Genomic DNA, 142,276 nt, shown 5'->3' on the forward strand with positions numbered 1-142,276 from the left:
AAAACTTAATTGAGTATAATAAAATTATTGGTTTGGATTTTTTTTTTTTAAGTTACTGTTATAATCAATTAAGTAATAATCAAATGAATAATTAATTATTATATTAGAATTGAATTAAATAATTAACTAACAAATTAAAATATAATTTAAGAATTAAACCCATACATTTAAGCCTATGATTTTATAGTTCTATAAATCTCCTCCTTACTATAAATGTATACGATACATTAATACTCTTAAATTATTCGGATTCAATTTGAATAAAAATCGAATTCAAGTCGATTATTATCGAATCGAGTTTGAGTTTGAATAACTCAACTCATTTATCGAGCTAAGTTTGAGTATTTTTATACCTGACTCGAATAGTTTGCAAGCTTAATCGACTTTTTATATTTAAATATATTTTTATTATTTTAATTAATAAAATATCTTAAACTCGAACTTGAACTTTAGCTCAAGTATAAATAATCGAGCTTTTATCGAATATAATAATTAAACTTTTTTTACATGTTAATAGAGCCTAATTAAGCGAGTTGAATAGCTCAATTTTCATATCAAATTGAGCTTGAGTAAGAAAACTAAAATTCGATCAAGTTCGAGCCGATAATTTTAAGTCGAGCTTGAACTTAATACTATATTAACTCAAACTTGATTGATTACACCCCTACTCCTTACCATTAAACCAAATACACACTTCATAGTTCTAGAAATCTCTTTCTGACCTAAGCCTAAAACTCGTTGAGGATGATTACCTAATTTTAGTATAATAATTTTTTTATACTTGTGTCAAAAAAATAAAAATATTAAAATTCATTTACACGATTCTATCAATTACTATTAAAATTTAAATTTTAAATTTATTAGATACCACGTCATAAGACTAATTACATAAACCAAATTAAATTTAATATTTATTTTTTTAATTTAATTAAACGATCATTATAACTCATAAAAGACATAATAGGTTTCTTTCATTAACTTAATTTTTGTTCTCTTTCATTAACTTAATTTTCTTTTTTTAACATACATATGACAAATAATTATTTTTTTAACATAGATATAACAAATAAGTATTAATAAAAATATATAATTCAATTCAATTTGATTTTTTTTAGTTTTTTCATTTTTTGATCTAAATTAATATATATATTTAATATTTAAATTTAATCCAAAACAAATAAGAAAAATTCATTACAAATAAAATCGAATAGTATAATTACAAAGTACTTTTTGATTTTTTTTAAATTGTTTCTAACCTTTAGGTACGGCCCAACAAATACAAAATATGCTAATTCATACACAAAAAAGGTAAATATAAAAACCTTTAAATATAAATTAAATAATTATCAAAGTTTTTATTGTTTTATTACAATTAATTGAAATCTTAAATATTTATTTTCATCTAACTGAACCTTTACATATATATTTTTTACCTAATTGAATGCTTAAACATTTATTTTTATCTAATTAACTTTTGATTTAACAAAAATAAGTGTGAATGGTTAACCAAATTTTGCCTAATAAAAGTTTAATTTGTGAAAATAAATATTTGAGAGCTTAATTGATTACAATAAAATAATAAATTTGTATAATTATTTAACTTTTTTTAAGTTATAAACATAATTAATTGAGTAATTAATTATTATATTATAATCAAATTAAATAATTAACTAATAAATTAAAATATAATTAAATAATCAAACCTACACACTTAAGCCTACGACTTTTTAATTTTAAAAATCTCCTCATTCCCATTAAGCTAAAAACACTTAAAACCCATTTACATGATTATGATAATTATTATTAAAATTTGAATTTTAAATTTATTAAATATCATATTTTAAGATTAATTATATAAACTAAATTAAATTTAATATTTATATTTTTGAATTTAATTACATTGTTATTATAACTAAAAAAAAAGAATATTTTTCTTTCATTAACTTAATTTTATTTTTTTAACACTGGTATAATCAATAATTATTTTTTAATACAAATATAACAAATAAGCGGTAGTGTTTTTGTTAGTAGTACTGTTAAAAAGGATTCAAAATCATTTTTAATTATCTAATGTTTATTAACTGAATGGTAACTTAATTTGAACTCTCTAATGTTATTTCTCGATAAATATTAATAAAAATTTTTCAACTTCCTTTTTTTGTAATTTTTCCTCTAAATTAAGGTATAAAAATAAAAATTACAAAAAAAATTATTGAGTTTCCACATCTTTTAATTTTTTTAAATTAAAAATTTATTCAAATAAAAAAAATATTCTATTTCATTACTTATTTTATTTTATTTTGTTTCCCTTTCCCTCGATCTAAATAGTGTGAATGTCTGCGTCTCATGCTAAACTCCCATTTTCCATGCTCGATTGCTTGTTTTGAGAAAATTCGATCCTGTACCTAAACCTCCCGTGCACATCTGGGCCTGATCTCCCTAGCTCTCACGCTAATGAGTTCTCTTGCTAGTCTTTGATAAACTAGTGTGCAAATCCAACACTAGAACTTAAGACGATTTAGTTTGATGAACGCGAGTTTTGTGTTCGTCGGGGCGTTAGTGGTTTTGGGCCGTTGGGCTCAACTTCCTACTGTGTTATGTTGGGCTGTGCCTGTGGAGGTTAAGGCTTATGCAAAGCTCTAGCAGCCATTTCTGGATAACATGCACTCTTCCAACTTCTTTTCACGTATGAATATTAAAAAAATTTAAATGAACATATAATTTTTTTTAATTTAAAAAATATAATTTTTTAAAGAAACTTAAATGAATTAATATAGTCTTTTTTTTTAATTTAAAAAAATATAAAATTTTTTATTGGGGGTGTGCACTGCGCTTAATTGCTTTACAACTTGAATTAGTTGATAAATTTAAATTAATTCCATTTTGAGTCTTCTACTTTATTTATTGTTTGATAAATTGAAAAAAAATAAATAATAAAAAAATTAAGTATTACATTTTTAGTTTTAAAAAATTAAATGCTGAATTTATGATATAAAAATTGTTTGATATGCTATTAAAAATTAAATGTTTTGTAGAATTTTTGTAAATCTTTTATAAAAATATATAATTTTATAATTATTTTCAATTGATAAACATAAAAAAAAGAAATTAATGCAATTAAATAATATTTTTCTAAATAAAATTGACTTAATACATTAATACATTAAGTAGCTTAAGCTACTTAACATTTTCAATACTTTTTTAATTAAAAATCTTTCATTAAGTAGTTGTCAAAAATAATTCATCATACGCATTAAAAATGTAAAATCATTGAAAATCAGTTACTGTATGGTATTGGGTAACAGAGGCATTTTTTATTTTTTTTCTTAAATAAAAAATGAAAAATAAGAGTGACAACGTTTTTTATAATGAAAAATAAAAATGAATTCAAATACAAATACAAAAATAAAATATGTTTTCAATTATGAAAATAATGAATACTCATTATTTTTTGCTTATGTTTTCCAAGTTAAGAAATTAGCTTCATATTTAAATACTTTTGGAAATTATTAATTAATAAATATATATGATATATCTATAATTATATTCTATTAATAATAATTATTTCCATGATTGATTTTTTCTTATTTTTTAAAATAATTTTTGTTTTCATCCATCAAACACATTTAAAACAAAAAACAAAAAACAAAAACAGTCTTCTAAACAATAATAAAAAAAAAAAAACTCAAATCAAACAAAACCTAATTTTTCACATTTTTAAAAATTTTCAATAATTTATCATGCTTTTGTTGTTTGTTTGATGTTTCTAAAATAAGTATTGAAAAAACGTGGTAAACATGAAGGTTAGACAAGAGCTGGAAATATTTTATTCTTTTGTGATGAAAACATTTATGTGCACAGGTTTTTCAATCAGGAGTAAAACTCTGGAAGGCCCTGGGCAGAGCAGCGATTAAACGGGGAAAGTTTTGAAACCTGTTAGGCATGAGCACTCAACGGGAGTGTATAGACTCTTCCAAACTCGAGGTTCAGCGAGAGGCTGGAATAAGCCGGATTCTGCAAAAGCTTTAGTTGACCCTAGGAAATGTTTAGGGACCATAGAAGGATTTAGAAGGCCTATAAGGGCCACACACTTAGATCAATAAGAGTCATATGTGCTAAATAAGGGCCTCTCTTTTATTTGTAAGCAACAAGATAAGCAAGTAAGAGAAGCAAAATTAACCAAGTAATAGATTTAGTCATATTAAGAAACTTGGGGATAAATATAAAAGTCGTGAAAAATTGTATATAGCATCAAATAAATGTAAGTTACAATTATTTAACTCTCCTTCCTACTTTATTCCAAACTTATAGAGAGCCAATGGAATGCATGGTACAAAAGTTGGACACAGAGACAAAAAAAAGGTTGACTTAGGTACACTCAACCATAAACGCGATACTTAAACTAAAGATCTCCTGCATATCTTTAAGAGCACTCAAGCATTTTTGTGCCCGACTCTTGATATCTACAATTAGAAATGCCCACACCACACAACCTCGCATGCAAGCTATCAACACAAGCGGCACATCATTTTGCATGATTATGCGCAGGCTATTTTGAGGTTGAGCTTCTTAAAATAAAACACAGCCCAATTTCACCCAATATTCATTTGTATAAACTTGATAAAACCAAGACCAATAACAACTTAAAGGTTTCATTGTGAAAATTCACCTAAAATAGGCTACAAATTTAATAAACGAAAAGCTTTAACTGTTGGGCTAAAAGCCTCCAATCCAATCATACAAGCGGAAGTGAAATCAAACAATAAATCAAACACACAAGAGACAACAATTTAATGTGGTTCGATCTAACTGACCTACATCCACGGATGAGAAACAAGATCCACTAGTTGTAGAGAATTACAAACATACATCAAATCATCAACCTCACTCAACAATCAATACTCATAAGACACTCTTAATCTTCATAATCCTATAGAGTATTCTCAACCCAAACAAACACAAACCCAAACCCTTGTGCACTCTATCAACATAACCAAATACATACCCATATGCTTTCATACATTATACCTATGTGGACCCTCTCAATCTCCTCTAGTCCAATCACAAACAAACATACACACCCATAAGACGTAGAGCCTCAATACTCCTATGGGGTGTCTATCCCACAAAACCCTATAACTCTCTTACATCTTTTTTTTCATACCTAACTCTATAAAGACTTCACCTATTTATAATCATACAAATTTGCCCATTAAGAATCCCTCTCTTTTTAAAATTCTTCTCCTGTAAGTCAAACTTGTCTATTGAGAATCACTTTCCTTTTAGAATTCTTCTCTTGCAAGTCAAACTTACCTATTAAGAATCTTCTTTCTCTTAGAATTCTTCTTTTGCAAGTCTTCTTGTCCATCAAGCAATATCTGATAAATCTCAAACAAATCTCTAACAAATCTCAAACAAATCTCTTATGAGATTTAAGTCAATATTCTCAACAATCTCCACCTTGACTCAAATTTCATCAATCATCTATCTTCATACTAGACATGCTTGGCTTCACCTGTAATGAAAGTCTTACAATCATTTTTTCTTCACTTGTGTCTTCACGCTTCATACAAACCAATCCTCAATAGTCAAAACTTAAACTCGAACTCTTCTCTTAAATCGAGCTCTTCTGAACTTGCTTCTTCCCATGACTCAAACCATGCACTTCCCATATCTTAAACCTTTAGCTCTTCTCACATCTCGAACTTTCAGCTCTTTCACGTATCGAACCTTCGGCTCTTTTCACATCTTGAATCTTCAACTCTTCTCACATTTTAAACATTCAGCTCTGATACCACTTGTTGGGGAATACCACAGCTCTGATACCACTTGTTGAGGATCACCACAGCTCTGATATCATTTGTTGGGAAACACCACAGCTCTAATATCATTTGTTGGGAAACACCACAGCTCTGATACCATTTGTTGGGTTAAAAACCTCTAATCCAATCACACCAGCGGAAGCAAAATCAAACAATAAATCAAACACACAAGAGATAACAATTTAACGTGGTTCGATCTAACTGACCTACATCTACGTATGAAAAATAAGATCCACTAGTTATAGAGAATTACAAACATACATCAAATCATCAACCTTACTCAACAATCAATACTCATAAGATATTCTCAATCTTCTCTAGTCCTATAGAGTATTCTCAACCCAAACAAACACAAACTCAAACTCAAACCCTTGTGCACTCTTTCAACATAACCAAATACATACCCATATGCTCTTATACATCATACCTATGTGGATCTTCTCAATCTCTTCTAGTCCACTCACAAACAAACATATACACCCATAAGACGTAGAGCTCCAATACTCCTATGGGGTGTCTATCCCATAAAACCCTACAACTTTCTTACATCTTTTTTCTCATATCTAACCCTGTAAAGACTTCACCTATTTATAACTATACAAACTTGCCCATTAAGATTCACTTTCCTCTTAGAATTCTTTTTCTGTAAGTCAAACTTGCCTATTAAGAATCACTTTTCTTTTAGAATTCTTTTCTTGCAAGTCAAACTTACCTATTAAGAATTCTCTTTCTCTTAGAATTTTTTTTTTGCAAGTCTTATTGTCCATCAAGCAATATCTGATAAATCTCAAACAAATCTCAAACAAATCTCTTATGAGATTTGAGTCAATATTCCCAACAATCTTCATCTTCACTCAAATTTCATCAATCATCTATCTTCATGCTAGACATGCTTGGCTCCACCTGCAATAAAAGTCTTACAATCATCTTTTCTTCTCTTGTGTCTTCATGCTTCATACAAACCAATCCTCAATAGTTAAAACTTAAACTCGAACTTTTCTCTTGAATCGAGCTCTTCTGAACTTGCTTCTTCCCATGACTCAAACCATGCACTTCTCATATCTTAAACCTTTAGCTCTTTCCACATCTCGAACTTTCAGCTTTTTCACGTATCGAACCTTCAGCTCTTTCCACATTTTGAATCTTCAACTCTTCTCACATTTTAAACTTTCAGCTCTGATACCACTTGTTGGGGAACACCACAGCTCTGATACCACATGTTGAAGATCACCACAGCTCTGATACCATTTGTTAAGGAACACCATAACTCTTATATCATTTGTTGGGCTAAAAGCCTCCAATCCAATCACATCAGTGAAAGTAAAATCAAACAATAAATCAAACACACAAGAGATAACAATTTAACGTGGTTCGATCCAACTGACTTACATCCACGGATAAAAAATAAGATCCACTAGTTGTAGAGAATTACAAACATACATCAAGTCATCAACCTTACTCAATAATCAATACTCATAAGACACTCTCAATCTCCTCTAGTCCTATAGAATATTTTCAACCCAAACAAACACAAACTCAAACCCAAACCCTTGTGCACTCTTTCAACATAACCAAATACATACCCATATGCTTTCATACATCATACCTATGTGGACCCTCTCAATCTCCTCTAGTCCACTCACAAATAAACATACACACCCATAAGACGTAGAGCCTTAATACTCCTATGAGGGGTCTATCCCACAAAACCCTACAACTCTCTTACATCTTTTTTCTCATACCTAACCCTGTAAAGACTTCACCTATTTATAATGATACAAACTTGCCCATTAAGAATCCCTCTCATCTTAAAATTCTTCTCCTGTAAGTCAAACTTGTCTATTAAAAATCACTTTCCTTTTAAAATTCTTCTTTTGCAAGTCAAACTTACCTATTAAGAATCTTCTTTCTCTTAGAATTCTTCTTTTGCAAGTCTTTTTGTCCATCAAGCAATATCTGACAAATTTCAAATAAATTTCAAACAAATCTCTTATGAGATTTGAGTCAATATTCCCAACATTAACCTGATACAATCTGATCGATTACGTGTGGGTTAATCTAGAGGGATGTGCACTGAGAAGACTAGCTTACTGGAGCTCGAGCTCATTGAATTACTGTTCATGGTCCATCTCAATGATCAAAAGGACAACTAAGATCAAGAAAGTAGTTTTAAGGATATAGACGACTTTGTCAGTGTTGCGGTGGAGTTTTTTGGAGACAAAAGAGATGTCGCACGTGGCTTGCTTACCACGAAACTAATGGGGGAGGAAGTGATCCTAGAGAGGATGTTAGAGTCGGGCTTGAAGGGGGTTCGTCTTTTGGGGAGGTAAACTCCGTTTCGTTTAGGTTGGGTTGCCATAGAAAAGGGTTATCAATTTTTACGTGAAACTTCAACTCGTTTGGGTTAGGTCACCATGGAAGAGGGTTTTTAATTTTTACGTGAAGACCGTGAAATAAACGAGGGAGAAATTGATTGTTTGGTGCCAATTTTATATGTTCATGAAAATACTGAAGGAGTTAAGGAGGTATAAAGTAACTCTGAAATTTCTAAGTTTTATTTTTTAGTAAATAAAACAAAGTTTATAACAAATATATTGAATTGTTTATAACAAATATATTGAATTGTTTATAACAAATATATTCTTAATAAATAAATTAAAATTTTTGTAGAGGTTTTTTTTTTTTATAAATAAATGATTTTGTAGAGTTTAATTTGATTATTAAAATAAGGGATAATACAATCCATACAATATAAATATATATATATATATTTAAGAAAGATTTAATAGTTGTTCATAAGGTTGGTAGCCTAATATGTACTCGACGGATTTTGATCCGACCTGACCTCATAAGATCGATTTTTTTTTTAAAAAATAGGATTTCGGGGTCAAGTCAGGTCGAGTATTATTAAAGAAAAATCGAGGTCAGGTCGGGTTCGGATTTTAGGCAAACCCGACCTGATCCGATATTATATAAAAAAATTATTTTAAATTATTTTTATATACAAATATTTATATATATAATTTTAAAAAAATAATATTTTATATTTTAAAAATAATATTTTATATTTTAAAAATAATATTTTATTAATTTCGGATCGGGTCAAATCGAGTTCAAATTTTATAATCATGGAGTTGAGTTGAGTTCGAGGCAAGCAAAAACCCATTCTGACCCGACTCGTTCCTAACTCTAATTGTTAGTTAAAAAATTATCAATTAAATTTTTTACAAGTTTTGAGGGAGATAAAAAAATAATAAAAATAACTAATAACTAAGATAATTTTTCCCGATAACTATTTCATATGTCATAAATCTTTCATTTGCTTTTCAAAATCATATATTTTAAATTGTTGTTACCATCTAATAGGTATATATTTTCAAGTACAATATCAACGCCAAAACTTGCATAAACAAAAGATTAGAGATTAAATGAGAACAAACTAAATATGATAATTTAAAATATAATATAATGATATAATATAAATATGACATAAAAAAAGATACGAAAGATAACTTAAATTTATTAATAATAATTATATATAAATTTAACAAAATTAAAAAAAATATATCGCATATTTTTATATTGATACAAATTATAATATATAATTTTCATATTTTTCATGTAAAACATAATATGAATACATAAATTTTAATATTTTATATGATATAAATACACAAATCGCCAAAACTAAAAGAAACTAAATGTTAATATACTTAATTTATTAATATACTGTTAAATTCTTATTTATAATGATAATTATAGTATAATATTAAATTCTTAATCATAATGATAGAATTAAATCAGAGCACTTGATTTGTTAATATAATGCTGGATTCTTGACCAAACTAAATCAAAATCAAATCTGATAGATTCAAATTTAAAAGAAAAAAAATTGAAGGATCATTCACAAAACTGTCTTGGAAAATTTTACAAACAAAATGCCAGTTTAAATGGCAACTTTAGTCTGAGAATAGGAAACAATTGTCTCTCGCCAGTATTCAACAACATTCTTTCTCCTTGGAATAGCTTCAGCACCTGCAAATGCTTAATTTTTCAGAACTAAACAAAAATAAAAGCAAACCCGAGAAGAGAAGGAGCTCTCCAATGGTGAATGTTTTTACTGAATATAGAAAGCAAGAAAGCAAGATGGATACCCTCTCTGAAGTTGTTTTTGAACCTTCTTGGTACATGGCTATGGTACCTTATCCTTCCTGTTCCAGTTGTCTTCCTCCTTATAGCCTTCTCATTCCAGTAAGCATTGCAACAATGGCAATTTATAAAAAGGCTGCAAAGGAAAATGGTGGGATTGAGGTTAAATTTGCGCATGCGAGCGGTGAGGTAGCCACAGGCAGATCAGCGGCTCTTCTGGAGTTGGTAGCTACGACGACCACAGCGGCGGTAGAGTGTACGAGTTTTGTTTGTCCTCTTCCCAAAGCTTCCTGTTCCTTTTCCCTTGATAAAAAAAAATCTTTTATCATTCCTATTGTTATCTTTATGATATAGTGATAACATGAAAACATACTATAAAAACACGAGATCAAAACTTTAAAAAATTATATAAATTTAATAAAATAAAAAATATTTCAAAAAATTTTATTAACATAAATTATAATACATAATTTATATAAAACATCACATTAATATATAAATTATCAATATTTTATAAAATCCGGAACAATAATAAACGAATTATGATACACAAAGCACTAATACATGAATTGTAATTATAAACATCTCAATTTGTCTGAGGTTGTAACTGTTTGATTTGTTAAATAAATAACTAATAAAATTATAATAAAAATGACAAAAAAATTACGTGTTTGAGTTTGTATGAAATTGTTTGTTTGGATTGTAACGTTTGAAGTTGGAATTGAAGAGTAACTGAAACTTTTTTTCGTTTAGGGTTTTTATGATTAAATTCCTATAAATACAATAAATCAAAGTCAAAACCCACACAGAGAAATCAACAAGCAAAATAGATACATGCAAAAATAATTTTAAAAAAAAGAGTAATCAAGTTTAAAATTTTAGAAGTCTTGGCAAGGGGGTTTTGAAAGATTTGTGATTTTTGAATATTTGTTTTTTCTAGAAGAATATATAGAAAATCTAGAAAATTTTTAGATTTTGATGAAAATTTTCAATTTTTAGTGAAGATTCCTATGAAATTTGAAGTTTTTAGTGAGTTTTTCAATTTTCAATGAAGTTTTTGACAAAATTTGAAGATTCCGACGACACAATCTAGATTTCAATGTTTTAGTCGTTGTCCTTTTAGTCGAGCCGAGCCACCTTCATGAGTCGTTCCAATAGCTTTTCCTTCTTGTAGCCAAGCCACACGCCTGAGTTGCGCTAAACCGAGTCAGTGTCTTATTTTGATATTTATTTTATTTATTTATTTATTTTATTTTGTTTATTTTTAAAAAAATTTTTGCATGATTAAATTTTAGGAAAAAATAGAGAAGATAATTAAAAAAAAGTACAAAATAAAACATTAATAAATTTTTGTTGAGAATAAATAATAATTATTCAATAATGAAATTTTTAAAAATCGCAAAAGGTTAATTTCTATAAAACTCTTAGTTAAAATTTTTTTCTAAATTTATCCAAATAGAGGATAATTTAGATAAAGTTTTAATAATAATAATTAATATTTTATTTTTAATTTTTAAAAAATAAAATTAATAAAATTTTGAAATTAAAATATTAATTACCCAATGATGAGATTTTAGCAAATTTAAATGATAAATTTTTTAAGAAATCTCTAGGTGAAGAATTTTTCTAAATTAATTTTACCTAAATTGTGGAATAATTTAGATGAAATTTTAATAAAAGCAATTACATTATTGTCCAAATAATAGTTAATAATAATAAAATTATAAAAAAATATAACTTCAAAATGTGAAAAAAAATATTTGACAATTATCTAATTATGAAATATTATAAATTTTAAATAGTAAATTTTCTAATAAATCTTTAGGTAATAAAATTTTTTAAATTCATCCCAAATGATGAAAAAATTTAAATGAGACTTCAAAAAATAATTGTCATATTATTTTCTTTCTATAGATTAAGAAATTAATAATAGTTTAAATTCTAAATTGACTCAAATTATGAAAAATTTAGAAATAAAAATAAAAATAAAAAATAAAATTTAATGATGAAATTCTTAATAATCACAAATAGATGATTATCTAAGATATTTATAGGTGAGAAAATATTTCTCATTTTAGCCTAATGGTGGATGAATTAGATATATTTTCAATAAAATAAAAATAAAAAATGATTAAATCTTTTTTTGACCACGAAACTTTTTTAAGAAAACAAATATGATTTTTAAATACTCTTGTGGTGAGAAAATATTTTTAAAAATTTTATAGATTAATGAAAAATCTTAGAAATCATTTTCAATATTTAAACATTAAAATAAAAGATCATTAAAACCAAGTTAATTGTTAGGATAATTTAAAATAAAATGATACTATATTAGAATGGGTGTTACGGGAGTGTTATAACTTTCCTTACATGTAATTGAAATCTTAAACTTAGTTCTATTTAGAATGTCAAAACTTATTCTTTAGGGACCCTTAGTTAAATTGAGAGGCTTATTAAAAAAAAATAGATTTATTAAGTGACTAATTATATATAAATAAAAATTTGATGGTGACTTATCTTGTTAAATCTAGTTATAAATTTAAGAATTTATATGTTATGAGAGTAATATATAAATTATCGATAATTAATTAAATCTAAAACACTAATAATTGAATTTTTTTATTGTAATGATACAGGAGAGTAGAGAGTAATGATACCAAAAGCCTTAATCCTGTATTAAAAGAACTTGAAGAGATTTTAGTCTCCTTACACCTAACTTGTTTTGTTGGAGACAATTGGTGATAATGGTTTGATTCGAATTAAATTAATTTAAATTTTTTAAATATTATTTAATATTATAAAAATTTAAAATTTATTTTGATTCGATTTGAATAAAATCAAATTGAATTTTATCATTTTAGTTTAGTTTATTGATTTTTAATTTTTAATTTTTATATATTATTTTAATATAAAAATTTAATATATATAAATAAAATTTGATATAAAATTATTAATTTTATTTTATAAAAATTAAAAAAAAATAATTTAGTTCGATTTTATTTTTTTTAAATTTTTAAATTTTTAATTTAAAATTTAATCTGAATTTAATATATGTGTCAATATTTATATTTAATTTGAATTAAATAAAAATTCGATATAATCTGAGTTAAATATTTAGATTTTAAATCGATTTTTCGATTTTTTTTAAAGAAAAGCTCCACAGGGCCAGTCTACGTAGACTGACACTTGTTTTCTTCCTGCCTTCGGTTTGCCGCATTCATTTTTTCTCCGCAGCTTTTTTGGCTGCCAAGTCATTTTTGCACCGCTTTACTTTTATGATTAGTCGGTTGCTATGGTTAGATTGACAGCGAGCTCTTCTACATGAAATCAGAGAAAAATTTTTGAGAAAACTGATAAGAAGTTATAATATTTAGTTTGATGGATTAAAATTGAATATATAATATATTAATTTTAGATTAAATTTTAATTTTAATGTAAAAAAATTAAATTAAATTATATATATTAATTAATTTATATATATATATTATTTTTAAAAAATAAAAATAATTATTATATATAAATATATTAAAATATATTAAAATTTATATAAAAAATAAAAATTAATGAATTGAATTAAATCGAAAATTTGAATTTTGATTGATTTATAAAAAAATTGATTCGAATTTAAATTAAAATTTAAAACTTTATAATATTATATATTATTAAAAAAACTAAATTAAATATAATCACATTTAAACTTATATAATTTCCGTACGAGACTGACGTTTAAAACAGCAGAAAATATTGGATTTGTCTTTTGTTTAAACTTTAAGGTCCAATTTGACAATTGATCAAAGATTCTTTCAATATATAACTTGTCGGTAAAAATATTGATTTTTAAATTCAATAATTATTATTCAAAATTTAATAATTTTAAATATAAAAATTTTATTTACACGATTGTATAGAAGCACAATTTTATCGTTTTACAACAACTCTTTTTTTATGTCATTACATTTAATTATAAATCGATATTATATTTATTATTAAATTTGTTATTATGGTCAAACCCAACTCCAATCTCAATTACAAATGAGTTTTATGAGCTCTAATTCCTTTTATATATATAAAAAAAAAATTCCCCTTGTTAAACATTTTCATATTATGTGTTATGACTTATCAACATAATCAAATATCTTATTATGTGTTATAATTTGTTAATATAAAATTAAGTTGGAACGATAATAGGTAATAAATAAATAGATATTTATTATTATTTGATTTGATTATATTGAATTTAAATAATTATAAATGAATAATTAATGAATTCAAATAAAAATTTTATTTTTTATGATAAATTCGAATATAATACAAATAAATCATTAGGATATTTAATATTTAAATTGGTTTAACTTTTAATGAATAGTAATTCATCTGAATTTATATTTAAATTTATTATTTATTTACATACGTAAATATATAAAATTTTATATTTGTGAAAGTTTTTCAATCTTATCAAATAAATTTTATTAATTATTAATTAAGAGTAAACTTAAATTTTAAATTAAAATTATTATTTATTTTATATTTTGACAAAAAAAATTAAATAAAAAATATTTTAATAAATTCAAATATTATGAAGATTAAATAAATTCGAATATGGATACCTCAAAAACAATAGAAATTGATTCCATTATCATATCTAAATTTAAATTAAGAATTCAAAATTCTAACATCAAATCATTTTGTCCATGTCTCAAATATATATATATATATATCAAATAATAATTATGATTAACAAATTCATAATTTGTTGGGCCTCGAGGAAGAGAAAGGCTCAGTAGTCTACCTTCCTAAATTCACCATACTTTCTGTAGCCATTAGACATATTAACCTAGAGGCCGAATGCCCGTCCAAAATAATCCAACTGCCTATGTTAAAACCATCATAAAAATATATGAACGGCCTAGATTAGCCTCCGCTTCCACGTAACTTAAATAATAAAAACCGCGACCCGCATAAGATTTCAGACGCCCTACCCAGCCCTCTCGTTTCCCCTTCTCTCCGTTTCGCTCCTTTCTAAAATCTTCTCAAAATTTCCAACATAAATCAGTCCAAATTGTTGAATCAAGTACGCTTTACAAAACGACAACGTCTTCTCCTTCTCCCGGTATGTCTCCAGCCGTTTCTATCACTTTCTCCAATTTAGGGTTTTGGTTTTGCCAAAATGTTTTAGTTTGTATTAGGGTTTTGTATCGAAGTTTTAGAGTTCTTAGATTTAATTGCTTTACTTTATTCATATAAACTGCCTTTATTTTTTACTAGACTTTCTTGTCGATCGAACAAGTTACTTTTTTCCCTCCAAAATACTGTTATGAATTAATTTAATTTAATTTAATGGGGAATATTGGTTATTTCGTTACCAATTTTTACAATATTTTCGCCTTTTTTTTTTTTTTTGGTATTTCTGTGTTGTTCTCTAGAATTTTCCGAAGGAACAGTTAAAAATTAGGAATTTTGGGAGTGGAAGAGGGGCCTTTAAGTAATTTTGTTATTTCATTTTGAAGTGGTGTTAGTTTTGTGCTTTTCTACTATAATTTTAATGGAGAAATATTGTTATTGCATTTTTGGTTGGATATATTTTTCATATAAAATAAAAGAATGACAGTAAATTATTTGCTTGGTTGTTAGTTTTAGTTTGTATACTGTACGTTAGAGTTTCCGTGCTGGAATGGGAGATAGTGAAGCAGTAGTTGCTGACTCATCAGCAATGATGGATTATACATCAGCAGCTTACAATTCTACTGGTTCTGGTGCTTACCCCTCTGAAGCTAGTGGAGATCCTATTGTTTCTAGTGCACCAGCAAACGGAGCATATGCTGCAGCTGGTGTTGACCCTAATTCTGCTGGTCAAGAGGGTCAAATCAGTGCAATGTATGACAGTAAGCCAGCTGGTGGACCAACCAATGAGAATGCTACCGCAGCTGGAAACACAGCAGCAAATGCATCTAAAGTTGCTGGTTATAATTCTTCTCTAATTGGCAATGTTGTCAATGAAGCAGGGAATGCCACAACAGTTGAGAATGGAAATGTTTTTGATAATGTGGGTCGAGCTTCTGCTTTAGCAGAGTTTGTGGATGGTTCCGGTATGTTTTTCTCTGGCGTGTTGGTAACATGCATCTGTCATGAACAGGGAACTTATTCTTGATTTCATTTTGTGTTGAAGGTTACATTATGTAATATGATTTGCAAACCTGCTTAATAATGAGAATTTAGAAGAAGTACTTTTGTTACGGAATAAACTTTAGCTGCCTGCATTATTCTAAACTAAATAAAACTCTCTTATATTCTTTAGGCTGTGTTCATATTATCTAGAAAAAAAAAGTGAAAAAAAAAGTGGGCTTATCAAATGATGTTATATAGCATTTTCATTTTTTTGCTATTTTACACCAGCAGCTAACCACCCCAAAGATTTGCCATAAAAGCTAAAAACTCTGATAGTTGAGCACCAAAACAGCCTTTATCCACTGGTAATCTGCCATGAAGCTTTTTTTGTGATCAACATGATATGGTTGGTAGTTCTTTGGACCTCTACACCTTAGTTTTGACTATAACCATCATTTTCCTTATTCAACGTTATCGTTATTATTAGTAATTAAATCTAGAAAAAGTTAAACTCATTTGTATTTTTTGTTTTTATTTTTGACTTACAGTGCCACCTATGTCTGGTGAAGAGGATCGTTTGTGGAGTATTGTGAGAGCTAATTCTTTGGATTTTAATGTTTGGACTACATTGATTGAAGAGACAGAGAAAGTTGCAGAGGTGTGTGAGCATGAACATGTGTTGGAAGGGGATAAGTAAACAGACTCTGTGGGCTTTTACCTGTTGGAAATTTTGTTAGCTAGTTGTCTTTTTCCTATCTAATATCTAATCTTTTCCTTTCCTTATTTATTTGGCATGGATGGGTGGAGACCATGTTATAAGATTGAATACCACAATTTGGCGGAGGAGTACTCATACTTAAAATGAATGACTTTGGGGAGAGACTGGATGGTAACCTTAATAAATTTGAAAAAAGTGATGAAAGCCGTATGTAATATGTTAAAAACTTTCTTTAGTGGCATGGAGCCAAGAGTGCTACCTATCTTTCAATTATTTTGTATATTCTATCCTTGTTCCTTTTTGCTTCTAATAATCTTCCCAAAGTTGGTGGTTTCTGTGTTTATTTGAATTCGTAGTTTTGAACTTCTCATCCTCTTTATTTATTTATTTTTTATCAAAACTTGTTATCTCTTCTGCAAATTGATGTTTTCATCTACACCTTGAATGCAGAACAATATACTGAAAATCCGAAAGGTTTATGATGCTTTCTTGGCTGAGTTCCCTTTGTGTTATGGTTATTGGAAAAAGTATGCAGATCATGAAGCGCGCATAGGCTCAATGGATAAAGTTGTGGAGGTTTATGAAAGAGCAGTTCAGGGAGTGACGTATTCTGTGGACATCTGGGTGCTATATTGTGCATTTGCCATAGAAACATATGGAGATCCAGAAACCATCCGAAGGTAATATGTGTTAAAATACCCATTATTTTTCCTGGTCTGCATTAGGAGATCATGATTGTGTGCTATTCTTAATCATGAGGATCTGGCGATTTTTGTTACTTTCTAACATTATTTCGGTATGCCTGCAACAGCAATTCCTTGCATTTATGGCGGAAAGGTGCGATGGGAATGCACTTTAGAAATGCTTTTTTTTTTTTCCATGTTTATTCCCTGGATGTTGAGGCTACTGTACGAGTAGCAGTTGAAACTATTTTAGGATATTGACTATATTCCTGAGCTCTTTACGCTTCCTACTTCCACTTCCTCTTGAAGTCTGCGTCATATTCTTGTAGTTATGTATGAGTTATTACTATAACCTTGACACTATGGGGTGCATCAATATGCAAAATGCTGCTGGGAAGATCTCGTCCAGTTAAGGTCTAGATGGCCTCTATCAATGCTTCATTTCAGACATAGTTTGATATTTATCAGGAAGGTAAATGCAGCATTTGGCCGTGTCTAGAGTGAATTGTTCCTTCTGCTTCAACATTGGTCCAACTGTCTTCTGTTTATGAAATTGTCTGCATTGCCTGGATGGTTTTTCTTTTATTTGTAATAACAATTACATTGTATGTTGTTTCAGGCTTTTTGAACGAGGATTAGCATATGTTGGAACTGATTATCTGTCTTTCCCTCTTTGGGATAAATACATTGAATATGAATACATGCACCAGGAGTGGAGTCGCCTTGCTGTTATTTATACTAGAATATTGGAGAACCCTAGTCAACAGCTAGAGAGGTATTTCAACAGGTAAGGTCTTTTTGTGTCTCTTTATATCTAATTGTTTATATTTTTGGAATGTGTATACAAGATTACCATATTGCCACATGTATGCCAAACTTAAGCATTAACCTTGCTATCATGGTTCGATTTGGTTGTTACTCTTTCTCATTGCTCTTCGCCTTTTAGTTTTTGCTTCTTGAACTTTGCAAGAAAGGAAAAATAAGGAAACAGTCAAGAAAAATTATCAATTCATGCTTATTGGTTGCATATAGAAGTATGATCATTTTTTAATTTTTTTACTTTTTGTCAATGATGTAAAATTTGTAATTTTTAATCCATTAAAGCATTTTCACTTTCACGTCTGAAGATAAATTCTTTTTGCTTCCAGAAGTAGCAAAAGTAGATATCAAATGGAGTCTGAGGAGAAATATCCTCTGTTTACTAATTAAATTTGAAGTAGTAATGGTTTCGTTTTCTCAAGCTGTTTTGTCATTTTTTTAATTTTGTCCATATATGGAAATTGGAAAATGGAAGTTAGATAGGAATGCTTCTATGATAGACCATATTGCATCAAATCTTCTGCCATTTGGCTGGTTGCATCTGCAACTTAATGACCTTAATGGGTTGTTTGGTTTCGTTACCAAAATCAAATGAAAGCATGTTTGAGGATTTCTTTGGTCTCAAACTTGATTTAATTTGGTCATTTGATCATAACCTGCATAAACATTTACTGGTCGTTTAATCTTACCATCAACTGCTTAGAATTTTTAAGGTTGCATCATGCCATCTAAAGTGTGATGTTTTTATTGTTTAAATGTGAATTGTTGTCATTCAAAAGAATGCATGTGTAGTCCTCAAGGAGACACTGCAAAAGGCTGGAACTTGGCACTTTTAACTAGGGCTCTAGTCCGAATCTTGGGTTGGGAGGGAGGATGAAGTTTATAGCATGGAAGAGAGCTCCTTGGATAGTTCAAAATGCTATGCATTTTCACATCACAGTCTGAATATGGTGGTTCTGTGGATCATAATGCATTGAGTTAGTTTGCTTATTTCCTGATGCCAATGTATTACAGTTTTAAAGAGTTGGCTGGAAGTCGACCTTTGTCAGAATTAAGGACTGCTGAGGAAGCTGTTGTCAATGGATCAGCTGTAGTTTCAGAGGCTGATGGGCAAGTAAATGAAAGGGAGGTACATCCTGATGCTGTAGAACAAACTCCAAAGCCTGTAAGTGCTGGCTCAACAGAAGCAGAAGAGTTGGAGAAGTATGTTGCCGTTAGAGAAGAGCTATATAAGAAAGCTAAAGAGTTTGATTCTAAGATCCTAGGTTTTGAAACAGCTATTAGAAGGCCTTACTTTCATGTGCGGCCCCTCAATGTTGCTGAGCTTGAAAATTGGCATAACTACCTGGACTTTATAGAAAGGGAGGGTGACTTCAATAAGGTATTTGAGTTTGTTTTGTCCATCTTGCAATTTAGCTATAGTTCTTAGTGTTCAGTTGTCCTGTTGTTATATATTGACGTACAGTTAAGTAACATCTGCTGCATCATTTGCTTTATTGGCTAAATCGTTGGGTGAAGCAACCTTTTTAAACGGGAAATGTACTGAGACTAAAGCATGGACCTTCGATTTGGTTTCTTTGAGGCTAAGTACTTCAAACCCTCATTTGTCAGTGGACATTTTAGGTTTGTAATGTATTGATTAGTGTATTCATTTTATATTTTTTAAAGTTCCAACGTTATGCCTGCAGGTGTGTTCTTCTCTTCCTAACCATTTATCTGTCAGTCAAGGAGGGTCCCATCATATTTGAGGGGCCTCTCTGTTCCCACGATGGAGTATTTCTTATGCATTTCTCCTTGTGCTTTGTATCATCCCCCTGTTTAATGTTTTGGTGCACCAGAATATCTTTCTAATCTTTTATATTTTCATTTGTCAATTAGGTGGTCAAATTATATGAAAGGTGCCTAATAGCCTGTGCCAATTATCCTGAGTACTGGATACGATATGTTTTATGTATGGAAGCCAGTGGAAGCATGGATCTTGCTGATAATGCACTTGCACGTGCTACACAAGTCTTTGTCAAGGTATTAAGTGACAATATGGCTTGCTTGAGAAAAACTACTGGGATGAATTTTATCTCCCTCCCCCTAAGAGCCATTCGAGTTTTGATTTCCATACTTAATTTAAACCTTTCACTTTTGACTTCTGTCATTTAAATACTTTAAATTAAAAATTTTGAAAAAAAAAATGCTTGGAAGCAAATCTTTCAAAGCTTTTTTGGTTTATTTTTGTACATTTTATTACATCTGTGCCCTGACTAAGTCAATTGAAAAGTGAACATTTTGTTTTTCCTGTATTATTTATTTTCTTTTTTATGGCTTAGGGAAACAATTTGGGCCTGTGATTTAGTTTTTACTATTATGCACAGCCAGTCTGATATTTACTCTTAATTATAATTGTTTGAACTTTTAGCATTGATTTGCAAACGAAGTATAATTGGTCGGTGTCCTTGTGGAGAGACTTAAATGGTGACATTGTGCTAGTTGCAAAAATTTCCGTTGTGTTTATTTTACTAGCATTTTTTGTTTCCAATATTTGACAGAGGCAACCAGAGATCCATCTTTTTGCTGCTCGATTCAAGGAGCAGAATGGGGACATACCAGGTGCTCGAGCTGCGTATCAACTTGTTCACAGTGAAATTTCTCCCGGTCTACTTGAAGCAATTATTAAGCATGCAAATATGGAATCCCGTCTGGTAAGATTATGCTAGATGCCTATATGGCTTTAATTGTGGTAAAACTGGTTACCTGTTTGAAATGGGTTGTTTATCTTAATTCTGCAGGGGAAACTCGAAGATGCCTTCTTTTTATACGAGCAAGCCATTGCCATTGAAAAAGGCAAAGAGCATTCTCAAACATTACCCATGCTGTATGCACAGTACTCTAGATTTTCATACTTGGTAGGTGGCCGTGCTTGTGATGCCTAATTTCTTTTGTCTCTGTTATGATATGATTCATGTGAAATGAAAAAGGGATTTTCCTTTGATTCAGGAGTCAATGTCAATATTATTGATCTTTTTTAAAGAATGACATTTTATATCATACTTTTGGCTCTGCCTGTGTCTAAATATGAATTTTACTGTTAATATTATACGACTGCTGATGTTCTAAATATTTGGTTATTAATTTAATAGTTTCAAATACTATTAATGTCAACTTAAATATGCGGTATGTTATATCCCGGCATTTCTTTGTTACCATTGCCATATGGGCTTTTGTGTTTTCTCTGAGTGTATTTTCCATGGCTTGTGTAAAAATCAATTTCCAATTATCATTCTTACTTCATCATAGATTCATGTCAGAAGCTGGACTTATGTCTTAAATTCTTGTTCCCTTTGAATTTGTTTGTAGGTTTCTGGAAATTCAGAGAAGGCTAGGGAAATTCTAACTGGAGCACTTGAACAAGTCCAACTGTCTAAACCATTCCTTGAGGTTCTCTCTCTCTCTCTCTCTCTCACACACACACACACACACGCACACGCACACACACACACACACACACACACACACACAAACACCCCTTTGTTACATCTTTTCTTAACATTCTTCTCTGGTATCTTATTTCTGATTTTGCTTTTGTTTTACATGTAGGCATTAATACATTTTGAAACAATTTTGCCACCACCAAGGCAGATTGATTATTTAGAATCATTGGTTGACAAGTTTATAGGCCCGAACTCAGATGGCAGTGCAGCAGACAGGGAAGATCTATCTAGCATATTTTTGGAGGTAATAATTTTAGTTTAAAAAAATTGCTTGCAAATGACCCTGCCTTATTGATTGCAATCAAACGTAATTGTCTAAATGTGCTTCGAGTGCTTAGCAATTAAAATGCATTCCCTTAAGCTTCTTTATGTGATATTTAGTTATGGATTCAATATTGAGTCATGTGTGGAGGTGTTGGTTTGGCTGGAAAATGGAAATTGCTTTTAACTACGAGGTTGACCTCCCTTTCTTTTACGACCATCTTGAGTTTGTTTGAACGTGTTTCTCTCAAGTTTGTGAATGCTGTTTGAAATTCTGCATTAGTGTCTGATTGTTTAAATTAGTGTTTTACTTGGAAAAAGCTGGCCTCTATGCTTAATATTGTATGAAAACTTTAACTGGTAGCTCACCTTTAGACAATAATTATGCAGTTCTTGAATCTCTTTGGGGATGTACAGTCTATTAAAAAGGCAGAAGATCGGCATGCTAAGCTCTTCTTAGCTCATAGGCCCATGTCAGAATTAAGAAAACGTCATGCAGAAGATTTTTTGGCTTCAGAAAAGACAAAGCTGGCAAAATCTTACTCTGGTGCCCCTTCACCTGGCCAGTCATTGATGGGTGCCTATCCAAATGCACAAAACCAGTGGCCAGCTGGTTATAGTGCACAGCCTCAAACTTGGCCGTCTACTACACAGGCACAACCATGGACTCCTGGCTACAGCCAACAGGTAGATTGCTTTTTTTGATATATCTTTTTATTGTATGTCAGTATATGCTTGTTTTGGTGATAATCTAGACTTTTATAATTCAGTGCCTTAAATTTCTCTCTGCTGTTGGAAGCACTTTATATTTGATGAAATGTTAAAAAAACTATCATGTATTTGATCAATATATTGTAATGTTCATTATTAACATATTCTCTTAAGTAGACATTTTGTTCTCTAAGAGTTGGAAAATGTTTTCTTGGTCCTGGTTTCTTTCTCAATTCTTCCTTCGAGATATAAAAATGAATTCAGATTGATCCTTTTTCTGGTTATTCTAGATTCACCTTAAATGGCTGTGATGATCTTTAGCTTGTGCTTATTATTGACTTGTTTGCGAGATATGTTTCTCATAGGATTTCAGTGGGGTGGAGGGAATGGAAAAGTGGATCGGGAATCTTGTGTGAGCATAAAATTTCACTGGAACTTGATGGTAAACAATTAAGTGTCAACATTTGATGATTGTTGCTGAGATGAGAATGCCAAGCTGGATGTGTGGGGATATAAGGAAAGACAAAGATGATGAATAAATGTATAAGAGAAATATATAAATATGGCAACAAATTGATGTTAGTTTGTATGTGGTAAGAGGAATTGTTAATCTAATGGTTAAGTTATAAAGTAAGAAAGTGGTTATAAATTTTAACCATTGGAGTAACAAGTTTTTCATCTTTACCCTTTTCCAACTTTCCTACCATGGAAAGCCTTAGTTTTGCTCTAGTGAGAAAGTGTGATCTAATGGATATGCATGTCAAGAGGAGAGGAAATGGATGGGAACTGTTAACAAATTACCTTGCTTTTAACTTAGCTTACTGAGGATGTGGTCTTAAATAAAGCACAATAGCACCATATAACCTACATAAATAGCAGACTATGTAGCAGTAAAAGGCTTAGTTTGTCATTTGTATGGCTTTTTTTCTTTTTTTTTTTTATGTTATTGTTATTTTATAGCCATGCATGTTCAGATCATGTTGCAATTTACTGTAGGGAAAACTGGCTGAAATGTTAGCATGCAGTTTATGGCTGCCAATTATTTTCTCGTTGAGTGTATATGGTTTCATGTTATGCTTCTTGCTGTCATTGTCATGTCTGGTTGACAGTTTTATATATTTGCAGGCTGCATATGGTGCATTTGGTAGTTATGGTAGCAATTATGCCACTCCACAAGTACCCACATCAGTTCCACAAAGTGCCAGTTATGGTGCTTATCCCGCTACATATCCTGTTCAGGTATGAAGTTTTCTATCTAATTGCTTTCGATTCGTCAAACTACAATTTCAAAGACTTGTAGCACAACTATCACTCTGAGGTACCAAGACCAATTTCATTAAATGAAACGTGGATATCATCCCACTTGCTACTACTCACTTTTGAAACCTGGAACTCACCTTTTTCAACGCTAAACAGTTGAAGGATTTTAAATTTAAATATGTAAGCTTCTTTTGTTAATAATTACAAACAGTTTGGAAGATTCATGGCACTAAATTGCCACATACCACGGACAATTGTAACATGACAGTTTTCCCTCATTGATCTACTTAATAGCGGAGGGTAGCAATCTACACTGCATCATGCACTTAAAATTTGAAGCTTAATATTTTTGGAATGATGTTCTTATAAATTACTTTCATTTCTTCTAACTTAACATCCAAAGAAACATTCAAGTTTGAATTTTTTCTAGTTTGGAGCTAATGTTTGCTGTGATTTTCTGTAGACCTTTCCTCAACAAAGTTATGCCCAACCAACTGCCACCACAACGTTAACCCCAGCTCAGCAACCTACTGCAGCAGTTCCTCAGACTTATTATGGGACTTACTACTGAGATGGCAATAACACAGTTATCCATTTTCTTTGATGTCTCTAATTTTGTCTTGTTGTCCATCTGTATGCTTAACCTGACCTGTTCTTGCTGTTACTAGCATGAGATGGCTTAGCAGTTAGCCAAGGTGGACATTTTTGGGTTTTTGGGGGGTGGGGATTAGATGTTTAGGATAGTAATCTGTTTTAGTTGACAATGGTAAAATTGCGCTTTAGGTGGTATTATTGTGTCTTTTTCTCTTCCAATTTTAGATTATTTTTGTGAAACTTGCACAAATGTTAGTAATTTATGTGATCTGTAGTTGAGTTCTGAATTGGACAGACCTAATGACGTAGCCGAAGGCTGATTGGTTTAAGCCTTTGAGCAACTTCTTATGAAATTGGAGGCCCCAGAAAATGGAAATGATAGTTTATTTTATGTGACCAGCAGCTGAGTCGCACAGTCACAATCACAGCTGCCTGCCTCAACAAGCAAATACAGAATATATACGTGTGACTGCACAACGATTGTGATCTCATCCATCATCCTGATCCATCCACCCCTTTACATCCTTTGCTTTATGGTTGTTCTGTAAACGAGAGTTATATAATTCCAATTCCAATATCCAATCTGTTGTGGCTTGTTACGGATGGTATCCGATTGCTTACATTGGTAAAGAACAAATCACATACGACACCAGATATAGCTGATAGATTTCAGTTTGCTTGCACCCTGGGGCAAGGAGCAGAAACATGTTTGTATGACACCCTTTTCCTTTCCCATTTGTCATCATAACATAGCCTGCCGTTGCTATTCTGTATATACTATCTGTAGGAGTAACTACATATGAAAGGCAAGCTGGGTTTTTTTTTTTTTTTTGTTTTAAATACCATAAAATTTATATATCATGGCAAAGCTAGTCGGGTGTTTTTGAATTATTTTTATAATTATGAAATTGATACAATTTAAAATTTTAATAAAATTTATATGTAAGTTAGATAAAAATTAAAAATGCATATTATATTTTTTTTGTTTACATAAATTATAATATATAATTTTTATAAAAAAATAAATATATAAATTATTAATATTTTGTATGACAGTTATTTAAATTTAGTGTCGTAATTTTATTTAAGTTTAGTACTGTAATTTGATTTAATTTTGACTGGAAAATTCGACTCAGAAATAAAAAGATACAAAAACATCAGAGCCGTTCAGATTAAACCTAGGTGACACGCGGTAACGGTTATAACCGTTGGTTTGGAAAGAGGTTCCACCAAATACGACAGCTGTTATTTTGTGCGGTAATCCCCAGCGACAAATTTAACGAATCAGATGAAAGACACGGCGCAGCAGCAAAACCTCTTTCTCTCTCTCTCTCTCTCGCTCTGCCTGCAGATCTGAGCTTCTCTCTCTCTTTTCTTATTTCTTTCTTTTAGATTCTTCTCGGAGATTTTATTCACTCAGCTTCAACCCAACAATCTCGTTTTATCTTTTCTTTTTATCATCTTCATCAATCAAGTATCTCCAACTATAGCGTAACTTCACTCAGCTTTGTCTTTGTTATCACCAAAACCGAACAAAAAAAAATCGTCAAGGGCTATTCCCTCTGGCATTTAAAGTTCAACCCTAGTCTTTTTTCCTTTAAAAAAAAACTAGGGTTTCGGATACTAAAGTCGAACTATTTGGATCTGTGGGTCGATCATTGTTTTAGGAGCTATAACTACTTATTATTATTTTTTTTTGTTGGGGTTTAGATTAGATCTTCTTCGTTGCATGCTTTTGTTTTGAGGTCATCTGGCTCATCACAATGGCTGCTTCATATCCAGGACCCGTTCAGGTGAGTTTTCATCTTTATTTTTGTTTTTTCTATATGGGTTTTCCTTATTTTATCAGTGTTTTTGTTATTTTTTAAATTTCAGGTTGGTTCATACTTCGTGGGACAATACTATCAGGTGCTACAGCAGCAACCTGATCTACTTCATCAGTTTTACTCAGATGCCAGTAACATGATTCGGGTCGATGGAGATTCCTCCGAATCTGCTTCCTCAATGCTGGTAGTATTTATATTCTTATTTTCTTTCTTTATATATTTTCAAATGAATTTACTTAAGCATGAACGTGTCTCCAATGCAGTATCCTTTTTCAATTTACTAAATTTTGATTAATGCTATATTTTCTCTTCTTTTATATGATAAATGGCATATTATTTTGTACAGGGATTATTTCTTTTAATATTCTTGGTTGTATAATGTATGTGCCTTCAAGTGCATGCATTTATAACGGCTAACATATAATTTCTGTGCAATATTTTTCTAGAGAATGATATATTGATTTGGGCTAGAATAACCTTGGTGAGAGATAGGATTTTGTTCTCTAAAAGGCCTTTTTTTAAGCTAGGGCAAGTTATCATTTTAAGAAATGGATTCTCTGGACCATCTACTTTTTAGATGTTACAAGCAAAAGCCTTTTGTTAATTGTTAGCAAATGATTGGGATGTTGCAATTTCACTTGCAAATTTGTGTTATGAACATTGTTTTGCTTTTAAATAAGTCCTTTATCTGGAATATACTTGGTTAATTTGTGATTTATTGGGTTCTTTTGATCTTTCTCTGCAGCAAATTCATACCTTGGTCATGTCACTAAATTTTACTTCAATTGAGATCAAGACAATTAATTCTCTTGGTTCTTGGAATGGAGGTGTTCTGGTGATGGTTTTCGGTTCTGTTAAAATCATGGATTTCAATGGCAGAAGGAAATTTGTGCAAACCTTTTTCCTTGCCCCTCAAGAGAAGGGTTACTTTGTTCTCAATGATATCTTTCAGTTTATTGATGATGGAATGATTTACCAACATTCAGCTTCCACATTACCAGAAAACAAGATTGATGCTCAACTAAATATGTCAAGCCCTGTTGCAGAGCCACCAGGTACGGTGGGATAGCTCTTTTCTAACTTGAATCTGAATTTTTTATTTTTAAGCTTTAGCATTTTGTGGACTCTTTTTCCACATGCAAAATGTAGATGACTAGTTTTAGAGCCTTGGTTGGACTGTGTCCATCAACTTAAACAATGACCTTTTCCTGGCCATGTACTATAGTTGATAGTACGGTGTCTTCTAAGTTCTAACAGAGATGGTAGAATCAATTAAATATCTTTACATTCAATGACAATTTTTATATCTTATACAGAATTTGAAGGATAATTAGATCTTCTTGGCTTCTTTTGACATTAAGTTGCTTGCTCATAGTTTTACTGCTTGAGGCACTGAAACCTTAGACACCTGATTGCTTTTCTATTGTTTGGTTAGTAAATTTCCACATTTTACGTCTTTACATTAAAATCACCATTTTTTATCTGTGGGAAACAATCTTTATTTCCATTGGTATTTGTTATTTACTATCTCTGATGGTAGGAATTTTGCTTTTTTTGGTTTAACTTGTTGGATTTAGCAGTTTCTGACTATGTTTTGGAGGAAGAGGCGAGGGAGTATGTCAATTCTGTTCATATAGAAGATGGTCCAGTTGACAGATATATTCTCACAGAGCAGCCAGAAGAAGAAGATGCTGAAGCTGAAGTTGTGGCGGAGGAAGCTCCTGCAGAGGAAACTCTTGCTTTGCATCACAGTGTGATGAACACTGTGCAAGAACCCCCAGCTATGCCTTTGGAGGAACCCGTTGGGGACCCTCCAAAGAGAACTTACGCCTCTATTGTAAGTACTTCCCTGTTGCTTTTTATGCAAGCATTCTGTTTGCATATGAGCATGTGTTTTTATGACTGTCATTTATTGAAGGTTTCTCACTCATTGCCTATTCATGTTGAGTCGGCTATCATTTTATCTAAACTAGTCCATGTTTGCTTTACCCTTATTTCAACCGAAATGTCCAGTGAATTCTATCCAAGCATGTGGCATACACAAGATCTGGCCTTACATTACTGAAACAAGTTCAGCACATAAAGAATAGACTATAAAAATATAAAGGATTAATAAATTAAGTAGACAGAACCATGCATGTGAATGAGAGAAAGAAATTATGGGTACTTGCCATGAGTTATGAAATGTGAGTAAAGTCTTATAGGCATTTTCTCAAACAAACTCTGTTTCTATTGAATGCTTCACACACAGATTAATAGTGTTTAATTTGTTGAAATTTAAATAGTTCTGAGTGGTTGACCAACATTATTTGTTGTTATGAATGCTGTAGTTGCGTGTTCCGAAGGAGCAATTTGCTTCATCTGTTCAAGTTCAACCATCTTATAGAAAGATTCCCCAGAGTACTTCAGATTGGGATCACACACCAGAGCCTCCTAGTCAGCAGTCACGTCCTGCTTGGTCAGATATGCCTGAATCTGCAGCAGAGACAGCAGTGGAGGAAGGCTTGGTCTCTGAAGAAGGTTAGTCTAACTGTATCTACTTCTTACAATGCTATAGTTGTTGATTCATTATTGTGCTTTGGCTTTTATCAATTTGCATTCAGTTTTGGGTAAGAAAATTTTTCTTAAATGGACCATCTGGGTATTTAATGGGAGTCACTGAGCATCAGAATTTTGTTTCTATGGTTGAGGAGTTAAAGTTTCTGAGGCTTGATTTTTTATCATTCCATTTTGGAAGTACCTTCCTGTATGAGAGTCGAGAAGATGTTCATATAAATGCTTATAGTACTGCAGGTTTGCAATCTGATTATTGATGTTCATCCTTTCTTTCAGGTGAATATACTGGTGAATACAAATCGGTCTATGTGAGAAACTTGCCATCTACTGTTACTGCTACTGAGATTGAGCAGGAGTTCAAGAATTTCGGCAGAATCAAGCCTGATGGTGTGTTTATCCGGAACCGCAAGGTGGTATCTTTTTCTTCCCTTCTTGATTGCCCTTCTTGATTATCTTTGGTGTAGAAACTTGAAACTAAATTAGTTTTAGATGCATGCAGGATGTTGTTGGTGTTTGCTATGCTTTTGTTGAGTTTGAAGACATTTTTGCTGTTCAAAATGCAATCAAGGTATGAATTTTCATTTTGTTTGTGCTGTTTCCCTCAACCGAATGTGTTGGATGGTAGCTATTAGCTTAGTATGGAATCTAATTTATTCACTCTAATTTTTTGAGAATTTTTAAGAGCTGCTCACTTTCTTTCTTTACTTGCTAATAACTCCAATGTTGAATTATTTATCGTAACTAGTTGTTTGGCTTGTGTTTGTCTGTAATGTTGAATTTACTATAGCAATGAACTGTCTTTAGCATTGCACCCTTATGATTACTTTCTAGTTTTATCGTTCATAGTTGTTCATATTGTTGGATTGAATTTAAGCTGAATCTGTATAGTTTTGTGATGCTTTTATTCTGCTGCTCGTTGGATGAGATGGAGATGACTAGCACAGCCATGAAAGTGCTTCTTGAGTGAAATACAGGAAAAAAGAGGGGATTTGAGAGGGGAGGGTAAAGGCAATAAACCTGCTGTCCATTGTTTTTTTTAAACAAAGAATTGACTTATAGCATCATCAACTGTCAAAGCTTGATGGCTTTCTCATTGCATGAAGGACTCTTTATATATATAAATTTGCTTTCATAGCGGATTTGTATATTTACTGTCATGCTGAATCTTTTATCATTTTTATTTTGGCTTATTTTCATATTTGACACTAATATCAAGTTTGTTCCTTCTGTAGGCATCTCCTATACAGTTGGCAGGAAGGCAAGTCTACATAGAGGAGCGCAGACCAAATAGCAGCAGTAGAAGTATGTGCCTTTATAAATACTCCTGTTTCGTTTTATGCTTGCCAGAATTTCCTTCTATATTTTCGGTGACATGCTTTCACAATTGCTCCTTTTGGTTACCTTCAGAACATCCACAAAATCTACGAAAGCACTCTTGACAAACTTTTTTGAGTTGCTAAATTCTTGTGCTTCAATTTACATCTTGTTTCACTAAAATTTTGCATTTCTAAGATAATCCTCTGTGTGGATCTCTAAGCATAATTGGCTTGTAAACAGCTTCCAAGATAACCTTATAATTCTGATGCTTTGGTTTTAGATCTATTTTGCTTTGACTGATTAGTGCTGGCCAGTAACAGATGTAGTCAATGGTTGCATTAGGCTTTTTGTTCTAATACAGACTGTTAGGCAAGCAAGGCGGTTTTGTGTGTGCATGGACATGTGAAACTGTTCCAATTATGTTGTTGTAAATAACGTGCTTTGTGGGCAACTTTATATAAAAAAATTGACAATCTTGATGAACGTCAAGTATTGATTCAATAGCATCTCTAACTTATTATGACTGCATTATATTCTTCTTCCTTAGGCCAAAACAAAGAATAGAAAACTATTCTTCCAGCTTTTGCAAACCATTTATTTTTATATTGAACACATGATTTGGATTAATATGTTACTGTTCAATTTAAAATGGCATGGCATTCAACTTTCTCTTTATTGAAATGCATTCAACTTTCTCTTTATTGAAATGAATTTGATAGAGTTTTGCTCTGTTGATATGAATCTGCATTCAAATTGATCAGGAAGGGGAAGAGGCAGGGGTACTTATCCACTCGAGGTCGCAAGAGGTCGCTTTGGTTCTCGTAGTTTGGGTAGGGGAAACAACCAAGAATTTGGTAACTACAGATCAAGTGGCAATGGTTTCTATCAGCGAGGTTCTAGATAAGATAGCATCATGGGAAACAGAATACAAGTTGGCTGAACTTCCCCAACTTTTTGCACAATGGGGTTTTCTTTAGTCTTGGGGGTGATTGAGGGTTGGTAGTTCCCATTGAACATTTTCCATCAGTGACTTCCGAATATATGCTTTTACATTTTTGTGTGTTATTCCACATAAAAGGAGTGTTGGGGAACATTTTTAATTTTATTTCGTTTGATAGGTATATGTTTCTCCCCTTGAATGCTTTTTATTATGCAGTTCGAGTGGAGATTTTTTTTATGTTCTTGAGCTGTTTTATGATTAATGAGGCATTGACGCATTGTGATGATGGTTGATTTTGTGATTCTGAAATGGAAGCAATTTCAATTACAAGCTTTGGTTGGCAATACTAAGCAGATTCAATCAAAGGGAAAAGAGGTTACTGATTTATCCATTACATGTACAATTTTAATGGAATGCTCCCTTACCGAGCACTGCTGCAATGTTTCCGAGGAGCTAGTTGTTTAAGCGCTTGTCAAGGTTCCTTCGTGAAATTGTGGGGGCATGGAATCAATGTTGTTAGCCGACGCCCATTCATCTGCATCTTCCTCAGTTTCCCAGAGGAAACTAGCATAAGCTGCATGAACATGGCTGTAAAAAGGATAAACAAAAAAAAAAAAAATCAAGTCAGGTAATCAAGTTTAATCATACATTATAGAAAGAAACAGCAATGGAGTCATATGACTCAATAAGTTAAGAAAGAAGCACATACCTATCTTGAGGAGATGCTTGAACTGCTCGTTCAAAATAGCTTGAAGCTCTTTCTTGATCATGATGTAGCTCCCACACTAACTTGGCATATTGTGACAGTTTCACCCTCTTTGGCGTCTGCTAGGATGGCCCGAGAGTAATACTCTTCTGCTCCTTGTACGTCTCTCTTTGACTGTCAAAACAACGTGACAATGCTCAGCAATAGCAAATTTCCCGTCTCAAAAACTTGAAAACAAACGGGGTTGGATAACAGTATCAAAATCGCCTTGTGAAAGGCACTCACCTGATACAAAAATTTAGCATAGTTCCCCAAAAACAAGGGGTTGCCAGGATTTTCCTCCACCATCCTATTGTAATACTCCTCAACTTCATGGTTGTCATCACCTTCTCTGCCAGAGCCTGGTGGATTCAATTCACCACCTCTACCGCTGCCGCCACTAGCACCACCCCTGCTACCACCATCAGTGCCAAGCCCTCCGTCAGGAAACATTTCTTGTCCGACCAACCCTCGGTCATCTTCAAAACCAACATTCCAAATTTTATCAGCAACTTTCACCTCTTGATCATTCAACAAAATAGTCTCCACGCTGATTGCGTTGAATTCATGGCTACCATTCACAGTCATTACCCTCTCTTCACTACTGTCCAGCAGTTCTCCATTTTCCTTCAACTCCTCTTCCTCTTCTTGGAAAGCAGTCTCGTCTTCTTCTTCTTCTTCTTCCTCTTCTTCCTCACACTTCGCCCTCGAATTGTAAAGGGAAAAGGAAGGGATGGTTTGCAACATTGAGCACTTGTGCCTTGCAGAAAGCTTCTTGGGTTGTTTCTGATTGTAGAATTCTTCATTGCTATCACAAGCAGCATGGACGAGTCCTTCCAAGTTTCCTTCAGACTGAGCCCGGCGAAAGCCTTTACGATCAAAATTAGAGAATAATTGATCAACAACAGAGGGAGACATAGGAGAGGAGCCGCAAGAAACTATAGTAGAGAAGTGGACAGAGCCTGGAGAAGGATGAAATGAGAATCTGCTGTGGTTGTGGTGAAAGAAGGTCGATGGACAATGCCTGAAGGGATTGCTGGTTTCATAGTGATTGATGTTGTTAGGACTATCTGTAATGGAAGAGAGGAGTGATCCAAGAACTGGAGTTGAAGAGCTTCTTAGCAGCATTTTTTTTTTTCTTTTCTCTGTTTCTTTTCTGTTGATGGTGCTTTTGTGGTTGCTGTTGCTGGTTTCGGATGTCAAATTCTATGAACAAATTAATAAAGAGGTAGTCAGGTGAGCAGCTGAAATATCTTCTCTAAGAACAAGCCAAAATGAATTGACAAATATATATATATATATATATATATTATACAAAAAAGGTGTCAAATAATTACAGCTAATAAAATTCGAATGTTATTTTTTAAAAATAATTATATATATATAAATTAATTGAATTAAATTTTAAGTTCGAATTGAATATCAATATCTTTAATCTTGGGAATGATATCTATTATTAGCCAATCTAATGATAGGATTTGGAAACTTGTTTGCATTACCCCATTAATGAGTAAAATAAATTCCTAACAAGCAAGATTCTTATTTGGATTTGTGGTCTTGTTATTTCTTAATTCCACTTTTTTCTTTTGGGAAAAAGGAAAATTTTGCTCCAATAAAAGAGAGGAAATGTTGCTTTTTTCTTTTGTTCGAAGAAAGTGACAGAAATTGGTAAGCATTTAAATAGAAATTCTGTAACAGATTGTGAAATATGCAGAGCATTTCAAGCATTGGCAGCTGGTTCAGTTCCTGAAAGGCACAAAAACAAATATATTACCTTTCAAGTCTCTCACTTTTGATCAGAAGTTGTATCTATTCAAACAATCAAAGCTCAAAAGTTTATTTTTGCAATATAATTTTAGGAATGAAGTACCTCATTTTTTTGCTTAAGAATTCTATAAAAGGCATATGATAATGCAGTTAAAAATGGAAAAGAAACATACCCTTTTGAGTTGTAAGAATAAAGAAAGATTTCCTTTACAGCTCCAGGCCTTCCTCCTTTTACAAGAGAAGTAAAATAGGAAATGAACATGCACTTTCCTGTTTGATTAGTTAGAAAAAAATATTTTTTTCCTAGAAAATTAATAATCATTTGTGCGGTAGAGAGAGCTTTGATATGATAGAGGAGAAAAATATCAAGTTGTTTTCTTTTTTAAGTCTTTGAATTTGTTAAAATAAAAACAAAAGTTCATATTAATACTTCCACATTGAAAATTCAACTGGTCAACCCAAAGAGGCCAAGTAACCTTAATGATTGGACACGTGGCATTTTCAGGTCCTTACTCTGATTCGTTAGCGGACACGTGGCAGAAAATGTTTTGTTTGGAATATTCTGCTGTCGGACAGCTAATCATCACTGCATAGTACCCATAATTCAGTTCTTTATCTTTTTTTTTTGTTTGAGCATATAGATATCACATCATAATAAAATTAAATCAAAATGATAAAAATTAAAAATATTATTTTAATTTAAATTAGCTATGAATTTAATTTTGATAAAAATTAAAAAAATTATAAAACTTACATGACTGGAATAATTTTTACTCAAAATTAAATATAGAATTAATGATTTATTACTCAAAAAAAAATACCCCTGGTAACCATTTAGGCAATATTTGAGAGAACCTTGTGATGAATGTTCAATAAGAAAATGGATTGTTTTATAAAGTAAAAAAAAAAATGTTAAATGTAGTATATTTATTATTGAGTGAGAGGGATAGCTTGATTGACCTTCACCCTCAATCATAAACAAAATTTTCACAATCAAATTACTCATAATTTTTATAAAATAATTTAAATTTTAACAATGGTTTTCAAGCGGTCTCATTTGTAAAAAATATAAAAATAATTAAATATGTAACTAAAATTTCAAAATGAAAAGAAAAAGCAAACCCACAGGTTTTTTTTTTTAATAAAAGGAAAAAAACTCAGAAAGAATGAATGAAGGGGACCCACGAAAGTTGACATTCGATCTCACTTCCCAAAGAATTTGAGAATATCCGATAATGCCAACGAGTTTGGAGTTTAGCAGCAAACTTAGAGTAGCATCAAAAATTTCAATTTGCAGAGCTTGTTGAGATCGATTGAGAAATGTTTGGGTGCAAATGTTTCTACTGGAACAAAATGGACCAATTGGTGCCTTCAGAGCCTGAAGCCTTCTCGCTTCCAGCCCCTCTTCCTCAATGGCCTCAAGGTATTGCAATTTTGATTTCAAAACAATTTTGCATTTTGAATTTTGGGTTTCCTTCGCTTCGTGTATTTTATTAATGGGTTTGCTTCTTTTTTTTTTTTTGGTTGATTGGATTTCTGGGCTCAAGTTGTCCTTTTGGTTGTCTGCATTTTTTCAAAATTTTTTTCCTCTTACTTTTCTTTTCTTTTTTTTTTGTTCTTTTCTGATTGATGGGTGATTCATGGCCTGATGTTTTACTTACTATAAGAATGAAGAATTATAATTAACAAAAAAAAAAAAAGTTGACCTAAAACAGGTTCCTTACATTTATTTTCGGAAATTTGCCAATTTTATGTGAGTAGATGGTACTGTTGATCAGTTGGAAGCTGCAAAGGTGGGATATTGTTTTCGCTTCTAGAATGAATGCAAAATTCAACTTGTACTTGGGAATTTTGAGTATAGTTTGGCGGTCAGTTATAGGTTTTTTTTTTTTTTTAAATACTTGAATGATTTGATTCATTTAAAAGAAAGCAGGAGTAAATTTGCTAGGGTAAGTAAAAGGAGATGCAAAAATAGAAGCAAAAACTAGAAAATTACAGCCAAGAACAAGATTGAAATGTCAAAACAAACGAAAAAGTCAGAGAAACTTCTCAAAGAACGAAAATATCAGCACCCTAAGACATCTTCATTTAGGATCCAGCTCTACCAAGGTAGTCTGTTTATAGGCTAATTTACTGCATTTGAGCAGGAAAAGCATAAATGACTTCTAGTCTCTTTAGAATTGTTGCAGAAAAAGTAAGCAAAGCTAGTGACTAAAAAAACCCAGATATAAAACCTGTGTAGTCTAAGAAGTAATAAAATGTTTTATATTTTGGTGCAGAAACAAATCTGTTTGCGCCAATTAATTCTTTGTAGCTTATGCTGACAAGACCACTAATATTCTACTCTGATTATTCTTTCAATTGTGGTTGAATAAGAGCAAATCTGATCTCCAGGAACTGTTTCATTTGTTATTTTGGTACTTTTCCTTGTCTTTATCAGTTGCTTTTATTTTATTTTCATTTATTTCTATTTTAAGAGGCTGATCTTGAATGAATTGTGTCTGTATATAAAATATCCTGACTTTTGGAATCCTGATTCATTATTGTCTTCTTTTTCTTTTTGAAGATTATCTTATATTGTGTGATTGTTACTCCAGTGGCTTCTTTTCTTTCTATTACTTTAAAAGTAAACAAATATGATCATCAAATTGCTTTTCCACGCACTCGAGCAACTGGCTCATTGGTTGTTGCATGATCCTCTACTCAAAGAGCAGAGTTCAAATCCCCCTTACCCCAAATATAAAAAAAAGTTTTTCCACAATTATTTTTGAACTTTCCTCTTATGTTTGAGTAGCGTTTCTTTGTTTCATCATTGACTTGACTCTCTTTCTTTTAGCATGTCAGCTACATATATTTTAAGGATCCATTATTGAATTTCAGTGTTGATGTGATGTTTAAATGCTGCATAGTCCAGAGTAGACGCTGATGAAATAAAATGTGAGAAGACTTTGCTATTTAAGTCAAAAGTTCACTTGGGCTGATGTGGTTCAGTCTTTTGTTATCCTTTTGAATTTGACATATCGTGTAAATGTTTAATCGTATGCCTCCATTTCAGGTCAAGGATTTGCTTCTGGAAAAATAAATCTTGGGGAACTCGAAGTCATTAAAATCTCAAGATTTAAGTTCATCTGGTGCAGCAACTTAGAGGACAAGAAAAAAGGTGTCACGTTTTATAAACCAGTTGGAATACCTGATGGATATTATAGCTTTGGGCACTACTGTCAATCTAATGACCAGCCTTTAAGAGGTTTTGTTCTTGTTGCTCGAGAAATGCGTTCTGAATCGGAAGCTTCTGATTTCTCTACCTGTGTTACCTCACCCGCCCTTAGGGAGCCTCTTGATTATTCTTTAGTTTGGAGTTCGAATGATGGGAGTGAGGAAAGTCTTGAAGGCTGTGGTTTCTTCTGGTTGCCTCAGCCTCCTAAGGGTTATAAATCCATGGGTTATTTGGTCACTAACTCTTCTAAAACACCCAAATTAGATAAAGTGAGATGTGTTAGAGCTGACCTGACAGATAGATGTGAAAATTTTCGAGTTATACTTAATTCCAATACCAGATTTTCAGAAGTTCCGTTTCAAGTTTGGAGCACAAGACCTTCTCATCGAGGGATGCTGGGGAGAGGCGTTTATGTGGGGAGTTTTATTTGCAATAGCTATTGGAATCCTGGACAAGAACTGCCTATCGCATGCTTGAAGAATTTAGATCCAGCGCTACAGGCAATGCCAAACTGTGATCAGATTCATGCCCTGACAAACCACTATGGACCTACTGTCTTCTTTCATCCTGACGAGATCTACTTTCCTTCTTCTGTTTCATGGTTTTTCAAGAATGGAGCACTTCTGTTCAAAGAAGGGGACTTGGTAGGTGAGCCAATTGATGTTAGTGGATCAAATCTACCAAGTGGCGGAAGAAATGATGGGGAATTTTGGATAGACTTACCAAGTGGTGATCGGAAAAATAGTATCAAACTAGGAAATTTGAAAAGTGCTAAACTTTATGTACATGTGAAGCCAGCAGCTGGTGGGACTTTCACTGATATTGCTATGTGGATTTTCTTCCCCTTTAATGGGCCTGCAACTCTTCAGGTTGGTATTTTGAATATTGCACTTAACAAGATTGGACAGCATGTGGGTGATTGGGAACATTTTACTCTCCGTATATGCAACTTTACAGGAGAGCTATGGAGCATATACTTCTCCCAGCACAGTGGTGGTGTATGGGTGAATGCTTATGATTTGGAGTACATACAAGGGAATAAAGCGGTTGTTTACTCATCAAAACGTGGACATGCCAACTTTCCTCACCCTGGGAATTACATTCAGGGTTCTGCAAAACTAGGAATTGGGATTAGAAACGACGCTGCTATTAGTAATTTCTACGTAGATTCTAGTACTCATTTCGAACTTGTTGCAGCTGAGTATCTGGGAGATGGGGTTGTTACTGAGCCTGCTTGGTTGCAGTTTATGAGAGAATGGGGTCCAACTATTGTCTATGATTCTAGAACTGAACTGGATAAAATTATTAACATTTTGCCCGTGATGCTCCGATATTCGGTGGAGAACATTTTCGATAAGCTTCCGGTTGAGCTGTATGGAGAGGAAGGCCCTACCGGCCCTAAGGAGAAGAATAATTGGGTAGGCGATGAAAGAGGCTAGTTTTGTGGTAGTTTCGGATCTCAATGGAGTGTTGTTTTTTTCATCTGCAACTAATAATTTAAAATACGATAAAATGATAGATACAAAAAAAAAAGTAAAGTAATAAAGGTTAAAATTTTAGTAATAGTTATATATAAATTTAACAAAATTTTAATTTAAAATACGATAAAATGATAGATACAAAAAAAAAGTAAAGTAATAAAGTTTAAAATTTTAGTAATAGTTATATATGAATTTAATAAAATTTTAAAAAATATATTTAATATTTTTATATCGATGTAAATTATGACGTGTAATTTTTGTGTAAAATATTATATAAATATATAAATTTTAATATTTTATATAATATAAATACATGAATCATCAATTTTATTTATAACCATTTATGTTCATATTGCAACAAGTAATAAATTATAAGCAAATTACAGCTATTATGATTTATATGTTTGTCGTTCTTGTATATATTTTCGAGTTTTGAGTAGTATCATGAAAATGCATTAGAGTTTTAAAGATTTTATTTAAATTATATAAAGATAGAATTATTATGATGTTGTTCCCATAATTCTCAACATTTATAATTTTTTTTATTGTGAGGCTGTAATTTAAAAAAAAAAATCTTATAATGCACCAATGTGAAATATTTATTTATAGAATATGATTATTAAATATTATTATCTTATTATGTTTTTAATGTTGCAATAGTACTAAAATTCATTATTGAATTATGAATATGATTATTAACTATATTATATATTTATTAATTTTTAATGTTGTAATAGCACCAACATTCATTCTTGAATTATCAATTATATAAAATTTATGGTCATTTGTGAACATAAATTAACCATTTATTGACGTCATCTTAACAAAAATCGACGTCATTTTCGTAGTGACAGAAACCACCTTCATCAAAACTTCACCCTACAATTAAATAATGAGCACAGGTGTCACGATCACAGAACTAAATCCGTCACGTGTCAGCTAACCAGCAGGATAGGCGTGGAAACACATAACGATTCTGTTGGGTCCCACGGTTCTACACTTGGGACCGACAATTACAGTAAAAAAAGAAAGACGACAAAAAAATATAGGCAAGCGTGGACTTTGTCCGCTGGCCCCCAGACAGGATCGTACGCTTTCAAACTGACAAAAAGTATGACTCAATCCCTCAAATCAAACGAACAGAAAAACAAAGTGCTTCTGATTGCGCGTTTCGTTTTTATTTTTTTAATTTTATTTCGTGCCTCAAAGCGTTCTATTAATCGGAATTGAAACCTCGCTAATAAAATTAAGAGCCCATTTACATTTGAATTACAACGAGATTAAAAAATAAAAAATAATAAAAATAATAAAAAATATAAATATAAATATAATAATGATAATAAATTTTTTTATGATAATTAATTTTTTAAATAAAAATACTTATTCAATTAATTCTATTAATTTCTAATCAAATTATTTAAAATTATATTAATTGAATTATATTATTTTATTTTTATTAATCGAATTAAATTTATAAATTTTAAAAATTAATCAATTGAATTTAGATTAATTTTTTTGATTAATTAAATGATAAATATATTTAAATTAAATTATATTTTAAACTCTTAATTTCTTAAATTTTAAACAAATTAAAGAAAATTATCTAATAAAATATTTAAATGCTAAAATATTATGTTAAAAATTTTACAACTTATAAAATTAAATAATTCTCTTTATATATTTTTTATTTTATATTTAAATTATGTTAATTTTGATTAAAATTTCAAATAATTCGATTAATTCAATTTATAAATTGAATTAATCAAAAATTAAAAATTTTTTAAAATTATTTTTATTAATTGATCAAAATTAATTTAATAATTAATAAAATTAAATTAATTCAATCAATTAATTTAATTAAAATCAAATTATAAATATCTTTATTTTTAAATACAGTCTATTACGATCATATTAAAATTAATTAATAAAAATGTGTTTCAATATAAATGTAATAATAACAGTCTAGGTTAATGATACGATGAGGTGTCATGTTTTTTCATTCAAAATCGGTATGCGTTGTTTTGAGACCGAGTTTGAGGAGGTTTTTTTGGATAGCCCCTATGTTGTCGTGATTAATACGGTGGGTTCCCGATTCCGACGTGTCGAGCCTTGTGATGTTTGGGCCCACCTTGTCGGCTTGTTGTTGGGCGCCTTTCCTAGACCCATCTCCTCGATGCCCATCCATGACTCTAGACTTTCTCCTTTTCATTTCTCGTGATATGAGATGAAGATATTTTGGATCTGACGGGTTTATGTAAATTTTATTTTTTTTAATTTTAAAATTAAGAAAGGACTACTAATATATTCAATCGATTCCTTTTGTCTATTGCTTTTTTTTTTCTTGCTTTTCAACTTTGTGATGCTATTATTTTTTTTGAGATGTATAATATTTGTATATGAATTTAAATTATTTAATAATTTAAAATATAATACAATAATATAATATAAATATAATAAAATATAAAATATAAAATATAAAAATAATACAATTTAAAATAGTAGTAATAATTATATATAAATTTAATAAAATAAAAAAATTTATATTTAATATTTTTATATCGATATAAATTATAAAATATAATTTTTATGTAAAATATGATATAAATATACGAATTATAATATTTTATATAACATAAATAATATTATTTAATAATTACAAATTAAGTATTTGTGTTTTCGCTTATATGAAATTTGTTACTTTATATTAATTTGGTGCTTTGATTTTTTTTTAAATGATATTTACTATCAGAGTTTTTATAATATCCCCTTGTCTAATAAAAAGATTGAATTTTTAGCTAAGCAAATAATTGTGGTATCAGTCTTACATTTACAAGTTAAAATTAAAAAAAATAAAGGAAACGTCCTAATTTAATTAGTTTATTTTTGGTATTTTGCTAATCTTATCCAAACATTTATTTGTAAACAGCATTGGCAGTTCTCATTTTCCAAGAATGTTTCTAAAAATAACATAGCAATGACAACAAAAGGGTAGAATCATTTATTAGCATCTTTCATGTGTATTGTGCTTTTGCTTTTAAAGGAGTTTCTCAGGAGATAAATTATAAAAAAAAAAAAAAAAATCAACTCATTTTTTTTTTCTGTTGCCAGTAAATTGAAGATATATATATCATATGAAGAAAAGAAAAATGAAGGCCTAGAAAGCAAGCAAAGCAAAAGGGTGGCAAAATCAAAGTGAAAATGAAAAAAAAAAAAAATTTAAAAAGAAGATTTGGATCTGAAAGGACAAAAAACATTGATGGAGGGGGATGAATGATAAAACCAGACAAGGTAGGGGCCCAACTCATCAAGGGAAACAGCAGCACCACCACGGCTGTACCCAATACCTTCCCAACCTAACGTTTCCTTTTTCCCCCTCTCCCTACTTTGAGTTTACTTTCTAGTTTTCCAATACCCACCAAACACCCTTCTAATATATCCATCTTTGTCCCCTTTCTTTCTTTGCTTTTTGCCCATTTCTCTCTGCCTATAAAGTTAGAAACTTTATTTTTAAATGATCTCCTCTTCTCTTTTAGACTTGTAAAGCTTGAAACTTTGGTTGAACGAAGGAGGTTTAATTTTCAATGCAAGGAGGTGTTGTTATTGGTGGTGGTGGTGGTTCTGAAAGTGGGTCAATGTCTACAGTGTCAAGGGAGGACAACTTGGTGGTGTCCTCAGAGGATTCTTCATGTCCTGATGAGTCTGAGTTGGAGTTGGGTCTTGGCTTGAGCCTTGGTGGTGGTTTTAAGATGCACCAAGTTTCAAGGGCTGGGCAACATGCTAGGATCTTGACTGCCAAGGATTTCTCTTCTGTGGTTTCTGTGGCTGCTTCTTCATCTCCTTCTCAATCATCTTCCTCATCTTCTTCTCCTTCTTTAAGTAGAGCTAATATCACAGCTGGAACCAAGAGGACTGCTGATTCTATGGCTGTCGGTAAAGGCTCTAGGTATTCTCTAATTCCAGCCTGATTTGTAATTCCATGTAATTACCTTATTATGTCACTTCCATGAATTTTATGTCCTGAATATGCTTATGTTCTTGGTTTTAATTGGTATTTTTTTCTGCAATTTATCTGCTCTTTTAATTCTGTTATAGCACTTAGTTCCCGTCATAAGGTATGGTATCATCAATTACAGAACTTTGGTTCAATAAATACAAGATCAGGAGGAAGAGAATTAAGAAAGGAAAGAAAACTAGAATCCTCCAATTAGGCACGAAATAAAACATAGGAGGTTGAATGTACTTACGTTGTCCATAGACTACAATTACAAAGATATTTCTTGCTTGATTATTCATTCAGAAAGGGGATGGCACGGGAGACAACTTTATTGTTAGGTTGTTGAGGATTAGGTATGAATTTGGGATGCTTCCACCCTTTTTAAGATGGATCATGTTGGCTGCAAGCAAAATGATTGGTGCTTCTACTTTCTTCTAAGACGTAAATGCTTATAGATCAAACGGTCCTGATCTTCAATTCCAAATTCAATATATGTCCCTGTTTGCTTGGTAATATTAATAATTATCTCAGGATCAGATGATTGCTTCTCTCTTTCTGCCCCTCTTTCTGCTAACTAGGTAAAGCAGAAAATAGGAAATCTCCCCCAACCAAAGGAGGAAAACTGTTTGGTACAAAAGTGACATGATACCAGGAATAAGTAATACACCGGTTCACATGGAAACCTGTATTTGTGGTGCCTTATTAACTAGGCTACATCTGAGTCAAGGCACAATCCAGGCCATAAAGACAGTTTTAATATGTACAATTCTTTTTTTGTTATATCCTTTTTGGTACTTCATGAGTAGCTGAGAACTTTTCTTTCTTTTTACATGCTATTGAGTTTGGGTGGTTGAATGTAACCTTTTCTTAGCTGATTTTTCGCCTGTTAACATCTGTTATTTTTCCTTGAATTTGAACAGTCAAGTCGTGGGGTGGCCTCCTCTCAAACCTTGTAGAATGAATAGCATGGTTAACCAAGCAAAAGTGCTGGCCACTGATGTATTTAACTCAACAATGGAGAACCATAAAAATGAAACCTCTATGGTTGAGAAGAGTACAATTGGCAGCTATGAGAACAGTGGTAATGCTAAGCTCAGAAAATCCCTGTTGGTGAAGGTGAATATGGATGGAATTCTGATTGGAAGGAAGGTTGACTTGAATGCCCATGAATCCTATGAAAAGCTGGCAAAAACTTTGGAAGATATGTTTCTCAGACCTGTCAATCCAGTAGGTGAGATTTCCCTTTTTTTTTTCTTTTTTGTTTGACTTTCAAAAGATGAGTTAAGTGCCCTGTTAAGTACTGGTTGTAAGGATATCCTAAGCTATACGATGACCACGTCTTAACTGATATATGGAATTTAACCAAAATGATTGTGTGCTTAAGACTTTCATGGCGTATTTAAAACATGAGTTGTCATGCCAAGCAAATTTGGCAAGCATCCCTTGTGTTTTTTCAAGCATTGTGTCAAAATAGAAAATATTAGTCTGGTAACTTTTAGACCTTTTAAGCAAAGAAATGTTAAACCTAATGGAATTATAGGAGGATCTGAGATTGAAAGCCTTTAAAATTCCACCATAAAGAATGTCCTGATTCAGACAAGGTGAAAGACTATATCTTTTTGTTAAATGATCATCGAAACATGTTTCTCTTTTATGAATGTTATCATGATTTTTGTGGTTAGGATCAATGGCGCTGGAGCATGATATGAAGAAGGAAATAATAAGACCTTCAAAACTGCTTGATGGATCATCTGATTTTGTGCTTACTTATGAGGACAAAGAGGGTGATTGGATGCTTGTTGGAGATGTTCCTTGGGAGTATGTATCAATATCAATTATATGTGTCACTTTACATCATAATTGTTTCTATGCCCTCGCTCGCATGACATTCTTAAAACGAACTTCTGTTTTAATTGCCTGATCCAAGAGTTTCACTGCATATATATGTATAAAATTTTTTAAAACTATTAAAGTTCATTCTCTTTTAAGCTTTGTTAGGTACATTTATAAGATGTATGTTGTCATTATTAACAAGTTTTTGACATAAACTGTCAAATTAGTTCAGAATAAAAGTTGGGAAGAGTTCAAGGAAAATCTTAAAATCTTAATGCATGTGCCTTTCCTCTAGTGCCCCTGAAGTTAATACATTGCCTCAAAAAATTGCTTTATATTATCATGGCGGTCATCTTGTCTGGCTTGTAAGGGTGGGCTTCAGTCAGGGAGACTTAGAGCTTCATGGAACAAAGTGAACAACATGAAGATGCTAAAGCAAAACTTGTATTATGGATTGAAATTTGTCTTCTCTTGACACTCATTGAATGTTCTCTGGTTTGGTTCAGGATGTTTCTCAGTTCTGTGAAGAGGCTTAGAATCACGAGGACATCTGAGGCTACCGGATTGGGTATGCAGATCCATACTCTTCTGATCTTGTTTATGTTGCTTTTCGATTCGTATCTAAGGTTAGTTTAATTCATAATTTGCAGCTCCAAAATTGCAAGAGAGGAACCAGAGACAAAGAAGCAAGCCCATCTAGAATATTATTCTCTCAAGCCAACAATAAGATGAATAGCTCATGCTAGTAGCAACACCCAAAGCGGAAAAGAAATACAGAATAGTTAAAGCATTTTGACTGACTAACGTTTGAACCTCTGTGGTTCTCTGTATGTGTTCGGTTGTTGTATTATTTTATTACATGTTTTCTTCAATCTCAAATAGTCTTTGAGGAACAGTCATCATACTTTTTGACAGGCACCTATAGCTTAGTTTTCAATGTAATATATACAGAAATGCCTATTAATTGCCTTTTTGTTTTTTTGGTTGCTGTAAATAACACTGCTATTTTACTGTATTTTTAAAAAAATTTTGGGACCTAAAAATGAGAGTGCCTTTCCTTATGATCGATCAATGGCAAGTTTGTTGTTTTTGTCTGTAACTACTGCAGTTCTTTTTTGTCACTTCTCTTTGCCAAACTGGAAATTTTCATCCATTGCATACCATAAACTATGCTAATTGGGAGCATTGGTTGGAAGAATTTGAGAAACATTCAACAATAAATATGCAGTAGAACGACTAAAAGAACTGATAACATAACAAATTATACATTCCTGTTGATTGTTGTAAAGAAAATTTATCTCGATATTACAACAAATTCGAATGTAGTTTGCCTAAATGCAACTCAAAAAAAAACTGAGTGGAGCTAGAGGGGAAAACACTGGATAACACGAACTTTTTTCAGTAACTACATAATTTTACTTGTGAGTGTCATGAGTCGAGACTTAAGCTTCGAACCCGCGCGATTCCGCGACCCGGACATTCACCCTTCCGACGTCTCAGATCAGTCTTCCTGCTACGGTTCATACTCTTGTGAGGTATTGTCCGCTCTGGCCTACTGGCTTCACGGTTTTGTCTTACAAAAGACGACTCACAAGATTGAGGTAGTGTGAACACTTTTATACCCCAATGACCCTCCTATTTACACAATTGTCTAATCAATAGTTGATTGCCATTAGCTACAGTGACATTGATTCCTTCCACTGCAGCAGCTTTGCAACCCAACCTCTTAACAACAGTTAAATCCAAGAAGTTGTAAGTACTGCCCGAGTCTACCAATATCTCCACTGATTGATTTTTTATCTTCCCTTGAATCCTTATAGTTTGAGGACCAGTTGTACCGATCAAGGCATGCAAAGAGATAATGGTCGATTTACCATTTCAGCCATTTCAGTATTCGCTTTCTCTAGAGCTTTTAGACAGTCAGAGAACTCCTCTTACTCATTAGTCTGCTCCATACCTTTATCCACTAATAACTGCTATAGTTGCGATCTCATGCACCTATGACTAGTTACAAATTTAGCTCCACACCACATACACAACCCCTTTTTTCTCCTGTATCCCTTTCCCTTTTTGTAGGCAGCTTATTGGTTTTGGTTGTGTTGGGTTTCGGTTTAGTGTTAGGGGATTTATAAGTACTTATAGAGCGTCTCACAAGGTTGAGGTAGTGTGAACCCTTTTATACCTCAGTGACCCTTTTATTATGTTCGATGTGGGATTCAGAACTCTTCCTTAGGTCCGTGACATTCTCCCGCACCCAACCTCGTGACGCCCTCGTCACGAAGGTCGGCCACCCTGCCTACTTCCCTCGAGATGCTTGGCGTGGATCGAACGGTTTAGGGCTGGCTCTGATACCACTTGTCACGGGTCGAAACTTAAACTTTGAACCCACGCGGCTCCGAGACCCAGGCATTCATCCTTCCGAGCCAGGCATTCATCCTTCCGGCGTCTCAGATCAAACTTCCTGCTAGGATTCACACCCTTGTGAGGTATTGTCCACTCAGACTCCCCTGGCCTCACGGTTTTGTCCTACAAAAGGTGCCTCACAAGGTTGAAGTAGTGTGAATCCTTTTATACCCCAGTAACCCTCTTATTACGTTCGATGTGGGATTCAGAACTCTTCCTTAAATCCGTGACATGAGCTCATTGGGTTTGGATCATTTCGGTATAGCGGTCTCAAAAGAAGGCAAAAAAAACAGAATCAGGGCTGGCCTGTGGCGCTTGAAAAAAAATAGCCACAATTGAGATTCTATTATCCTACAGGAAATGGAGAGCGGGTTTTATGATCATGAACCCAGAATAAATGCATGTATCTCATCCCAGCTAAGACCATATATAAAGTGCCAGAAAGCTTTTTCCAATTAGAAGAGCCAACTTCAACCACCTCTCTCTGTTTCGCTACCAAACCCGAGAACAATAGCATAAAAGGAACGCCAAACTGTTCTCCCAGTCTTCTAAGAGTGGGACTTGACCCCATCACAATACCTATGTCTGCTTCAAGCAAGCAGAGTAAATCACCAACTGAACCTCCGATATAAACTGTCAAGTTTTGGCAATCTTTGTCTCTGTTGTTTAATATGTTATTAAATTCTTGAAGCTTTTCCATGGGAGACTCTAACTTCTTAATGATCTCCCCTGTGGTGATGGACTCATCACAAGCTAACTCGTTTGAATGCACATTCAAAGCTCTTGGATCCCCTGCTAAGTGATATACCAGGCGATAAAAACATTAAAAATTTCGAACACATATTAATTTAGCAACTGATGGTCTTTGTATTGAAGTAATCCAAGTCCTAACTATTATAGATAGCGTGGAAGCATAATAAACAATCAGCATACTTTGGATATATTCCTGATAAATTATATCGCATAATATATGCTACATCCAAAATCCCAATTTGGCTTCCAATTTCTCTAACAATTGAGTGAAGGATATATCTAGTCATCCTGTATGTTATGTTTAGACTCTAGACTCCAGATCTTTTATCCACATTTTCAGATTACGATCAAATTAATTTATTTCGGGTGTGTTTTTGTATGTGTATGTACCAAATATGGCTTGTCTATGTTCCTGGGATTACCTGATGAAAAAGCTGAACGAATGAGATCCCCACACCAACAATAAGAGAGTATATGTACAGCAGAGGTGACATTTTCATTTTTCATGATTTTCTGAAAAAACCCTTTACAGGCATCTTGAAGGATCAGACCTTGGCCTGCGCTTCTTATATCCTCTTGATTTAAACCCTTGAGTACTCCTAACTGAACCACTCTTGAATTTGCCTTCTTCTCAAAATTTGCAAATAGCTCTAGGGCTTCACACACACCTTCATAACTGAAACTTTTCACTGCACAAGTAGGGAAAAAAGGTGCATTACTTCTACGAATATTTCATCTCAATAACATTAAGTCATGAAAAATTGTTGCCACAACCATTCCTAATATAACAAGATATAAAAATCAAGAAGACTGCAAATCCTTTATCAAACCTTTCTCAGTTGATGTGATGCTTTCTACACACTGTACAAACTCTTCAGTATACGGGGTAGAAAGAGCATCCCATGCACTCCTCAAATCAGCTGATGACATCTGAGCAAGTTGGGTTTTGGACCCATCAGGGGCAGCCTTCTGCATTGTTCTGATTGCAATCTCGGCTAAAATAGCAGAGGAATCAAATGCAGTGCAAGTAAAGTCAAAGTCACAAAATATGGTGAGGTGGCCACCCACAGCAGGATCTAGCGTCCGAGACAAAGAGACTGCTGCTTCCTGCATAATCGGTTGAGAAGAGAAAAAATCTACTTCCAGTCTCATAGATTGATGGTAGAGCCTTTCTATGACATCCAGCTCTTCGCTTGTCAAAGATATGCTTAGTGTATCCAGCAACTCTTCAATTCGAAAAGCATAAGCCTGAAATCAGAATTGAGCAAAGTGAAATACATTTCCTAACAACCCAAACAAGTATTCTTGTTTGAACAGCAAAAGTATCAATAAAACACCACAGAAAAAACTTAGTAATCAATAATCAGATAACCCTCAAAATTTTGAGAGCAATAGTGATCAATCCACTTCTTGTAAATGTGACTGCTATCATTAGGATCTATAAGAGCTTGAATCTCTTTATTTATAAAGGCGAAGAGCCTCATGCAAGGTGCAATGGCGCCAAGTGTATAAGCAGCAACTTTTGTCCTCTCAAAACGGGTTGCAATTTTACGAGGAACTTTTTCTCCTTCAATTCTACCCGAGGCTGTTGCCAACAGAAAATCCGTATACTTGACTGTAGCATTTGTCCAGGTGCTCTCGTCTGGGAGTTCAAAGCCCCATTCCTGCAGTGCAGGTCTTCATCAGAATAGATACTTAAAGCAACCACCACTAGGCACATGAAATGAAGAAGCCACGGACATTGTAGTTACATATCTGTCTGCCCAAATGGTCACTAGGTTGAACAAGAATAAGCCAATCCAAAATCTACTCTTAAATTACTAAATCCTACAGTGAAGGATCTCAGCTGAGGTAGTGTGGTATTTAGGCAGAGGATTACTATCTAATACACCGCTCCTAGAGTTTAAAAACTCCACCGGCATCTTTACAAAAAAAAAAAACACTCCACAAGCGAATTTATGTGCTTGCAACATGTCCGTTAAAATATAAGGAAGTCAAAATTGAATTACTTAAGTGTACATATACAATTAAAGATAATGTGCCAATTAATCAAACCCACTTCACCACCAATGATGTATAAGGTAATAATCAAAACCACTTCGTATGTAATATCATGACTGCTAATAAACAAGAGAAAAATATAACCTGCTCGGACAAGAGAGTCGTGTGACTTAAGCTTGTCCTGAACATGTTTCCATAACTTTCGTATCGCCTTTGTCTCCCACATCATCCGCACACTCCTCCGCTAATTCATATCTGAAAATTCCCAAATAAATAAATAATTAGTAAAAGAAAAAAAACAGTGCAAAAATATTTAGCGTATTGATTAAGCTTTTTTTGCAAATTGGAAAAGACTGATTCGAAGGACTCTCACTCGTGAGCAAAAGCATTGAGTAAATGAACATGTTGAGAGGTATAGTGTAGAAAAACGTCAGCGTTTAAATTGCCGGCGGCTAAGCAAACGAAGAAAGGAATGTAATTCACAAAAACCGATTCGCTCCTAAATTTGGTCCATAACTTTCTCGCGATTCCTCCTTCAAAGTCCATCACTCCCATTCCTTCTTACGCCACGCCGTCGCTTCAATGAAACACGGATGATCAGATCGGATGAGATGGTTTCGAAGTAAAGAATGGAAAGGGCAAACGTTTCGAGATTTCGACTAACAGAGAGACTGAGTCTATCTGTTTATTTCCTCTCTTTCCTTCTTTTACTCTTTCTAACAAACAGTGTCTTTCAGGGACGGGAGAAAAGTGGTAAAGTATGCCACGTCGGCAATCGTTAATGACACGTAGGACAAAATTTGGTCCCCAGTCATGAGAAATGTGGGATCCACCATCCATTCCGTTCCCATGTTGGGAATGTGTCGTCGCAGCAGCCTTGCTTTATTCGTTGGCACCACGGAAACGAAAGGTCTTCGTTGATTTTATCACTTGTTTACTTTACTAAAACCACCGAAAATCTTAAAACTAATAGGCTTGGCTCTTGGACCATCTTCGAGGACCCAATTATTTCTATAATTGTTCTTTAGCAGAAAGAAAATGTCATATTATAAACTTTTTTCCTCTAAAAATAATATAATTTAAAACTTTAATAAAAATCATAAACAAATTTGATAAAATTAAAAGTATATATTTTATATTTTCATATTAATATAAATTATAATATATAATTTTTATATAAAATATAATATAAATATAATATTTTATATGACATAAAATATAAATTATTATTCTTTGTTTAAAGATAAAACTTGTGTTGATGTACTTTTGAGTATGATTGAACCAAAATTTGCTAAAAAATGATTTGAAGAAACTGTCAAATCTATTACAGAGAAGAAAATTAAAAAGGTGTTGAAATTAAAAATTTGGGATTTTGTCAAGTTTTTTTATATTTTGTGAGTCAAACATTGATCTTTTATTATAAGTGACATATTTGTTTTAAAATTAAGTGCATGTCATATATATATATATATATATATATATATAAAATAAAGAGTTGATGACATGACTATCAAAATATAACAACTAGCATTTTAAATTTTATTAAAAAATTACATTCTATTAGTTTTATTCTATTACTTGTAAGAAAATTATATATAATTAAGAATGATAATGGGTCGAATTGGAGTGAATTTTTATTCGTTTCGAATTCGATTCGATTTTTATAATCGTAAAATTTATATTTGTATTTAACCTGAAATTTTTTTAATTTTTTTTATCCGAATTCGATCCGAATTCAATATTATATAAATCGTATCTGATCTAATCTGAAATTAATAAAATATTATTTTTAAAATATAAATATATAAATTAAAAATAATTTAAAAAATAATTTTTTATATAATATCATATCAGATCAAATTTATCTAAAATTAAAATTTGATTCGATCCAAAATTTGATTTAAAAAAAATTAATTTTATAAAATTAAATCAAATTAAAATCCATCGATTTCAAATGGAACTGTCAACCTTATATATAACATTGAAATTAGAAATAATATAAACCAAAGTCGGCACGGTCAAACTTACCGACAAAAGAGAGCAACTTGTATGAGAAATAATAGCATGCTTGCTTTTAGCCTTTCATTTTCATCAAAAGTTTCAGCCCATTTTGGCGGATTCAAAGTCACATAATACTTGGCGACGCAAGAAACTTTGTCTGTACAAAATTGGCATTTACCGAATTAGAAGCCCAAAAAAATTCAAAATATGGCAGAATTATTCTTGTTTTTCTATGATTTTTTTTTTCTTTTTCTCTTTCCAAGATTTGGTGCGACAAACACGGTCTTATGTAGGTGATTCTTTCTTGCAGGTGCAAGAATTGCACACGAATGGTTTAGTATTCTTCATTTTGGGTTATCTGTTTAACCTGAATGAGTAAGAATGGCCTTAGCCTAGACCCGTATGCCACTGCCCAATTGGTAAAAAGATGGTTAGTTGCCACTTTACTTGAATTAAAATAACAATAACAGTAAAATTAATTATTGTAATAATGAAAGTATATGCTATAACATAAAGGTTAAAAAATCAATAATGAAAAAAATATTTAAATATTTTTATAAAAAAAATATCTTTTATTTTTCATATTTTTTATTTCTACCAAACATAATAATCACTACAATAATAATGATGCTTTCGGAAGATTAAGCCAGCCCAGAGGCTGTGAGGCATAAAACTTGGAGGCTTTTGCATATAACAATGGGCTTTGTGGACTAATGCCCAACACCTGACCCGTTGGTTTCCATTAGTAGGCTTGGATCTGGTCTGCACTCTGGATATATATTTTTTTTCCAGGGTCTGCATGGTGCATGTTATCGTTACATGGTACAACACCAACGCCAACAGGCAATAGCCAACAGATGCCTATATCTCTGCCACTAATCCAAACTCTGCAGTGAATGGCTGTCCTTGTTACACGCCATCACTCTACATTCACCACACCAACTCACCAATTGGCTGCTACTATCTTCTAAAACCCTCGTTCCCTCTCCCTTCTCAACTCCACAATGGCAACTCTTCAGTCTATGGCATTGGCCTCTCCTGTCTCTTATTCTTTGCTTAAGCAACTGCGGTCTCTCTCAGGTATTTATTCTCAACTTCTTTTCTAGAAAACAGAGAGAACTTCTTCCCAAATGCAACGAATGATAACTTGTCATTTGGGAAGGTTTGATAATGTGGTTGCATGAGCATTTGATGTTTTGCAGGAATACCGGTTTGGGTTGTTCACCGGAGTGGGAATTCGCTATTCAATGGGCAATCTTTACATGTGGCTCCTTCACGGCATTCGCCAACGAGATGGAACTCCAAGAAATATGGACCCATAACAATGATGGTCAAACCAAAAATTCAGTTCATTCAAGGAACTGATGAACAGACAATACCAGATGTGAGGTTAACCAAGTCAAGAGATGGCACAAACGGTGTTGCTATATTCAGATTTGATCAACCCTCCGTTTTTGACTCATCGGGTGAAGTTGGTGAAATTACTGGCTTTTACATGATTGATGAGGAAGGAGTTCTTCAGTCAGTTGATGTGAATGCAAAATTTGTAAATGGGAAGCCTGCAGGAATTGAAGCAAAGTATGTAATGCGATCTCCCCGAGAGTGGGACAGGTTCATGAGATTCATGGAACGGTATTCTAATGAAAACGGTTTGCAATTCATCAAAAAATGAGGCAATGTATATTCTTCTCTCGTATTACTCTTCATTTCCACCGGATTAATTTCCTGATTGGTGTTATTTAATTTTTGTTTTAAGTGTAACTTGAAATCTCATGTAGGTTTTATGCAAATGCCTTGTTGCTTCCTTCTAACCAACAAAGTTTTGCGTTTTCCTTTTCTATCTTCCAATTGTTTACTTCATTTTTTTGTTTGCCAAGATGACTGCTACTTCCATTGATGAATTACTCTGATTATGTCTTGGTAAGTAAAGAGCGAAACCCGCTTACACTAAACAGCCTCTAGGCCCTGCAGTTCCCAAAATATCATCTTTCATCAGTCTATTTAAAACGATAGGAGAAGACAATAACTTAGCTAAATTTGCCAGAAAATCCACAGTGGTTGACCTCCTGATATATATAGACAAGAGAACAATCCAAATGCAATTGGAGAAGCTGATTTGTAATACATAATAGAGAGGATCAGTATCATGCAGAGGATTAGTATTATGTTATTGAATGTTGATATCTGATAAAAGAAGTTACGAGGGTCAGACATAAAATTTGCTGTTGTTGGATTAACTACAGCTCAAGCAGCTCAGTCAGGCATTTCATAGCAATTTCTTTTCATCCTTCACATTCATTGACAGATTACTTGTTCTCCATGAATGTGGAAATAATAGTCCTTGGTATATGAATGTTCACCAATTGGGTGTACAGAAAATTAAAATGATATGGAAGATGTTTAGTAAGTAACCAAGAGCTTGAAAGTCCAATTGTATGTAATAAAATAGCAGTTATTGTTGTTGCTTCACTCGTCATTTTGATGATGATGATGAGGCTTTTGCTAATATTTTTTTGAGTTTCTGCCCACTTAAAATTGGTATATGCTCAACTCATATATTGATAAAGCATTAATTCAATGAGAAATTAAAATAGACCTAGTAAAAGTAGGTGTTGAGATGGAACTTCCAAGTGATTGAAATGGTACTTCTAACCCTATAAAAGTTATTGTGAGCATTCACCCATGTCAAAGCTTTTCCTCTTCGTTTCTGTTTTCTTCCTTGATATTTACCCTTATTCTATAACTCAAACTTTGATTGATATGCCTGAATATTAACATTCGAGGTTTGACTCTCACTTTCACTCCCTCGGAAGCCTTCACTTACACTGAATAGACAGAATTAAGGCTTACAACATTTATCAGATGCCTTGTGATCATCTTACTCTTCATTCCCGGCTTGAAAGCTACAAAAATGGAGGGGTGATTGAGGCTGAAACCCCTGTTCATCTATAAAATCTCACGCTGACGTGATGCTTGCTCAGGCAAAGCAAGATGTCCTACACATTGGAATCCTAAGCTCAAAAATATTGACCATAAACAATGAACAATCTCTACGAGAAGTGAGAACAACATGGAGTTGTTCCTGATTTACTTGATGTGTTTCAACAGATTAAAGGTTACCAAATACTACAAGATTATTAGATAATTGACTCATGTAAGCCAATGTTTACATATATAGCTTTGCAGCAGAACGAATTCAATAAAATGGTTGAAAGTACATAAAAGCTGATTCCCAAATCTCCATAATGAAGCAAAAAACTGGTTATTGGTTATTATTTAGTGCATGCATTGATAAGACAGGCACGTTAAACAGACAAGATTTCAGCTACAATACGTTACAAAGAATCACTACGCAAATTCGTAGCTCAAAAGGAGAAAAATCTATATGAACTGTGTTTGGTGCAGAGAATATGTATACATGTTTTGGTTCGAAACAACGTTTCGGCCTGATATGCTTGGTGCCAATAACTACAGTTGATGAACATGATGGCCCTTACAAGGTTATACCTGCTATCTACCCAACTCAAAACAGGAACTCTTGTTTTGAGGCCGGGAGACTGCATTAAAGCTTGAGTTCAACTCATAGACTGCTTCAACTTCCAGTTATGATTGATCTCTCTGCTCATTCTTCCAAGAATTTTTAGCAGCTTCAGCAGATTGATCTCTCTGCTTATCCTTTGGTTTTGAGAAGAAAGGATCCCATTCATGAGCTCCCACCTCACGCTGCCCTTCATCCAACAAGTCATATTTCCAACTATTTTCCTCCACAAAGTTATCATATTCTGTTCGACCCTGGATAATGTTCCTTCTCAACCTTGTAACTTTGTCAATGACTGCCTGGACAGCAACATCAAAAGCGTCTCGAAGAGTCTCCAATTTAGAGCGAGGATCTGAATATATAAGCATAGGAATTAGATTTATGACTGCCTCTCTCATGAACTTCACTTGTTCAGGAGAAATTTGACTAAGCCTCTCCTCTATGCTAACGTTCCTTTTCCGAATATCATCCTCTGGGATGAACACCGAATATGTAGTATAATTTTTTGGAAGATGCCAAGTGTACTGTGTGTACGCTGAGCCAGGATGAAAGAAGACAGGAATGCATCCAGCCAACATTGAGTCAAAAGCAGATCGTCGTGTGTACGAATCTCCTTGAGGTTGTAGGCAGAACAGGGAGCTCTGGAACATCTGCATTATACTGCTAGGTGAATGACACTTGCTCTCCCCAAAATCACACTCCAACAACTTGCACACTCTTGACTTCTTACACTGATCGATAATCTGCCCCCTTATTGACTTAGGATTACCAGGACGTGGCGCACCAGCAAAGGAGAATAGCCACTTTCTCTCCAAATTTCTCATCCGATCTTGCCAGATAAACACTTCCTCATCCTTTGCAGGATGGAAGTACGTTGGATATGGAATGCCAAAGTCATTCGCATTCCAGGGGCTTGACTCAACCACAAGCATCGACATATTCCTTGCAGCAGGTAAAAAAAGAAGCTTATTGCCCCAATCAGATTCCTCATCAGTCAGTCTCCTGAAATCCCATGTAATCCTCCCAGCCACCAGAAAATGATCCTTGCCTCCCATTATACCCCACTCAGGCCTCTTCATCAGCCAATCAACCAAATCAAGTGAAGCAGCATCCCTCCTTGAGATATTATATCCCCAAAGATACCTTGCAATATCAAACCCTGCATAAAAGGGCACAAATACAGCAGCTGCAATCGAAGAATCATTAGTCAAGCACTCATACTGCTTCATCCGATTATTGAATATCACATCCACCGCAAACTGATTCGTGGCATACCACCCAGTATTCTCAAACACCCCTTCCACATTCTCAAGTGGTGGACCAAGCCCTTCATTACTGGTAAACTCACACATATTAGTCCAAAGACTCAAACTCTTACACTCCTTAAGCATATCCTCATTAAACCTCGGAGGAAGATTATGCACATATATATACCTTCCCCGGCATGGATCACTCTTGTTTTCCCCCGTCCTCAAGGCTCTCATAAACGGGGAAGTCACCGCCCTTTCACCAGCTGTATTCCTAACAGGTTGCACGGGTGGTGGTTTCTCCTTCTCTACACGGGCATTGGACACCCGAGCAGAGATGGACTCAACATTAACCAAAGGAGATTCCAATTTGACTGGTTCTGGTTCAACTGATTCCTCAACAGTAGGGCCACCTCCTAGGAGTACAAAATGGCCATGCAAAAGCAAAACCCAGATAAAAGCTGATAAACAAACTAAAAAACAGAGCCGGGTTGGTTGATACTTAGGGGAACCCTTCTCCATTGCTTCAAAAGGAACCAACGCCCGTGGGCTGCGTCGCATCAGAGTTCAATCACATGCTAATCAGCAGATCCCCGCATAAAAAACCGAACTTTCTCACTTGATTTCGAACCATCAAACGAGCAAGAGAAAATTTTGAAACCCCAAATCTCAATTCATCTGCTTAAAATGAAACCCACAGTAAGACCACAGATCCCAAAACGAAAAACAAAACTGGAACTTTAGAACTGAACAAATGCACTAAAATGCTATGAAAATCGAATGCAACAATGAGATTTAGAGCTGAGAGTAGAGAGGGATTTATCTGCAAGAATAGCGAGGCGTCAAGAGAAGAGCAGGGGGACGGCGCAAGTTAGCAGAGTAGGCTGAGGGGCTGTGTGTTGTCGGTAGCCGCTGGGATCTCACCACGTTGGACAACAGGATGACGTGTTGAAATTTTGAATAATGTCAAATTCCTGAATATACGTTTGCATGGAAAGTGAAAAAACGTCAGGAACCTGGCAGAGCCAATGCCTAATGCTTCTTCTGCTGCGGGTTTTACTAGGAAAATAATTGAGAATTTGACGAGATGGTCCGAGCGACACGTGGAACGACCAGAGAGGACAAAGAGTGGAACCTTTTTGGGCTTTATAGTAATTTTCTCTTTGGTAGCAACCCAAACAAATAATTTTGTAGGAAGGAAAATATGAAAAAAAAAATTTACATCTCATATTATTTTATATATCTCATTTTTAAATACAATATAAATTTAAAACTCAATTTTTTATTTTTATTATACTCTTTATTTTTTATTTTTTATTTTCTGAAATTGAGTTTATCGTAAATGGATATTCAAAAAATTTATAATATTTTCAAGAAAAGATATAAAAAAATTAAAAAAATTATTAATTTAGTGTGCTATGCTATTGGTTAATGAGTTCAAAAGGATTTAGAATAGTTGAAAAATTGTGAAAAAATAAATTTTTATCAATTAGTTTGTGTTTGAATCAGTGTGAAAAAATAATATACAAGATGAAACTTAAAATTTTCTTTAAAAAAGCTTTAAAAAGGGTAATTGATTAATTAAAAGCTACTAAAATAAAATTCCCATCCCCTTTACTAATTACCCACATCTAAAATGTGTAGATAAGGCACATAAGTTGTCAATCATGTTTATCTCTTTCACCATATGGCTATATTTCATGAATGTGGCAATGACTACCAACATGGCATGATACTTGTTTGTCATTGTCATTAATAGGTAAAATTTTATTTTCTATAAAATACTTTATTTCCTTAAAATAATGTCTAAAATATATTATGTAAAAGGTTAAAATTTCACTTTTAAAGTTTGTATAACATAATATTATTTTATATCTTCACTTTCGAATTTGAATCATAAAATTATATATGAAAAAATATCATAATGAGATCGAATAACCTTAAAAATTATGGATATATTTTGCATATAAAATTATTATAAGACATGATAAGAAGATATTATAAATAGAATTTGATTAGATAATATTATCTTATTTTATGTTTAATATGTATAAAGATTATAATAAAATAATTTATTTATTAGTTAAAATTATTTTTACTCAAAATTTATATAATTTAAATTATTAATATAATTTTTAAAAATATAATAAAATATATAAATTTAATCTTATAGATTAAAAATAAAAGTAATGCTATTTGTACCCCAACTTATTCTCTTTACACCCTATTATTGTTAATATCAAATTTTTTATTCAACACATTCCAAACCCAAAACAAAAATTTACTAAACATCCAAACACAACATCTCTTCACACCCCATCTTCTTCGATCGGAAATCCTAAAGAAATTATATCCCAATTACCTATTTGACATTAGATAGCTTAGAATCAAAAGTAAATCGATTTTTTTCTATTTTTTATTTGATTTTGTGTTTAATTTCATAAAATTTAAAATTTTAAGTTTTGATGTACGATTTGTAATTCGAATATTTCAAAAATGAAATTTTAAAAATTATTAAAGATTATAAAAAATGAATGTCCATAATCATTTAAAATTTCTGAAAGTTCATTTTTGGAATCCCTTAAAAGCTTATGAATATCTATTTCTGAAAACCTTTAAGAATTTTCAAAAGTGTATTGTCTGACATTCATTTTTGGAAGTCTTTAAAAAATTTTAAAAATAGATTTTTAAGACACAATAACTTGGCATCATAAGAAATATTGACTTGGACAATGTTTTCAGTAGATTGACAAATCTGACAATAAAAACTTTTAATCTTTTGGCCATCGACACTATCCATTCAATAATGTTTTTAATATTTTTGTAATTTTGATAAACATGCATACGAAAGGAATCACTACATGAAGAGGCGTTATTGCAAGTTGGTTGCTGCACCATGTGGGATAAAGTGTGATTGCCTTGTTGCACATGGTGCAACAAACAACTTGCATTAGCACCTCTTCACAATTACTAATTTTTTTTAGATGCATGTTTATTAGAATTGAAAAAATGTTGCAAATATTATTGAATAGACAGTATGGCCAAAAGATTAAAAATTTCTACTGTCAGATTTAAATAGCCCATACATCGAAGAAATCATTAAAGACCTTTTTGGAGATCATAGTAAGAGACATTCGATAATCTCATACCATACATTGATTAAGAGATTGCAACAAAAAATTGAAATAAAAAATTGCTTTCAGAAATTGATTTCAGATAATTGTAATGGATTCCATAAATGTATTTTCAAATAATTGTAATGCTTTTCGAAAATGTATTTTTTAGTACAATGAAGTCTTTGAAAATAAATTTTTGATATATTAAAAAGGTTTTCGAAAATGAATTTTTGAAATATCGCAAAAGCTTTCGATAATAAATTTATGGTAACTTACTGAAAAGAAAAAATGAGTGTGAAGGATGAAAAGATATTAATTAATGAATATCTAAATAATTTTTTGAAAGGCTAATTTTTTGGGATGTATTGATAATTTTTTGGGGTGTAAATAGCACCACTAAAAAATAATATTTTTATTTTGAGAGAATTAAATTATCTTATATCAAAAGAATGATTTATTTTTTTTATAATTTTATCATATTCTTTAGATATAAATCAAATATAATATAAAATTATTAATATTATATCATATTTATCATTTTATATACCATACATAAACTATAATATTTGCACGCTCGTAAATTGACAAGAGGTATGGGATTGATCAGTTTTGGTTAGATATAAATTGATTGTCAGCTTGCTTTGAAATTAGCCGGCATTCTCCGACTACCTAGTGGCTACCATTTTAGTGACATGAACCCTTCCAATAGGCAAAATGCCTCGTTCTCGTAGCTTTTAATTAATAACATAAATTCATCAAACAAGCATCCAATGGTTGAGTTGATCATGCGTTTTATTATGTGCTTGAAAGGGGGATGAAGTTGAAAACAAAAACATGTGAAAGTGTCTCTCACGACAAAAAAAAAAAATGAAACCTATTCCCTGTCTAGTTACATTTTGAGCATAAAGGAACGATGGGTACAGCCAAGCCTCGGAAGTAAACTTGGGAAGGGAAAGTGGGCAACCACTCAACTCACGACATATTTAGATCAGTGCCATTGATGTCTCAACACATGTTTTGTTTATGACAACCTGTGATGACCAACATCAAATGGCTTATCTAAGAACAGGAGTTTTGTCCCCTCACCCCCCCCCCCCCAAAAAAAAAAACCAGTATTACTACAGTTGTAGCAATGAATATAGCCACAGCAATAAAATGAGTAGAATGAACACTGGCAAAAACAGGGTACCAAACTCTAATGTGGCACCGGCTGCCCTCCTGGAAATTGATGTTGGAGTTGCAGTTTCTTCGCCCAACTTTAGATCTCCGAAGTAGAGATGAACCCCAGGATTCTTCATTTTTATATTACTCCCCAGCAAAACAGAAGAGTTTGTCCCTTGGACGTTGCTGTTGGTATAAATGTTGATGCAGCAACAACCTTCGGTTTGCTCGTCTGGTGTGCCACGACGGATGAACATTGTTGCCCCAGCATTGCTTCCTTCGAAGTTAATACGATTCATAGAGCCTAAGCTGCTTTCCGGGGTCCTGCTTCTTGACATTGTTGGATTGGTTTCTGATAGCTTTGGTTTGAATTTTTGGGTCAAGTATATCACAGTTGATTTCAATGGTACTTCGGCTTCTTTGCTTGCACCATGAGGTTTGTGCTATCTTTCACTTTTCGCTTGCCACAAGAAAGGGCAATGTTCTATTAGAATAACTTAAACAACACTTTTTTTTTTCTCGTCTTTCTCATTTTCTTGTTCTTCGAAAAAGAAAGTTCTTTTCCCAGTTCATCACATCGCAATATAAAACAGTTCTTAAACAAATGCACTTCCTTTTATAAATTTCTGAATAGCTTTGCTTTCCTTGATCCGTGTCAATCTTTTTTAAGTAACATCGACATTAGTTCAATTGATTTATATTCAAAATTTAAGATTCAAATTTTAATACCACCGACACATTCAAATTTAAATTTCAGAAGAAATCAGTTTTTAAAACAAGAAATTGCAAATACTTAAATTTAAACTTATATCATCTTTTAAAAATAATTTTATAAATCAACTAAATTACATATTATATATAATTCTTTTATCATCCAGTACTACTGGTTGCAGTAAACAGCACACACTTGGTTTTAATAACCTGATATGAACAGAATTTCATTAATGATTTAATGTAATCAGAATCTGGCTATAAAAAATAAAGAAAAAAAAAACTTGAAAGGCCAAAAACCAACGAACGGCAGAAAGGGGATTTAAGAACCATTTAGCTGCAGCATTTCATACTACCATGGAATTTGAGGAAAACCCAAAGCAAGGGTACAACGAAATAATTGCCATAGAAACAAATAAAATGGTTTCTTTTAACAGGAGATAACCCCAAGAATGATCGTCTAAAAAAAATGAGATGAATATTTCTCACAATTATACATATTCATGAATTAACTGAAGGATCCTTCCCCTTCATTATTCTTTCCTAGTTTCTGCCAAAGAAAACAAGCCCATCCCTGCAAAACCTGTGATGCCACTAATTAGTTATCCAGGGCACCTAAAATGTCAAGAGTTGCAAATGTTGTACATAGTGATTAACCAAGTATCTGAATTTTATTAAATCTAGCTACTCGAAAATCACATTTATCATCTTAACATAAAAAAAAAAGAAACTAGAACTTGCACTCTGCGTCATTCTCGTCTTAAGGGAGATGAAGGCATCACATACCAGTATAGGCTTTTCCAATCGGTGGCATTTTAGGACAAAAAACACACCAGAAATGAAAGATCCATATGAAATTATGGCCAATATTCCGGATTAACTTTTTCACTGACCGTAGACCCAAATTGTGGACCACCCTTTCGATATTGGATAAGAAACTCAACCGGGTATCCCTTCAACTTATGAGGCACAACACCCAAATCCATAAAAGTTAAAGCTACAAAACCCACCACAAAATAAGGGGAAAATGAGAGATGAATACATCTTGTAACAAGGTAACTAATTGGCAACGCCATTAAAAATTATAAGAAAGAATGATATATTATAGCCTGAAACAATTTCAACTGACCATCATCTGAGACAACTGTATCAGTTGCAAATGCATGTATCTGATCCAGATTGAAGATGTCAGGATTTGGTAGTGGAAATGGCACTTTCTTGAGTAATACCTCCCTGGGCATGGCAATTGCCTGAAATCATCAAACCCGTGAACTGTTAAATTAGATAATTCAACAGCAAATGGTACTAAGCAACGACAATGTGACAATAGCAAACAACAGAAACATGAATAGCAAGTAGAAGCACAGTAAAGCTTAAAAGAGTGTTAGTCATAATTAAGGCATGAAAAGCACAAGATGCATTCCATTGATAGTTTAAAGAAACCATCTTCTGTTTCCAGCATAACTATCATTTACCATGCATAAAGTCAATACTAACAAATTAGACAACATAATAAAAAGCTGCACTAGCTTAGAACAACTAAAACATTTCTTGTGGCACTAGTCCAAATACAAAAGTTACAGATTTACCTTTGCAATGGGTATAGGTACATTTACATAGCGTGGCCATTCACGGATCATGTCATACATAAGCTCAGCCTGCAGAATTTTAGGTTCAGTTACACCAAGAAGCATCACTGCAATAAATCATCAAGAGGGAAAGAAATTACCAGTTCATGCACAGTAAAGATCTCTGGCCCACCCAACTCATAAACTTTTCCCATGCTGGTACCATCATCTTTCAAGGCAGCAACGATTGCAGAAGCAATATCAACAACATATACAGGCTGGATTCTGTAAAGAAGCTGTTGTTAGCAAAAGATGAACAAAGCTTCCAGGAGAAAAGGATCACACAAATTTCAATTGAAACGCTCAGGTTTTAATCCAAAATTACTTGGTAGATCCATCACCAATGAGTGGAAGAAAACTATATTTCTTCGCAAATTGTGCCCAACGATTCATGATTCGATCCTCAGTTCCAATCATTACAGCAGGTTTCATCACAGTAGCCTGTATAAGGAATAATATGCTAAAAATGTTGATGTTGAAAGCAAAGGGTAACATCTAAGACAATGAGGAAGCATGGCAAAGACCAACCTTTAATGAGCTAATCACACCTTTTCAACTCAGTTGACCCCTTTTACTATTGTCACTTACCTTCCCTCAAGATTCAGGAAAGAGATATGCGTGTGTAATTTTATTAGTACTTAGGTTCAGCACTATTCGGGTTCTTATTACGATTGCACTACCAGTGTTAATGTATCATTCTCATGATTTCCTAGAGGTAACATCATATCTTCATGCAAAGTCCAAAACCAAGTTTCAACAATACAAAATTCAACAACTTTGACTCTTCTATTGTAATTATAAATGCTTGATGTTTTCCAGATTACTTCTTTGAGGAATTTCCTAAATAGCTTTCAGGTAAAAGAAAGTATCACAAATTTGACATTAAACATTAATAAGAGTAAAAAATAACCATTAACTCAGAACAAAGCTTATAGCAAACTGAATGAACTAGTATTTTGCTTTTGTAAAGGATGATAGGGAAACTTCAAGTAAACCATTGCCTAAGACTTCAACAATGTAGAACCAATTTGTGAAATGAGCAAAGAAGTTACAAAGCATAGAGGAATGGAGGTCGTTGCAGGCACAATAACATCAATGCATTCTTTAATTCTACCAGAGGAAGAAGGTATGCACTTATGACTTCATCTCTAAATTCTTATAATCCAAAAGAAGAGAAGTCAAGTTGTTAACTACCTCAGGAAGTTCTTTCAAAACAGCTTCTTCTCCAGCTGCCTTAGCTCTTAGAAATCTTGATGGAGATGACAGAGAAGACCCTAAGCAAGAAACTTGAATAAATCTCGTGATACCACCATGTTCTTTTGCAATCTGAAATCAACAAGGAAAAATTAATACATGACGCAGGACATGGTTGATAGCAGAATGTAGGACATGGTTGATAGCAGAAGATGATATGATACACAAAGTCACAAACTATACACTGTTCCATATTTGAAAACTTGATAAAGATGCATCACAGATAACTTGGCCGTAAATCTAACAGTATGAATGACAGAAAAGGAAATAAAATCAACGAACATGCTGTTCACATTCAAATCTAAAGATAATGTATATGATAGACGCTCAAATATAAGTAAATAAAATCAATGAACTTGCCATTCACATTCAAATCTAAAGATGACATATATGATAGAGACTCAAATAGAGTGCATGCCCCAACTCCCCCTTATTCAGAGGGAAAAAAAGGTGGTACATAATACATTTCCTTCTACTTCAAACTCCCCACGCCCTCACACCTTCGTCCAACAAAGGACCGAATATAACATTTAGCCCATACACAAGAAACAGTCCAAAATCAAACTAATACAATTATTCGAGACAGTAATGGTGCCAATTTCAATGTGAATGAAAGTTCCAACATACCACTGCCAGTTGTTCTGCCATGAAATGGTTCACTTCCTCAAAGCTATAGTTTCTTGTCTCATACTCTCTTCCTGCCAATATAAGCAATACTGATCATACAAATCCAAGATTTAAATATCTTTCATAGGCAAAATCAAAAGAGAGGCCTAGCATACCAATAAGATTGATAACAACATTGGCCTTTGCCATCACAGCCTTAATCGAATTTTCATCCCTTGGATCGTATTTCATTGGCACTATCTGCATACGAGAAATATGAAATCAAAACATAATATGCAATTGAATATGCATTTGAATTTGAATTTGAATTTGAATACAAAAACAATTTCATGTGGTATGCTACCTGTCCCAAATCTCCCATCAACTTGAGATGACGAGGGTTATCCTCAGAACCTCTGAAAGGAACTAACACCTGAGATCCCATTTTAGCTAAAATAAAAAGAAAAACATCAGTAAGTATACACATTGCAAATAAACCCTCAAAGTGGAATTAATATATATATATATATATATATCAAACAAAACAAGCTCTCACTCATGCAAATTTTAAGGTGAAACATGAAACTTTTTAGCACAAAAAAGAAGAATAACATCAAAATAAAGTTACAATAATAATCATAGTTGTTAATTTCGTTTTGGTACTTGCCGTACCGGTCAGTTATACCAAAATACGATACATCCAAGGATGATTTTTTGCACCAGATTTGGTACCAGGTAATACCAGTTGTTTTCATTAGTTTCGGCCTATTTCAATGAATTTCAGTGAAATAACATGTTTCGGTTGGTATGTGAATGTATAATATACTTTGAAAATTTTAACTTGTTTTTTGTTATTTAATTATTTTTGACCTAATAAAAATAAAATTAATTGACAAAATAACCCTTAAAAGTTAAGCTTCTTTATTTTAATTTTATTTTTTTATACTCTATTTTTTTCAAACCAAAGTTTATACGTATTTTAATTTTTTTTTCAAGAAAATAATTATACTCCTTTTATAAAATTTAACAATCATAAACCTTGGTTAATTTTTTTTATTTCTTTGTTTTTATCTTAATATTTATATGAAAAATATTTATTTAACTATCATATGATCAGATTAAGTGTTTAAAAATATCATGAAAAATTTATGATATTATTTCTTATGCTTTTAAACTTATTTATTTGATTTTTAAATATACTGCATATTTATTTTGTGAATTATTAATAATATTATAACGTACAAGTTCATATATGCTTACAAATATATTTGTACCAAACCGAAAAATCCAAAATAATATGCCGAAACAATTGGTATCGATATACACCATATTTTAAAAAAAATTGAAATCGTTGTCCGGCACGATATTAACAACCTTGATAACAACTAAAATAAATAAATTTAAATTACCGAGCTGTTGAACAAGATAACGACCAAGGAATCCAGTAGCTCCAAAAACTGTAGCTATAATGCCACTGCAAGAAAATGCAAACTTTTATCCCTAATTTATAAGTTCAATCATACTAATAATGTTTTAAAAGCAAAAGAAACCACACGGGGTATATTTATGGCAATCAAACCGATAATTTTAGTTAAAAGGTACAAATTCCAAGAAATGACCTAACGGAAGATCGGCCACCGGTTCCCTTCCGAACAAGCTGGCCCAAGCCCTTGTGAGCGGCCAGCGTAGATCCGTACCGCGAATGATCAACTCCGTCATCTGACAATTTTGATAACAAAATACTTCAAATTTTGACAAAATCCATCAATTTGATGCAAATGCGAAGCACCATTAAAATAGAAGTAGAAAAAAAAAAAGATCAATTGAGAGATTAAAAAGAGGGAATGGAAAAGGTACAGTGATCGGAGAGAGGGTAAATAGACTTGATAGAAGAGATTGAAGCCGTTGGCCTCAAAGATTGCTGCCCTAAGCGTCTGGTAATCGCCTGCATCTTTTCTCAGCTTAGCCTCTCCGAGAGAAGGGAAATGGTTTTGTTTTGAGATCAACTTCAAAGATGAAGGTTTGGATTTTGGGTCTAATTTTAGGTCGCATTCGATTTGGGCTTTGGGTTCTTCGTTTTCGGCCTCTGGAAATATTGAGCCAGGCTTCACTCTTTTTCTCAATTTCGGCCACGGAAAATGCAGGAGAACCTATGTTATTTTATGACTATTATTTTGGTTTAGTTGGTGAATGATTTTTTTTTTTTTTCTAGGGGAAAGGATTTTTCTGGATTTAATTTCGTATATATTTTTTAAAATTGATCAAAAAAATTATTTACATTGAATTTAATAAATTAAAAAATATCTTTTCGTAATTTTTCAACAAACTCGAAGGAGTTTTAAAAAATTTGAGATGTTATGAAATTATTCTATTTTTGGAAAGAAACAAAAATCTCAAGCAGAAAATCTAAGAAGTTTAGTATTTCTCTTAACAATTTAGATCAAATTAGATTTGTTTTGATTTTTTAAATAATATATAATATTATAAATTTTTTAAATCTGATTTAATCTTCTCTTGAAATCGATCAAATCCAAATAAAATCTTATCAATTCAATTTATCAATTTTTAAATTTAAATTTTTTTGTTTTTTATATATGATTTTAACAAGATTTTAATACATTAAATATATTTATATATAAAATAATAATTTTTATTTTATTAAAATTTTAAATATATATAAAAATTAATAAAAATATATAATTTTATTTGATTCGATTTTTTTTAATGTTTTACATTACGATTCAAAATTCAATCTAAATTTAATATATATTTAATATTTAAATTTAATTTAAATCAAATAAAAAAAATTGATCCATTCAAACTAAATATATTCATTTTCAATTTTCTTCTCACCTCTACTTTCCTTCAAGCAAAGAGATTAGGTTTTGCTAAATAATCAATCAGATACATAGGAAAAAGGAAGTGGGAACATAGGTGGGGACCTCGTTTATTCGGAAACAACCTTGATAAGGACAGGAACAAGTGTATTGGGAACTTCATGCAACAATTGTTAAATGGTCCTCAAGCCTTTTGAAGTCAAATGATTAAAAATATTTGAGAAGATAAGTCTAATGATTAAAAATATTTGAAAAGATAACAGATTTGATTTCGAATCAAAATTTTTTTTATATTAAAATTTTACTTTCTTGATATAATTAAAAAAAAAAAAAAAAACAATTGCTAATGGAAAAAGACAGTTGTCAAGGTTGTTTTGTGGGCTATGATCACTGGCAGAACTTCTGCACAAATGGGACATCTTTTAGCACGATGCAGGCTTTTTATGGGTTGGATTTTGAGTCTTGCTTCTTTCCTCTTTGGGTTTCACTTTCGCCTTGTTCTTATTGGTTATGCTCGTTTTAATTTCTTTCCCATCTTGTACTAACAATGTTCTTGTGTTTTGTGGTTTGTAATGGTACCTTCTTGATTCAATACCAAAAAAAAAAAAAAAATTTGCTGGCATCAACGAGCCTGCATTATCAAGATGGTTGCAAGAAAATTTTAACAACATATATTCTGTCAAAGCTGCTCAATTGTATGTAAAAGTTTAGAATTTGTCTGCTCAAGCAGTATTTTTGGTATTACTGAAGCGTGAGAATAGACCTGACAATTTCATATCATACAAAACAATAATAATTCATTCATGTTATGTTTTATATGAAAATTATATATTATAACTCGTGTTGATACGAAAAATAGTATTTTTTTTTTGTTTCTGTTAAACTTATATACAATTTTGGCTAAAATTTTAAATTATATTATTTTTATATTTTTTTCATATCATTTTTGTACCATGTCATCATATTATATTTTCAATTATCAAATTTAAGTGTGGGAGAAAGAGCAGGAAAAAATTAAGTTTGAAGCAAAATTCATGGCATCAAAGCCTATAACTTAAGTTGACAGAGATGAAACAAAATTTATTTTCTTCAGTCTACAACTGAACTTCTGCAGTAGAAAGAGGATCTGACTAAGAACTCTACAAATTGTCCCAACTACAATGGAACATTTTTCTAAGCACTACTTTCTTGCACATGTTTGAACAAATATGAGTCACCCATTTATTTTTCTTCCGTGTACTTGTTATCCAACTCTACCCATCTGACTTATTTTCTGTTACGAGGTATGCCAGGTTGATAACCATGCAGGAATTCCACAAATCCACTTAAGGGGATGAATTAACTTGAAATTACCTTGAAGAAACTATTTTACTTGAGGTTTTGGTTTAATGGCTTGATGTGCACATCTCTCCTTGCCATTTGTCATTGAGTTTGCCAAGCGCTGCAAAAAAAGAAGCAGCGGCAGCTGGTTCACTCCTGGATGGTCCCTCAGTTCCCCGTGCCTCTGAGTGTAAGAATGCCCATTTTGGGCATGCAATCTGTTTCAAAAATCTGGTATGCCACTAGATCTTGATGAATACTCGGTTACCAACTTTAGAAACATGGATGATTTATCCTCTAGGAGATGTGCCGGAGTATCAAACTCTGCAACTCGACCTGCAAAAATGTTTCCAATTCATTGGGAAAAAGTCAGACTTTGAATAACTTTACACCAATTAATAATACTGAAACAGCTCAAACTTCGGATGAAAATATTAAAGATATTGTTTTCCATACCATCACTTAGTACCAAAACAAGATCGCTGTCAATTACAGTCGGAATACGATGTGCAATAGTGCAAACTGTGCAGTTCTTGAACTCTGTTCGGATGATCTTCTGTATGAGATTGTCAGTGGCAGTATCAACTGATGCGGTTGCTTCATCTAGGACAAGTATTCTTGCCTGTTTGAGTAAAGCCCGGCCCAGGGAAACAAGTTGCCGCTGCCCCACACTCCAGTTATCTCCATTTTCTAAAACTGCACATTTTACATCAAACAAAAGATGATCTATCAACCACATGCAAATTCAAGGGGCTTTTGCCTCTTTTTTCTCTATGCATTTTTTCTTTTCTTTTTTTCAGTTCAGATGACACATTAATGATGTCCAATAGGGACAGTTCAAACCTGGTGTATCAAGCTTTTGGTCTTTCTCACGAACAATATCTCCAAGCTGAGATTTATCAAGTGCCTGTGACAAATAAAAATTCAGTACTTAATTGGTTGCAAGTCATTCGACATGATCATATTTCAAGATTCAACGAGCACATGGTAAAATTGCGTTTCATTGGGAATCAAGCTGGTGGGAGAATACTGGCATGTCTGTGAAATTCAATTCATAAACTTAAAATAACCCTACGGCTTTAGCATACTCGTTAAGTGTGTGTGTGTGTGTGTGTGAGAGAGAGAGAGAGAGAGAGCTGGGTATGCAAGTGAAACTTATACCTCCCAAATTTCATGATCTGAATGCTCTTCAAGAGGATCAAGATTGCCTCTAATAGTTCCTTCAAATAATGTAGGATCCTGGGGTATGATACTAAGACGGCTACGAAGGTCATGGAGCCCAATTGTTGAAATGTCGATCTTGTCTATAATGATTCTCCCACCGGCTGGCTCAATCAATCGGAATAATGCTTGGATCAAAGTAGATTTGCCACTTCCAGTACGCCCAACAATTCCAATCTTTTTGCCACCGGGAAATGCACAGGTCACCCCATGAAGCACCACAGGAAGATTTTCCCCATAACGAACCTTCAGAAAAAGGAACATAAAAAGGAAAGGTAATGTCAGCATGTGGTGCCAGTAATATTCTAAAAGAGGGTATTTTATCCTTTTTCTCCAACATCATTAAAAAAAAAACTGTCTTATCTATTGATCTCACACAGCCCCCAACAAAATCTTTCACTCTTTTTTTGTGTGATATGAGAAAAATAAAAAAAAAATTCATAAACAGAACCGAAATTTCTCAATTAAGTATACTTTCATCAAGCAAGGGGAGAAAAGAGAAGAAAGATGATGAAAACGATAAAGCACTAGATTCTCCATTCTCATGCCATAAAGCACTCAAACCCTGCACGCTTCCTCATGAAGTTGCTAGTACTGTGAAAGATCTAGTGTAGAAAAAGAATGGTGTATACAAGTCTCCAGTGTTGCAAGGAAAAAGAAGGTACTGCATGTTGTGGAGAAAAACAACTGGATACCTTTAAATCGAGCAATTCAACTGTTCCACTTTCAGGCCATGAGGATGGAGGGCGGGAGTTTTCAATAACCGGAAGAGCTTCACTTGGAATTTGGCTGTACTGATAAATCCTCTCTATGGAAATAATTTTATTCTCGAGCTTGCAAAAGCTAAGTATCCACCGCGATAGACGTGAATTTAAGTTAAGGCCATATGTCACAGCAAGGCCTGCCATACCTGTTTAGAAGAAGCAAGAACAATTAGCATCAGAATGAGCTTTGCAGTACACATCACTCATGATCACTCGAAATTTATTACAAATCAAGCAGATAAATAATAATGCAAAAGATTTACTTACTTGGATCAATACTTCCATGTCGAAAACTCACGAGCAAAATCATGCAAAAAGCAAATACAAAGGTTGAAAGTAATTCCATGCGCAGGCAGAGCCATTCAATGGCTGCAAGACTGCAAAAGAATGGACGACCAAAACAATCGAGAAGATAAAGGTTTCTCTTCATGAACCTTTTCTCTTGCCCAAAACCTCTTATCGTGGCTGCTCCAGCAATTGATTCACCAAAAAGATGAATAATTGGAGATTTCTGGATGCTAACAATGCGGACCAGTTCCCTCGATGAAGCCATGTAGTATTTCTGCAACCAGCAATAAGTGAGCAATTAATCAGAAGAAACATGTTTCCAAAGAAACTACACTACAATAACCCTGAAATCACAAAGTGTGTTAGATTCATCAACAACAGTTAAAGGGGTTCAAGGTAGATTAATGAAAACAATGTGGTTCTATGGATTGGCAACTTCAACTTCAACTGCAAATACAAGAATCTAAAAACAAATAAAATATGATAAACTAATCTTGTCAAATAATGTGAAAGTCGTAAGGCAAATCCAAGATAAGGTCGTATCCTTTTAATCTTACCATTAATGTTTTAGACCATGTCGACATACATATAAAAATAATCAACAAAGAATAGTATGAGGGATATTTTGGGGACAACATTTATCAATTCTCATCGTTGCATTCACAGGATGTCGTTGGAAGTGCTTCATGGACCACATTTTCATAAGTTAAAACCAGAATTTAAAGCAATTTTAAGAAATAATCAATCACCCATCAATCGTCTTTATCAATTGAGCTGAAGAAATACTCAAATTGGTCTTTACTCTTCAGATATGTGCATTTAGAAATAGAAGCAGATGGATTTAATATGTCATTCCTCCCTTACCACCATTCATATGGATAAAAGGAGGAAAAAAATAATGGCACATGATTAACGAAGAAGAAAAGAAAACACAAACAATAGCTAATAGAAATTTGATTGAAGTAAATATTGTCCGCTTTAGAAATTTGAGAGTCAATGGAACCCAACAACAGAAATTTGTGGCAACATAGAAGTAACTACCTGCATCCACAAGCAAGCAACAGCCATTGGGACAACAAGAAGCAGAACTTGCCAAGTAACTTTTGTCATCACACCAACAATCCCAAGAAGCTGTATTGTTGTTGAAGCAAACCCACCAAGTCTAAAAGGAATATCAAGATCCACAACACTTTGATCGATAGACACCTGCAAGTTTATAAATGACAGTCATCATATAATCTGAATAAAAGAAAGTGGAGTTCAAACAAAGACAAATAGAAGATTTAGCAACTTAAAGCATACATTGTCAGATGAAAATATATACTATAAAACTTACACGATTCAAGATCCGTCCGGCAGGAGTTGAATCAAAAAAAGACATCGGTGCTCGAAACACACTTCTAAGCATATTGAGAAACAATTTTTGTGCGGCTGCTAGACCAAATGTGGCAACCAGAACAGCCCTGACAAATATAAACCAAGAGCTCCCAAAAGCAAGGGCCATATAAACAAGAAGAAGGACCAAAGGACTGACTTTAGCTTGGTCTCCTTCAGTCTGGGGGTTTGCCCATGCCATCCACCAATTACTAGCTATTTGAAGGAACTGAAATAATGTTTGTGCAAGAACAATAAGTGGTATCAAAAAGCCTTTATATGCGGCCGCCATATATGACAAGTATACCTTCATGCTGACTCTTCCTTTTACCCTTTCCTCTTCTTGAACAAGCTGCTTTTTCCTCCGCTTTGTTTTCTTTTTCTCTTTAATTCCTTTCTGGTCTGAAGCTGATGCACCATCTTGCACTTCCTTTGCCAAACTGTCAATATTATTTCCAGTCGAATCACATTTTTTATTTAGCATGGTTGGCCCATCAAGAAGCAAATTTTCATCTGAGTCTTCTGATGAGTGACTTGGAATATCCATTGCTTCAATTGCTTCATGGTGAGCTGAGACAAGAGTTTTGAAGTCGGTGCCTGCTTGTAAAAGTTCATCATATTTTCCTGCCTGTATAATGCGGCCTTCCTTAAGAACCTGCAGAAGGGATTGATTACATTTGAGAATAAAATATTCAGAACAATGTATTAAAAACCAGTCTCATCATATAACCACCATTAGCCAAAAAAAAAAAAAAAGAAAGAAAGAAAGAAAGAGGAAGAAGAAAAATGTTACAACTCATATACTGGATCACAGAAAATAATGACACAGGCACTTATACTGCATAATTACTTCGAAGAAAATTCATTATTATATGAACAACAGTTGAATGAAAAACAAAGAGCTTTCTGCCCAAACAACACTTCATCTCCACCAGCTTTATATTTGATTTCTCAGTAAAGGCACAATTAATCTTACATGCTAGTTTTTAGCCCCAGCTTCCATTTTTTATTGTTCAGATGTCAAAAACAATGCTCATACTTCACCATATATCGAGTCCATGGTCATACAGTAAGTTACACCATGTTGTCTAACATTCCAACATTATTGACTTTGCCATAGTATTGTTGGCAATGTATTGTTATCTCCTATGGTGTCTCCTGTAGCATGTCATTACTATCTCATTCATTAATTAGATCATTTTAAACCCTCCCACCTACTTTAGCATTAATCAATCACATTCTACAACCTCCAATACTGGACATGAAATTAGATAAAGAGAGTGGAATTGGGTTGGGAGGTAGAGGGGGCGCATGGCCTTGAACAAGGATGAGTCCAGAAAAATAATATATCTTTTCTCAATGAAAAAGAAAGCCAACACATGTGCAAAGCAATGAATTCAACCGATAATATGCCCGTCTGGCAAAAAAGCAATAGATAATTAGATATGCCACCAATTTCACTCCAGAAGAACCATCAAGAAATAAATCACATAAGATGGCACAAGGAAACTAATATACAAAACATAACAAGTGCAATTTGTCCACTTTCTCAAATGCTTGAAGTATTGAATGTAAAAGTTTTATCGTTTAAGACAAGGGCTTAACAGTCAGTGAACTGTCCAATTTGAATGGTTCAAGATAATTTAGGAATAAAAGCCAGTTCCTAAAAATAAAAATTGACACCTCACTAATTCCACTATCAAAATTGTTCTGCTAAAAATTTGTCTACAGATCATAGTAGAAACTAAAGCACACGTTGTGATAGGGCATAAATTTTAGTATGTGCCATGCAGTCATCCCATCAGAAAGAGTGCACTTAAGCATGCATCATTGCAGGCTGGGCTGCTAGCATAAATAAATTTGGGACTGTTCCTTACCAGTATCAAATCAGCAGTAGGTAGAAATTCAACTTGATGGGTCACAAAAACAACAGTTTTACTCCCAAGTGCTGTCATTATGTATTCCTGCAGTTCCAAAATGAATCGTTCAGCCAAATTCTATTGATATGAACAGCAATGTGTGCAGTACATTGATTAAGTCAAACCTTGAACAGTTCTGAGCTAGTGTGTGCATCAACAGCACTGAAGGGATCATCAAGCAAATAAATATCAGCATCTTGATAAAGTGCCCTTGCAAGTTGCACACGTTGTTTCTGTCCGCCACTCAGATTTATACCTCTATCTCCAATTATGGTCTGATCCCTATGTGAAAAGAGTTCAAAATCCTTCTTCAGGGAACAAGCATGGATAACATTCTTGTATTTTGCTTTATCCATTGGGCTACCAAAAAGAATGTTCTCTTCAATATTGCCAGACTGTATCCAAGCCGACTGAGAGACATAGGCAGCAGTACCGCACACTCGAACCTATTCAAACATCAAAGTAAAAGAATAACAAATCTAAAAGCCTTTGCATTAATGGGGAAAAAAATTGTAAAACTAACAGAGTCAAATTTGAGGAAGAAAATAGTTTTAAAGCTCTATGAATCAGACTTACTTCACCAGAGATTTTAGGAATCTCCCCAAGGATGCAAGAGAGAAAGCTTGATTTTCCAGAGCCAACCATGCCACAAACTGCCACACGCATTCCCCTTTCTACTTTCATTTGTATTCTGGATAAGGTGGGCCTTGAAGAAGAGGGGTCCCAGCAAAACTCACCATCCTTAATCTCTATAGCCACCTTTGACATGCCTTGGGGCAGAACAATGGTGGCATCTTCCTGCAGTTCTTCCTCCTGTAGGAATCCAGAAATTCGATCAAGAGAAACCTTTGTCTGCGCCATCATAGACACCAGGTCAGGAAAATTCCTGAGTGGTTCTTGAAGGATTCTGAAAGTGGCTAGTGCAGAAAGCACACCACCCGCTGTGAGTTGATCCCCCAATAATATAGACGTTGCAAATGTAACAGCTGCAACAAATATGGGGGAGCTCCAGAAAATGAATGTAACAAAGGCCTGAGAATAGAGGGCTTTCCGTAGCCACTTGAATTCTACACCCCTCATCTCCTCCAGTTTCACTCGATACCTGTCCTCCCAAGCTTGTAACTTTAGAATCCTCATGTTCCTTAGACACTCAGAAGTCTTCCTCATTCTTTCATCTTTGGCAGCCATTAACTTGTCTTGATAATCTTCTTGGACCTTTGCCAAAGGAACAGTAACAATGATGGATATAATGGTTGCAATTAATGTGGCAATGGAAGCAATTCCAACATTTTTATATAATATTGCAAGAGCAAGAATTATTTGCAAAGGAAGCATCCAAATGTCATGGAGATACCAAGAATAATCTCCCACTCTTTGAACATCAACTGCCATGTAATTAACAATTTCTCCACTGGTGTGACTTTGTTTAGCTAAGCTTGAGAGCTTCAGGCCCTTCCGATACACCATTGCCGTTAGAGCTGATCTCACATGCATACCCAAAATGTCAACCCCGAGATACCACTGACGGGTTGTCAATGTCTCTATGAGCTTGGATACAAAAAATATTCCAGCAAGAACATAGCCTTCATGAGGGAAAGTCTCCTGCCCTCCCAAAAAATCAACAAAGTAGCTAATCATGTATGGGCCCACATAGGAAACAAGAGTGTTCAACAAAGCAAATACTGCATTACTAGCAGCTTCCTTCCAAAATGACTTCAAAATTGCCCAAGCCAAAGAAGGTTGCTTTGATAGGTTTTCAGCCTTCAATTTTTCCCAATTTGAATTCAAAACCTTATAATTAGTCTTCGCTCGATCTTGTTGTGCTAGAAGGGGAATGTCCTTAAGCTCAAGCGGTCTCTTTGCACCAATTGAAAGAAGTGGATTTAGCCAAGAAAGGGTGGCCAAACTAAAGAGCCCAGCATCACTATAAGGGGTAACCTTAAGACAACCTGCCTCTTCTTCATGAAGCAATGGCTCCTGAAGGTCAGAGTTTCTACAGACTTCTATACCAGTTACGCCCCTAATTGCAACAAAGCAAAGAAATGCAAGAGCTGGGGTTACAGCAAAATTGGCCACAACATGAGAAGACAAGTGATTTGAACCATCTACTAAGAATGATTTCCCATCAACATACAATGTACACAAGCAAATCAGAAAAGAAATAAACCACCATACCCTCAACAACAATGGGAATTTCTCAGACACCTTGCATTTACAATGGAGAGCTGAAAAACTCAATACAAACCAAGCTAAACCTTGAGCAGCAGGCAAGGCAAAAACAGACCAATCCACATCCTTCCCATCAACAGCCTCTCTTATCAAACAAAATCCATCAAATCCCAGCACCACAACTTGCACAAGCAGCACAAAGAAACAACAAAATACAGACAATTTAAACCCAGTACCGACTATAACATCCTGAACTTCTCCATCAACACTAATGCTTCTCCTAATTGGGCTTGAATTCACGACAGAATCATCTTTAAGAATTCGAACTCGACCAACACATACAAATATTTGCCTTGCAGATATTATGAAAAGAAAAGCCAGGAAAAGTGTCAAATTGATGCAAATGGAGGATAGTTCCAAAATGGGCAAACCATGAATATATCTCTGAAGGGAGAAATGTGGCTGTTGTCCAGCAGATGATGATGAAGAAGAAGAAGCTGTAATGCTATTGAGCAAAAGAGCGAAGCCCATTATTGAAAAGGGTGAGTTTTTCGAGGAGAGACCTGAGAAACAAGCTAAGGCGGTGGCTTTGTCGATAACATTGATGAATTAAGTAAGAAGAGAGATCAAATCGTGTGAAGAAGAGCATCTCACCATCTGAAGCAATGAAAGAGGCAAACAACAACAACAACAAAAAAAAAAAGGGTTATTTCGAGATAGAATCTGCAGACACATTGCACGTGAAAACAAATAGATTTTATCAACACGGAAAACGAAGACAGAAAGCCAAAGAACAAAAAAGAAAATAACACGATTCGTTTTATTTCCACTGTCTCTCCCTCTCTCTTTCTTATCTCTCTGTATGTCACCAAGAGAGAACAGAAGGAGACAAATAAAGGAGAGTAAAAATCAAAAGAAAATTTGAATGAAGCCCATATCAGAAACAAAATTATAAACAGAAATTTAATAAAACTGACCTGGGTTTTTGTCCTCTGATCAACCAGAAGATGGTGGATGACTGGCTAGCCCTCTTCTTTTTTCAAAACCAAATCTTTTTTCTGATATATAGAGGGAGCACCGCTTCTACACCAGCATTCCAAAATAAAAAAGAATAGTCTTTGGATTAGATGCTGAGTAAGCAACAGCCTATAAGCCCATTAACATGTAGAATCTAAAGAAAGAAGAAAAAGCTATGAAATTTGTATGTATATGAATAAAAAGGGAGAGAAACGGAAGAGGAAATACAGTGCTATCTCTCTGTTTCCCGTTGCCTTCCTCTCTCTCTCTCTCTTTGTTGCATACAAATGTAAATAATAAAACTGTTTGTGTTTGATTTTAAACCTTGCAAAGTTATGGTCTTTTGAGTAGCTTTTGTACCACTTGTCCTGTGAGAATCTGGGTCTGGGGGTCTCTTTCAAAAGGAGGCCATGTGGTTTTGTTTGATTGTTTGAAGGCTCTCCCAAATTCTAGTTCGTTGTCTATATAAAAAATAAATAAATAAACATTCACATTGTCATACAGGTAAGTTTAAAGCAAGAGAAAAAAGAAAAGAACATTATTTACATGTTGCAGAGAGATGTAAATTTTTAATATGTTAATGAGATCATGACAAAGATCCCCATGCAATGTCATAGAGAAACATTAGATTATGTCTATTTTTGCCTTGCTTTTGTCAGCATATTTTAATGTTTTGAAAAACAAGGTAGAGGTGGATTTCATTTTCAGATAGCATTGAGAACGAGAATATGAGTGTGTTGCCACGTTATTAAAGCTCGAAATTTTATTTTGTTGGATTCATTAGATTTGATTCAAAGCCTTTATATTTCAGTTTTATATCATATTAATATAATTTTTTTAACCATTGAATAAGAGGTAAAAGATAAAAATGATGAATTCGATCTCTAATTTTTTTATTTTTTCAATTTTTTTTTATTTTATAAATGATTAATATATTTTAAATAGTAAGCAGACTCAAAAAGTTATATCAAACAAAAAATTGACAGAAAAGGGACAAAAATGTAAAGTGATGGGCTCCCCCCACCCCCTGAGTCATTTCATCTTCTTGTCGTTGTTGCTTTGCTTTTGTGTTGAATTTTATCTGCCACACCACTTATAATTTCTGCTTTTTGGGCAGTTCTTGTCAAAAAGATAGAAATGATGACCAAAATAACTTGTTTGTTTCTTGGGAAAAAGTTGATCATGCTAAAAAAATACTGCCCAACTGACCCAACCCTTTTTTTTAGTCAAGATTTGGTGCTGTAAACTTTTGCAAAAAATAATAATAATAATAATTGCCAAATTTCATTATTTGCTAAATCTCATATTTATTAAATAACCATTTGGATTTTACTGTATTTTTTTGTGTGACATAATTAAATTTATTATTTTTTAATTAAATTTAAACATTAATTTCAGTGAAATTAAATTAAAATAAATTTTTTATTAAAATATTTTTTAATTATAATTATAATAATTTTTTAATTACAATTATAATAAATTTTATTATTTTTTTAATTTCACCGTAATTAATTTAACTTCAAGTTTATAATTTCTATTTTTTTGTGTATTACCAAAAAAAAAATTTTAATTTAATTTTCAAACTTAAATTTATTTAATATTATTGTTTTGATTTGATTATCTACAACTGCAATTCAGACACAATCTGCCCTTACATTAGACCAAATAGTTTACAAAATATTAAACACCTAACAATCTTTAATTGATTGAGATTTGAAAATTTTGATTTGATAATGACTGTTGCCAACGTTGTTGAATCATTTAGCTTGTAGACTATTATAAAATCCACCGCAATCAACTCGGCCAAATTATGTATATGTAAAAAAAAATTATTGAATTTTTAATTTTAATAATTGAAATTTTTTTTATTATTCTAAATACAAAAAAAAAAGAAGTATTGTCTAAAATGCTACAATATTTTTTAATGCATTAATCTAATGTATTCATAATTTTATGTATATATAAAAAAGTTATTAATAAAATAATGTTAATTTTCTTTTTATTTTATTGTAAATAAAATTGAATTTCACTAACCCAATAGTCAATTGGACATTTTATAAGTTTGCCTTGTGGTAATTCAACGGTCTAAGCCATGTGATTTATTGATGACTTCTTCGGGTTTAGTGGTTGTTAGTCTTTTTATTATTATTTTTAATTAAAAAATTATATTTTGAAGATAAAATAAAATTTTATTTATTTTAATAATTAAATTTTAAATAAAATTTTTTATGTCAAGTTTTGAGTTGAAGATCAATATCTTAAAATTATATAAAAAAAATCGTTAAGAGTAAAGAGAGAGATGTTTTTTATATTTACATTCTAACACTTAAATTAAAATTTGAAATATAAGAAATGAAAAAAAAATAAAAAAAAATTAAATGTATAGATAGCATTTGAATAACCCTATTTATAAAAAAAAATTTATATAATAAAATAATAATATAATCGAACTGACGTAATATTATATATGTCATATTAATTTAAAAATTAAAAATATTTTTTATCATTTGTCGATAATTTTTAATAAAAAAATATTTATATTTTATATTTAAAAATACCCCAAACGAACTTTTTAAAAATAAATATATAAATTAATTTTTGTTAATTTTGTTTATAAAATAACATCAATGGGCAATAATAAAATTATGAAAAGATTGAAAATGAATTTATATATTTTTCAATGGAATTTTACTACTAATATAATAATCGATTGAAAATCCAGTTTAAAGAAAAAAATTTTCTTTCATTTATTTAACGCTATCAACGGGTCAAACCGACAATCGTTTGATTGTGAACGGCAATAATTACGTTAGGCGTTCGTACGGTTGTTCCCCGCTGCTTTTTGAGTAAAATTTAATTCAAGGCAAATTTGGTTTTTGTTTCTTTAAAATGACGATTTTGGGTTCTAGTTAGTGGGGCCCCGCCCGAAACTAAATCTTTCCCCGTATCACATCTATTATTAAAATTATTTAATATAAATTATTTATTAAAATTTTTTTAATCATAATTATAATAATTTTTAATTACAATTACAATAAATTTTATTATCATTTCAAACTTTTATTGCTTTTCAATTTTTTTCATTAATTGTTCCAATGGAATAAAATGGTGGAATCTGCGTAACGTGGCTGACCAGCAGGACATATATGACTTTTTGGAAGAAAAAGGTTGGAACTAAAAACTTGCAATTCAACGGTGAAACGTGACCAGATTTGACTGTTGAGCCTCTTTAGGCGTTGTTACACACTTCAGCAAGTGCTAACCATTAGGCACTTAGCAACAAGAAGAAAATTAAAAAAACAAAAAAAAAAAACTTTTTGTTGAGGAATTTAGGATATTAAGCATATAATATGGTACTGGTAGTAGTGTGAATCTAAAAGGAATATTCCGAAGCATTTGATAAAAAATATAACTTTTTAAAAAAAATTTCTTAAAACAAAAATATACTTAAATTTCGTAATTAATTTAAGATTTATTTAAATAAGTGATGAGATTAAAAATAATAATAATATTTATTATAATTTTGATTAAAAATTTACTATAATTGTAATAAAAAATTTTTGTATTGAATGGATCATATTATAATTGACATTTGATTAAACTAATAGTATAGTAAACTTAATTACATCATACTAAAAATACAACGAAATTCAAACCTCCACTTAAAAAAAATTTCTTTTTTTTTTGTACATTATACCTAATATATATTGTACTAATTAGTATTATTTTGTTTACAATTATAGATACTATATATAAATATGATAATTTACAAGAAAATCAAGCAAAATTTCGGATTTTTTTTTTTTTTTTTGTAAAAAAAATATTAATTATAAATATTAAAATTTTATTTTTTAAAAATAATTATATGAATCAATTAAATTTATTTTACATTCAAATCCCAGTTAGATGAATAGCCTTTTTTATTGTCCTTACGACAAGAAACAAGAAACTTAGGTGGTTGGTTCACCATGAAATTGTCTGCATTAATGTTGTTTTGCAAGGCCTGAAGAAGATGCCTTTTCCAACACTCAAAATTCCAGACTGTATCCAACTTAAGGTGAGCAAATAATAATTGATAGAAACATGTGAAAAATGATGTTTCTTCTGAGGCCATGGTTTGGGTTCGTACAGAGTTTGTGAGTTTCATTTAATTTTATAAATTTAAAATACGAAATAAAAATATAATATAAAAATAAAAGATAAAATTAACATAATTTTAAAATTTAATAAAATAAAAATATATATTTTATATTTTTATATAAAATATGATTGAAATATATAAATTTTAATATTTTATATTATATCTATATAAAAATTTAATCCGGAGGCACATTCTGCAAAAGCAAATGGTTGAAAGTATCTATCTTGGAATTGCCTTTTGGTTAAACAATTTGTCGGAATGAAGGCAGTCTTTAAATGGACTCCCCCGATCACGTTCCAGATTCTTCTCAGACTGTTAATGGCAAAACACTTGCAGAAGAACATTTTTGCAATGGTCCAAGCCATGAAGGCATATTTTTGTTTCCATTGCCATTGCCAACTATCACTTTCTAGCTAGGTTTGTGAATATTCTGGTAATATTTCATCTTTCTCGCCAGATAACTTCCCAAATCCATACATATGCAAACAAGTTCTAGCCACTAGACTTTCCCAACTTTCTTTTTAAGCGATAAAGGATTCTTAGACTCCATCCAGTATATTTTTTCTTGATTAATCCAAGCAAATTGATTTATGCCAAACTTGAGGAATTCATAACGAATTATCTTTTCGTTACCGAATATTTGGCATTTACTTTTGATAATTGAGATCAAAATTTCTCAATCAATTTCTGATGCAAATTTTGCAGCAAATATCTTAACTGTCAACTCAAGCATCATGACTAGAAGCTATTCTTTGGTGAATCAAAGAAAAAAAATATAAAGATATTTGTATCAGCTCAGGAGGAGTCTTTTCCAACAGGAAGCCTTGTTGCTAATTTGAACCAGATTCTAACCTTTCATGACTAAAACATGCAGAAAGATAGACTCCTATATTCTTCAGACGTCGGGTGGGGGACATGCATGAACTACTGCTGATCTGTTATCCACTCAGCATCTAGCATTATAGGATGAAAATGTTAGTATTTCCTGCCTTGTAATCGTATTTTGGGGCCATATAATTAGGACCTTAGGGGCATTTTTTTAGTATTAATTCTTTGGGAGAGTCTGTGTCATGCAAATCTTTTTGGCGTTGTAAGAATAGATATTGAAATCTAACTTTAGTTCGAGCAAGGTCACATCAAACTCGATCACAAAGATATATTAATAATTCTCATCATCAATCAATTTATTTTAAACCGTTCGTTTCCATATTGTGATTTTACATCATTCTATAAGCTGATGCAAACAAGTTTGTCCTGCTATGTGATACTACAGACAAGGTGTCCTTGGAGTGATCTGAGGGCTGCATCCATCATCCAATCCATAAAACTGCCCCCACTTCTCAGTTGAGGCAGAATTTTGATTAGTACATGAATGTCTCTTTTTAGGGTTAATAATGATTCCTCTCCACTAGTCCAGGTTTCAGGATATGCTTTGAAGGAAATTTCCAGGTTATGGATATGCTGGGAGTCATGCAAAAGATATCCTAGCTTCTGGTTTATCTTCAAAATGAGAATCAGAATCAAGGACCCTTTTCTTTTCGTGGCATTTTATGCAACTACAGAGCTACACCATCATGGTTGAGGTTGACCCAGCACCCACCAAAACATCAGCATGTTAGATGTTCTGTGTTCTGACTCGGATCAATGGTCACCACACAGAACGAACAGGTGGATACTGACTGATGTCACTCGATGGGTGCTGAGTGTAATATACAGAGGGTGGGGATAGAAGCAATCTGTTGCTAATGATACAAATGAACTTAAGTTGGGCTTCGCCCAACATAACGCCATGGCTCATGAGCTACCTCTAGTTTTGTTTCACTAGGGCTGGAGGGATGAATAATGGTTCAGGGATCATCTATACAGTCTTTCAGTTCATAAAACAAATTCTAATTTTATTTCCATAGCTACTATATAAGCCAGATTCCAGAAACATGTCTAATAAATCAGACTGAACCCCACCCTGTAAAACCATTAACAAGCCATGTCAGGATGTTGATGTCTTCAGGTTTTTAAATTACTGATGATTAATATTTCATACACAAAAGAAAGCAGAAAACTGAAGGAAAATACTATATTGTTCATGGTAACATTTCAAATAACCATCAATACATTATTGAATGGACCAAAAATAAAATAAATACAAGGAAATGGTCCCAATGGATATCACTAAAGACAACTTATCCTTAAGGATTCCCCTGGCAAGGCAGTGCCCTTATTTTGTAAAACTTTCCATGTTACATTCATATGCTTCTCTTCGGTCAATGGGGCATCCATAGCAAATCGTAGTATGTATTTGCCTGAAAAAACCTGCAGTCAGCACAACTGATGCTCTTAGATAAGTTGCTGCATTGCTCCCAAAGAAGTAAATCCCACATTTCCCTTTTTTATTTCTTTAATTTTTCTTGGAGAAAGAACAAGACAAATGGCACACTATCAACGCATGTCTCAGCACTTCAAAAGGGAACATACAATGTAGACAGCTGCAAGCTTATCGTGTGAGATATGAAGTCATTCCCTGTTGAGTTTACAGCATCTAGTACTTCTTGGTTCAATTCATTACAATGACGGTATTGTCACGTTAGTATGCCACTAAAGACTCACGGTTAGGTGACAAAAAATTTACTTAAAACTTTAATAATTAGGTGATCATTTTAAAAAGACGATCATAATTGAATGACTAATGATATATTTTATCCAAATGCCCGTGCATAATTGGCACATACATCGGCCGCCTGATGAAAGTAGTCTTCATGAGAGTAATGCAAGATCATATTCACTGAAAATTGGACCAAGTGAATGAAGACTACTTTTGTAGCTTAGCAGTAGGTTCGTTACAGCCACTACTGAAATTTGCAAACTGATTTGAATTAGACCCGATGAAAGCCTCTAATTGCATGCCATAACTAGTTTAACAAAATACCCCCAACATTTCTGCCTTTAGTGCAAAGGCTTGTCAAAAATCAAGATGCAGATATGCAACCAAATTTTGGCATGAAATCTGTGTTGTACACTACAACACAGATTAGCAGCGACCCGAGCAGCTTCCCCTATTCCCTAACAAAGAAAACATGTGGTTCTTAAGCAAAAGCCCATTCCAGATCACTCATAGCTAAATATATAGATCTAGAATGAGTTGCTCTATAAACTGTTAAACTACACAGTTACAAGGATTTGTATGAAAACCGATCTCTGATTTCCTAAGCATCACATCCCCTTAAAAGATCAGGATGATGATGGTCTATTGCTGTATGCATATGCAATACAACAGAGTATCGCTATTATGTTACAAAATTCATTTTCCCAACCTTTTGCTGCAAGTGAGTTCACATTTTATGGCTATGCACCCAATGTGATTTGACACGGCCTAGGGTTAGAACCAACAAAACTTTGATCTGAAATATATATAAAATGTAAAAATTATTATTTATAATTTATATTGATAAATATAAAATATGTTTTTTATTTTTATTAAATTTATATATATAACTTTTATTAAAATTTTAAAAATTGAGTAACCATTGTTTCGTTTTAAATTGAATATTTTTTCCGTACATTTTTTCTGGACGACCGTTATTTCTTTATTTTTCTTGGTAACTTTACCAGAAAGATTCTCAAACCTAAAAAGCCGAAGATGTGCAATTCACGTCAAACCCAACTCTCCACTGGCCCAGATGGTCCTTAATTTAATAGCCCTTCTGCACGTGTCAAGCCCAGAGTTTTTAATGGCCTGTCCGACCAATTTTAGGCCGAGAATATCAAAGCCCTGTATAAGAGTGGTTCAAAACGGATTGAATTTAAATCAATTTTATATTTAATATTAATAATTTATATTTTTATCCAGATCCAATTAAATTTAAAATTTTAAACTTCAAAATTTTTTTAAATTCAATCTAAATTAAAAATAAATAAATTTTAAATCTATTTATTAATTTAATTTATATAATAAAAATTTAAAATATATATAATTAATTTACATATATATATAAATAAATAATTTTTATATATATAAATTTGAATCAATTTAAACTGAATTCAAATTTTAAAATTTTTTTAAAATTAAATTTAAAATTTGAATAAATTTAAAATTTATATCTAAATTTATTTAATAAGATTTAATATTTTTTCTTCAAAATTTGATCGAATTTTTAGCCTTAAAATGGATAATCCGCCTTAAACAGGTCTGCTCTGTATCCAGTAACGATGATATTTCGTGAAAAAAGACTCCAAAAATCCATCTTCAATCGTGCGATAACAGTAGAGGGGCCGCGCGATTCCAATGCCGAAGGCCCGATTCCTGAGTCCTGACGAACGTTGACCAGTGATCAGTACATAAAATATAGCGATTCCACCTGCTCTTTTTTTTTTTATTATTAATTGTATTTTGAAACTTACCTCTTTCGTTGATTCTTCTCAGTAACTTCCCTGATCTTCAAAATTATGACTTGGCCTGGTAGAAACTTGTTATTTAAACTGTGCCTGTAGCATTTCACTATTTAAGGTCATTTCTTGTTTTAATTGAGAGCTTGGATCGACTAGTTATAATCCAATATCTATCATGGCACCACGAAAGATAAAGCAGGAGACCCTCAAATCAAATATGGAGAAGAAAATGAAAGTGAGGTTCCAATTCAAACGAGAGAAAACAAAGATAGGAAAAATAATAGATGATCAAGAACGCATAGGAGAGGGGGAGCAAAGAAAAATGCGAGGAAGGATTGGAGAGATTGAATGGCAATGCAATCAACTCAAAGAAGAACCTGAAATGATCATCAAGCAAACAACCAGGAAACAAATTGAGGTCGTTCTCATGTTCAAAATGTTAAAGCCCAGGAAAGTGGAGATTTCATTGAAGCTGCTACGCTCACTCACTTCCTTGGGTTCGTTTCTTCAACCCCTTCTCGTGTTGCGATGGATTTTCTTGTGATTAATTAACATTGGTTTCTTACTTCCATTTTCTACCTTTTAAAATTTACATTGAGCTTGTTGCCGATGAAAGAGCAAATGCAAAGTTGGCTAAAATGAAAACTGAACATCCATACATGGAAAACATCCCATCCCCAAAACGGGAAAAAAAAAACATGCAGGCAGGAGCCTTTAGTAGGGGCAAATTTCATACAACGGCTGATCAGCTTTTAATAAGTTGTTCAAATAAGATGCTTGGCCGCCTCCGCCGCAAGTATACGTTTTATATATTATCAAAATATATATTTTAATGTGTAAATTGTTTGAAATCTTGTAGATTGTATTTGTGTTAAATAAATCATATTTGAAAATATAAAATAAGCTTTGAAATAAATTTAGTTACGATTGATTTAATTGACAAGAATCGTTTATATCGATATAAAAATTTTGGATTCAAATTTAATAAATAATTTTTTATTTAAGTCATATTGAATATATGATTTTTTACTATTGTTTTTAGACCATTATATATAATACATCTTATTGAATAATTTGTCTATTCTTGAATTTTACTTGAAAAAATGAAATTAGTAAGGATTTTGTGCAAAAAATGATCATGCCTCGATTCAACACCAAAATCATTTTTTAGTGCTTTTCATAAAAATTTATCTATTTTATAACCATGAGACTCAATTGCATGAATCTTCTTGTTGTTATGTAAAACTTGGTTGAATTTGGTGATAGGAGACTAATACAATCAACGAAGAAAAGAAATGAAACAAATCAATGGCATGACTAATAAGTGGTGGGTTTAATCGATTAAAATTTATTTTTCTCAACAAAGAGGTATTGGGTTTAAATTTTATCGATGGCTATTTGTTTGAGTCATCTCGAATGCAAAACTTATAACCACCTATCTTAGGTTGTTAAGTACGATATATCTTATCTTGACCTAAGAGACTAAATAATTTATCTATCTTCGAATTAAAAAAAAAAAAAAAATGACAAAATTTAGATTTCTCAGTAAGGCATTAAATAAGTGCACAACCATTAATATGCACATATCATATTATGTATATATTCTATACATAAAATTTTTAAAAAAATTATAAAAGTAAATATTTAATTAAAAGTTTTTTTTATTAATTCATTTTACTAATTTTTGTTATTACTTCTAGTTTTTATCCATTTATAGTAGCTAGTGATGTCGTTTTTTCATTTAATGCTATATATATAATGCTATATATATATATATATATATATGGTTTTTCATAAAACATTGTGAGTGTTTGATAAAAATAAATGTAAAAAAAAAATCAAAAACAAAACTAATAGATTAATAAAATTTAATAAATAAATCAATACTACGTAGTTTTAAAGTTTTCAAAATTTTTGAGTCCATTTGGACTTACTTAGATTTAGGATGTAATAGGTAAAGTTCATGAATTGTTGAACTTTTTGTCACTTAATAAAAAAGTTTAAAATTTTTATGTAAATAATTTAATCAAAAGTCTTAAATTATACTATGATATTAATTTTTTATTTTATTTTAAATTTTCAAGTAAATTGTTTTTAATCGTGAATTTCATGAATTTTACTTAAGAATTTATGTCTTGCTATTTTATCTTTTATTATTATAGTATTTAGTCTATTTACATTAACAAGGCATAAGGAAAAATGATTTTTCTTTTTAGAATCTTATTTTTGATAATTTGATTATTTGGTTTGGTTCACGAGAATATAATTACTTAGATTCCAACAATGTCGAGAAGTGAAAAAGTATGAGAATAAAAATTCTCCTCTCCTTTATTGATTTTTAAGATTATGGAGAAAAAGTAAAATATTTTTTATTTATTCTCATTTAATTATATTTTTAAATTATATAAATAATGTTATTTATCTTTAAAACTAGTATTTTTTTATAAAATATCATGAAAATAATTTTTTAATATATTTTAAACAAAGATTATGTTTTTAATACAATACTATTAAAATCCTCACAAAAATTATAATTAAAAATTTAGTTTTTGTTGAAAAAATAAAAAATTTATTTTTAATAATTCAAAAAAAAATATTTTTAAAATAAAGGGTATTCATTGTTAAAAATATAAAAAATATTATTTTTCAAAATTTACTAAATATGATGTTTTTATGATTAAAAAGCAATGTTTGTTAAAAAAACGACATTTCTCAAATAAATATGTTAATAATTCAATAAATACAATATTTTTAAGATAAAAATATAATTTTTATTAAAAGCACGAAATTTTTTTTTTCAAAATTTAATAAAGATGATACTTTTAAAATAAAAATATAATTTTTATTGAAAATATGATTTTTTAAAGATTAAAAATACAATATTTGTTGAAAATATATAAAAATAATAAAACATAAAATATTTTTATTTAAAATTATTACATATAAAATCTAAAATATACGAGAGTACATATTTAAATTACACAATTTCAAACCTTTATACTTTGTAAAAAACACTTAAAAACACTTTTGATAATCTATTGAAACATCAACTATTGGACCAGAGGCAGCCAAACATCTTATTAGAACAATTTAATTAAAAGCTGATTAGCCGTTGCGTGAAGTTTATAATAAATATAAAATTTATAATTTATATTAATACATTAAATATAATTTTTTTTAAATTTTTTTAAAACTTTAAAAATCGAGTAATCATTGTTTAGTTCTAAATTGAAATTTATTCCGTACATTTTTATCGACAACTGTTATTTCTTTATTTTTCTTGGTAACTTTACGAGAAAGATTCCCAAACCTAAAATGCCAAGAAATGCAATTCACGTCAAGCCCAACTCTGCAGTAGCCGAGATGGTCCTTAATTTAACAGCCCTGCTGCACGTGTCAAGCCCAGAGTTTTTAATGGCCCGTCCGTCCAATTTTAGGCCGAAAATATCAAAGCCCTCTATTTGAAATGTTCAGATCGGATTTAAATGAGATTTATATTTTTATTCATATCTGACTCAATTTAAAATTTTAAAATTCGAAATATTTTTAAATTTAATTTAAGTTAAAAAATAAATTTTAAATCTACTCATTAAATTTAATTTATATAATAAAAATTTAAAAAAATATAATTAATTAAATTTAATAAAATTATATTTAATTATATATAAATAAATAATTTATATTATATATATAAAAATTCAAATCGAACGGAACCGAATTTAAATTTTAAATTTTTATTTAAATTTTGATTTAAGATTTAGTACAATTTTAAAATTATGTCTGAATTTATTTTACGAAATTTAACTATTACTTAAATCCTTTTGAACGAATTTTTAGCTTTAAACGGATAATCCGCCTTAAACAGGTCAGCCGTGTATCTTTCGTTAAAAAGACTCTAAAAGTCTATCTTTGATCGTGCGATGACAATTGAAAGACCGCGCGATTCCAATGCCAAGGCCCGATTCCTGACGAACGTTGACCAACGACCAGTACATAAATATAGCGATCCTACCTGCTCTTTTATTATTATTTGTATTTTGAAACTTTCCTCCTCTCATTGCCTCCTGATTTGGTTGACTCTTCTCAGTAACTTCCTTTGATCTTCAAAATTATGACTTGGCCTGCTAGATACTTGTTATTTAAACTGTGCCTATAGCATTTCACTATTCAAGGTCATTTCTTGTTGTAATTGTGAGCTTGGGGCTACAAGTTATAATCCGATATCTATCATGGCGCCACGAAAGATAAAGCAGGAGGCCCTGAAACCAAATATGGAGAAGAAAATGAAAGTGAGGTTCCAATTCAAACGAAAGAAAACAAAGATTTGAAAAATAATAGATGGTCAAGAAGGCATAGGAGAGGAGGAGCAAAGAAATATACGATGAAGGATTGGAGAGATTGAAAGGCAATGCAATCAACTCAAATGATCATCAAGCAAACAACCAGAAACCAAATTGAAGTCGTTCTCGTGTTTAAAATGTTAAAGCCTAGGATAGTTGAGATTTCATTGAAGCTGCTACGCTCACTCACTTCCTTGGGTTCATTTCTCCAACCCCTTCTCGTGATGCAATGGATTTTCTAGCGATTATTAACATCGGTTTCTTACTTCATTTTTTTTTCTGATAATAATTATATTATCAGAATATATATTTTAATGTGTAAATGTTTTAAATCTTGCTGATTGTATTTGTGTTAAATAAATCATTGAAAGTATAAAATAAACTTTGAAATAAATTTAATTACGGTCGATTTAATTAACAAAAATAGTTTATCTCGACGTCTTTAGTTCAAAATTTTTATATAAATAATTTAATTAAAATTCTTAAATTATTATATGATATTAGTTTTGATTTCATTTTAAATTTTCATGTAAATCGTTTTTAGTCGTGAATATTATAAATTTTACTTAAGAATTTATGTCTTGCTATTTTATCTTTAATTATTACAGTTTTTAGTCTATTTACATTAACAAGAGGGGTTAGGTTCAAGAGAAAGTTTTTTTTTTTTTTGGAATCTTATTTTTTATAATTTGATTTTTTGATTTGATTCACAAAGAAGTAAAATTATTTTCCCATTTACTCTAACTTAATTACATTTTCAAATTATATAACCAGTATTATTTACCTTAAAACTAGTAATTTTTTATAAAGTATCATGAAAATAATTTTTTAATATATTTTAAACAAAGACAATGTTTTTCACACAATACTATTAAAATCCTCACAAAAGTTATAATTAAAAACTCAATTTTTGTTGAAAAGATTAAAAAATTATTTTTCATAATTCAACAAAAATAATGTTTTCTAAAATAAAAACATAATCATTGTTAAAAATATGAAAATATTATTTTTCAAAATTTAATACGATGTTTGTTAGATAAAAAATGTAATATTTGTTAAAAATATGATATTTTAAAAATAAATATGTTCAAAATTCAATAAAAATGATATTTTTAAGATAAAAATGTAATATTTATTAAAAACATGAAAAATATTTTTTTAAAATTCAATAAAAATAACGTTTTTTAAGATAAAAACGTAATTTTTATTAAAAATACGACTTTTCTAAGATAAAAAAAATATTTATTGAAATATATAAAAATAATAAAATATAATCATTTAAAATTATTGCATATAAAATTTAAAATACATTTGCTTAATAATACGACAGTACATATTTAAATTACACAATTTCAAACCTTTATACTTTGTAAAAAACACTTAAAACGCTTAATGGTAATCTATTGGAGCATCAACAATTAGACCAGAGGCAGCAAATTTTATTAGAACAACTTATTAAAAACTGATCAGCCGTCGTATGAAGTTTGCCGCTGCTAGATGCTTTTGCTTGCTTGTTTTTTCCCTATTTGGGGTTGATCTCTTTCATTGGCGACAAGCTCACTGCAAAATTTAAAAGGTAGAAAATAAAGTAAGAAATCAATGTAAATCCATTAAACCAAGAGAAGGGGTTGCAGAAACGAACCGAAGGAAGTGAGTGAGCTTAGCAGCTTCATTGAAATCTCCACCTTCCCGGGCCTTCAAGATTTTGAACATGAGAGCGACCTTAATTTGGGTCCTGGCTGTTTGCTTGATAACCATTTCAGTTTCTTCTTTGAGTTGATCGCATTGCCTTTCAATCTCTCCAAACTTTCCTCTTATTTTTCTTTGCTTCTTTCCTATGCGTTCTTGATCAGCTTTTATTTTTCCCATCTCTGCTTTCACTCGTTTGACTGGGAATTTCACTTTCATAGTCTTCTCCATATCTGGTTTCAGGGTTCTTGGCGCCATGATATCTATTGGATTATAACTTGTAGCTCCAAGCTCTCAGTTAAAACAGATTGAGAAATGATGTTGATCACTGAAATGCCACAAGAACTATTTAAATAATAAGTTCCTAGTAAGCCAAGTCATAGTTTTGAAGATCAAAGGAAGTTATTGAGAAGAATCAACGAAAATACAAGGCAATGAGAGGAGGAAAGTTTCAAAATAAAATTAATAAAAATGAAAGTAGCAGGAAGGATCGCTATATTTATATACCGGAGCTCCGACTTTGTATTCGTACGGTCGGATCTCAAATGCTCTACCTCATATAATATATATATATATATAATTTATTTAATTTTATATTCATATATATATATATATTATATTAATAAATTTATCTACCCATATTAATTTTCTTCATGTTAACTTTTGGTTGACTATCTTTTAAGTTGTACGTGGCATCTTACGGATCTTTTCCATTTTTTTATTTTTATTTTTATTTTAATTTGATAAATTTTATGAAAACAAAAAAAGGAACGAAAGTGGATCATGGCTTCCCAATTTGATTTTTTCTTTTATTTTTTTTATATTTTAACTAAGTAAATTTTGTAAAAAAAAAAATCGATGAAAATATTCACATGATACCCCAATTTAATTTTTTTTATTTGACTTTTTTATTTTTTAATTAAATAAATTTTATAATAAAATAAATCTATTGATAGGGATTGTAAAATATTTCATTTCTTAATGGTTTTTTATTCACTTTAGGAGACGAATTTTTAAAAAATTTAGATCGGCTTGGGCAAATTAAGTTTCTAAAAGAAAAACAAATTGGGTTAGTAATGAGTTAATGGTGCTTTGCACTTACCCATTTTAGAATGTATATAAAAATATATATTTTATTTTTAAAAATTTTTTAATTTATATATTATTATATTAATTAAATTAATATATTAATTTAAGAGATTAATTTAATAAGAGTATTAAATTTATATATAATTAAAATATAATTTATATTAAAAAAAGTTTTTTATGAACTTTATTCATACAATATAAGTTATAGATTTTAAAGCTCAATGGATGTCTACGTAATATAACTATTCATACATTAAAATTATAAGATTTTAAGAGTAGTGAAGTGTCCACATGGCATCCCTTTTAGTTTTTTTTTTTTTTTTTGATTTTTTGGTAATTTTAATTAGATTAATTTTATTATAAAATAATGTCAATCAAAGTGCCACGTAACACATCTTTTGGTTTTTTCTTTTCACAATTTTTTTATTTTTATTTTTTTATATTTTTAATTAGATAAATTTTATAGTAAATGAGTAAGTTGATAGTTGATAGAAATAACAAAACAATGGTATCCAATGAGTTTTGATTTTTTTATTCAATATTTGAATTTTTTTAAAATAAAAATTGAGTTGAGATGAGCCAAATTTTTTTTTAAAAATTCGAGTAAGGTCAGGTCAAAATCTTATTTATGGTATTTTATCTTGACCCATCTCCTAAGTATATATAAAAATATATTTTTTATTATTTAATAATTTTTATTTTTTTATATATGTATTACATTGATAAAATTATTATTTGATACCTTAATTTAATAACTTAATATTTTAAACTTAATTGAAATGTCTAAGTAGTGCTTTAAATGAGCTCAAATTTTAGTTTTTAGTTTTGTAAATTAAATTAATTTTGTAAAAAAATACCAATAGAGATGCCCACATCAAACCCCTCTTTGGCCTTTTTTTTTTCTCAATTTTTTTATATTTTTAATCAGATAAAATTTATAATAAAATATGTCAATAGATATAGATAGCAAAATAATCTATATCCGATGAATTTCTATCAATCCCAATTTGATAAAAGATTATTTTTTAAAATAGAGATTTGGTTGAGACAAATCGATTTTTTTTTTTAAATAAACGAGATAAAATCAAAAAGTATTTAGAATACTTTATCCTAATGCATTATATAATGTGTATAAATTATATATTTAATTATTAATTTAATTTTATATTTTTATATATTACATTAATAAAATCAATATTTAATATTTTAATTTAAGAAATTAATATTTTAAACTTGATGAAGTATCCATGTGCTATCTTTTATAAGCTTTTTTATTTGTTATTTTTATATTTCATTTTTTTAATTTTTTTAGTGTTTAATTTTATTATTTTATTAAATAAATTTTGTAAGAAAAGGAGAAGAATAAAGGTGTTCATATATCACTCCTATTTTCTTTTTTATCTTTCACCTATTTTATTCTTTTTAATTAAGTAAATTTTACAGCAAAAAGAATTAGATAATAAGAATGACAAAACAAAAAAAAAACTTTTACGAACATGCAAATATCCATCTAGTATATATAAATCTTCCATATTTTTATTTCTTGTCATTTTAATTGAATAATTAAAAATTTAATTATCAAAATAAATAAAATCAAAACAATTATAAAAAAGCTGCAATAAAAATTTACCAAACTAGATGATATTGGAAAAAAAAAAAAAACTCTTTGTCCTAATTTAAAACATTGGTATTATTTACTTTTTTCATAATAATTTAAAAATACAACATGATAATATGATATGAAAATGAAACGAATAAAAAATATAGAGAGAACACAATTTAAAATTTTTAAAAAATTATAAATAAATTTAATAAAATAAAAATTTTGTATTTTATGTTTTCATATCAATATAAATTATGACACATAATATTCGTATAAAATATGATAAAAATATAATATTTTATATAATACGATAACATAAATTATTATATCTATGTATAATGAATGATTTGTGATTTTTGAGTTAGATTACTTTTTTTTTTAAGGAAAAATCACCTTATTTTAGGGATATGACATATCATAAATTGATGTTGAAAGCAATAATCAAATCAAAATTTTAAAAATAAATATTAAATTCTTGTACAATTTTTTTGTTTTTTAAAAGTATGCAATGACTGTTAAACCAAGTTTGGTCCAAGCACAAAATTACCCTCTAAAAACGATTGAGGCATATTGGGCTATTTAACATATATTATTTCTATCCAAAGGTTATTGATATAAGGACACGTGGATTTTTAAAAATATTTTATTAATTTTTTATTTCAAATTACATAAATTTATCTATTTATTAGACATTCATAAATTTATAATATTTTTAATTCAATTAATTATAAATACATATATTCTGTATTTTGTATCATTTAAATTTGAGTTTAGATTTATATAAATTATATTTTAATATTCATGAATTTAATCATTCATGCTTCTATAATATCAATGAACCTAAGACATTCTTAAATTTATGATATTCATAAACTCAATTAATTGGGCATATATTTATTATTAATTAATTATGAATCAAGTTCAAATTGAATTAATTTAACTATTAACAAATTTAATTATTCATGAATTTCATAATTCATCAATTTAATTTTTAATGAATATACTTAATACACGTAAATCAAATTATCATTTTAAATCCGCAGCAACGCGGAATGTGTGGTGGTTACTGGTTACTAATCTAAATTGCAAGCAAGACCCGAAGCCCAAAGATAAAGCGCAGCCCATCACGATATCGCGCTAGAGAGTCAGCAACCATACGTGCTTGTCGCGCTCGCAGTATCGCTCACAACCTATTAATCACAATTATACCCGTCACCTCTTTTCTTTATTTGTTTCTCCAGTTTACATCTTTTTCTAAATCTTTACTCAAGCTCACCTCAGTCTTTGATTTTCACCCAAATTCTCAGTCAAAAACACAAAAAAATTCCAATCTAATCAAAACCCTTAAAAACCCCAACCTTCCTACATTAAAGTTTCTAAAAATCGTCTTCCTAAACCCTATATTCTCTTTTTTTTTTTTATACAACAACATCCAAAAAGAAAACCCCAAAGCCAGAATCCACAAAACATTCTCGATTCTTCATGTATTCAAACCTGGTTTCCCTTTTGATTATACTGGTTTTTTGTTCAGATTACAAAATCTTCATAATTCCCATGAATAAAAAGTTACTATAATTTAGTTCATTTTTAAAAAATAGAAATCCTAAATTATTGTTTTTATTTTACCTTCTTTTTATGGAGTCGAATCCAGTGGTTTTCGATATAAGCTCCGAAGACGATGAGGCGACGCCGGCTTGGGAGGAGCTAAAAGGGGATGACTACAATTGGTTTTCGGAAGCTTTGGAAGCCGTTGATAAGAGATTCGACGATCCTGATGAGGTTGTGGTGGTCGGGGAAGTAAACCCTAATAAGAAGTCAAAGTCATGGAACTCATCGGTCAGGAAGGTTGTTGATGAGGATGACGATGATTGTGTCATTTTGGAAAGTGACCCGGACAAGGCGTTGTCCGATGTTAATGATCCCCAGGATGATTCTGATGACTTGCTTATTGTCGGCCAAAAAGGGCAGGTAAATTTTAAATTTTTAATCATTTTTTTGTTTAAACTTTTGTTATAATTGGTTTTTGTGTTTGAGTACGTGGGAGAAGTTTATTTGTCTATGTACGGTTGCTGAGAATTAGAACAAAGCGATTTCTATGTGGTTTCCAGTAGTTCCTAGTGAAATTTGTGATTGTTTTGCCCTTGCAATGAGAAGAAAGGCTTTGTTTGGTGTTGAGTTTTACGATTGGTTTGTACTACAAATGTTCATTGAGATATTTGGGTTCTGAACATTGAATTTTAAAGTTGATTTTTTCTTTTTTTTGTGTGTGTTTTGCTGTGGTTCTAGATTTTTTTAGTGATATGTCTTCTAGCTCTAGCGGTTTTGAATGTTCATGTTGTCTGGAGATGTGATATGCATTTATTCACTCTTTCAACCTGCTGAAGCACCTTCGATATGGGTTCATCAGTATGTTGTGCTGTAAGTGCCAACCTGGTGAGGATTGTGCCTTTGAAAAACTATTATCATTAGTTTCGGTGACAAAATGTGTCTAAAAAGATTGAAAGTATCGTCTTAGCGGCATGATATATCTGTTGGATTGATATTGAAGTTGACCAAGCTCAATCTTGCTGCTGAAATCTCAAAAGATTTGAAGCTCAGAGATTTCTATCACTGGTTGCATTACTTCTTAGTTGAACCTACTCTTTTTCCTTTTGCTTTACACATTGAAGACTGTTATCTCATGGTCACTGTATTTCTAATAGCTATCTCATTTTTCTCTATGATCTGGTTGCAGATTGCGTGCAGAGATTTCCCCCATCCACGGCATGATTGTGCTAAATTTCCTTTCAGTTCAACCTCACATGAACAGCACTGTGAACTGGTAAAATAACTGAATTTTTTGAAAAAAATTACTTGGAATGTTATACTTTTGAGATGGTTGATTTCTGCACTCTTTCAGAGTTGGGTGCTCTTGAATTTAGCATCCATTTCAAATGCAAACAATGAATGTCCCTTTGAAATTGCAGTGCCATTGCTTTGTTTGTGACACACCAGCACCATGTTGTTATTGGGGCTCAGGTATGTCTAATACCGATCATTGTCATGCCACTAATGAAGAGATGTGGAAGACTCTGCGGAAGAATTTCAGGCTTCAGAGCAATATTCCCATACCAGTTGCAAAAGTTCCTCTCCCTTCTCATTCTACAGCAGTGCCCCAACTTAACCAAGCTCCACGTCATGGCCTTACTCGGTTGACAACACAAAATCAAGTTTCTAGACCAACTCCAACTCGAGCTCCTGGAAACTGCATACCACAAAATCATGCCCCAAGGCCATCCATAATTCGTGCTTGTTCTTCCCCCACCAGATATGGGTTTCCATATAACCCAACCGTGGGTAGCCGACCTGTTCCAAAAAAAAGCACAGTGCAGCCACGGTCAGTGTCCAAGCAGTTGCTAGGTGTGCATAACACTGGAATTCGAAGGGATCGAGGTATTATGATTAGAAACTTGGGTTCCCAATTTGTTTCTTCCAGCACAATGTCCAAAAGACTTGACACTGAAGTTAGCTCAGCAATGAACTGCACTACTACATATGTTCCATCAGAAAACATTACTTCTGCCCATGCATCACAGTATCAACAATGTCCTGCTTCAGTTACAACATCAAATGACACGAATCCTGATCCCATTGGCTGGCCAAAATTTTGTTCTGACACAAATGGAACATATACACAACAGAGCTCCTCACAGCCTAGTATGGGCAGTGTCCTTACAAACTCAGCAACCCCCCTACCCTCAGCATACAGTCAGCCTGTTCCTCAGTCAAATGTACACCAACATGCCTATCACATTCAGAATCAAAATCAACCTGCAACATATAATGGTTTTTCTGATTTTAACTGTAATTCGGTCAACAACATTGGTCAAATCAATCAACAGTCTTCTGTTGATTATTTACAGCTTCAAACCTTGGGGTCTAGAAATGAGGAAGAGCCATTCAAGGAGGTAAATGAAGGATATAAGTCAATTTTCAAAGAGTTTGAGAGCCTCCTTTTTGATAACCCATCTATTCCTGAAGTTTCTCTTACTGCAGGACTTAATCCAGTGCCCCCTGATCATATATCTCTTGATACTGGTATGATTTTCTTTGATATTGAAACCACTTGGGATCATCTAACTCGTGCATAGCTGATTATTAGCGTTGCTTGTTCATTCTAAAATAGTAAATCCGGTCCTTGAAAGAGAAGTGACAGATAGGTTTCTTTTTTGTAGGATTGGTTTTGAAACTGTATTATAGAAGCTTTGATGGTTTACACTTGTATAAAAATCTGCAGGTGCTGAATGATGTAGTATACTAGCGGGTTGTGGCTATCCAATTTTCAATATTTATGAATTGAAAAGCATTAGATTATTGCATATGATTCTTGTTAGCAATTTTCCTCTATATTTGACAAAAAAATGCCTGGATTTCAAAGTTTTCCATGCTTTTCTTGATGTTTTTTCTACATGAGGAGGCTGGTTTGGTCTAATAATATTTTTCAAAGCTGGAAGCAGTTAAACTTGGGGCTAACTTGTGAATCAGGTTGCAACTTACAGCACTCAAGCAATTCAATTTAGGCTTGTGGAGTTGAGACCAGTTTAAAATCATAGTGTGAAGAAATGTGCTACATGCAAGTTATAACTTGCAATAATGTTTCTGTTACCAAAAACAAGGACAGATGTTTAATGCCATAATACTCATTGCCTCTAAAATGAATCCATCTTGAAACTTAAAGAGAGATGGATGAGAAACTACCAGGAAATGTTACGAATTATTAGCATAAGAATAAAACAACTTGGATATCATTTTCACGAGCCTCAGGCTGTTCAATAAAATATACGAGTAATAAAAAAATGAAATAGATTGGATTAAGAAACTTTATGTTTGGATAGTAATACTTTTTCTGATCCCCGTTGTACAAGAAAAAAAAAATACTTATGTTTTCTAAAGGAAAATGAAAACCCCCAAGAAAAATAATGCAGAAATCTCTACTTTGTAATTCTTGTTTTCATTGTCTCCTTTTATATATATATATATATATATATATATATATATATTTATATATATATATATATATATATAGAGAGAGAGAGAGAGAGAGAGAGAGAGAGAGAGAGAAATAATCCCTGTTTTCTACACACCTTTTTGTTAGTAGTATCATAACTATGGGCTGGGGCCAAGCTAATAATAAACAATAATTGTATCCAAAGGTTCCCAAGGAGAGACGAACACTTGGATATGAAGCATTAAAAAGGTTGGAGAGATTACCTATTAGAATCTTGAAAATGGAAAGATGAAAAGTGAGATTTATTAAATACAAAATTTTCATAAAAAAAGTTTTACTAGTTAGTTATGTATTATTATTAACACTAAATGTAAAGTGCGTACTAAAATGAATTTCAGTGGGAGCAAAATTGAAACTTTTCCATTGAGTAGTAGTTAAGACAGCACCTACCAAAATGTATTTTCCTTTTTCAGATTTCAGTGACGGCGGTTGCTCATACTGCCTCAACCCAATTGTAAATCCGTCTTTGAGCTTGTCTGTACAGTAGGAGAGAGTCCCTAATTTTAGCATCTTAATGCAAATCTTTACACCTACAATCACAAAAGAAAATAATTAATTAAAAGTATCTTAATGACTTGATATCATATGTAAAAATTAAGTCTGACTTTCCTTCTTAGTCATAAAAGCCGTTTTATAGCAATAGCCTTGGATTCGCAATTCAAAAGGTCTAAAAAGTTTTAGGGTTCATTAAAAAAAAGGATTAATGTCTTAAATAGCCTTTATTGTGAAAGATTCAATCTAGTCTTTAAAATTAAAAAATATCTAATGTGATATTTATCCATAATGAAATTAATTATAAATAATGACACATTACTAACAAATGACTCTCCAAATAATATATTAATTAATAGATTCAAAATTTAAGTACCACTTTAAAAATTTTTAAAATTTAAAGATCATATTAAATATTTTATTATAATTCAAGAACTGTTTAAGACATTAAACCAAATAGGAAAAGAAGAAATTTTCTGGACACATAATGAGTTAGCAACCAAATTAAAACTTCGCCAACTTGGAGTAAGTGGCTTAGGGCTTCCAGCCCCACCAGCTTCCTTAAGCTTAGACTAGTTATTTAGTTCATACAATAAAACCAATGCAAAAGGAAAAAGGAGCAAGAAGACGTGAGGCATGAAAGAAAGAAAACAGTAGACACCGTTTAAGGCTAATATTACAGTGCAGTATCAGTGGCAATTCGTTTAGTAAAATGATGGTCATCAGATTCAGAATAACAAAAAAGAAAGACTGTGAGCAACCTTGGTTGCTATTTTACCTCAGCCATGTTTTGTTCAGGGGAATAATTTGGTGTGCTGCAATTGGCACCCTGAGCACCATTGTACTGAAGAACTCTCATTGTTCCCAAATTAAAGATATTAGTTAGGTTTGTGATTCAAGAATATAAGCATATAAAACACCAATTCTAAGATAATAAGGTACTGACCTTGTTTCCATAAACAGGACCTCCAGCAAAAAGTTGAAAACATGCAACATTTACCTCACCTCTGCACTAGGAAGAGTGCAGAAGTACCCTCACGAATTCGATATCAGAAACACTATATGCCTAATTGACAAAAAACAGACTATTATACCAGATGTTCAATAAGGTAACTTCAAGCAAGAAAGGTAAAGTTTCAAGAAGATTTCTAGTTGGAAGTATGAATGGGAACCATGAATAAGATAAAACACATAACCCAAAACCTACAAGCAACAACCAAAATTATCTTCCTCCCCTATCACAACAAATTGTCACTTATAGAGTAAAACAACATCAACTACAGCAAAACTGTCTTACCTAGATAAAATACTTGTGCGTTATCTACACAAACTGAAAACTTAATCTAAATAAAATTCAACACACAGCAAATTGATCAAACAAGTCTTGATTTAACCTAAATAATGGTCTTATACGACTTCTGTGTTGGAAGCTGGTGTCTATACGGAGCACATTCCCTAAAATTAATTGCATAAACAAATGGAACTTGACCAGGCATAAGTAGGCCCACATGGGACCCATATCCATTGGTAGTTGAAATCCACAACTGTAGAATTGTGACGTGGTTCCATTTCTAGACAGTTGAAGTTAATACTACATCAGACAATAAGAATTACCAAGTAGCAACGAACACTAATCCCTTCTAACCGAATATACAGACCAAAACCAATCAAATTTGGTTAATTCGATTTCAATTTAAATCAGTTTATTTAATTAGTTTAGTCGACTTTCGGTGTCCAAAATTATTAAATGTTATATATTAAAATATTTTATATAAACATTTTTAAAGATAATACCCACCAGAAAATCCTAATACCCAAAAATACACTAACCCTCGAATGTTTTTCTCTCATCTCTCCACGGTCTCTGCCTTTCTAGTTTCTATTTCTTCTCCTCTCATGACAACCACCATCCTACCACCTCACCACCACCAGCAGAGTCACCAGACTCGCCAACTCTTGTCCTCGTTGAGTCCCCACTAACCAAGGTGACCTGCACCTTTCTTTTTCTTCTTTCTCTCGCCAAGTGCAACCAATTTGGTCCAGCCTTCTTCACCTCTAGATCCATGAGCCACCTCTTTGACTGCAACATTGATGCTGCACGACCAGCCACAAGTAACAGTAAGTCAGTCATATGCCACCATCTGTCTGTGACTTGTGAAAGGGAGACTATTTCTAATTGGAGAAAAAATATAGAAAATAAAATAATGATAATGCTGAAATTCATGTTTCGTTGTTGAAAGTTGGTTGTTGAGTTTCTTTTTTGTTTTTCTTAATTAAAAGGGATTATGTTCATTTCTGGACATTCATGTGTTATGCACATATGAATTAAAATGGCTTTGTTAGCTTTCTGTGCTTTCCTCTTTAGTGTTGGAGCTGTTACTGTAATCCTTCTTATCTACAAAGGCATTAGCTTGTTGAAAAATTGATCGACTTTCATTGAGTTTTACTTTTATCATAACGTGTAGATCAATGGACTTACCGTTAGACATGAAATGAAAAGAGTCATCACCAATTTTTTTTGACTAAGTGTGATACATCACCTTATTGAAGTTGATCTACAAAACAGTTATTAGATTCGGAAGTTAATTGTGCATGAGAAAGTTTATAACACTCTCAAAACACTCATCTAAAGGATGATACTAGTTTGATTTCGAATTATTCAAGCTTTGCTCATTTTTATAATTTATCAAATAATTTAATAATGAATTATTGATTTTTATTTTGTTTTTAGGAAAATTTTTTTTTAAACAACATCATCATTTTTCTTTTACCTTTTTTCTAAAAAAAAAAATGACAGAAATAATCTTCCTCTTTAAAAAAAAACCAAAAAGAAAAAAAAACAAAATAAAAAGGGTTAGAATAAAATAAAATAAATCCAAATCAAAAAATAAAATAAAATAAAATAGAAAAAAAAATGCGATCGGGTCGGATTATGACGTGGGTTGGTGTGAAGCTCTTTGAGTCAATGCGTGGATCTTGGCTTACTAAAATAACGTCGTGTAGAGGCGATATATAAGGCACCCTGCAACGTTTTTTCTCAGAAATCTCAGAATTTCTCCCTCTCTCTCTCTAACCCAAAAAACCTCTGACCTTTTCTCTAAAAAACCCACTGGCAAATTCAACCGGAAACTAAAAATCTCATCATTTTTTGGGAATGTGGCCAAAAAATTCAACTAAAAATTGAAAAATCCATCGATTTCTGAAAAACATGTTGAATTCTTAAAATCTCATCAAAAACTTCAACTTTCGTCGAAAAATTTAATGTTATTCAGAAAACCTAAAAAAACCCAAATTTTTTTTTAAAAAATCCAAAAAAATTTAAAAGAATTCCTAGAGCATCATAAACCCTCCCTGAACCTCTTACAACTTTAAAATCACCTCTAGAAACCTAAAATCCCATCAAAACTTTGAATTAAATCTAAAATCCCAATTTTCGAATCTCAGAAACCTTTATTGCCAAACTTTTCTAAGAATTTTCCCCAAAAATTTTCTCTATGTTTTTTTTGTGTTCTCTATGTTCTTGCTTTGTATAATAGATCAAATTTATAGACAGTCTATTATCAATTCAAAAAACGGACAGAATTAATCTCAGGCTTGATTTTAGGTCCAAAATTTCAACAGTCATATTAATTTGATTCTGTGTTGACCAAGAGGATTCTGATCCTGATTTTCTTGTGCAAGTGAAATAAAAAAGGAAATAGGAGAAAAAACAAAAGGAAAAGAAAAAAAATAATAATAATAAGTTATCCCTTTGGGCCCAAATGGTCCTAATTGGGCTTGAACATTGATGGGCCCAATTGGACTTGGATCTCAATAGGTCCAATCGAGCCCGAACCTAATGTGGACCTAATCAAGCCTAGACTTCAAATGGGCCTAGACATAAATGGGTGTCTACAGTTGTCCCTTTTTGTATATCTTTGTTAGACAAAGATAATAATAATAATAATAATAATAATAATAATAATAATAATAATAATAATAATAATAATAATAATAATAATAAGTTATCTTTTTGGGCCCAAATGGTCCTAATTGGGCCTGAACATTGATGGGCCCAATTGGACTTGGATCTCAATGGGTCCAATCGAGCCCGAACCTAATGTGGACCTAATCAGGCTTGAACTTAAAATGGGCCCAAACATAAATGGGTGTCTACAGCTGTCCCTCTTTGTATATCTTTGTTAGACAAATATGATGTAAAGACTTAGACACCCATTCTATTCAAGTCAAACTAACGAGTAAAATTGATCAAGGTGAACTTCGAGTCAAAAGTAGAATAATCTAACCTGAGCCGATGTTGAATGATTGGGACAGTGCTGTAAGTCAAAATATGATCTTATTGAAGTCGAACTCAAATAAATGACTGGAACACCTGTAGCTTGAAAGTAACTTGGATCGGGTCGAGGTCGAAAATAAATGATTAGACTGATGTCGCAGGTCTAAAGATGATCTGATATGAGTCGAGATCAAATGACTTGGACGATGCCGCAAGTAAAAAATGAAACGACCAGGATCGAGTCGAGGTTGAAAATAAATGATCGGACTAGTGTTATGAGTCTAAATATGATCTGACATGAGTTAAGATCGGGTGATTGGGATAATGTCATAAGTCAAAATGAAATGACCAAGATCGAGTCGAGGTTGAAGATAAATGATCGGACTAGTGTCATGAGTCTAAATATGATCTGACATGAGTTGAGATCAGGTGATTGAGATAATGTCACAAGTCAAAATAAAATGACCAAGATCGAGTCAAGGTTGAAGATAAATGATCGGACTAGTGTCATGAGTCTAAATATAATCTGACATGAGTCGAGAATGGGTGACTGGGATAATGTCGTAAGTCAAAATGAAATGATCAAAATCGAGTCGAGGTCGAAGATAAATGATCAAATTGATGTCACGTGTCTAAATATGATCTGACCTGAGTCGAGATCGAATGATTGGGATAATGTCGTAAGTAAAAATAAAATGACTAAGACTGAATTGAAGCCAAAGATAAATGATCAGACCGACATTACGGGTCTAAATATAATCTGACCTGAGTTAAGATCAAATAAGTGGATAGTGCAAGTATATGTCTTATGCAAATGAAACATCAATGTGGTACTAAGGCTTCTGCGTTCTCATTTCTACACACATTTAACAAAGAAACCATCGATCTTTATCCTGAATGTTTATCTTCACTATACATTTTAGCGAAGAAATTCCCCTTTATATTTGGTAAATAAGCTATTTTTCATCAACCTGGAGGTGTATTTTTGGCAAAGGAACCAACTTTTATCAACCTGAAGGCATGCAAAGAAACCAGCTTTCATGTTTTTGGCAAATGAACATTTTCATCCACCTATCTATTTACCCCAAAGAAAGCCATAGAAGTTAATTTCCTCTTCTTCCTCTCATTTTTTAGCCAATCTTTAACCTATATCCATTTTAATCCTTCAAAGTAGCGCATACTTCTTATGATTTTGTTCAATTATTAATCATTATCCTAATTTCCAAGTATGAGGTTGCAAGTTATATATTTCTCCCATTTATGGCAAGATACAAAGAGGAAAAGTAATGTATAAAATTAAGAGAATAATAAAATGACCTTCATTTATTTGGATAATCAATTACAAATGATGGTGTGAAGGAAAATGAATGCATAGGAGCAGTTATTTTGGGGTAGTGGTGCCCCAAGATAAATGATTAAATAATCATGACAATAAATCTCGAATCCTTTTCAAAAGTTCAATTAAAACTTAATGCCCCAACACTTTAAAGCTTTTCGGGATTTACTGTCCCTGATATGCCTTCCCAAGTAGTGCCAATTGAAGTTGCCTTTTAGAGTTTTAATCCGAACTTTTTTGGATCCAAGTTGCTCTTTCAGGTTTTTGACTTGAATTTTTTTATCTATTTTTTTAGTCCAAACCGCCATTTCAAGTTTTCAATTTGAACTTTCTCTTTTTTTATTTTTATTTTTTTGGGATTAAGCAAAATACTTCTTTATTGCATTAGAATTGACAGGACCAAAAAATTTATTTTCATCCATTTCTAACAAGATTAAGGCTCTTTTCGAAAAAACTTTTTTCACCACATATGGCTCTTCCTAATTCGGGGTCCATTTTTCTTTGTTATCATGCTAACTTGGAAGAATTCTTTTCAACACCAACTATCATTCTCGAAACTGTATCATGAGCTTTCATTATTCTCCTTTGGTACAATTGGCCATGGCATAGTGCCGTCAGTCTCTTCTTCTCAATAAAGTTTAATTGCTCATAGCATTCCTGAATCTATTCAACTTTTTCTAATCCCACATTCCTTCAGACCTTTAGAGATGAGATTTCTATCTTTACTGGTAACATAGCTTCTATCTCATAAACCAAAAAAAAAAGAGTTGCCCTATTAGAGGTGCACACAGAAGTTTAATATGCATGTAAAGCAAAAGGTAATTTCTCATGTCAGTCCTTGTATGTTTCAATCGTTTTCTCCAAAATTTGTTTGATGTTTGTGTTCGCAGCCTCCATTGCCCCATTCATTTTTGGGTGATATGGAGTCGAATTATGGTGATTGATCTTAAACTAGACACATACTTCTTGCATCATCTTGCTATTCAAATTCTTTGCATTATCTGAGATAATTTTTTTTGAAAGTCCATATCTGTAGATAATTTCCCTTTTGATGAATTTACAGACCACAGATTTAGTCACGGTTGTAAAAGAGTCAGCTTCAACCCATTTAGTAAAGTAATTAATTATTACAAAAATGAATCTATTTTCATTTAAAGCCTTTGGTGTGATAGGCCCAATGACATCCATCCCTCACATAGAAAATGACCAAGGCGATGCTATGACATAAAAAACACTAGGCAGAACATGAATTTTGCCATAATAAATTTAGCATTTATGATATTTTTGAGGATAATCGATGCAATCTTTTTCCATTGTCAACCAATATTATCTAGCTCGCATGACCTATCTTACCATTATATGCTTGTTTGCATGTGCTCCACATACACCATTGTGCACCTCTTCAATAATTTTTTTAGCTTTAGATACACTCACACAAATTAATAACACTTGGTCCTTGCCTTTTTTATACAAAGTTTCTCCATCTAGAAATAATCCCATGGCCAATCTTCGTAAAACTCTCTTGTCATTTTCTGTTGCTTGATCCGGGTACTATTAATTTTTTAAATATTACATGATATCATGGTACCATGGGTGGCCATCTTTCTTTTCTTCTAAGTTGGCATAATGTACTAACATGTCTTTGATATCCAACTTGATAGGTTGAATCTCTACAGTATCATCAATTTGTACCATTACAGTAAGGTAGTCAAGGCATCTGCAATCTGATTTTTTTTTTAGGTAAATGTTCAAATCGAATTGTTTTAAATCATTTACATAGCTCTAAAATGTATTTATGATAAGAGATGAGTTTGGAATCCTTTGTTTCCCATTCACATTTCAATTGATAAATGACGAAAGCTGAATCCCCAAACACCTTTAATGTTTTGATTTTCTTGTCCAAAGCAGCATGCAATCCCATGACACAAGCCTCATATTTAGCTACATTATTGGTGCAGTTAAAATTCAATTTTGCTATAACAAGATAGTAGTGCTCCGTTGAAGATATCAAAACTATTCCAATCCCGTGCCCCATGGCATTAGTAGCCCAATCGAAATACATCTACCATGTTTTTACATCTTCATCTTCTTTCAATTCTAAGATGGCCATTAGTTTTTCATCTAAAAAATCAAGCTTCATGAGCTTATAAACATCAGTGACCTTATCTGCCAAAAATTCAGTAATGACACTTTTTTTTATTGCTTTTTGACTTACATATACTATGTCATACTCTGAAAGCATCACTTATCATTTTACGATTTTTCATGATAGTGAAAGTTTTTCGAAGATGTATTTGATGTGATCCAGTTTAGCTATTAGCAAAGTTGTATGATATAGCATGTGCTACTTGAGTCTCTTAGTTGTCCAAGTCAAAGCACAATACATTTTCTCTATTGATGAATACTTGGACTCGTATTCTATGAATTTCTTGTTCAAGTAATAAATAACTTTTTCTTTCTTACTGGATTCATCTTGTTGGCCTAGCACACATCTTATTGAGCCTTTTTGTACCATTAAATATAGAATCAATGGTTTTCTTGGAATAAGGGGTGCTAATATTAGAGGGTTTGACAAGTATCGCTTGATCTTATAAAAAATTTCTTGACATTGTTCATTCAATTCCTTAGGATTATTTTTTCGAAGGAGTTTGAAAATGGGGTCACATTTAAGAGTGAGTTGAGAAATGAACTGGGATATATAATTCAATCAACCCAAGAAGCCTCAAACCTTTTTTTGTGTGCTTGGTAGGGATAAATTCTAAATAACTCGTATTTTTTTTAGATCCACTTCTATCCCTCTTTCACTGACTATAAACCCTAGTAACTTTTCGGATCTAGCTTTAAATGTACATTTAGCTTAATTCAATTTGAATTGAAACTTTTTCAACCTCTCAAATAATTTTTTGAAGTTGGCTACATGATTTTCTCTCTTTTTAAATTTTATAATCATGTCATCGACGTACACCTCAATCTTCTTATGCATCATATTATAAAAAAGCATTACCATGGCCCTCTGATAAATTGTCCTAATATTTTTTAGTCCAAAAGACATAACCTTGTAACAAAATGTTTCCCACATGGTGATGAAAGTGGTATTTTCCATATCCTTCGGAGCCATCTTTATCTGATTATAGCTAAATAATCCATCCATGAAAGAGAATACTAAATGTCGGACTGTATTATCCACCAAAGTATCAATGTGAGATAGAAAAAAATTATCTTTAGGGTTAGCTTTGTTTAGATCTCTATAATCGACACATATCTATACCTTTTCATTTTTTTTAGGGACAGGTACTATATTAGTCACCTATTCGGGATATTTAGCCACTTGCAAGAAGCCGACATCAAATTGCTTTTTAACTTTCTCTTTGATTTTCAATAGCATCTCTGTTTTCATTCTTCTTAACTCTTGTCACATCGATTTGTATTTTGGCTTTAATGGCAGCCTATGCTCCACTATTTTAATGTTGAGTGCATGCATATCCTGGTAGGATCAGACAAATACATCCACAAACTCCTGAAGCAAATCTTCTAACCGCTACCAGTCAACAACTGAGAGTAAAGCACCAATCTTGAATTCTTTTTTATTTTCGACATCACTCAAATTGACCAGTTCAACCACCTCTTAATAAGGCTTAATGGATTTATCTTTCTATTCAACTAGTCTTATTAAATCTAGGAGTAAAGTACATTCATCTGAATCTTTTTCAGTATCAAATTCATCAGTGTTAATTAAATTTTTAAAGTTAAACCCCAGATCATTGTCATGATTACGTTTGCATTCATTTGGGGACTTAAAAGTTGATATAATAAAAAATATTGGTAAAAAAAATTGATGGTGAAATGAATAGAATGGAAGAAATGAACAAAATGCATGCTCTTATGAAAAATAAAAAGTCCAAACATAAGATTTCATTCCAATGCTTTCGGGTATAAATAATTATGAGAAGTGATTATATTGAAAGAAAATAAAAAATAATAGGCATTTGGATGACCCTTCAATTCTGTAATTCATATCCTGACAAGCAAGGGTAAACCATGGCTTCCTCATTTTGGCTTCCATCATCCACCATGTGAATGGATAACTTGGCAAAAGCTTCTTCCCACTTCGATTTCTTTTTTATGTCCTCTTCAACTTTTGAAAGCATGTATCCTCAAGGAATGAAAATCTCATTTAAGTAAGAAACAACTGTCAGCTCATTCCTTGCCCTTTTGCTAAGGCTTAGTACTTTCTCTATCTCATAACCCAATTATGCTCTGCCACTATTGTCTTCAAGTTTTGGGAATTCTTTCATCCCTTAAAGGTTTTTGCCTAGATCAAAGCCAATACTCTAACTTTTCTTAATCATCTGATTAATCATAATCTGACTGAATTTAAAAAACCTTCACCCACTGCATTAACAGGTTCAAAAGATCTATATGAGCACTCCAATAATTTTTTTACTGTTTTTACATATGAGACATTTATGGGTTGGGTTATCAGCAAATATTTCTCCTCGACCACAATTACCAATTGTCCTTCTATATTGAATTTGATCTTTTAATGTAATGAAGAAGGGATGACACTTATCTTATGGATCCATGGTCTTTCCAATAAGTAGTTGTCTGATAAAGAAATATCCATAACTTGAAATTTTATATTGAAAACACATAGACCAATTTGTAAGGGTTACTCAACATTTCTCAATACTTCTTGCCTAGTCCTATTAAATGCTCGGACTATCATTTGACTATCTTGGATATGAGACATATCAAAAAGTAAATTTGCCAAAATGGACATAAGCATAACATTAATGGCTGCCCATTATCAACAAGGACTTTGGCTACTATATGACCTTTACATTTAATAGTGATATGCAATGCCTTGGTGTTTCTTCTACCTTTCGGTGGAATCTCATCATCACTAAAAAAGATATGATGTGGCACCATTAGATTATTTGTCAATGATTCACATACTCCACAAAAATATTATGAGCCATATAAGTCTGATTCAATACCTTTAACAAAGCATTACGATGCAGTTTAGAGTTCAAGAAAAGTGATAATAAAAAAATTTTGATTGACATCTTATTCAATTGTTCCACCACAGAGTATTCACTGTGTTTGATTAGCTTAAAAAACTTACAGGCCTCTTTTTCAGGTCCAAATTTTAAAGTATCATTATCTAAGATCTTCGATTCAGTTTGTTTCTTCTTTTCTTTTCTTGCTTTATTCAAAGTCTCTAAAATATAACATCTTTCACTTTTAGTTATGCCTCTTATTCTTTTTATATTGGCAGTTTTAGCTTTTGGCCTTTGTTGCTCTTAAGTAATCATCATATCTCCAAGGTACTACTTTATTATCTTTATAAAAAAATGGGTGAAAAATTTTAAAAGTTACTGATTTAGGAATAAACTTGTTCTTCGTTGATTACGGCTTCTTCTTACAACGTATAGTGATCGATTTTGACACCCACTTATCTATCATAACCACCCTAATGTTTTCTAAGGCTCATACTTCTTCATATAACTCTATCTGATAAAAGTCTATTAATTTTTACACCTCTTGGTGAAATTGTTTTCATTTTTCAATGGAATGCCTTGAAGCTCCACTGTGATACTTACACATTTGATTGAGGATGCATTCTCTTATGTAAGTGCATGAAATCATTGGTTGTATTAACCCTACTTTATATAAAGCATCAGAGAGTTGATTGAATGGCATCTTAATCTTTTTTACCCTTTTTTTACATGCTTTTTATCTTCGTCCAGAATATTGAACCCTTTTTTAAGTGCTAAGCTCTCATTGGTATCGAAACTTATCAGCCATTTTTTAATCAAATGATGCACTTTTTATTTTAGAGAAAGGTAATTTTTAGTAAAATGACCCACTACGCCATAATGGTAGTCGCAATAGGTAGTAGTGTCATACCATTTGAGATAGAGAGGTTTAGGCTATTTGGTAGAGACAAAAGCGATTAGATGGTTCTTATAGAGCTCTTGATATAACTCTATGTAGCTTATGGGTATAGGATCAAATGTGAGCCTTTCTCTAATTCGGGGCTCTCTGGTATTACTTGTGGCACTGACTGGGTGAGCAAAAGATCTTAGTGAAAATGGATAAGATGGTCGAGTGGTTGATTAGTAGGGAGTTGCAAAAGTATGATTTACCGTGTAATGGTATGTAGGGTAGGTAGGTCGAGAGTAACTTTTGAATTATTGCCCCTCAATACTCACAGCCTGAGTCTCACTTTTTTTCTTCTTAGGTGTTCTTTTAAAAGACTCACATCCTTCAAGCTTACTATTCTTGATGACATTTTCAATGATCTTTCTTGAAATCACTATATCAATAAAATTTTTAGTCATATTTTCAATCATCTTCTCATAATAAGGCGATTTTAGAATACTCACAAATAGCACAGTGATTTTTTTCTGTGTTAGAGGGGTTGTACCTTGGCAACCATATCCCACCACCTTTGAGCATATTGCTTGAAAGACTCAGACGTTTTTTTTTAATGGCTTGTAAAGAACAACGATCAGGAGCCATGTCAATAATGTGACGGTATTGATTAATAAAAAATTTGGTCAGATCTTTCTATATCTTGATCGAGTCCTATCTAATTGGATGTACTATCTTACCATATATCCAGTCAAACTGTCTTGAAATACATGCATAAATAGCTTATCATTACTGGCATGTGCCATAATTTTATGACAGTACATAGTGATATGCGTGATAAGACACTTGGTACCATCATATTTCTCAAACTCTGGTACTTTAAATTTTGATAGCGTCACCACATCTGGTACTAGGCAGAGTCCTACTGCATTCATAGATCAATAGAAATCTATTCTTTTTACAGCCTTTAATCTTTTTTTAAACTTGTTCATAACCTGATTAGTTTTAAAATTTTTCAAAGGCATAGCTGCTTGTGACTTTTCTTTCTCTTTTACTTCATCTACAGTAGGGAGTTGAATAGGCTTAGTTACTTTTTAGCAAAGACAAGATTATTATAACTTTAGACATCCTCATGACCTAGCTTATAACTTGGTGCATAGGTTATTCCTGGGTAGGTGTATTTTGGAAAAACTACCTGTTGAGGTTGAAAGAATGGTGCGATTGGATTTTGTGGTAGGTCGAAGCCTGAAAGATATGTCGAATTAGTAGCCTCTTGTGAAGTGTCTTCTTCCGTTAATTTTTTTCTATTTATCTTTTTCAGGGCCTCTAGAATTTGGCTCAGCTTTTTTTTAATGCCTCTTGGGCTTTTTCTATCTTTTCAAAATGACTAGCATTGTCATGTTCCATCATTCTAGCTCGAGTCTGAATATTGTATTGATGTGTAGTTATTATTGCACCTTAGTACCATAATTAAAGATTCAATGATAATGTAATGATAATGAATGCATGAGTGAATGTAATGTAAATGCATGGAAATGAAAAGAAAATATTTGCCCCTTAAAAGAAATCCAACAAAAAAATTTTTTCATTTATTCCTCATGATTCTATTTTACATCAAACCCAATACTGTTTCTCTATAGAAACGTCTAACTTGCTTATACATGTCATTAGCTTTTTCAATGAAGTTCAACCATGCTCCCCTGCTGATGTAATCAAAGCTCTCAGTGCCTCAGCCTTTTCTGTCATTTCGTCTGCTTGGATCATAACCTTGCCTATCTGAGTAATGAAGTGTTTTATGTATCTCTGTCTTTCTAACCCTTCTCTTTTGTTGCACCACACCTAATAAGATAATTTTCTATGCCTTTCTATAAGGAACCTGACATAATTTTTTTATTTCTCAACTTTGATGTCAGAATCAGAATGTGGTCTGAAAGCCATTGGTTCTCCTGTTCGACCTCTATGAAAGCATTTTCTATATGGTCACGCTCTTCTTTCAACTCTTCATTTTCATGAACCAACTTTGTATTGTTTATTTCTTTGACTTGTACCTATATGTGCAACCTCTTATGCTCCTGTTGTAACTCCTTCAGCTCTTTTAGGGCATCATCCCATTCTCTAACAACTTTCTGAGCCTTGCTATATTCTTTGGAAATTTTATGGACATGGATTTCTAGTTTTTCTACTTTATTTTGCCATTGGCCCTGAGCTTACTCTTTTGGGCTTTTTTCAAGCTTTAATCATGTTATCAATCTTTTGAAAAGTTTCGGGCTCCCCATATGAGCAATCAAACTGATCGAGCTTGCAGATCATAGGAATAAACTATTCAGCTCCATGTTACCTTCTTATCATTAATGGGGCATAACTTGTTAACCCCCATAGGCCTAAAAATGGGAACCCTGTCTCATCTCCACATTGATATAACATAAGTTCCCTGTCCAACCATGGAGCTAACCATTTTACCTAACTAGCTGTGAACCCTTGTAGCAGACATTTCCATTTTTTTTGAGTTTTTGCCTCTGACCAAGAACTCTGACAAAATTTCCTAATCAAACTCTGAGTGTAGAAATAAAGTTTGGTAAAAGCATTTTTCTTACATTTAAAATGGCTTTTCATCCATACATACAATAAAGGTAAGCAGCCCATGAAACATGTTTTATCCATGTACCTATAAAAATTTAAAGATCTGATAGTTTCTGTCAAGATAACTGGTGAAAAATTACAACCTCTTTCAACCTGCTTAAAATAGATCCACCATTTTTATCTCAATATGTCCCAAGACCTTGAGAAAAATGACGAACCCATATATGGCTAGAGCAAATGCATTCATTCCCTGATCATCATTTGGATGCTTAATAATGAAATCCCAGAAAATCTCTCATGGAATACCCTTATGATCTATTTTCTCTCGAATGTATGAATCTATAGTCTCATTTCCCACTCCTAGCATCTGGCCTAGCTTTTTATGACTTTCTAATTTATGTTTCTTCATGTATATTCTATCAGGATACAATAGATGCATACTCACCAAAGTTGAGTATTCCTTAATTATTGGCACTAGATCAACCTCATTAAAGATGAAACATCAGTAGGAAGGATCCCAAAACTATACATTACTCTGATAAGTAAGTAGTCAACCTCTACTGACAAAAGATATGCAATATATCCAAACTTTTCACAAAAAGCCTCATGCCTTGAAGGGGTCATACCATTCCATATGTTTGATAAGCTTTTCAAGTCATTATGTTTGAAGAGTAGGCAGACTTCTCCTGATAGTGTAGAGACGTGACCAGGTGGCAAACAATCTCCTTCTTCTAGCTGCCTCTTTTCTGATTCCATTCTCACTTTTATGGGAGAGTCACATTTGGACAGCATATATGATGCGCAAACCTGACGTTTTATGGAATCCATGAAGACTTTTATTAAAATAATTTTAGGGCAAGAATACTATGCAATCTATGAACATGTTTATGAATGTGTGCAAAAAAAAATAAAAAAAGATAAAGAAATTAGTTAGTCATTTCAATGAAACATAGAGAAAATATAACAGTTAAAATAACAATATGACCTAAAATTTTGAATCATCTACAGAAGGTGAAAAAATAAGGCTCTATCTATGGTTGGACTTCTAAAGTCAACTATATGTGGTTTGGGTCATTTCTAAAAGGTTCTTAAATTGTTCCCTATATCATGATCTATTACAGACTAGTAAGGTACCCCAATCCTCACCCATCATAGGCTTTAAGTGGAAAATGTTCAATTTGAGTTAGAGTATTTCGCAAGCTAATGCGGAGACATGAAATCTCACGAGGGCATAGGTACTTCAGTCCCTCCTAAAGATAGAGCCCGAGTGGAGGGCTTATGTTATGTACATGCAAATGAATGACATATATAATAAGCAGATATTTAAGCAAATATAATTAATGAATAATAGGGTAGACAAATAAACAATAATAAAGCAGATATAAGCAATGAAAAAAGGTAATTTCAAATTTGTTAGACAATGCCTGAATGATAAAAAATTCTTTACTGGCTTGACTCTCTAATATATCCTTGGTGGAGTCGTCAAACTGTCATAACGTGTAGATCTATAAACCTACCGTTAGACTAAAAATAAAAGGTGTCGCCACCAATCTTTTTTGGCTATATGTGATTGGCCACCTGATTGAAGCTAATCTGTAAAATAAAGATTAGGTTCGGAAGTCGATTGCACATGAAAAAAGTTGTAGCACCCCCAAAACGCTCATCAAATAGATGATACCAATTTGATTTCGAATTATCCAAGCCTTGCTTATTTTTATAATTTATCAAATAATTTAATAATGAATTATTGATTTTTTTTGTTATTAGAAAAAAAAAAATTTTAAACAGCATCATCATTTTTTCTTTTACCTTTTTTCTAAAAAAAATAATAGAAATAATCTTCATCTTTTTAAAAATAAAAAATAAAACTAGAAAGAAAAAAATAAATAAAGGTTAAAATAAAATAAAATAAATCAAAATCAAAAAATAAAATAAAATAGAAAAAGAAAAAGAAAAACTTGTGATTAGATCGGGTTAGGACGCGGGTGTTCGGGTCGACGCACAAATCTTGGCTTACCAAAACAACGTCGTGTAAAGGCAGTATATAAGGCACCATTTAACATTTTTTTTCAAAAATCCCAAAGCCTCTCTCTCTCTAACCCAAAAAACATCTGACCTCTATCTAGAAAACCCACCTATAAATTCAACCGAAAACTAAAAATCTCATCAAATTATGGGAATCTCACCTAAAAATTCAACCAGAAACTGAAAAACCCACCAATTTTTGAAAAACAAACTAGATTCTGAAAATCTCGTCGGAAACTTCAACCTTCGTCAAAAAATTTCACCGAAAAATTCAATGTTCTTCATAAAACCCAAAAAAATTCAAAAAAAATCCAAAAAAAATTCCTAGATTATCCTAAACCCTCCCTGAACCTCTTACAACTTTAAAATCACTTTCAAAAACCTAAAATCCCACAAAAACTTTGAATCAAATCCAAAATCCCAATTTTTGAATCCCAAAAACCCTTACTACTAAACTTTTCTCAGAATTTTCCCCAACAATTTTCTCTGTGTTTTTTTTTTGTGTTCTTTGTGTTCTTGCTCTGTAGAATAGGTCTAATTTATAAACAACCTATGATCAATTCAAGAAACGGACAGAATCAATCCCAGGCTTGATTTCTGGGATTGCATTCTGTCCAGACAAGATTTTAGGTCCAAAATTTTAATAGTCATATTAATTTAATTCTATGTTGACCAAGAGGATTCTAATCCTGATTTTCTCGTGCAGGTGGAATCAAAAAGGAAATAGGAGAAAAAAACAAAAGAAAAAGAAAAATAATAATAATAAAAAAAAAAAAGCTATCCCTTTAAGCCCAAATGGCTTAACTAGGCCCGAACACTGATGGACCTAATTTGACCTGGATCTCAATGGGACCAATTGGGCCCGAACCTCATGTGAGCCCAATCGGGCCTGAACTTCAAATGGGCCTGGATACAAATGAGTGTATACAACTTTGATTTTCTAGAAATTGTTGAAAATTGATAAAAAAATGCTGAAAATAATAAAAATTGATCAAAACTGACTAAATCAACTGGTGTAGTTCTGTTTTGGTTATTTTTAATTAGTTCGATTAGTTTTTTCAGTGAATTTGATTAGTCTGGTTTTTGAATTTTCAAGACCAAGCCGACTAAATGCTCATCCCTATACCATTTAATAATCAATAATCTTCACAGTGTGATCAGCACTACAAGTAACAAAACCACGTAAATATCTAAAACAGGCAAGCCACTAACTCTGGTGAAGAAAACAAAAACATTCACAAAGTACAACTTACTGGGTTGAAGCAAGTGTACTTCCATCAGGACTAAATGCTGCTGCAATCTTTGACCTTGGAGGACGCACCAGAAGACAATACTTGCCTGGTAAATGCTGCAAAGACTCTTCCTCAGACTTGTAAAGGAAAATATAGTAACAAAATGATTTTCAATAGCTCATCTGGATAAAATAAAACAGAAAACTGATTTTCAGAAAGACATGCTACCCTCTAACAAGATATGAAAAATAAAAATAAAACAAGCACAATTGAAGAGTTAAAATACCATGACACAAGGCCACGTCTGGCATCTCTAATGGGTTCACTATTCGGTGCAGATGAGGGATCAGCATTCTGTTTAGGTGCTTCTCTCCACTGCTCTTTTGGCACATATTTTGTTCTGGGAGTGACTTCTCTCTTCCCCAACAGATGTAGGACATTTTTACTGCTGAAAAGGAAAAAAGTGAAATAAAACTGAATTGTAAGAAAGATAATCAAATAAACAACAACCTAAAATACTAATAAGCTTCATGATTACAGTTGTGAGGTTCAAAAAACCCAGTCTTAAGTTCTCAACAAACCATAGTTCCATGAAGACAATATTCGAAAACAAGAATTCAGCTTAGCAACATCCACATAAAATTAAAAGAGATGAAATGTGACAAGTGAAAAATGTAGATAAATTAAAGAATTTCCAAACGTGACACTAACTTCAAATTCCGATTCGATGACACTTGATTATCAACTTCAAACAAAGGTTACCCTATCAGCTGAGCACTGTATTTTAAAATACATGAAAAAAAGAATTGAGCATTAAAAAATAAAGTAAACTGATGAGAAAATTATAACATTTCAACAAGAACTTGCTCAATGTAATTAGATTTCACAATCATTTAACAGACTAACAAAACTATTGCTGCTAAACTAATAATAAATCTACAAAACAAATGATGCATAATTAGATCACTTCAAGATTCGGAACAAGTTTCAGCTAAAACCAAAATCTAGAATTCTATAAACTTAAAACATCTAAATCTGCAAAGCGATTCGCTAAATCAACAATTCCGTTTCTTAGTGATCCAAAAACAAAAGAAACGGGAGAAGAAATGAAAAGATAAAGTTTAAAAATCTAAATTCAGTTCAATTCCGACCTGCGAAGGCAACTACTAGAGGATTTAGATTAGAGGGAGGCTTGATCGTGCATTTAGTGTTTAGACATCGGATTGGGACAAGAATTCTCGTTTCTCCGTTTCTCTTTCGAGATTTCGATAGAAACAAGGCAATAATCTCTGTTTTCTTCCGTTCGATGCCTCTGTTATTTCTAGGAAATGGTGAGTTCGAGGGATGTAATTGAGCTCTGCTCGAATCTCGATTCCAGTTGGATGGAATTTTAATTTTTAAGCTCCATATCGATTTGAGGTAGGAATTAAATTATTTCAATTAAATTATTAATTTAATAAAATATATTTAATTGTTATATTTAATTTTATATTTAATTATATGTTTAAACTCAAATTCTAATTATATATATATATCATATAGATATATATATATTTATATAAAATAATAATTTTAATTAAAATATGTTAAATTTTAAAAAAGTGATTAAACTCTCAGTGTAGTTTAATTAAATATTAAAATATTTAAAATCAATTCCTTTAATAAATTAAAATATTTAAATTTAATTTAATAATAATTAAATTAAATTCGAATTTTATGAAAATTGAACTTGAATAACTTAGATTTATACAGTAACAAAACCGAAAATAAAGAAGGAAACAGAAAGCTCAAGACGGAAAAGCGAGAGGTGAAAAAATGAGTCTATCGGAGGTAAAATGTTTGAAATTTCACCTCATTTTTTTCCCTCTATTTCACCGACAATCTTCTTCTCACGTGCAGTGGTTTCCAAAGTCGACCAGTGTCAGCTTCTTATCCGGTCACGCCTCAGCGTTTACATCATAGGCGCATGGTTGATGAAGACCTGTCAGGGATCGGTGGCCTGTCAGACGAACGGGCTTAGTCCGGTCCGGGCCTAATCCTGAGTAAAATTTTTCAACGTCAAGCCCGATTTGGTTCATAAAATTAATTTATTATTAAATAACTATTTTTATTTTATTTTAATTTTAAAATATATTTATAAATAATAAAATATTTTAATAATAAATGTAATTTAAATAAACTTAAAATAACTTAAGTTAAAGGGCGGAATTTTTAACAAAATTTTAAAAATATTAATCAAATTTAACTCAATTCGAATTTATAAATGCAGTTAATCTACCTTATTTTTTTAACAAAAATTACTAATTTTGATAATCTTATCAAACAATAGGATAAATTGAATTAAATATTTATAACAATAAGCAAACATATTTTAAATAAGAAAAATGGTTGCAAAATAAATTATACTTATAAAAAAAATGTTTACTATTTCATGATAAATAAAATACTACAAGAAATAACAAATATAAAAGTGTGAATAAACACTAGATCGGATTAGATTAATTTTTTAAATACCCAAAAATATAAATTAAAATACTCCTAAATATATTAAAAATAAAATACGAATTATAAAAAAAACAAAATGGTTTTTATTTTATGAAGTTTGTATATTAATATTATGTATTTTTTTACAATGACAGGTCATATGAAGCAACCGTTAGGGTCAGTAAATGATCGATTCGATCGGTTCGATTTAAAAAAATCAATAACCGATTTAATCGATTTTCATTTAACAAATAATCGAACTAACTGAATATTATTAAATAACTGATCATAATCAAACCGATCAAAATCAGTTCAGTTCGATCGATTTGATTAAATAATCGATTTATTTTATCATTTTTCTTCATATTATGAATAATTATTTAACCACAAATTCAATTCAATAAAATTCAAATTTTAATATCATTCAAATTAAATTATTAAAGAATTTAATAATTTCAACAATATTTAAAAATAAAAATATTTATCTCAATTTTTTATTTTTAATTATTAAAAAATCGATTAATTCGGTCAGTGCGATTATTAATTTTAAAAATAAAAAATCAACCGAATTAATCAATTTAACTTATTTAAAAAATCGATTATAACTAAAACCGAATAAACCAAACTAATTCAATCGAATTCACTTAGTTTCGATCGATTTAATTGATTCAAACCGACTTTTGCTCATCCCTAACAATTGTGACAAAATATATATATATATATATATATTTATATATATTTACTCAAATTTTAAGTGATTAAAACATAAATTTTATGGTTGAGTGATTAAAATAAAAAAATTCACAAAGACGAGAACTAACCCTGTAATTTACCCCAAAAATAGCTTTAGCAGTAGAGATATGAAATTTGTGAAAGAGGAATACTATGTTTTGATGAAAGAATAATGTAGTATAAGGCTATGGAAAAATATCGAAAAACCCAAAAATTAATCCAAAAATTACAGTATTTGTTTTGGCTGAGGCCAGCTTCTCATATCTTCGATGATGCCAAATCAAGAGGCTCGACACTCGACCTTTCCTTCTACTAAAGTTGAACCCACCATTTTCTGAATTTAAAAACTTATATAAAATTTTATAATTGAAAATTTTGAATTTTTTTATTAAAAATAAATAAATTAAAAATTTTCATTATATAAATTAAATGTATAAAATTTTAAAAAATTAATAAATTTTGATATATTTATTAAATAGATACTTTTAATAAAAATATTGATAAATTTTTTTATCATTAAAAAAAATTCGATTAAATTTAAATTAAAAAAAAAATTTTAATTTTTTTTATATATTATTAATTTTTACATTAAATTTTATTAATTTATCAATTTAAATTTATTATTAAAATTTTTATTTACTATTTTTAATAAAGAACTCCACGATCAAACGTACAAATTTTCAAAAAATTTTAATAAAATTTGATATATTTATTAAATAAATATGTTTAATAAAAATATTGATAAAATTTTTATTATTAAATAAATATTGATCAATTTGAATTATAAATAATATTTTAAATAATTTAATATAACTAAATATCCATTTAGATTTCATCACATTTTTAAAATAATATAATTGAACTTATTGTACTATCAATTAAATCTAAATTTTAATTTCAATAAAATTTATTAAATTTAAAATTTTTTAATTGCAACTATATTAATTTTTTTAATTACAATTACAATAATTTTTATTATTATTTTCACTCTCACTACAGTAAATCTTTATCTCATACCCAAAATTGACCCACCTGAGACCAGAGCCAGCAGGCAGAACATCGTTGGCTCCTGCCTCTCTCCCTATCCCTGTTTCAACGGTATTAACTGACATCTAGCTAAGCCTCGCACACGCCACTCAACCCAAACTCCCGAACTGCACAGTGTACTGTACGCCACTAAAAAACGCTTTTCGAGAGACAGAGATTAAAAAAATAAAAAAAACAATGCTCTCATCACTTTCAGCTTTCCCCAATGCCATTGCTTTCAACCTTGTCTCTTACTCGTCTTCCGCTCGCTCCACTCCATCTCTCTTTACAAGGTTAATTCGCCTCTCTTTTGCTTCATTTTCGTTTTATTTTATATTCTTTCCTCAGTAGTCTATTCTGCAGGGCCCAAATGTCATCCGAATCACTTCCACCTCTTCCCCAACACTGCATCGTCGTACTTTTTGTTTTACTTTTCATCTATATCTCTTTTTGTTAAGCATTAGCATGCTATTGATTGGTAAAGTTTTTAACATTGTAAACGGCTAGGTTGTGGGTCGGTGTCAGTAAATTTCTTGGCCACTGTGGCTTCTTATCCTAACCCTGATGACAAAATCAGAAGCACAAGCCTAAGGGTTCTTATTATAAAATCCAGGCTTCCTTCTTTCATTTACTTAATCTACTGATAATTGACTTTTGCTTCTTTGTTTTTGTTGATGGATTTTATGTGAGTGATGCACTTCATGTTTGATCAATGTTTCAATTTTGCCCTCCTTCTAGGCATTGAATATCATTGATTGATTAGTTTTGCATTTGTTTTCTTAGGTTCAAGGTGGTGGGAATGCTGGAAATGCCTTAACATGTGCTGCTCGTTTGGGATTAAATCCGCGATTAATTTCTAAGGTCTTATATATCTTTGTACTTTCTTTCTTTCTCTATTTACTTCTACTCCACCGTAAAACTTGACTATTGACTGTGATGACATTTTTATTGCATTATATAAATCATTAGGTTGCCAATGATGCTCAAGGCAAGGGTATATTGGAGTAGCTTGAAGCTGATGGAGTCAACACTTCCTTCTTTATTGTAAGCCTTTGAGATGATTTACGGTTCATACTTCTGGGAAAGATCTTTAGCCTACTATTTTCGTTGTTTTTATCTTGATTGGTGTATAAAGGTTATTTGCCTCGAAGATTTATTCCATTGGTATCGTTTAAATGTTTTGATATTTGGCTTTAGAAGTTATGCTTTACCCAGATTTTATATAATATGTATAGATCTTTTGAATTTGTAGATCATTACTTTCCTGAACCCCCCCAGTTAGAAGGCAAAAAAAGAATTTAGGAACTTGGATTATCATACTAACATTTAGCAGAGACCAACCTGCATAGGAATGTGTTTTATCGTACATCACATCATCCATTGAACTATTTCTTGGTATCCATTGAACTATTTCTTGGTGACCCAAGAAAATCTGTGTTATTTGCTCAGCTCATATGCCCTTTTTTTTGGCCCCGTAAATATTAAAATGAGACATCTTTTTTCTGATGATACCATAAGGAGCCCTGTGCACTGGGCCATCTTTTACTGTTATTAAATGTTGCATTACGACCTGGACTCTCTCTCTGACTTAATTGTGTCACTTTCAGGTTTCTGAGGAGGGTAATTCACCATTTACTTGTATCATTGTTGACAGCCAAACGTGAGCACTTAAACTTAGATGGCTATGATATTGTTTACATTTTGATGTCCTCCCCTTATTGCTTTATTCCCAGCATTGGATAATATGTTATCCTTTCAGTAAGCAGTGTCTTTCCTTGAAAATTCCTTCTTTTCTCTTTGGGTACGTACATAGACAATAGGGATCTGCCTATAGTAGGTTTAAAACACTGAAAATTGTCTTCAGAAGAGTGGCTTAGATGGCTAAAAGTCACCTTTGACCGGATCCTACAGCCTTTCTTTACAATAATGTTTAAATTAAAATTGTCTGTTCAATTCATTTACATTTTCTTTGGGTGCAGAGGCAAGCTGTGATCTTACACTCATAACAAGAACAACGAAAAAAGCATTGCTTATGTTAAAAAATTGGAAATAGAATTCAGGATGTTGGCTGCCTGGAGCGATTCAGCGAAAATGCATATTATGATTAAAAATTTTCACCATGGATTGAAGTGAATACTCATGTATCCTGTTGGTTGACACTGAATAACAATTTCAGCAAAACTCGCACCTGTATTCACACCCCTGGTTATCCACACTTGATACCGGAGGAACTCTCTCAGTCAAGTTTATTTTTTTACATTGAATGGAGTAAATATGGTCTATTTTGATAGAAGACTGCATGAAACTGCTTTAATTATTGCAAAAGAGGTAAAGTTTCTTTTCTTGTTCTGCTTATAGCATCAAGGTAGATGAAACTAAGATTTATTATACTGTTGTGAGTATGGACTGATTTAATAATGCATGTTAAATATCCTAAATTTTTAGCTTATCATTTGTAACAGTTATCAACCTGGTTCTTGGCAGAAAAACTACAAAAAGTGAAGAGTTTTTTTTTTTTTTTTGTTAACTATTAGGCTGTTCACAGGCTTGTGCACAACTTGTATTTTGATTGAAAGCCTCTAATTGGACCAAGTCCATTGGATTTTCCTTATTTTATCTTCTGTGATTAGCTTTAGCTTCAACTTATGGCATATTTGATGTTGGCAGTTTACCATAATTGCTAGAATATTAAGTCCTTTCTCTACATTTTTCATCAAGATTAATATCAACCAATAGCAAGTCAATAGCATTTTTTTGGATATTTCCAGTACGGGCAGCTCGCAAGAATATACCAATATTAGTGGATGCAGAAAGGAAAAGGGAAGGTTTAGATGATCTTCTGAACTTTGCTAGTTATGCTATATGCTCAGCAAAGTTTCCATAGGTAAGTTGATCTTTTTGATGGATCACTAAATGTTTCTTTTAGATAGAACATTTTATCTCTTTCGCTTCTTGTCTCTTACCATTTTTTTGTTCAAGTTCTTTCCGAGAAGGAAATTTTGATGGCTAGTGAGTTTTCTCATAAAACGGTTTTTACAAAAATGTAGGCAGTTTGTATTGAAACTGGCATTGTCAGTTTTAGCAATGAACCATGCTGCTTCTGCTTAAAATATCCATTCCTGTCTTTCTTTTTTCTTTTATTTTGCTCACTTTGGTCAAAGTTGTGTTGGGTTTAATGTCTGTTCTAATAGCTGGCTGTATAACTCCCATCAATGTTGAAACCAAGTTTAGTTTTGCAAACATTTGTCGAAAAAAAAATAATAAAGGAAGTGCCCTTCAACTCTTATTCAACCTCCAGAGGATCCTTCTTCTATAATCTTTTTTAAGTGACATCATCTACCCATATCCTTTATAACATATTTCGTCATTATCAGTTAAATCTGTTTTATTTTTTAGTTCAGTTGGTGTTTTTGTTATTTGGTTTTGGCCTGGTTGTTTAATCTTTAGTTACAAGGATGATATACGTGTGCATTGCAGCTGAAATTTGTTAACAAGTTGATTTTTGTGGCATGTGTTACGAACTTCCAATGAGACAGGCATGGACAGAGGCTCCATCTGTTCCAAGTGCGCTTATTTCTGTGCTTCTGAGATTGCCAAACTTAAAATTTGTGGTTTTGACATTGGGTGAAGATGGATGCATAATGCTAGAAAGAAGTGTAAATGGTGAGTGTAGTTACATGAATAGTGTTGTTGCAAAATATCATATGAAACGGATCTAGAAATCTAGGTTGGAACCAAAAATAAAAAATGAGATATTGTGCTTGATTCATTTGAATTAACATTTTTTTACGGGTCTTCTCTACTATGTTTGTAGGAGGTTCTGATCCTGAAGCAATGGATGTTCACAGTTTATTGAAATCACTAAAGCAGAGAAAAGATGAAAGCAACACCATCCCAACGTGTATCTCATTGGTAATATGCAAAGAGAGGACTTTATAAGTGACTTACATATTATATCTCTAGGGCTTATGTTTAGTCTGTATAGGTCTACTGTGATCTCTTGTAGGTGGGAATATAGTTGTTGCACAACATGAATTTAACTGTCTAAGATCTTTTTTAGAAAGGGAAGGAGAAGCCTATACTTACGGTTAAGCATGCCTCCAATAGCATGTTGCCATTTAGCATGTAGTGGCTTCTACGGCATTTAATAATCTGTCATGTGATGCAAAGGAATTTACCATCCCTTCTTTACTTCACCTAAAGTTGCCTTCTCCAAGGAAGTTTGCCTGCTGTTTCAAGTGTTAAGAGGCTAGAGCACTACAGGTGCTATGACTGCTGCTACAATCTGGAGATTCAAAAGGATAAAATACAAATATCAATGTTTGTAGTTTATAGAACAAATTTATCTCTTTTTGAGGTGATTGGGAGGCTGTGTAACCCTGAGCTACAGATTAGAGAGGGAGAGAGAGAGAGAGAGAGCATATTTAACTAATTTGGACAGTCATTCCAGATAAAAATAACCATGGCTTTAAGAATTTCTTTATGCGTCTGACTAGGCTAATTGATGTATTTTGAGGGCAAGGCCACTGGTACAAGTGACAAGAACATTGGAGGTCATTCTATAGCAGCACTTTTTTCCCTATTAAAATGCATGTCTGGTACAGACCAATCTTATTGGATTGTTGTTAAAGATAGTGAATATTTCTGATTTATCAGGATTTCAAGTTTCCAGTGGAACCCCCTTAATCTATGCCGGGACATAATTTTGCTTGAATCTGAGTTCAAGTTGTCTCTTTGGGCGGCTAATTTGGAAGAGTTCTTCGGAACTACTTCTGTTATTTAAAAGTCTATCCTTCTACAGTCTACAACTATGAACTTTTCTTTCATCTTCCAGAGTTTTATTTGTTACATGGCTTCAACATATAATAGAATTAATGTTCCAGAGTTTCATCTTTGTAGGTGGTTACCAAATTGAGTGCAAATGGGATAGGCACAGTGATTTGCCGGTTATTTGACGGAACAGCTGAGAAGATTCCACCTTCAGAACTTGTTGACGCAACTGGTGCAGGAGATGCATTTATTGGAGCAGTAGTTTATGGTACATTTAACCATTCAACCTCATTTGTCTCCATCTTTCGTTTTCTGAAGATTCTTCATTCTTTGGTAAACATATTTATGTTTAACATTCCTCAAGATTGTTCCAAATAGGTAAGAAAAACTTTTGCATTAATCTTGAAGTGCTCAGATTTATATTGATATGAACCATCCATTGTTCCAAAAGTGCCTAACTACCAACTAGCAACAAACCTGGAAAGATGTAAGATTGTTTCATTTTTTATCTTGTTGGAGTCGAATGAGAGTGAAGTGTGACTAGACAATTATGTTATCAGTGGCATCACAACCACTCAGCGTCTTTTTCTTCTGGGATTTCACTCAATTAATATTGAAGGTGATTGTATTTATATACAAGACAAGCCCTTGATCAACAGCGTCTTCTATCAATGGATGCACAATGTTAAAGCCTTATTGGAAACTTTGTGATCCTCTCACAGCTGAACAAGTATCATTTTATAGGGGATCATACCACATGGTTTCATTGATCTTTCATTTTCTTTGACTAAATATGGTCTGAAAAATTATGCAATTCATAACTTAGTTTGTTCTCTATGGAATTTGAGAATCTGAAAATACCATGGCATTATTATCTCAGTTTGCTCCTTTTATTTTTTCTACTTACTGATTAGGCCATTGGTGAGGTTGATGACTATTCATTTTTCTTTTTTTAGCTCTCTGTGCAGGTATGCCACCGGAGGAGATTTTACCATTTGCTGCTCAAGTGGTAAACGGATTTACACTTTGTTAATAATAAGCAAATGAGCTGCAAGTTTTTCTGATTACTAGGAGACATTTCTCTGACCTATATTTTATGCTCATTGCAGGCTGCATCTGGCTGTAGGGATTTAGAAGCCCGAAGTGGCCTTCCATGCCGTACCGATCCACGCTTGGTGACCTTTTTATAACAAGTTCCAGCATGGCCACTATGTTACAGGCAAAGTCAATGGAAACTTTGCCCTGCAACAAGAGTATTTACATTGCCAGAACTTTATTCTATGAGCTTTATTTTCATCATATCATACCATGGGCCTAATTCACTTTGTACATCATGCATCCATTAGATTACATCTTCTGGAGAAGATGCTTCCTTGACGTGAACCTCAAAAACTTGGTATTTTTGCTGCTTCTTGAGCTTCAAAAATATAGATTAATTGGTCACTCTTTTAATTGCAATACGAAGTTGCAATTACTGTCTTCAAACCATCAACAGTACTATCATGTCGTGCAAATCAGCAACGAGAAAGGTTACATGAGATACTATTTGTGACTGTGAATAAGGTTTATTCGCAAATGACAAAGGAAACAATAAATGCTGTTGGCTTTAATGTTTGCAGGGAAGACAATGGCAGAGGATGGAATGTTGCTGTCAGATAATGCTTTGGTCATAAAGGAACCTCTGAAATCCAAAACTTCACGAGAGAATCAATGGATTCAGATTTTTTTTAAGACAAAAACAAATTTTGAACTATAATTACAAAATCATATAAGGTTTTATTTTTTACTATAAGTAATCAGTCATTTTAATATTTATGTGCATCTAAGTAAATTTTTATTTGAATAAAAAAATTAATACTGATAATTAAAATAAAATTTTGTGTTATCAATAAAATAAATAAAAATTTATCGTATATCGTAATTAATATGCATAAAAGTTAAATAAAATAATTTTTTTCTTTCTCATCTAATTAAATTTTTATTTGAATAAAAAAATTAACACCGTTAATTAAAATAAAACTTTTTGTGATTTCAATAAAATAAATGAAATTTTATCACATAACGTAATTAATATGCATAAAAATTAAATAAAATATTTTTTTCTTTCTTTTTTGTTTCTCTCCCTCTTTCCCTCTCTTTAAAATCCATGTAAAAGTTTAATTAATTATAGTTCGAAAATTGATTAATTTAATTTTATCACATAATTGAATTTTGTTCAATTAAAAGTTCAATTAAATCGAAATAAAATTTTAAAAATTTAATTGATTACAATAGGATATTAAAATTTTAAATAATTATTAAATTATAATTTAGGAGTATTTTTTACCTTGTAGTCTTCATTTTACTAGTAGTATTTATGAATCTTTAATGTATATATTCGAATTAGATTGGATAATTTTAAATAGACATGAAAAAAATATATTATTTCAAAATTTAGCCAAAATATTACGAGAATGATAAAATTTCAAAAATGTTTTTTATATTTGACATATCAAATTTGACATAATAATTTTATATTTTATTATATACTACATGAATATAGGAATAGCCATCATCCCAAGCCTTATATATGATAAAATAGCAAACAATAAAAGGGTGGATAAAAGCATCAGCTTAAAAATGAGTGATGAAACTTGAGAGGATTAAACGTGACAATAACATGCAACCAAACAGATCCTTAACTTGTAAAAGACATATTCCTGAAGTTTAAAACCCCAAAACCAAAGACCTTAAACTATGTTCAAAATATTCATCCCCACGACCATATGCATTTCTTGGGATTCTTCCTAACAATCTACAGCAAACTATCAGTTTTTGTAGGCAACCTCCTGAAGAAACTCAATGCCCGAGAAGGCAACTTGCTTCTGAATCTTTGGGGCCTCAAGGCATACAACCCCGACAAAGCAACTACTACCCTGAACGGCACAGCATAAAAACCAACAGTAGCAAATAAGCAAAATATCACGAACAAGAATGTGGCCCTTGGACCTCTCCAACTCAGCAATGCCTGAAATCTTTCACCTTGTGTTGCCATATCTCCAACTACGGTTTGAATCCTTCCTGCTAAGCTTCTTAGTCGATCATACCTCATTCTAACCACATCTGCACTTCGACTTGTTGGGAACGAATCAAATTACTCATCCAGTTCATCTGGATAAACGGTCCAGGCATTACTACTTTTAATATATATAATTTTTTTCCGAAAATAAAAATAAAGTAGTACTATAGATTTTACCTATCTCAATCTGAAAAATTCCATTTGATTAGAATAGAGAGAGGCGAAGAAACGCCGAGAAAGACCCAAAATAATTTGGCTTGGGCCAGATTAAGCACCAGCCAACGAAAAACGGGGTTAAGCAACCACCAGATAAAGCCATCAAAACCAATTTCAGGCGCGCTTTATATATATATATATATATATATATATATATATATATATATATATATTAAGGATATCAAATTTTCTCAATAACAAATTTAATTATTCTGATAAGGATAAAAATAAATATTATATTATGAGTACGAACGAAAATAATTATGATTTTAAATTTTTATTAATTATGCAAATGAAAACGGATAATAAAATACTTATTTTTATATACGTAACTTATATATATTTTTATATATTTAGTAAACAGATTTTTTTATTAAATAATATAAATGATTATTTTAAATTAATTAGAATTAATATATTTTTATTAAAAATATACATATTAATATATATTTATAAAAAATATTTAAATAATCAAAATAAAAACTAAAAAAAGTTAAAAAATCATCTTTATTTTTATTTTTTTTCAAATGTTACGGGTATGAAAATTATTCTTATTCATTAAATATTGACAGATATAAGAATGTAGATAAATTTAAAATATCCGATATATATAGATATAAAAATAAATATAATATAAAATTTTAAAGATAAAAATAAAAAATATTTTATCTTATCTATATTTTACTTATTAACATTCTTATTTTAAATCATCTACTTTTATATTTGTCTGATTAAAAAAATATTGTACATATAAATTTCTTTGAACTGAAATCTCTAAATGCCTATTTCATTGTTATACCAAATGACCCAAAAATCAAACCATAGGATTGCATTTCTTTCCTCTTTGAATGGAGGTATGTGTAACAACAATAAAAAAGAGATAAAAAACAAAAGTTAAAGGATGAAATTATGGTAGTGTTTTATAAATGAAAATTTATTTAATATATTAAAAAAATTAATTTTACAATCAAAATCAAAATAATAACACATATTTTATTTTTTTAATTATTTTTTAAAAAATATATTAAAAATATATATATCAATATCTTAAATCTATTTATAAAATTTAAAAACTCTACTTCTTTTTATAAATAACTTTGTATAGAAATTGACCTAAATCAGTGTGTGTGTTATATTTTCTCTTAAAATTTGCAAAAGGGGTATTGCTTAAAAATAATCCAGACTTTTATGCGTAGGGACGAACTATTAACACATACAAAAATATTGCAAACATATTTAAATCCAAAACTTACTCCAAATAATTTATATATTTTAAAATTTTAAAATTTAATATCTGACTTTTACTATTTTCCTTCTCCGTTAACCTGCTGGCCTACTACAACTTCGCTTGTAAAAAATACAATGTGAACGTATTTAAAATAGCGAATTGACGCCTGCTGTTAAGGCGGTGACAGTGAAGTAACACGTAATGCCATTCGCCTGTATCATTAATCCAACGGCTGGCATTGCACCGAATATCAATCATGCGAAACCCGGCCGTCATTTGGATTCTCATTAAAGTAAACCAAAACCGATTCTTCGTTGCTTCACATATTATCCGGTGATTTAAAACGCGTTTTAAAATAAGCCCTCGAAACCGCCCAAGAACGTGCATTTAAGTTTTCATTTATTAATATTAATATTAAATAATAATATTAAGGATATAGTAAGAGGAGTTTTATCCCACTCTCAAAAGGTCACGCGCGTGGGTGAAAAAATGTTTTGAAAAGAAACAAATAGTGAGTAATTTTTTAATAATTATTTTTAAAAACAATAAAAAATATATATTCATAATTTTATTATATTTTGGTAAATTTTTTTAGATGTTTCATTTAGCAATTGAAGGCACGACCCTTTGGCGCGTGGCCCAACACCAGTTGTCTCTGAGACTTTTGACAAATGAAATGAAAGTGGCCATAATGTTTGAAGAGAACCCAATGAGAAAAAGCCATGTAAGCATCGGAAGCCTTACGTGGCTAACTATTATTGGGCTGAACTAAGACTCAGTCCCATTTCCCGTGAATTCTTCTTCACTGATTTGCTGGATTTCTAATTAATTTAATCAATCACAACAATATAGAAAAAGAAAGTAACAGAAATAAAGAAAAGGTTTTCCAGTCAAATTCCATAAATGCCCATAAAATGGCAAGAGAATGTCGCCCAGCATTTACAAGCTTCACCAAAGTCTCGTGAATTTTTGTTTTTTTGGTTTTTTTTTTATTCTCAAATGAAATTAAGTAATCGTTTGGATTCCACCTCATCTCATTTTAAGGTGAATTTAAATGTTAATTTTAATATAATTAAATTAATATTAATTTTTTAAATCGAATTATAATAAATTTTATTATTATTTTTAATTTCATTGCCTGTTTAAATAAAATTTAAATAAAACTAGGCGCAATGATTTTGTAGTCCTTAACTTAGGAAATCATTGAATCCACTTATATATTTTGTTTCGAATAAACGAAAATGTCATAAATTTTATTTTTGAACAATATAAATCAAGGCAAACCTTTTAATTAAATAAATAAATCATATCTCTTTTCAAACTTTAAAAACTCAAAATCTTTTCGTTTAATAAAAATAAATAAAAAAATAAAATTGTTAAACTCTCAAGGCTTTAAGACAAAGTTGAACCCTAAAATTATACTAAAAATATTATCTAAACAAACTCAAAAATATCATACGATTTTATTTATCTTTATTAAATATATATGCATTACACTTGACATGCAACGTGCAAATTATGTAAAAAAAATGAAATCAAAATCCTTCTTCTATGTATTCTCTATACCTCAAGGTACTATACTTCTATTATTTTCATTCATAAATTTTTATTTAAGCATTAAAATCCGTAATTATAATTTTAACATTCTTTTATTTATTTATTTTACATATTAAACATATCCTACAATCAAATCATATACAAATTTGACCTTATTAATCTCAGAAAATCATTGACAAAATTTTTTATTTAATGATTTTATTTTAAAATAAGAAAATTTTTTATATAATAATTATATCAAAACTTCTAAATCTACACAATAATAGATAGTTAGATTAAATTAATAAGGTTGCAAATTATTCTTTACCTACCTTTTGATGGCAACGAGGAATAAATTATCTTTATTTGGACACGATAACTGAAGGCAAAGGGAATATTATTGCAGCACAGTTCAAAACTAATCTTCCAAAAAAAATTAATTTAATTTATAATTTGCAACAAGTCTCAATCAATTTGGTGAAAGGTCCAAATGTAAGCTCAATATCCAAGCACCAATTATAATTGCCGAACCTTAGCTTTAGACATGCTAAAGCTACCTTAAAGCAGACAAATTACAGTGACATGTGCTCATCGAACCTTACTATCAGCTCAAGACTAAGTAAACTATATTCTTACAAAAACGACCGGACCCACCGGCATTCGATCCCAGATTCCTTCCAATAGAGACTCCGTTTCCAGGGAATCAGTCCTTTCCGAACCACCAACTCAATCTCTTCCAAGCAGGGGCTGACCCGCACTGCATCTCCAGAGCCAAGACACCGAACGAGGGGGGAGTGGGGGCTCGCGCTCATAAAAGAAGCCCGCACCACCAAGCTACAGCCGCTCAAGTGCTTAAGAAAACAATTGACAACGAAATGGGGAAAAACATAGGTTGGGTAGGTTTCCGACCAAGTGGGAAAAAATTTAAACAATTCTGTATATTGACATTGTCTTCCCATTAACTTTAACGTTAATCTATGCAATACTTGGAACTAATATTCAAGTTTCAACCACTAGGCTACGGATTTTAACCTTTTGTCTTAAATAATTGACAAAAAATAAAATAAAATTTTTATCATAAAAATTGTAGTAAGTAACAACCAAATATTATCACATTCAATAAATATTAAGATTTAAATCTTAATATCTATATTTTTTTTAATTTATATTTGATGCACTGACAGTGTATAAATTTTACATAAATTAAATAATAACAATTCATTAATAAGATAAATCAGATGATAATACTTTATCAATGAAAAATTTTTTTCAAAAATTTTAATTTATTTACATTTATTTTAAGAATTTATATTTATTTATTAATGAAGTGTCATAATTTGATTTACTAATAGTGTAAAAAATTATATATTAATAATATATAAAATATAAACTCATTTTTTTATTCTCGTATTATGATTTTTTTTAAATATTATAAGTAATACTAATAACTTAATAAAAATAAACCAAAACTTTATGGCAAATAATAAACTTGTATTAAAATCCATGTATACATACATAGCATTGGACTAATTTTCTAAACTAATATGATATTTTAGTTTATATATCAATACCTCATTATACATAATTCATAATATATCATATTGTTTGGATATAAATCTTTAAGAGAGTACGACACTTAACGGATTTGAAATTTATTTTTAAAATCTATAATTTTTTTATAAAAACAAAAGAACGAAAAGAAATATAAGTAAGTTATACACTTATTATTAGGTAGTATGTCTAAAATCAATAATATAAATAAATTCTTAAAAAAATCTCGTAAAATTTATCTTAAAATAAAAATAAATCTACTATACACTATATATGGTAAAAAATTTGAACCATTAATGATTTATAAAATTACCAATTAAATGAGAAATTTATAAAGTTGTTTGTAAAGTTAAAAAATTGATCCCCACTTTCTCTTAGGCCCTTACCTAATTTGAAATTCGCTTGCGAATGTTACGTTGCATGGTCCCCCTTGCATTGTATAACATCCCTTGTGAGTAACAACTCGGCCGCGTCCGATATTTTCTTCCCATCAATTTATGGGGTCCCACTTTGCTCCACAAACATCGGCGCCAAAAGGAACTTGACAAACTGCACTGTTCGCAACCGCACGCAACTGTAAAACCTACTGACCTTAACCCCGCTCTCCCATTTCGATTTTGGAAGAACCGGACACGACACTTATTTTTTTTCATAGTTGTCATTAAAGTTCGTAATTTCAATCCCCAAACTAGGGCTTTTCCGGAATTTCACCTCCCCCAGTTAATAAAAAAGCGTTTAATTTTTCTTAATTACACACTTTCAATTACTTAAAAAAACTAATAAAATTAATTTAAAGAGTAAAGACCAAACCCCCCGAAGGAGGGAAGACGCAGAGAAGGAAAAAGAAAAGAATTAGAAAAACATAGAAAGGAAAGCAAACGGGAGGCTTAATCCTTTCTTCAAGAAAATATATTTCAAAAGCTTTGTTGAAGAGGCTTAAGCTTATCTGTTTAGATTTTTTTTTAAATTTTTGTTTGGAATTCTTTTGTTTGTGTAAATCGATTGTCATTATTCTACTTCTTATTTAGAATAGACGAGTTCAATTATTTTTCATTGTTGAGTTTTGTGATTGAATGATCATTGTCCAACTCATTGGGAGTAGATCGAGGAGCAACACGAGTTTCTGATCCGGTCAATCTCGGCAAGTAAAAATGGTGATTTATCGATGAAATCTCTGCCTTTTTTTCTTGCATTCCATTATTGTGTTATTTTTCCTTATTTATAGCTTTGTATGGTATTGATTTAATTTTTTCCGATTTAAAAAATTTGTGTTGTTGTTCTTCTTCATGTTGACTGATCTGAACTTGAGTTGAAGCTAGCTGTTATTCTGTTTTGATCTGTTAATCTTCGTGTTTCTTGAGATCCACTTTTTAGGGTTTTAACCGTTTTGGATTGCTATGGTTAGTTGAAAATGGTTGGCGATAAGGTTTCAGTTAGAAACCATATTGCCATTGACTAGAACTTGAAGTAGTACATTTTGTGGTAGTATGAAGTTTGATTTGATTTTGAGTATGGTTTTATGAGTTCGTGCTGATAGTTGGTTAGAGTGGCGGCTTCAATGTTGGGGGTGTGATTGGTATGGTGATTTATTTGTTGTTGTAACTAACTTTGAAGTTTGAAATCTATTGCTATGTCTTTCTTGTTCGTATGATATTGGAGCCATAGAATTGTAATTGCAGGTACTTAGACCAACTTTGGACTTTGTATACTATCCAACTTACATGTACTTGATAAATTCATACCCTCAAAATCTTCCCAATTTGAAGCTTTTGAAGTGGTCGTGTAATTGTCCAAAATCCCTTCATTTCCATTAAAATGTTTTCCAAACGAGAAACAAAATACCTACCCATTGATCTATACCAAGTTTTACCTTTGTTATTGTATTTGCAATGAAGTTGGAATGGTGATTGTCTAACATCCCTTTTTTACTAGTGAAGTCTTTACTTGTTTTTGCACTATCCTTATTATTCCTATTCAAAGTCATTTGAGATTGAAAAGCAAGGAGAAACTTATCGACATAGTTTTACCTTAATTTTTGAATCTTGACTGAATTGGTGAGTCATGGGCACTCTTGGCTTTTGTAGGCTGCCATGGCCAGTTTTGTAGTCGGATCTCTTGTCTGGGTGGAGGATTCTGACATTGCTTGGATAGATGGTGAAGTTGTGGAGGTTAATGGTGAAGATATTAAAGTTCTGTGTACTTCAGGGAAGATGGTGAGTTGCTTCTATAAAATTTAAATGAATTCTTTTTATATGCATATGAATCTCAGTTACTTCTATTTTGGTCAATGCTGATTACATAAATTGCTATTTTCTTGCCACGATTATGTTTATGTTGCTTAAAATTTTCTTCCCCCACCCCTTTTACTTGTCATGGAAGTCCATCATGATACTACAGTAATTCATTGAGAACATAGGATGGATGAGATAGTTGCTTAATTTGACTTACATATTTCGCAATTTTTGCAACAGGTTATTGTTAAGGCTTCAAATGTCTATCCTAAAGATGCTGAGGCCCCACCATGTGGAGTTGATGATATGACAAAGCTGGCTTACTTGCATGAACCGGGAGTCCTGCAAAATTTAAAATCAAGATATGATATGAATGAAATATATGTAAGATTTAGAGCAAATGCTCACCTTCTTCTTTCAATGTATGGGTGTTATTTATGTCTTTCCTTTATATATCAATTTGCTTTCTTTGCAGTATACTGCATTTATAAGTGTTGGTGTCATATTAATGTTTCACCATGTTTTCAAAATTTACTGATACAAGGAAGTTATTGGTGCTTCCAGACATATACAGGAAATATATTGATCGCTGTAAATCCATTCAGAAAACTACCTCATCTTTATGATAGGCATATGATGGCACAATATAAAGGTGCAGCCTTTGGTGAGTTGAGTCCACATCCCTTTGCTATAGCAGATGCTGCATACAGGTACACTGTTGTACTGACTAGAAGTTGTTCATTTTAAATGATTACTTGTTTTTGACAATGAAAATTTGCTGTTTACATTTATGCAGACTGATGATCAATGAGGGAATAAGCCAGTCGATTTTGGTTAGCGGTGAAAGTGGGGCTGGTAAAACAGAAAGCACAAAATTGCTTATGAGGTATCTTGCTTACATGGGAGGGAGAGCTGCTGCTGAGGGAAGAACAGTTGAGCAGCAAGTTCTGGAGGTAAACATGGCTATGAATTTAAATTTGTGTGACAAGAAAATAAATGTTGATAGTTTGAATCTATCATCTAAGTAACTTTGTTTAACAGCATTTATTTGTGTTTTTGCCTGATCTGCAGTCCAACCCTGTTTTAGAAGCATTTGGTAATGCAAAAACGGTTAGGAACAATAACTCAAGGTGAGAATATTTATTATTAACAAGTTTCTCACCCTGAATGTACAGTAGATTCTCTGTCTGAATCAGTGGTTTTTTTTTATCTTTACATGCATGTTTTGAATGAAGTCGTTTTGGTAAGTTTGTGGAGATTCAATTTGACCGGAGGGGAAAGATTTCAGGGGCTGCAATCAGAACTTATTTGCTAGAAAGATCACGTGTTTGTCAGGTGTCTGACCCAGAGAGAAATTATCACTGTTTCTACATGCTTTGTGCTGCACCACCAGCGGTAAGTGGTTTTTAATTGCTTTATGAAGCTGCTTATAAAATATTTGATATGTGTTCTTGTATATTCATTCACTTGGTAAACATTTTCCATGTTTAGTTTTAAAAATTTCTGGATTATCTTAGGACCAAAATGTACTGTCTGGAAAAGGATTTGTGTTGGGAACTTAAATTGTAAGAATGATCTTTCTTCTAATTCTAGCTTCAGATATCAATCTATTTGTGTTTTTGTTTTAATCTAAATGCTTGAAGGTTGTCAAATGGGCCTAGCTATGATCTTCTTTATTACCGCTCATATTCAGCCTGTCCCCTTTTTCTGTTTGATTCTCCATCTCCCTCTTATTTTTGATATCTTTGTTGGTGTCATTCTCTTAGCCAATATAAGAACAACTTACAACTTAGGGAGTTTAACTCTAACATATATATTTTTTTCAAATTGCTTTGGTTAAAGTAGGACCTTTTTATGTGATCTATTGATTTTGGGCACAATTTCGGTTGTGGACTTGCATCTTTCATATTGATCACATAATAAAGAAATTGTGTACTTTGAGAATCCACTAGTGACATTATTTATCTGTTGGATGAATGAAGATATGAAGAGGCTGCTGAGATAGCAATATTACGGGAATGTGTGATGGCATCCTTTTGATATGATTGCTGACATGAGTCTTACAAAATAATTACTTAATCTTTACTTTTTGAGTATACCGTGCAGTTCCTAGTTCACTTTTTTTTTTTCTGTTCTAAACAAATAATTTGGATTTAAAAGCTGTGTTGGTGTATCATTCATTTAGATTCTTTTTCCAAGTTCCACGTCTAATGTTTTCCTACTAGATTTCCTAGCATGTCAACAGTCTTAAGAGACATCAGTAGCTTGTTATAGTTGTGGTATAGAATATTAAATATGAGGGAGTTCCTTGTTTCTCAAAAATCCTTTTTTATTGTTTTATTCAACTTCTTTGGGAAATGAAAGAGTAGGAAAATTTGTTGGACTTATGTTTGTCTCCCCTCACCCTGCTTTTCGTTCTCTTTTTTACTTTTCAGGATATTCAACGGTACAAATTGGGAAACCCAAGAGCATTTCACTATCTGAACCAATCTAATTGCTTCGAGTTGGATGGAGTTGATGATTCTAAGGAATATATTGCAACAAGAAGGGCAATGGATGTTGTCGGAATAGGTTCTAATGAGCAGGTTTATTGAAACATTATCTCTCTAGATGATCCTAAACATAATATCTTCTAAAATTTATTTTTCATCTTTTTGATTGTTGCATCTGCCCCTTGTCAGGATGCAATATTCCAAGTTGTGGCTGCGATTCTCCATCTTGGGAACATTGAATTTGCAAAAGGGAAGGAAATAGATTCGTCAGTGCCCAAAGATGAAAAATCTTGGTTCCATTTAAAAACTGCTGCTGAGCTTCTTATGTAAGTGGAAAATTTCAGACTTGCACTAGCCTAGGTTGAGAGACATTTTTTTATATTTGTTCACTTCATATGCTCTTGTAACAGAAGAAAGGGAGCATGTTTAATCCCTCCTTTTGTTTAGGTGTGATGAGAAGTTGCTAGAAGATTCTCTGTGCAAGCGCGTAATTGTAACTCGTGATGAAACCATTACAAAATGGCTGGATCCAGAATCTGCTGCTCTTAGTAGAGATGCCTTGGCTAAAATTGTGTACTCAAGATTGTTTGACTGGTATGGTTCACTCTTGCTGTCTTAGTATTTCAGAGTTGACTGAGCTTGTTATTTCAGTTTTTTTGGACTTTTATTTTAGACTGTGGGTTTCCTTTCTTAATTCTCACAGGATCGTGGATAAGATCAATAGTTCAATTGGTCAGGATCCTGACTCAAAGTTCTTAATTGGGGTGCTGGATATTTATGGATTTGAGAGTTTCAAGACAAACAGGTACTTAATCGGTATGCCTGTTGTTTTCATAATAGATTGATGTTGGTTTTCTTAAACCAATGAATAAAAATGGAAGTTGTGTCTCAAAGAGGCACATTTAGTATTGTATCAGTCATGTATTATTTGATACTAAAAGAAGTAGTGATTTGAGGGGGCCTATTCTTTCACCAAATTACCCGTTAAGGCATTGTAAAGGTGGTGCACTTGGATGTTTTGCACTTTAGGATTCTTGTCTATTGATTTCTCTTTCAAATCTAATAATGTAATGTTAGAGATATATTTTCTTATTTCTGGAAATTGGGGAGGGAAGAAATAGAAGTTTTTCTCTTGATTGATCTGATGAATTTTGGAAATGCAGTTTTATTTCTTTTTCGAGTCTTTTTCTTTTATTTTCCTTTTTTTTTGTTGTACAAGTGGTCGAAATAATTGTCTGAAGTTTTAGGATATGGTGCATTTGTTGTCTTTATGAGTAGGAGTGCAGTTTGCTTTTTCTGTTAGTAATTAAGTAATTAACTATGTGCTTCTATTGCCCTTTCATTTAAAATTTAAGTTCCCCAACTGTCATGCAAATAATTCTCCTCTTACCAAATTATTTTATTTCTCAAGTATATAATAAGTTTGGAAATAAGTAATTGGATATAATATATACTGCGCCCCAATTGCTCCTAGTTTCTGGGAACATTTGTTGTATTGAACATTGTTGATGGGGCATTACTTGGTGGGAGCATCTAAATCTAAATCAATTTGGCATTTCGTGGTCTATGTTGTTTGTTGCTTGTCTTTGTTAAGGAATATGTAGGACTCTTAAATATGCATGTTTAAATTCTTTTTGTCACTGTGGTCTTTGCAAGTGCCAGTCTTTTTTTTTTTTTTTTTCTGTAAATGAATATATGTGTAATCTAATGTTTCCTTGTGGTAATTTTAGACATGTAAGCATGCAAATAGGTTGACTGGAGCTTTAAAGATCGGTTTCCAAGATAAATATTTTTTTTTTAAAAAGGATTTTGGTCAATATGTTACTTGTACTTATTTGCTCTTTGATGTCAAAACTTCTGCTAAGCATAGAATTGATAGGTTTGGTGGCCTACACTGTCCTATTCTGTAGGTTTGGCTGAGCAACTTGAAATGAAAATATATTGTGGAGCTTCTTATTTGAAATTCTTAGTTCTATTCTGGTTTTTACCTTGAGCTTGGTATCTTTTTCCCTCATGTAAATGTCCTAGTTGTGTGAGTATAATGTCTTTCACAAGTCTTAATGTGGATTTCGAATTTAATGTTGTTGAATTTTTAGATGCATTAGGATAGTTTCAAATGATGAGTTTATATAAATATAAATATATATATATATATATATATATATATATCATTGCTGTTGCTATCATGAATAGACCTGTCAACTAATGTCTGGTTGGTAAATGAGGTTGGCATTGTTGCTGCTGCAGTCATCAAGAGTGAAGAGACTGGTTTATTACCTGTTTAATTTGGCAGTGATAGTGCAGAGTTCCATGGAAAGTTCACAGAATGATAGTTCTGATTGTGCTTCTTTTTTGTGGAATCTGTAACATATAAAGTTAATCATGATTAAACATTAGTGATACTGTGACCTTTTGGATGCTTGCTGTTGGCTTCTGTTAATCTAATTTTTGATGTATCACTTGCATTGCAGTTTTGAGCAGTTCTGCATTAACTTGACAAATGAAAAACTGCAGCAGCATTTCAACCAGGTTTGCTTCTGAAAGATATTCTCATGTCATGCTTAACATTTCTCAGTTTTTTTTTTTCGAAGTTTGTGATGCATAAGTTTCTGGCTTTTCAGCATGTTTTCAAAATGGAGCAAGAAGAGTATACGAAAGAAGAAATTAATTGGAGCTATATTGAGTTTGTTGATAATCAGGATGTTCTGGACCTCATTGAAAAGGTCTGTTTAATCTACCTCTCCAATTTATTTGTCCAGTCTTGTACAGATTGTTTTAGTATTGTATCATCTGTATCTCCAATTTTCTCTGGGTATCACTGGGAAGTTCATTCTGTGTTGTTGACTCTAATCTCTATGAAAAGAAAATTGTAATAAAGCATGACCACTAGTACTATACACCCTTGCTTGTAAATATTTGCTATTGTTTCCTTAATATTGTCTGCTGATTGCAGTTCTAGTTGCATCCATGTTTAGGATTCTCTGTTTTCATGGAACGCATGTAGGATGGATGTGGTAGATAAAAAATCTTTGTAATGTTGTGGTCACATCTCCTTATTTCCAAAATCTTTTGGTCATCTCCTGACAAATGAAATTGCCTTGGCTTTTAATAAGCCAAAGTGCCTAACTCCTTTCTCTACTTCATGTTAGATGGTGCATTAACAATTGTAAACAGAACAGACGAGAAAGAGAAGATTACTTCTTATTGATTAACATGAGAATTACAAGGATTTAA

The 142,276-nt window shown here is 31.8% G+C and overlaps 12 protein-coding genes and 4 pseudogenes across 27 annotated transcripts in view; 8 read left to right on the forward strand and 8 right to left on the reverse strand.

The window, feature by feature from the left end:
* The first annotated feature begins 14,943 nt into the window (after positions 1 to 14,943).
* On the forward strand, positions 14,944 to 24,891 carry LOC111284001 (pre-mRNA-processing factor 39-1-like). Of its 4 annotated transcripts, none has more exons than XM_089758684.1 (14): positions 14,944 to 15,081; positions 15,603 to 16,057; positions 16,625 to 16,965; positions 17,245 to 17,474; positions 18,097 to 18,264; positions 19,311 to 19,677; positions 20,175 to 20,318; positions 20,837 to 20,989; positions 21,077 to 21,193; positions 21,645 to 21,725; positions 21,885 to 22,022; positions 22,430 to 22,726; positions 23,876 to 23,989; positions 24,474 to 24,891. In XM_089758684.1, the coding sequence occupies exons 3-14, from the start codon at positions 16,942 to 16,944 to the stop codon at positions 24,579 to 24,581; spliced, it is 1,941 nt and encodes a 646-aa protein (XP_089614810.1). In that variant the 5' UTR covers positions 14,944 to 15,081; positions 15,603 to 16,057; positions 16,625 to 16,941; the 3' UTR covers positions 24,582 to 24,891. The 4 variants fall into 4 exon arrangements, with proteins under 4 accessions (XP_089614810.1, XP_022728461.2, XP_089614811.1 ...); XM_022872726.2 differs by having other exon boundaries at positions 16,625 to 16,734; XM_089758685.1 differs by having other exon boundaries at positions 15,609 to 16,057.
* Positions 24,892 to 25,882: 991 nt separating this feature from the next.
* On the forward strand, positions 25,883 to 31,529 carry LOC111283324 (nuclear transport factor 2-like). 4 transcript variants are annotated; one of them, XR_016341049.1, is made up of 9 exons: positions 25,883 to 26,397; positions 26,480 to 26,614; positions 27,176 to 27,485; positions 28,008 to 28,267; positions 28,761 to 28,950; positions 29,263 to 29,396; positions 29,476 to 29,554; positions 30,219 to 30,288; positions 31,065 to 31,529. XR_016341049.1 is itself a non-coding variant. In XM_022871769.2 (9 exons), the coding sequence occupies exons 1-9, from the start codon at positions 26,368 to 26,370 to the stop codon at positions 31,205 to 31,207; spliced, it is 1,341 nt and encodes a 446-aa protein (XP_022727504.1). In that variant the 5' UTR covers positions 25,883 to 26,367; the 3' UTR covers positions 31,208 to 31,529. The 4 variants fall into 4 exon arrangements, 2 of the variants coding, with proteins under 2 accessions (XP_022727504.1, XP_022727505.1); XR_016341050.1 differs by having other exon boundaries at positions 28,011 to 28,267; XM_022871769.2 differs by having other exon boundaries at positions 29,486 to 29,554.
* A 32-nt stretch (positions 31,530 to 31,561) lies between these two features.
* On the reverse strand, positions 31,562 to 34,022 carry LOC111283325 (uncharacterized; annotated as a pseudogene). Its single transcript, XR_016341051.1, has 4 exons — positions 33,929 to 34,022; positions 32,235 to 33,194; positions 31,953 to 32,123; positions 31,562 to 31,831 (listed from the first exon to the last, which is right to left on the reverse strand). The product of XR_016341051.1 is annotated as an uncharacterized LOC111283325 (transcript).
* A 905-nt stretch (positions 34,023 to 34,927) lies between these two features.
* On the forward strand, positions 34,928 to 38,535 carry LOC111283697 (hypothetical protein At1g04090-like). The gene is made up of 2 exons (XM_022872282.2): positions 34,928 to 35,178; positions 36,811 to 38,535. Exons 1-2 carry the CDS (start codon positions 35,076 to 35,078, stop codon positions 38,409 to 38,411), a joined length of 1,704 nt encoding a protein of 567 aa, XP_022728017.2. The 5' UTR covers positions 34,928 to 35,075; the 3' UTR covers positions 38,412 to 38,535.
* Positions 38,536 to 41,609: 3,074 nt separating this feature from the next.
* On the forward strand, positions 41,610 to 45,352 carry LOC111283658 (auxin-responsive protein IAA11-like). The gene is made up of 5 exons (XM_022872232.2): positions 41,610 to 42,396; positions 43,368 to 43,678; positions 44,130 to 44,265; positions 44,787 to 44,848; positions 44,931 to 45,352. Exons 1-5 carry the CDS (start codon positions 42,035 to 42,037, stop codon positions 44,978 to 44,980), a joined length of 921 nt encoding a protein of 306 aa, XP_022727967.2. The 5' UTR covers positions 41,610 to 42,034; the 3' UTR covers positions 44,981 to 45,352.
* A 1,570-nt stretch (positions 45,353 to 46,922) lies between these two features.
* On the reverse strand, positions 46,923 to 50,139 carry LOC111283631 (bifunctional TH2 protein, mitochondrial-like; annotated as a pseudogene). Its single transcript, XR_016341052.1, has 6 exons — positions 49,811 to 50,139; positions 49,586 to 49,692; positions 48,786 to 49,100; positions 48,267 to 48,684; positions 47,859 to 48,125; positions 46,923 to 47,475 (listed from the first exon to the last, which is right to left on the reverse strand). The product of XR_016341052.1 is annotated as a bifunctional TH2 protein, mitochondrial-like (transcript).
* A 2,105-nt stretch (positions 50,140 to 52,244) lies between these two features.
* Positions 52,245 to 53,278, forward strand: LOC111283852 (photosystem II reaction center Psb28 protein-like). The gene is made up of 2 exons (XM_022872482.2): positions 52,245 to 52,518; positions 52,641 to 53,278. The coding sequence occupies exons 1-2, from the start codon at positions 52,443 to 52,445 to the stop codon at positions 53,108 to 53,110; spliced, it is 546 nt and encodes a 181-aa protein (XP_022728217.2). The 5' UTR covers positions 52,245 to 52,442; the 3' UTR covers positions 53,111 to 53,278.
* Positions 53,279 to 54,684: 1,406 nt separating this feature from the next.
* LOC111283944 (xyloglucan galactosyltransferase MUR3 pseudogene) lies at positions 54,685 to 57,228 on the reverse strand (annotated as a pseudogene). The gene has a single exon (XR_016341053.1). The product of XR_016341053.1 is annotated as a xyloglucan galactosyltransferase MUR3 pseudogene (transcript).
* Positions 57,229 to 61,574: 4,346 nt separating this feature from the next.
* Positions 61,575 to 66,962, reverse strand: LOC111283714 (NADH dehydrogenase [ubiquinone] 1 alpha subcomplex subunit 9, mitochondrial-like). 3 transcript variants are annotated; one of them, XR_002689424.2, is made up of 13 exons: positions 66,557 to 66,962; positions 66,319 to 66,418; positions 66,109 to 66,173; positions 65,064 to 65,149; positions 64,876 to 64,960; positions 64,721 to 64,791; positions 64,034 to 64,165; positions 63,165 to 63,280; positions 62,941 to 63,064; positions 62,801 to 62,869; positions 62,341 to 62,461; positions 61,998 to 62,208; positions 61,575 to 61,794 (listed from the first exon to the last, which is right to left on the reverse strand). XR_002689424.2 is itself a non-coding variant. In XM_022872310.2 (12 exons), the coding sequence occupies exons 1-12, from the start codon at positions 66,648 to 66,650 to the stop codon at positions 62,069 to 62,071; spliced, it is 1,203 nt and encodes a 400-aa protein (XP_022728045.2). In that variant the 5' UTR covers positions 66,651 to 66,958; the 3' UTR covers positions 61,575 to 62,068. The 3 variants fall into 3 exon arrangements, 1 of the variants encoding a protein (XP_022728045.2); XR_002689425.2 differs by having other exon boundaries at positions 61,575 to 61,785; positions 66,557 to 66,958; XM_022872310.2 differs by having other exon boundaries at positions 61,575 to 62,208; positions 66,557 to 66,958.
* Positions 66,963 to 68,555: 1,593 nt separating this feature from the next.
* LOC111283329 (ABC transporter C family member 5-like) lies at positions 68,556 to 78,330 on the reverse strand. Of its 3 annotated transcripts, none has more exons than XM_089758687.1 (13): positions 77,933 to 78,330; positions 77,569 to 77,674; positions 74,999 to 77,248; positions 74,548 to 74,868; positions 74,381 to 74,467; positions 72,466 to 73,158; positions 72,171 to 72,335; positions 71,109 to 71,403; positions 70,773 to 70,987; positions 70,018 to 70,323; positions 69,700 to 69,763; positions 69,313 to 69,552; positions 68,556 to 69,192 (listed from the first exon to the last, which is right to left on the reverse strand). In XM_089758687.1, exons 3-13 carry the CDS (start codon positions 77,120 to 77,122, stop codon positions 69,080 to 69,082), a joined length of 4,623 nt encoding a protein of 1,540 aa, XP_089614813.1. In that variant the 5' UTR covers positions 77,123 to 77,248; positions 77,569 to 77,674; positions 77,933 to 78,330; the 3' UTR covers positions 68,556 to 69,079. The 3 variants fall into 3 exon arrangements, with proteins under 3 accessions (XP_089614813.1, XP_089614812.1, XP_022727515.2); XM_089758686.1 differs by having other exon boundaries at positions 77,837 to 77,935; XM_022871780.2 differs by having other exon boundaries at positions 77,569 to 77,935.
* A 13,374-nt stretch (positions 78,331 to 91,704) lies between these two features.
* LOC111283793 (uncharacterized) lies at positions 91,705 to 92,495 on the reverse strand. Its single transcript, XM_022872413.2, has 2 exons — positions 92,115 to 92,495; positions 91,705 to 92,032 (listed from the first exon to the last, which is right to left on the reverse strand). Exons 1-2 carry the CDS (start codon positions 92,417 to 92,419, stop codon positions 91,966 to 91,968), a joined length of 372 nt encoding a protein of 123 aa, XP_022728148.1. The 5' UTR covers positions 92,420 to 92,495; the 3' UTR covers positions 91,705 to 91,965.
* A 3,525-nt stretch (positions 92,496 to 96,020) lies between these two features.
* On the forward strand, positions 96,021 to 99,211 carry LOC111283713 (RPM1 interacting protein 13). 2 transcript variants are annotated; one of them, XM_089758688.1, is made up of 4 exons: positions 96,021 to 96,821; positions 97,588 to 97,674; positions 97,820 to 98,800; positions 98,889 to 99,211. In XM_089758688.1, the coding sequence occupies exons 1-4, from the start codon at positions 96,489 to 96,491 to the stop codon at positions 98,934 to 98,936; spliced, it is 1,449 nt and encodes a 482-aa protein (XP_089614814.1). In that variant the 5' UTR covers positions 96,021 to 96,488; the 3' UTR covers positions 98,937 to 99,211. The 2 variants fall into 2 exon arrangements, with proteins under 2 accessions (XP_089614814.1, XP_022728037.2); XM_022872302.2 differs by having other exon boundaries at positions 96,026 to 96,821; positions 97,820 to 99,211.
* A 916-nt stretch (positions 99,212 to 100,127) lies between these two features.
* Positions 100,128 to 122,046, reverse strand: LOC111283572 (uncharacterized). The gene is made up of 8 exons (XM_089757845.1): positions 121,923 to 122,046; positions 119,660 to 119,756; positions 118,870 to 119,120; positions 118,005 to 118,166; positions 117,740 to 117,834; positions 101,339 to 101,458; positions 101,171 to 101,236; positions 100,128 to 100,430 (listed from the first exon to the last, which is right to left on the reverse strand). Exons 1-5 carry the CDS (start codon positions 122,044 to 122,046, stop codon positions 117,770 to 117,772), a joined length of 699 nt encoding a protein of 232 aa, XP_089613971.1. The 3' UTR covers positions 100,128 to 100,430; positions 101,171 to 101,236; positions 101,339 to 101,458; positions 117,740 to 117,769.
* On the reverse strand, positions 107,156 to 108,039 carry LOC149519797 (uncharacterized). The gene is made up of 4 exons (XM_089757844.1): positions 107,781 to 108,039; positions 107,637 to 107,728; positions 107,358 to 107,555; positions 107,156 to 107,221 (listed from the first exon to the last, which is right to left on the reverse strand). Exons 1-4 carry the CDS (start codon positions 108,037 to 108,039, stop codon positions 107,156 to 107,158), a joined length of 615 nt encoding a protein of 204 aa, XP_089613970.1.
* Positions 122,047 to 122,158: 112 nt separating the features above from the next.
* Positions 122,159 to 128,188, forward strand: LOC111283573 (uncharacterized; annotated as a pseudogene). The gene is made up of 14 exons (XR_016337267.1): positions 122,159 to 122,253; positions 122,324 to 122,375; positions 122,458 to 122,553; positions 122,744 to 122,821; positions 122,930 to 123,004; positions 123,568 to 123,620; positions 124,137 to 124,288; positions 124,506 to 124,509; positions 124,738 to 124,844; positions 125,497 to 125,623; positions 125,775 to 125,872; positions 126,860 to 126,998; positions 127,687 to 127,739; positions 127,840 to 128,188. The product of XR_016337267.1 is annotated as an uncharacterized LOC111283573 (transcript).
* Positions 128,189 to 135,137: 6,949 nt separating this feature from the next.
* Positions 135,138 to 142,276, forward strand: part of LOC111283373 (myosin-6-like) — a 19,790-nt gene continuing 12,651 nt past the window's right edge. The window contains exons 1-13 of the mRNA XM_022871872.2: positions 135,138 to 135,473; positions 136,404 to 136,532; positions 136,791 to 136,934; positions 137,115 to 137,260; positions 137,347 to 137,503; positions 137,622 to 137,680; positions 137,786 to 137,945; positions 138,986 to 139,135; positions 139,232 to 139,368; positions 139,490 to 139,636; positions 139,746 to 139,847; positions 141,514 to 141,571; positions 141,664 to 141,765. Of these exons, the coding sequence (XP_022727607.1) occupies positions 135,471 to 135,473; positions 136,404 to 136,532; positions 136,791 to 136,934; positions 137,115 to 137,260; positions 137,347 to 137,503; positions 137,622 to 137,680; positions 137,786 to 137,945; positions 138,986 to 139,135; positions 139,232 to 139,368; positions 139,490 to 139,636; positions 139,746 to 139,847; positions 141,514 to 141,571; positions 141,664 to 141,765 (1,494 nt within the window). The 5' untranslated portion in view covers positions 135,138 to 135,470. The remainder of the gene's footprint in view (positions 135,474 to 136,403; positions 136,533 to 136,790; positions 136,935 to 137,114; positions 137,261 to 137,346; positions 137,504 to 137,621; positions 137,681 to 137,785; positions 137,946 to 138,985; positions 139,136 to 139,231; positions 139,369 to 139,489; positions 139,637 to 139,745; positions 139,848 to 141,513; positions 141,572 to 141,663; positions 141,766 to 142,276) is intronic.

This window comes from Durio zibethinus, chromosome 3 (genome assembly GCF_047325235.1).
Source record: "Durio zibethinus cultivar Kanyao isolate XHJ-2024 chromosome 3, ASM4732523v1, whole genome shotgun sequence".
Classification (NCBI taxonomy): Eukaryota; Viridiplantae; Streptophyta; class Magnoliopsida; order Malvales; family Malvaceae; genus Durio; species Durio zibethinus.

Excerpts from the sequence above, each read along its gene's own strand:
- LOC149519797 (XM_089757844.1), bottom strand. The coding sequence starts at position 108,039 with ATGGGGCACGGGATTGGAATAGTTTTGATATCTTCAACGGAGCACTAC. Across the intron at positions 107,729-107,780 it reads TAAATACATTTTAGAGCTAT|ATTGCAGATGCCTTGACTAC; the intron begins GTAAATGATTTA and ends AAAAAAAATCAG. Across the intron at positions 107,556-107,636 it reads TGGATATCAAAGACATGTTA|TACCCGGATCAAGCAACAGA; the intron begins GTACATTATGCC and ends AAAAATTAATAG.
- LOC111283329 (XM_089758687.1), bottom strand. The coding sequence starts at position 77,122 with ATGGGCTTCGCTCTTTTGCTCAATAGCATTACAGCTTCTTCTTCTTCA. Across the intron at positions 74,468-74,547 it reads CTAGCTCAGAACTGTTCAAG|GAATACATAATGACAGCACT; the intron begins GTTTGACTTAAT and ends TTGGAACTGCAG. Across the intron at positions 70,988-71,108 it reads ACATGGAAGTATTGATCCAA|GTATGGCAGGCCTTGCTGTG; the intron begins GTAAGTAAATCT and ends TCTTCTAAACAG.
- LOC111283658 (XM_022872232.2), top strand. The coding sequence starts at position 42,035 with ATGCAAGGAGGTGTTGTTATTGGTGGTGGTGGTGGTTCTGAAAGTGGG. Across the intron at positions 43,679-44,129 it reads CAGACCTGTCAATCCAGTAG|GATCAATGGCGCTGGAGCAT; the intron begins GTGAGATTTCCC and ends TTTTGTGGTTAG. Across the intron at positions 44,849-44,930 it reads ATCTGAGGCTACCGGATTGG|CTCCAAAATTGCAAGAGAGG; the intron begins GTATGCAGATCC and ends CATAATTTGCAG.
- LOC111283324 (XM_022871769.2), top strand. The coding sequence starts at position 26,368 with ATGGCTGCTTCATATCCAGGACCCGTTCAG. Across the intron at positions 28,951-29,262 it reads AGGCTTGGTCTCTGAAGAAG|GTGAATATACTGGTGAATAC; the intron begins GTTAGTCTAACT and ends CCTTTCTTTCAG. Across the intron at positions 29,397-29,485 it reads TGTTTATCCGGAACCGCAAG|GATGTTGTTGGTGTTTGCTA; the intron begins GTGGTATCTTTT and ends AGATGCATGCAG.
- LOC111283697 (XM_022872282.2), top strand. The coding sequence starts at position 35,076 with ATGTTTGGGTGCAAATGTTTCTACTGGAACAAAATGGACCAATTGGTG. Across the intron at positions 35,179-36,810 it reads TCTTCCTCAATGGCCTCAAG|GTCAAGGATTTGCTTCTGGA; the intron begins GTATTGCAATTT and ends CCTCCATTTCAG.
- LOC111283714 (XM_022872310.2), bottom strand. The coding sequence starts at position 66,650 with ATGCAGGCGATTACCAGACGCTTAGGGCAGCAATCTTTGAGGCCAACG. Across the intron at positions 64,792-64,875 it reads TGTTGTTATCAATCTTATTG|GAAGAGAGTATGAGACAAGA; the intron begins GTATGCTAGGCC and ends TTATATTGGCAG. Across the intron at positions 63,281-64,033 it reads TTTTGAAAGAACTTCCTGAG|GCTACTGTGATGAAACCTGC; the intron begins GTAGTTAACAAC and ends TTCCTTATACAG.
- LOC111283572 (XM_089757845.1), bottom strand. The coding sequence starts at position 122,046 with ATGTCAGTTAATACCGTTGAAACAGGGATAGGGAGAGAGGCAGGAGCC. Across the intron at positions 119,757-121,922 it reads AAAGATTTACTGTAGTGAGA|GATTAGGCCCGGACCGGACT; the intron begins GTGAAAATAATA and ends AATTTTACTCAG. Across the intron at positions 117,835-118,004 it reads AGACGTGGCCTTGTGTCATG|CATTTACCAGGCAAGTATTG; the intron begins GTATTTTAACTC and ends GAGTCTTTGCAG.
- LOC111283852 (XM_022872482.2), top strand. The coding sequence starts at position 52,443 with ATGGCAACTCTTCAGTCTATGGCATTGGCCTCTCCTGTCTCTTATTCT. Across the intron at positions 52,519-52,640 it reads GCAACTGCGGTCTCTCTCAG|GAATACCGGTTTGGGTTGTT; the intron begins GTATTTATTCTC and ends GATGTTTTGCAG.
- LOC111284001 (XM_022872726.2), top strand. The coding sequence starts at position 15,643 with ATGGGAGATAGTGAAGCAGTAGTTGCTGACTCATCAGCAATGATGGAT. Across the intron at positions 18,265-19,310 it reads CTAGAGAGGTATTTCAACAG|TTTTAAAGAGTTGGCTGGAA; the intron begins GTAAGGTCTTTT and ends AATGTATTACAG. Across the intron at positions 21,194-21,644 it reads ACTCTAGATTTTCATACTTG|GTTTCTGGAAATTCAGAGAA; the intron begins GTAGGTGGCCGT and ends ATTTGTTTGTAG.
- LOC111283793 (XM_022872413.2), bottom strand. The coding sequence starts at position 92,419 with ATGGCGCCAAGAACCCTGAAACCAGATATGGAGAAGACTATGAAAGTG. Across the intron at positions 92,033-92,114 it reads AAGCTCACTCACTTCCTTCG|TGAGCTTGTCGCCAATGAAA; the intron begins GTTCGTTTCTGC and ends TAAATTTTGCAG.
- LOC111283713 (XM_022872302.2), top strand. The coding sequence starts at position 96,489 with ATGGAGTCGAATCCAGTGGTTTTCGATATAAGCTCCGAAGACGATGAG. Across the intron at positions 96,822-97,587 it reads TTGTCGGCCAAAAAGGGCAG|ATTGCGTGCAGAGATTTCCC; the intron begins GTAAATTTTAAA and ends ATCTGGTTGCAG. Across the intron at positions 97,675-97,819 it reads ATGAACAGCACTGTGAACTG|TGCCATTGCTTTGTTTGTGA; the intron begins GTAAAATAACTG and ends TTGAAATTGCAG.